Consider the following 120,447-nt stretch of genomic DNA (forward strand, 5'->3'; position numbering starts at 1 on the left):
AAATGGAGCTTCTGTCAAACTAATGGACCAGGGTTTGAATTTTCGAGTACGTGGGCATAAAGCTTATAGGTATTTGAGCAAAATGTAAAACTATTGATCATTGCTGCTCTGGGCACTGCTTTCTGAGTGGTATTTTACATATTTTTATTTGAAATGCTTTACCAGCTGGATGAGTCCGAATGGTTTTATATACAAAACTAGATGAGGTACCTTCTAGCCCTGTTCAAAGAATATACTTGGAATATACTGCTTCTTGAAAGCAGAACACTTTCTGGTTTTAAGTTCTACCATCACCAAGCTAAGTCAAATCACCAGTTTCTCTCTGTGGTAACCTGAAATATTGCCTGAAGTTGATGTTCTCTTCCTTGGTCTCATTTAATAAATACACAAGCACAGGCACATAACCTGGTAAGACTTTTTGATTCCGACCTATATGCTTACTGGTGTAGTCATGAAAGATCTGTTCGCACACCTGCAGTGGAATTAAGCATGACTTGCATTCAGTATTAACTGAACGGACAAACCTGTGGGAGCCGGCTCTGCTTGCATGACAGCATACTTCCAATATTTGTCTTAGTGAGAATCTGATAAGGGGTTGTAGCATCATCTGATTGCTTTAAACTTCTCTGGAATGACTGTATGGCTTCTTGGATTGGTTAGATCTCTGTAGTATGGGTGGTAGCCAGAAATGCAATTCATAGAAAGATGGACTGAAGCAGTTATTTATTTTCTATCTGTAAAATAAAGGACAAAGTACTAGAGAGGACTGCATTAGATACCTCATTATTTCTTTCCCATTATAAATACAAGGTTTATCCTGCATTTTTGAAGGGCTTTTAATTCAGTAATATTGCTAATTTGTAGTAGTACAAGAAAAACTGAAAAGTTACAGGAAAAATAATCTGCCTCCCGCAATCAGGATATTCACAAACTACATCTGTCAAACGTGCCTCTTCTGTTTCTGGAGTCCCCAGGGGCCAGTTAGCATGCAGTCCTGGGAAAATACACGGTTTTGAACAGTCCTGATGGTCCTAATCTACATTTCCTTCCAAATGATCTGAAAGGAAGAGGGAAAAATACTGGACTCCAGTTGTTGTGTGCTGTTTAGCATGAACAGTATGTGACTCTTCTGGGATGACTGCCAGAAACAGGGCTATTGGGAGTTGCTCTTTGCAGGTGTTACTGGGTCTGCTGCTTCTGAAACTTGAGGCAGGTGATCTTTATGTGGGCTAGCAATGTGAAAGAAGAGGTGGCATTTTAAAGGGAAAATATGCAAATAAGTCCAAATAAATTTTGGAAAAAAGGAGCTTGGCAGCAGAGAGAAGAAATGCTTGATTAACTTTCTTATACTCATGTGCCTTGAAGTAGCATATCTGATAGCACAGGCTGAAGTTATTGATCAGTATTTGTCAAAATACTCATCTCTGTACTCTTAACTTGAATTTTCTCTCACCTCACTAGCAACTCCAGTGTAAAAAATGTTAGGTTGTCGTGCAGTACATCGTTTCTGTGGTATCCAGGGTATCACTCCCTTTCCTCTTAGCAAAGAAGACAACTAATCCTCGACTTATACAGAGGTAGCCAGAATATACTGGACCTGGAACAAGTAAGTAAGCAGACTTTCTAATAACTTCTGATCATTTTGACCATGTTAATGCAGTCATGTAATTATTCCCGACTCAAGGACTTCCTTAATAATTGTTCTCTCTTACACAAAGAACATACAGAAAAATTTGGGCAGCCTGTAACAGTACAGAATACGTATAGCACCACTCTTTTTAAAGGGACCTGTAGTTGTGATAGTGGATGACGTTAGTTATTACTTCAATTAAGTTAATGAAGGAAATAAAATTACATGGCTTGAAGAAGAGAGTTGGGAGGAAAGGGGAAGGTACCAGGAAGAAAACCAGATGTTTCTGTTTTTAATGATCACAAGTATTCATTCTTGAACACAAGAGTATAGAACATACAAGGACGATGTGACTATATCCTCCTCCCAGAGCTGAGCAGGACTTCAGGTTTTTCTTTCACCATCCTTGGTTTCTCCATTTCTTCCTCTACGGTTTAGCAGATGTACTCTGAGTAGCTTCTTCTTTCCATTGAGCTTTCTTCTCCAAGTTTATGCTTGTAAGTGATTCATGCCTTTTTATAGCCTACAATATATGACAAAGAAGCAGAAGGTGTCACCCAAAGTACCACAGAAAACAATTGTGATGATATTTCTCAAAACAATTCACAAAACCACTGAATCAATTTTTTCAAAGTATCTGGCCAATCACAGAGAACTACCAAGGCACAGTTCTGTCAGCTTTAGTGACAGGAAGAGAGAAGGTTAAAATACAGCATCTAGAGATTAGTTTAAATTTATCATTTCTCTGGGAATAAATTAAGCCCTTCTGTTAATGGCACTAGCAGATGTATTCTGGGCTTCTAGTCAATATTTAATATTAATCTCTGGTCCTCAGAAGTCAGAGACACTGGAAAAAAAGCAGAAGTTAAATAGATTCCAGCTGCTGTGAAAACAAGGGTCCCAAAGCATCTCTCCTCTTCCGGTGTTTGCATTCGTATTATGTAAACCTAAGAGGAAAATGTTCTGGGAATTACCAGTCATTGATTTCTTCTGTTAAGGCAAAAGAAAAACCTTTCCACTGATTTCAGAGTGATGAATCCTTTTCATTTTGATAGGCAAATGCTGACAAGTAGAAATGATACTTGACACTTAAATAATTTGCAGTGCTTTATTAACTAAGACTCAGTTAATAACGTTTTGCTAGTAACTTAGTTGTCAATAAAAAGAAGATTGGAACATGGTGATCAGAAGAACGGCTGCAGAGAGAGGAAGCATACGCTATGGTTCTGTCTGTATAGATGCTTTAAGAAGTGCAGGGTTTTCAGCTTCTAGTCATTCTTAAAAGAATGTAGTGGACTGTGTTTCTGTTAGCCCTGTGCTTTTTTTTTTTTCCCCCCCAAAGCAACATGACAATAAGCTGCATACATTATATTCATGTTCTTCGACTTTGAGACTAATGATGCTGAGACTTTAGTGTGCAAAAAGTGCTCGTTTCTTTATAAAAACAACAAAGTTAATAGTTTACCAATTATGTTAAAAAGCACAAAATTAAAGCATGACTAACCCGTCCTTCACTTGGAATCTTAAACTTTACACTTCTTCACCTCGAATGATGCAAATTAAATCACAGACCTAGTTTTAGATACCTTTTAGATATCTACTTAGATATCATGACAAATTATATATAAGTGAAAGACGCTTGGCATCTACAGGACACGGAAACTTTTCTATAATATAAACTTTTTTTTTTTTTTTTTTTTTTTTTTTCAAAAATTAGTTCCATCCACAATAAAGAGAGACTTTACTACAATTAAAGGGCACAGAATTACTGCTGACCACCTCCCCACTGTTTACAAAGATTTTGAGATTTCTGTGTGTGAAGAAATACACCCATCTGCTGTTTCTATTACGTTGATTCTTTAAGCATTGCAGTGTGTAGAGAGGTGTTTGTAATAAATCCACAAAATGAATGGTGTATGGATCCTATAGGCCCAAGGAGCATTTACTTGCCTACCAGACTGTCAGAAGAGAAGGTTTTCTTTTTTTTCAAGTTCTTGCAGCCTGTCAGCAAAACTGAGGAATTAAATCAGTACAAGATAAGATTAAGTACTGCACTGAGGGGCAGGGGGGAAGGACTATTTTTGCTTATATGGTCTTAACAGTGACATCACCCTTTTCTGACTTGGGAATTAATCAGTGAGGGTTAGGGAACAAGAAGGACAAACAGTACCAACAATCCAAATGAGTTTATATCAAGATCCATTTGCGCTCACCAGCCAAAAATCTCTGCTTACCTGCTTCCCTCTGATCACCATCGCTATGCATCCCAGTATAGTCAAGGCAATCATTACATAGCTGACCTTCACGCGCAGTGTGGTCTGTGCTGCTCTGATTGCTTCAATCCTCAAGAAATAATAATATAAGAACAGACTCATTACTGGAGACCCAAATAAACTATTGGCTAGTTGTTTGATTTCTCCTGGCATGCTACTTGTATAATCTAGGTATGCCCTCTGCGTATAATGCTAAGAGTACTTGGCTCTTTCCACAAAAAAAAAAAGAAAAAATTAAAAAGTTTTTAAAGGAATTGGAACATCTGATTCCTAGCTACTTTGGGATATACAAAATCACGGTAACAAAGGGCTTTCTCAAAGCTGGGAACAAACCCAATGTTTTAAACTATTGAATTATTAGGGAATGCAAGGGAAAGAAGGCTGCAGTATTTAAGTATGTATGTTCACTGCAGGGAGGACAGGAAAAAGAGAGGGATGCTTTTATTAGTACTAGTTTACTAACACTACCACTTCCTAAAGTCTGTGAAGACAGCAAGTGCCCTATCCATACTAGAACTTCAGTGTATTTTAGCACTGTAAAATATGCACGTTCCCTCAATAGCAGAAGCATGGTAAAAAACATTTGTCAGCAGGAATAAAATATGTTGTTTAACAGTCTGAGCTTCTTAGACATAGGGAAATACGTTCACAGCTTAACAGTTTTTTCTGCCTGAGGTTCAAAATGCTTTCATTTATGGTACCGTCTATTTTCCAAAGAAGGCTTCCTCTACTACAGCATTTGATAATGCTATTTTTAGATTTCACACTGGCTGCTAGACATAATACTCCTAGAAATTCTGGATAGGACATGGTAGAAGACCGTGGTTACAACTTCCCTTCTGCTAGGTGAAACAGACTTAAAGTAATCTGTTTTTGTAGGAAACTAGAGAGGCACGGAGGACTGTAAGCTTTCCAACATAGCTTTTGGACAGGTAACTCCTTTAAATCTTTTCCATATTTCAGCATGCTTATCCAGATGTACCAGTAGCTGTGCCACTCCTTTAGGAAACCTGTTACCTTGTCTATGGTTATCTTTTAGAACACAGAAGTCCTCCACAAGAAGAATATCAGTTATTAAAGTCTTCCAACTGTACTGAAGATCATTCTACCAACCTGCACCTGAAATACTACAAATAAGAAGTTCATATAAGGAACGCCAATGAAGTGTAAAATTTCCAGATGTGTTTTACAGTGACTTAGTCTTATATATTTAATTGTCCTTGCAGAATTTAGAGCAGTTGACTTTCTTGTTGAGGAAGTTTAATATTCTCACCGATTTAATTTGGCGTATTATAAAATTACAGGGGACTGGAGAAGCATTAACGTAACGGCACAAAAATGCATCACACGAGGTAATTATATGCTAAGCCTAACATGGATAATAGACTTAACAGAACTGGGAGGCTAATACTGTACACAAACACCAGTAAATATGTAAACATATCACATTTTAACCCTTATACTTGGAGGAAAAAGACACCAAGGGATCCACAATGGTTCAGCATGGTAAATCACGTAAGACCTGAGAATTAAAAACATTTTGGTCTTTTGAAGAGGAATGTGAGAGTGATTTGATCACCATTTCATAGTACTGATCCGAGAAAATTTCTAATCGTAGAGAACGTGTCGATCTAGTATCAAGCTTATAATTTAGCTTCCAGGTTATTTGTTTTTGCAAATAATTTGGGATGAAAAACTTTGGTTCTTGGCTGCACTTAAGCTGAAATGCACAGATTTAAAAACTATTAGTTTTTATTTTTGAGTTACCTTGTGTGTGCTAGACTATACAAGAGGAAAAAGTAGTTACCTGAATGCAATTTTCACTTAAAAATTAATTCAGTGGCTAAGATTAGCTTTTATTTTGTTTAATAAATTATTTACTTTTAATGAACATAACTTGCAAGATATGGTTGTATCACATGCCCTTACACCCGAATCTTACGAAGTTTAGCGAAAAAACAAGCTTTTGTGTTTTTATAGTTGTTAACCGTCTTTTCAACTTTGGCTGAACTATTTCCCTAAACAAAACCACTGATTCAACCTGTGCACTTGCAAAAATGATCAGCTTTTATCAGAAGTTGGTTTGTCCTTTCAATAAAGCATGATTTTAGATGCACAGTCAATGCCTTCACTCAGTCTGATAACTCTGTTTTCTTAAAAACACTTATAACAGGTATTTTGTATGCAAAAATATAGGAATTGACATAATTTAATGTTTTAATGATTTAAAACTTTATTTCAAACTTTAATTTCAAGAAAAATGGTCCAAAACAAAACTGAATAATTTTCAACATTGTGATACATTTAGAAAAAGCTTAGATACATGGGTGTATTTTCAATCCCTATACTATGCATCCAAACAGAGTACCTTTAGACAGGAGCTACATAACTTGCTCACCTAAGTAATAAAAGATCGACTGAATCTTTTGAATAAATATATATACATAGAAACATTAGAAGTGTATTCTAAGAGATAACAACTATACTAACACTAGAAATGTTTTTTAAACTAATAATTGCATTTTTTTAAAAACTTTGATCTTCATTTTAGATAGGCAGAATAGAACATCCAGTTTTATTTTCTACGTTGCACACAGGACAAAGCATTGGCATTCGTGTTTCACCAGCAATGGGGAAATTTTGACTATTTTTTTTTTTTGCAAGGGAACCTTTCCACTATTTGTTAGTTTAAACGCCAAGAGTAAAGAAAGTTGGCCTCTGCCATCCAGATATTAATTAATAAATGTTTTTAAATGCATTTCAATTATTTTATGGCTATATCATGAAAATTTCATGCATTAGGCTTTGACATACTAAGAAAAACACTATGGAAAGCTCACGCCAATATTTACAAAAAACTTTTTTGATTGGAAGAATAAAGATTAATTGAAATGTGTTGTTTTTCTAATGAAACAACTGAGAGATGCCGGCCATCCCTTCAGAAAAATCTAAATGCACATATATCAAAATAGAATTCCCCGGGTCATATAATCTTATCTACAAGGTGATAGAACAGTCACAGCAGCATAAGAATTTTCAGCTGTGGAAACCCATTCCTGTTAAGAAAAGGTATTTATGAATTGCATTCAAGTAACATATTCCTGTGAAAATAATGCTTCTCTTACAGCTTCAAAACTGGCACTTACGAGACAGTCTCTGGTATATCCTCTGGTTTTTTGAAATGGCCTGCCCACAACAAACATTTTTTCTCCCAGTTTGTCGGCTTGTGTCCAGGTACCCTTAAAGCAGACCGACCTAAAATAAAATAAGGTAAACAAACAAAAAAATCCACAAAAAAATAGAAAGTCAGAAAAGTTGAATTGCCGCAGCTGTAATAAACCAGTTAGGTTGAGCAATGAAGTACAATTACTAGAGTAGGTTACAGAACAAAAATTTATCACATAGTCAGATTAATGAACTTCTAAATATGGATTAAACTGAGGCCATGGTAGGAAAGCCAAATCTTGCCCAAGGCAAGCTCTGAATATTTACAACTCTAAATTTATGGAACCTGCCCCATCATCTATGCTTCCTAAGCTGCTGTGATATAGTTTTCTACTACATTTAAATTAGTTTAAAGAAATTAAATGAAATGAAACTGTTGCAGAAAAGCCAATATGCTCCACCATAGCATAAGAGTATTTTAAGTTTTACATGGATGGTAGGATTTTATCTTATTTGGAGATATTAAAAACAAATTACTATAAATAAAGATAAGATCCTTAATTTTCAGTTCAGTCTTTCAACCTCCAAATACAAAATATTTAGAATAAAACAGGAAGGTTTTTCTATACATAACATTAAAATCTAGCATACAAAGTGCAAAAATAATCATTAAAACAACAATGGGATATGTTCTTCATGGATGTATGTTGCTTAGTGGATTCATAAATGAACTAGGAAGTAGTGTTGGATACACAGCTTCCTGACAACGCTATGTTATTGAGAAGATGGCTAAGGGTGAAGATCTGCAAGACTTCAGAATCCCAACTCGGTGAAATCCAGTGAAAATCCCTCCCATTTATGTAAGGAAGAAGCAATTCCAGTTCACATACAAAGGACAAACTCTAACCTAACCATTATTGCTGCAAAGTAAGTCCTTGGGGTTTCTAGGAGGTTTTGGGAAAAGTTCAGTAACAGAAAGGCAAAAGGCATTATTAGCAATGACAAGGAAATGAACACAGATCAACACAATAGCTTTATTATGCCACTGTATGAAAAAGATGGCTCCAGCATTTTGAAAAGTGTGCAAGACGCTGATCCCTCATCTCAAAAACAGTCCAACTAGAATGGGCACAGAGAAAATTCTCAAGTGTGATCACAGCTATGGAATGGCCAACATGTAAGAAACAATGTAATAGACCGAGACCCTGCAGCCTGGAAAAGCACTAACTGAAAGCCCCTTCATCACAACGGAGGGTGCCAGAATTAACCTCACACTGAGAACACGGATTGGAATGACTGTCTGGAGGAAAACAGCGTGTACCAGGCTCAAAAACAAACACAAGCCTGTACTTATTTTCTCAAAGCACAGTTCGGCTGAGGAACTCCTTCCCAGAGGCTGTGGATGCTAAAAATAGATACAGCTTCAAGATACTGGGAAAATTTAGGAAAGAAAAATCCAACAAGGACCATTAAACAAAGACTTCACCTCTGGGACAGCAGTCTAGGGAAGAAACACTATGTTTGCCCTGTTTCTATATTACTTCTTAGAGCCTTGCTATTGATCACCATTCCTGTTAGTCCTCACAAAAATGTAAAGGCCCTCCTTCACTGGCCACTACTGGAGAGTGACACTGTTAAACAGACCTTTGGTCTTACTTAGTACAGCTGAGTTACTGATTTTATTTTCTTTTAACACAGATGTATGCAAAATGCTTCACATCTGTATGCTGCTTTTATCTTGCATCAACAGGCGAAGTAGGGAAACAGTTATAGAGGAGTCTGATTAGAGCGCCAAAACTGTGCTCTAATCAGTTACAAAATGTCTCAACACCCGAGCTTTACCTGACCAATTTCACCTTTAACACGAATTAAGCCAATGATCAAGACTGACTCTCTCCTGCTGGGCATGTTCACATTTGTGAACAGCTGGAGCTGGTTCTACTGTGGAAAACTGCAAAAGTATTTTAGCTAGTATAATATTCCTAAACACCCACAGCTTACATCGGGGCTGAACAGTCTGTTCTAGAGCACAGATAAGAGCCTCAGAGTGCAGGGCTGTACATCAAATACAATACTAATGACCTGCTACAAAGCAAAAGTTGTGTTATTGTCATGAGACAAAAAATTGCCCCCTGGTTTTGTTAAAAAACAAGATCTCATTGCTAATTTTAACGTTCAGTTTTTCAGCCTAAAGATTAGAATTCCCTCTCACAAAATCAGGGATATTGGTATACATGTCTGCAAAACGCCTGTTCAGATGACTGTAGCCTGAGTACTTAAATATTTCAAAGCATGAAACGTGCCATGATCTTTATCAGAAACTTACTTCTTGGCTGAGGCGGGCCTTCTTGGGGAGGTTTGCTGCAAAGTCTTCTGTTTACCTTCAGATCTACTCCTCTAGTCAACCTCAGAATTGAGGGAATGTTTCTTTCCAGCAGTTTAACTGCCCTGTCTGGAAGAGAAAGCAGAAAAAGCAAAGGGGGTTAAATCTAACTCAGAATAGTAGAGAGTGAGAATGCTGGAAGTGGGATGTAGGAGGTTTTCTCCTCCCCACCTGCAGGGGAAAATCAGAAGTAAAAGCAGCGGGTACAAACCTAATACTGTGCAGATTTAGGCTGCAGATTTGTAACTGCAGATTTAGGCAGATTTAGAAAGAAATTAAGGACAACTCCATAAACCATCGCTGGAGTTTACCTGTTAAGCACACGTAGGAAAACCGGACCGACAGATTATAGCCTACGAGCAATTTCTAAGACGTGCTACGAACGTATCACCACTTCAAGGCACTTATCTATTCCTAGGCATCAGATAGACTTCGGGCAGGGCTCTTTCAAGGGCTGTGCACCAGGATTTTGACAGCCTTGTCACATTGCAGAAGCAAGTCAGTGACTTGACGGGGGGCTACCACGGCAGAAGCCGGACCTCGCAGCGCTGAGATACTGAGATACTGGGAGGCTTATAGAGGAAAACGTGCTGTTTTAATGGAAAAAACCTTTCAATTCACCATGTGGCGAGAAATTTCTGAGGGAAAAGAAATGAAGTTTTGGAGGATAAAGGGGTAGTAAATAAATTAATATATATATATGTAAACGGGTATTTTTTTTTTTTAGTATTCTTTATGCTGGAAAATTTCTCAAGTATAGGAAAAAAAATATTAAAAAGGCACCCTCAAAACCAAACCCGTTCCCAAGGTTTTCTGAGGAGAAAACACAAAACAAAAAGGCACGAACCTTCCCCCCCCCCCCTCCCTTTTTGACTTTTTAATCCAGCTCGGAGGCCCCCGGGCTTCAAGCTCCAGCACCCCCGGCGGCCGCCCGGCCCCACAGACCCCCCCTAGAGCCCCCCGACCCCCATCCCGGCTCCGGGCCCGCTGCAGGGCCGTGCACTCACCGGCTCGGCCCCACATGGCGCTGCCCGCAGCCCGCAGCGCGGCGCGGGGCCCCTCAATGTCACCCCCCCCCCTCCTCCTCCTCCTCCTCCCCCCCTCCCTCCCTCCCCGTTCCCCGCTCCCCGTCCCCGCCCGGTGCCGCCCCGGCCCCGGCCCCCGCTCCGCCCTCGGCCTTGCCAATATGGCGGCGCCCAGCAGCGCGGCGGGCTGCGAGGACTTCGCCGAGTTCCAGGTAGCGAGAGCGGGGCGGGGGGGGGCCGGGCCGGGCCTGCGGGCCTCCTCCTCTCCCCGCCGAGGGTCGTCGCCACGCGTGGCCGCCCGGGCTGCCCCCCCCGGTGCCCCCTCGGTCCCTCCTCGGTCCCTCCTCGGTCTTCCCGGCCCTCGCTCGGGTCGCCCGGCGGCAGCCCCCGGCCGTGTGTGTGGGGCAGGCAGGGGGCGCAGCAGGCCGCTGGGACGCCCTGAGGGGCGCCCGCCTGCCCTTCGTGGCCCGGACTGCATAAGCATGCATTTGTTTATTTATTTATTTATTTATTTATATTGTTATTTGATGCAGGAGTTGCTCAGGGTGATGAGGACGATCGACGACAGGATCGTCCACGAGCTGAACACTACGATTCCTACGGCCTCCTTCGTCGGGAAAGTCGACGCCAGCCAGACGTGTAAAGCGCTCTACCAGTCTGTAAGTGTCTGTTTCTTTAACCTCCGACTTATTTTCCGAGTTTTTGCTCTGTTCTTTAGCCGCTAAAGCTGCACGCCTCCTTTTCTAAGGAAAAGACCCTTGATGCACCATGCTTTATGCATTCATAATGGCACGCCTGACTTCCCTACGTAGCTAAACCACACGCATGCGAAAGCTACTTCACTCTTAAACCATGCTGTGGACTTGCTTGTCCTGCAATACCAGTCCTTTGAGGTGTACTGCAGACACCCCACTTTCTTTTAAGAATGGGTGCTGGCGCACTTTTGTGGTCCAAAAGTCAGACTCTTATTGTGTATCTTTGACTTTTACCATCAGTCCACGTCGGTAACTACTGCTCAAAGCAACATTGCTTCTGTGTAGATTATAGAGTAAAAGGGAGTTCTGCAGGCATAGCAATGCCTTAACTTCAGAAAGTCTCTTAAATTTGTAACTCAGGTTGTAACTCAGAGCTTTTTTTTTTTTTTTTTTTTTTTTTTTTTTCCCTTCGGTAGTTGACCTAGTTGTTGTGACTTTGTCTCATCCCCACTTAGCTGATGGAAGCTCACACCAACAGAGAGAGAATCATCAAAAACTGCATCGCTCAGACTTCCAGTGTAGTGAAAACTCTCAGAGAAGAGAGGGAAAAGGCACAAGATGACGTAGCGTTATTAAAGCAACTCAGGAAAGAGCAGACAAAGGTGAGTGGTGGGGATTTTGTGTGGTCACTTAGAAGTCAGAGTGAGTCTTTCCCAACTTGAAAGATTTCCGTGATGGAGGGAACCTGAAGGGGGTTCTGACTTAAGTGTTGTCCTGGGTTCTTGTCAGATGGGTTTGTGAGTGGTATTTTCGCTGGCACTCAGAACAGAACTGCTTTTATCCTGTAAATTGAACATTTTTGGAGATTCTATTACACAAATGCATAGCAAAACATGCATGCTCTTCCAGAGTGGACTCTAACTTTCACTGACTAACGCCACTTAGTGTACAACTCAACTGGGGCTTGTTTATTCTCTTCAAAATGCCCAGAGGTTCCTTTTACCTTTTTTGAGATTTTGTGAAAAGTAGTCTATCTGCAAATGGTGGATGTGTGCCAAGATGCAAACACTAGAAGATAATGAAATGTCTTTCATGTTTGTCTCTTGCACCACACAGTTATACAGACTTAAAGCTGTCCCTATTCAACATCACCCTGAGAAGCATTATTCTTACTCAGTGTATTAACTGGAGTTCCTGTCCACTGTGAGGAGCTGTTAGTCAACCTTGAATTCCACTTAAGCCATTTTTTTTGTTGTTGTTTAGTGTTTAGCTTTTATGCTGTGAGAGTGATTTCTGGCTTTGCACAAGGAATTTTAATGTTCAAACCTTCTCAACCTTATGGCCTCTGGATGGAAAGCGAATTCACCAGAGGTGAATTAGATGGACTGTCAGAAGTGGAAAGAAGTGGTCTTTTGCAGAGCACTTGAATGCTGATGCAGTTGTAATCGAAGAGCTTTCTGGAGAGATGACTTGAGTTCAGGGGTTCACAAACTAGCTACTGATTTTCCCAGGCATTGAGCATGTTTGACATGCTCTCAGAGAAGTGCTCTGTTGTGAGCTCAGATTTAAAGAACCAAGTGGCAGGCAAGTGGTTTTGTTCTTAAAGCCTAAGTTACAGAACTTCTAATAAGCATCCATATTACTTTTGGTCTACTGAAATGATAGCTGAATATTTCCTATAAGTTTTTTTCTTTTTTTTTCCAGAGTCAATTCTTTAAATCACTTAGTTACTGAGCCTGAAACCTACTGCTGAAACCAATAGGAGAATCTCAATGATAATGTTTAATAATTGGACGTGATTTCAAACGTTAAAAGAAATCTGTAATTTGGAAACATCCCAGAAGTCCTTTGATCAGATGACCTCAAATTTGCACTTGATTTTGAGAGTGGTTTCTTCTCCATTTCTACTTTTTTCTTTTCCTTCATCATGAGTTCATTTTTTTTTTTTTTTTTTTTTTCTGGAACTCAAATAAGCTCTCTTGGGAGAATATGTCCTACAGTTAAGATTACTCATTTTAAATATATATTTGTTAGAAATACAGGTCTGTTCTTTATACTTTTTGCATACTGTTAATGCTACAAAATGGAGGACTTTGTATAAAGTTACTGCTTCTAGGTCACTGCTTAAAAAACCTTGGAACTGTGTGGGTCTAGTAGTCAATTCTTTCAGGTTACTTACATAAAACTATCATTTGATTATTGTATTAATTTGGTATCATCTTATTTCTTTTATATGAAATGTCATTTCTTTTATATGAAATGACATAGCCACCCAAATTAATTCTCCAAGTTCAAAACATATAGCTTAACAAGTATTAGCTTTATGAAGTGAATTAGTGGGGCCTGCTAAAAAACATTGGAGTATGTTTTTAGGAGGAGAGGGGAAAAAAATGCAAATTTAGAAACAAACAAACACCTGTATAGCCTTGTTGATTAACTCTGATTGCACTCCTGTTTGGGTCTGTAACCCTAAGCAACAGGCTGTATAGTAGTTTTGCTGAGGCTTGGTGTCAAAGCTGAGTTATGTGACGATGCTGGCAACTGTAAACCTATTCATGTATTCCAGCAGGAAAAGCCCTTCTTTGAAATGTTCAAGATCTCCAGTTGTTTTATAGAGACTAATGCTGGTCATCTAGCAACCCTGTTAATGCTGGGTTATTATTTCAAACAGTTTGGAGTCCTTTTGAGTAGGTAAAAGCTCATCCAACACCTATATAAGCTGTGTGTGTGTGTCTGGACATCCTGCTTGGAGTTTTTTTTTTTTTTTTAATGTAATTGCCCTCTTGGTTTGTATTTGTTCACCAGCTCTCGAATTAGAGCCACATACTTAAAATTTATTCATTCTAGAGTCTAAAACTCCAACAAAAATAAATCCCAAACATAGGCATAAATGGTAGTTGGGCTTTAAGTCCTCTACTACTGCTTCTGGAATGTGTGGCAGGGTCAAATTCCCACAGGTCATCTGAACGCAGCTGTCACGAGTGCCCCTTGGAGTTACTAACAGAGGTGAAAAAAAGTTCTCACGGATTGAGCGAGTGCTCAAGTACTGCTTATTGTGGCATTTCTTGGATCTATGTAAATCTGATTTGTCCTACTGTGATCACGTACCATAGTAAATGGTTCAGAGAACATGAACATATATGATCTGTTCTTGTAGATCCTTTTTTGGTCAGTACACAGAGTAGACGGCAAAGAAAGCAGAGGGGGTGTCTTCGTGATCTTAATCCTAAATCAAGAATCTGATTGATTTCCATCATAGTTTTGTTGCCAGCTGTCCTATTTGACTCTAATAATGCATGTGTGGAAGAATGAGAACTCCAGCCTGCAAAGCTAACCCTAGCACTACCATTCCCTGTGCTGAGTGCTTGAATTTGGCATCGTTATTTTTGTTGGTGAAGCCGTGAAGGTTAATCAGCTAAATGCTGGCAAGTCTTGATGGGCAATATTTAAAAGTGGAGAATTAGTAACCAGTAGCTATTTCTGCAAGGCTTGCATTGCAAGTCTGCCTTCACAGTGCATCTTGTGGACAACTCTAGCATACCCAAAGCATTGGCTGAATGGAGGGACCAGGCTTTCAGGATGACCGCCTTCAGTTTGTACCATTGGATGGGATGCACACCTGGTACTGGCTTTAACCTGTTTCTTTGTGTATTATTCTCTGCAGTTGAAATTGATGCAGTCAGAGCTGAACGTCGAAGAAGTGGTAAACGACAGAAGTTGGAAGGTACTCAGTCATTTACCAAAGTGGTGTTGTTCTTTGCTGTGGGTTTGAACTGTCCTGCACTGCAGGTGTGGGACTGATGCCTTAGGAGGCAGGTGGACTAGAGATAGGTGAGGGCAGCACTGGGGAAAGTAGGGAAAGCGCTCAGTCATTTTCCTATTTGTACAAGCAGACACCAAAGCTTCTCAGTTGCACTGTGAAGGGAAGAAATGTGGCTGGTTCAGTGGGGAGGAGGGACTGTGAAGCACTCCCTGCATATTCTCTTGCTGCAGCATTTCACTTGTAGCATGATTTTGTGCTTTGTCCTAGCTTTCTAGAGTTCTCAATTCTGCATAAGTAACCTCGTTCCCTTGCTAAATGTAAAAGATTTTTTTGCAGAGAGCTAACACTTGCCGCAGCTCCTTTCTTAATCTCTGCTTTAGGATTTTAGCCCTGAAGTTTGCATCAGGATAAATGCAATAGAGCTTTAAGTCTTGGGTGTTCTTGGAGGTCTAGTCACCGTAATGGAGCACCATGGAGACTGAACAGATGAGTGTTTAAAGGGTTTCCCAGTCAATACTGAATGGAAAAAGCTAAAAGAGAAAAAGCTAGTCATGCCCTTAATTAATTAGTGCATTAAGTTTAATGAATTTAGAGCCAGTTTGGATAAAACTCAGAAATGCTCTATCTTTAACAACGCACTACAGGCCACCAGTGGCGAACATTTCATGGCAACTCTACTGTCAGTTTTATTTTAAAAAGGCGTAGGGTGAGTTGGGTTCCAAAATAACACATTTGCATTAGTCTCTATATATCACCTTTATCAGCAGAGTGTTTTGTATTACTACATAAGACATCAAAATCAAACTTTTACATAGCAACATGCATTTTAGGGTATCTTGGACAGTGTTTTTTTGTCTGAAAAAAGTAATACTTCACAGGTAGACTATAGGAGTTAATTGGACTGAGCAACACACTGAGATCTGTGGGTAGATGATCCTAAAAGTAGGAGGCAGTGTTAGTAAGATGGTAATATTGATCTTTCATGGTCTAAAGAGATACTGATAATGATGCTTTCAAAGTTTGCGTGATAGCAAGCTGGAAATTGAAATTTTTTTTTTTTTGGTATGTTGTTTGATGTGAGAGAGCTGGCCTTACAGTGGATTAAAGTGTATTTCCAGTACCCTTTATGACAGTCATATTAAATGACTTGGACAGAAGCGGAACAATCTTCCTAGTATTAAAATGCTTCTGAATAGGAAATTTTTTGTTGACTGTTGATTTCTGCTGTTTCCTTCTATCAGTTACCTGATTTCAGGTCTTTACATGCTCCTAACTCATCCAGAGCTTTGCATTGCATGTGGGAATGTAGTGAGACAGGCTGTGTGTGCATGTGAAATAAATTATATCACAACTTCCATTTTTTCTTTAATGCGAATTAGTTTGTAATGTGTCTTTCTTAAAGTGAACCAAATTTGATGATAAGTCAAAGATTACTTAAAAATTGTTAGGTATAAATGCATAACTAAGGCATGCTGCACACCTCGCTTTTGTTGAAGTTTGCCATTGGTGCTGAATAAGGAGATCAGTTGCAAAAGTAGACAATTCTAGGAAGATAAACTTTCAAATAACATTTTAAATAAAACACGTTACTTCCCCAAGATGACAAGAGTAGTCACTTAGCATGTGAAGCCTAAGGGAGACTTAACACAACTTGACATCCTCAACATCAAAGGCGTTTGGAGATCTGAAAAGTACCTGGATACCCTGGCAAAATACATCGTTGTGGGAGTGCTGCTGGTGGACCTAATAACCACCAGTGCCTCAGCTTGGTGCTAGGTGGAGCTCGTGCTACACTCCAGGACGTGTGCGGGATAGTTTGGCGCCAAAACTTTAAATAACTAAATCCTGTGAAAACAGCCCCAGTAACTTTGGTGTGAGTCTGTGTGTGGTGCTTTTGATTAAAACTGCTGTAATTTAATGACTGGCCCACATCAGGTTAAGCAGGCTGTTTGACGAGGTCTGCAAGTTTGAGCTAAATGAAAATGATCTTCAGGTTTTGGCTCTGTGATAAATTTTACCCAGAGAAAGGTGAATGCGGCGAGAGCAGCGTGCCCTTTCTGAGGGGATGCTGGCAACATCAGCATCCCCAGTCAAATAATTAAAAACAAGACCACTGCTTCCAAGAACACATACTTGCACTTCTTTTTAGCTGTCCCAACAATGTAAAGTGTGTTTGCTCAGGAAAGAGAAGAACGCGATGTCCCAGTTTCAATGCCACAGTGAACTTAACAAAACACAGCTGGTCAGGATCCTTCTGCTGGTCTTTTCCCTCCCTCTTTAGAACAGCAACAACAAAATCTCCCACCAACCAATCAACCAAAAGCTTCAGCATCCTTGATAGTGACAGACCACCGGGATTATGTCTGCCCTATCTGAGGGAGAATACTCTTAGTGCTGTGCAGTCAGTCCCCCAGCACCAGGCTGCAAGCTTTGGATTCAGTAAAGCCAGGAGAGAAAGTGAATGGAGACAGATGCCTTGGTAAGTACCATTTATTGGTACAGCAGGGCTGGGCACCTCAGAGTGGGTGCTACAGGAGGAGACAGTTGCCTGAACTAGCTCTGAAGATCAGGTCATCCCATACACATGGACTTACTCACTTTTGCTCTTCTGTTTTGCTGTCTCAGGTATTTAATGAACGTTGCCGAATTCATTACAAGCCTCCGAAGAGTCAATGATGTTAAGTACTTTCCATCAAGGTGGTCCATAACCAAGAGAGCCAAACTGGAAAGAGACCTTGGGCGAGCTGAACTGGGACCCTCCAGAGCCAGGAGAACCCAGTCCCGTTTTGTTTTGGACCTACTCTAGCTGGAATCTCAATTTAAATAATTCTCCTCTAATTAAGAGAAAACAACTCATCTTTTGTACAAAATATGTGAACAAATGAGTTTTATAGTATTAAAATAATTTTCAAATGGAATGTGGTATCTTTCTTAAACTTCAAAGCTTCAGGAGCCCAAGAGGGGAAGAAAGTGTTGGGCTTTTGTTTGTTTTTTTAAACAAACAAACAACTCTGAGCAGTGTGGACAGGGTTTTCCCAGAACTGGTGCTTGGTAAGCAGTCATTGAACATGGTGCAAAAATTCACAAGGAAATAAACATTGCAGAATGATAAGCAACCATAGTTTCAGCACTCATCAAAGTAAGAAGCCACCAGCCTTCTTTTGAACTACTCAACACTAGCAACATTGATTCAAACCCTGCCTGTGGATACAAGTTTCCTTTGACTTCCCTAATGCTGACAGGCAGCATCTGTTGCAGCTGCTGTTGCACCTTTGTTACCATGCTCTGGATTTTTTTTTTTTTTTAAACACAGAATGTGGTGTTGATTAAAACTACTTTGTGTTGGAAATGAAAACGTGCATTTGAACAGCATTTAGGAAGGAGACAGCTAACTCTAGTGTCCCTATTCCACCCCTTTTTCTAAAAAATTAGTTCTGTAGGTGAATTATATCTAGAGAAAATAGCTGTGCATACCTGATACTGCTGAATCTGCTTTTTGTATTGTATTTAGAAAGCTTTAAATATAACACCCCTGCAGTAGTACAGCAAAGAAAGCATCATTTAAAACTGGAAAAATATGACTAAAGTGAAATTGCTGTGATTATATCTTTATTTTTTACTTTATTTATTTATTTATTTTTACTAACTCTGACTGACAAGTCAAATGGAGTGCTTGCTTACCAGCTGTTTCTGTTAGAGTAATAATGCTTAAAAAAAAACAACATTGATCAGAGCCTTAAAAGTACAGGCACCATCTCGCAAACACTTTGGAATTCAGTTACACTACTGAAATGACTGCGTAGTCTCATGTCCTTAAAAGCTTTGCACATAGGGTGAGTAGGAAGTAGCTGGAGGAATGTCTTTGTGTCACTGAAAATTGCAAAGAACTTTGTAGTATCATCTCCATAGTCATTTGTCCAGTAGAGATCCTTAGACTACATGGTCACCTTTGTTTTTTTAGACAACGTGGTGGTTGTGGTGTCATTTAGACACACTTTTTTTTTTGAGAATGAAGTAGAAATCTATTTTAATTCTTTAAGGGTGTAAATCCTAATATTGAAACACTTTTTTTCTTAAAAAACAAACAAACAAACAAAAAACCTTAAGGTATTGTAACTGCTCTAAGCAGAGCTTTACTCTGATTGAATGAAGCTCTCATTTCCCTCTTGAAGTATTCATTGTTTTTCTGCAAGTATGAAAGCAAGGGGAAAAAAAGTTTGCTATTACACTGATAAATCCTTATTAGTGTTTATTCTTTAATATTAAAGCAAAGTGGAAGTCGAGTACTTCTCAGAACTGTGGGCTGAATTGCCAGTAACCTGATTTCCACAGGAGATGGTCCGTTAATCAAATGCTGAGAATAGTTAGTTTTAATTTCAAAGTCACTGCTCTAAGGCTGGCACCTAATGTAAGTGCCTAAAATATTTGTTCTCTCCAGGGTCTGGGTCTACAGCTGCAGTCCTTTTAAGCCAGTTGTATGATACAAATTTCTGCCAGTGCGTATAAGGTAGCATTAATATCTCTGAAATAATTAAACTTTTGTTGTATATCAGTAGAAACTCGAGATTCTAATGGGAATTAATCACTGTCTTCCTTTATCCATCCAGATGTCTGCTCAACAGTTGTGTGAGAACTTCAGCTAAGCAGATGCTGTGAAAAGTGACCTGTATGGATGGGATACATTTGTAGGACTTTTTTTTTGGGGGGAGGGTGGGAGGGAGGGGGTTGTTTATTTGTTTGTGTTTCTGGTAGTGCAGCTTAGCATTAATTGGGAGAGATCTAAGGGAAAAAAAAAGCAACCTCTAATGCAATTTTTCATTTGAATATAAAGCTAAGCAAGTAGATCTATATAAGCCTGTATATGGTAAAGGTTCTGAACCCTAAAAAGATTTTTAAGTCCCTGTTTGGTGCTCTCCAGTTATTTACAGCTTGTCACATACAAAGGGTTGTACTAAAAAGTTGAATTACTCTATTTGGTCTGCTCTGAGTGCAGAGGGCTATCTCTTACAGCATATGGCAAATGGCATGGATCAGAGGCTGTTTGAATGCTCTTGAGCTTAGTGGAACACTAAGGTGAGTAACTGGAATTGCATGTCATGCTTTAGGGCATGGGAAAGGAGGAAAAGCTTTACCATCTTTTGATAGTTAAGATCTGTCATAAAATCATAGAATGGTTTGGGTTGGAAGGCACCTTAAAGATCATCTAATTCCATCCCCCCTGCCATGGGCAGGGACACCTACCACCAGACAGGCTGCCCAAAGCCCCATCCGGCCTGGCCTTGAACACCTCCGGGATGGGGCATCCACAGCTTCTCTGGGCAACCTGTTCCAGGGCCTCACCACCCTTGTAGTAAAGAATTACCCCCTTACATGTAATCTAAACCTACCCTCTTTTAGTTTAAATCTGGTACTCCTTGTCCCATCACTACACTCCCTGACAAAAAGTCCCTTCCCAGCTTTCTTGCAGGCACCCTTTAGGTACTGGAAGGCTGCTATAAGGTCTCCCTGCAGCATTCTCTTCTCTGACTCCAACAACCCCAACTCCCTCAGCCTGTCTTCATAGGAAAGGTGCTCCAGCCCCTTGATAATCTTTGTGGCCTTCTTCTGGACATGTCCTAATAGCTCCATGTCCTTGTGCTGGGGGCCCCAGAGCTGAACACAGCCCTCCAGGTGGGGTCTCACGAGAGCAGAGCAGAGGGGGAGGATCACCTCCCTCAACTTGCTGGCCACACTGCTTTTAATGTAGCCCAGGACATGGTTGGCTTTCTGGGCTGCAGGTGCACACGTGCTGTCTGTGAGGTGGGATGTTTTGTGGTGGAATATAAGCAGTACTGGTGTGAGCTGTGGGCCACACTAAATGAGTGTAGATAAAATACTGTCTGTATCTAGTGACTCCTCTTCATTCTGGGATCTTGCTTGGTCTGCGATTGAATTCTCTTTCAACTTTGCCATCAAGGTAGGCACAAAATTACTGGGCCTCTTGACGTCACGTGTATCAAACACTGGACCCAACAAATACTTGCAAATAAAAGCACTTTAATGAGAAGCTGTGATGATGCCAACTAGATCCTCAGTCAGCAGATGGAGGACTGCTTTCCTTTCACAGCTGATGATATTTGGTGCAGACCATGTGTCATTTCATCCAGTCAAGATTAGTCATGTCTTATCACCGTGCAACCACAGGACTGACATACTCCCTTAGATGTCCCTATCATTTCTATGGAGATGGCTTCATTTCTTTTTTAAAATAACTCATAAATACCTAATCCTAGGGTTTAGATTCTTTTTTTGTTGTTGTTGTTACTGTACTGTTACTTTTATTGACTACAGCTTCTGTTTACTACTTAAAATTGCTTGCATAGAACCAGAGAGTAGTGGTGTACATGCTGCAAAGTTTTTTCTTCGTTAGCTGAATAAGTAGAAGATGCTACCCAGCTTTAAAGTTATATAGAACAGTATTGCTGTTCTTCCAGCACAGATTCTCAAAGCTTACAGCAGAACATTTACGTGAAGAAAAACTGCAGTCTGGGCAAATGCTGAGCATGGGCTGGAATGGTATGTAACATCAAACGTGTCACATACGCTGAAGTGGAGATGTGGTCAAAATTGTCAATGTTCTGCAAGAGATGTAATGAGGATGGCTTTTTTTTTTCAAGGCAGCATTCCAAATGCTGTTTCATCGCATCCAAAGCTTCATGGAGAGAGGTTTAGATTGCCTTGGATAGCCCGTTGCCGCTGATTAACAAGTTTGTGAAATGTCAGCATTTAAAAATGACTTAGTGAGCTACATGTGCAAGAATAGAGCACTGCATGCCAGTGTTAGATGTACCACTGCATTTTGAGACAAAATTTTTGAAGTCAAAACCCAACAAACCCAGAAATGTGGAGTCCAATGAATGACTTCCACACAACATCAGTGTCTTTAGTTTCACTCCTACAGTCTTCCTGAGGTTATAATGTAACTCTTCTGGTCTTTGTACTCAGTGCATTTCTTACTAATCAGAAGCAAGCGTTCTCCAGAGGGGTTGTGTTGCTTTGGGAACCGTATCAGAATACCTTCCAAGGGCATTAGTGAGATCTGCGTCCTGGTGAGTGGAGAAATTTCTAAACTGGCTTTGTTTAGCCCAGGTGCTGTGCTGTTATTGGATGTACTCTGTGACTTGTGGCCTCAGCGTGGTGAGCTGGCTCTCCCAGTTAGCTAGCTCATCTGTCTTGCTGTGTGAATAAGACACGTGGTAGGAATGTGGCAGAAGATGATCAGTGCTTGAGTGAATCAGCAATGTCTTGTACAAAAGAAAGAGGCTGAGCTCATTGGCTTGAATTGTCGTTCCCTCTATGAACGGGGCTGTGAGGATCTCCTCATCTGGTGTGATGAATTCAGAGAAAATGGGAAACTTCCAATACCCGCCACTCCCTTTATTCCTAAGAACTGTGAATGTTTTTCACTTTGTTCAGGAAGTGGTATTAGGACAGCAGTTTTTCCTCATATGGCTTTCATCCAGTTACATAACAGTTCTGGAGAATTCTGCAACATCCTTATCTGTAACATGCCCCTATCTTGATCTGTGTACCGTTGGATTTAGTCCTGTCAGCCCTAGTTTCTCAATCTCAAGCTCTTTGTGCCAAGAAAAGCTCTTTTCAAGTCTCTTTTGGCCTTGAAGTTAGACATGAAGTATGTGTTTGCAGTCTGTTGCATTGCTTGTTACCTGTGAGGAGGTCAATAAGCAGGAAACTGACACCAGAGTTTCAAGAAAAGCATAAATAGTACCACGTATTGAATCTTTATCTTGATTGTCTGAATGCAACTAACTACAGGTTTGATAGGAAAGGAACAGAATTAACTAACTTGCAGTATTTACCTGAGCCAAGGACTTAATTTTTTCCCCTTCTGAATTTTGCCTCTGCATCTTTCTGGTCAGGCAGAAGTATGTAATGTCACTGCATGTAAAACAAAATCTGTTCCTCTTTCTCACCTGGAAGGATATTGAGACAATACAATTTCAAGTAGAATGGGGCCTGCACTAAGGAAATTGCTGAACGCTTTCTTCTGATATTAAATGTGTTGGGAAATGTTGGGTGTGGTTTTGATGCATTTCCTGAGTGTATGGACTAGTCATCTACATGTGGGTGGAGAGACGAGAGGTTCTAGTTTCAGCCCTAACCAACTATCTTAAGGTATGGATGGCGGGAGAATATCGTTTACTTTTCTAACTGACATGGAGACTTTATTCACATAAGATTTTAATGTGCTCTTTATAGTTGCTATTAATATCATTAGTGCTTTACATGGATTTTTGCCCCTGTTCTCAGCATTTTTCTCCTCCTCCACTTTGGTAGTGGTAGGTTCCATATGTTAAAAGTCATATGATCCCATGACACATGTGTCTGTGTATATATACGAGGTGCCGGGTGACTCTTCTCAGACTGCTCTGGACTTCCCTCCTTAGAACCACCCATCATTTCGGAGATGTTGCCTGTCATGACTGGGGGCTTATCTGAAACTAAGCCTGCTACTCCAGAAGTCCAGCATATTGTTGACCAGGTGAGTTGCAACCTATCTAAAGATGAAGTCTGTGTGAAGGGTGAATCTTGTGCCAAGGCTGGGAGACCAGGTGGTGATACTGAGTGTTGAAAGTGAAGAAAATGCCCTTGCCAGGAAGTATTTTTCTCAGCGTTCTGCGTGGGCACTGTGCAAGTAAGACAAACCCAAATCACTTCTGTGTTTCATCCTTGTCCATAGGCAGGCATAGTACTGGCTACCTTCACTTAATCTTTGAGTACAGTTAAAAGACCAACTCTACTGTTCTTGCACTGATGTCAATATATCTGAAGGGAGAAGATTTTACCTGACTGAATTAATTCAAAAGGTGATTAATTCAAAATTAATCACTGAAGGATGTGGACAGGACAAGCCATGTGCAGTGTATGTGGGAAAAAAAAAACTATATGCAGGACACGGCATAACTAAATAGCCGTGTAACTAAATTTCCTGGCATCTAGTGCTTTCTAGAGATAACAGCTGTGGTGCAGGGGCTGCTATTGAGCCCGCAGGGCAAGGCAAGCTTGGCACAAGGTGGACAGGGTGAGAGCAGTTGCCAAACCTCTTCTGAGTTGCCAAAGTGAGTAGTTACAGGCAGTGAGTGGTGCCTTCCTGGAAGCACCAGTGTTGACAACACCTCTGGAGATGCTCTCTAATGCTCTGTGGTGCAGCAACTCTAAAACGTAGAGAGCACCTATTGAGGAGCAGGAGGGGGGCAATGTGGCATGGGAAAGCTCCTTTCATACCTCCCATCTGGTGTTCCAAGCCATCCTAGCAATCCCCTTCACCTTCACAACTCTGAAGGGTCGAGCTCTTCCTTCTTTGGCACCTGTACAAAGTATAATTTATGCCCTACTTGAGGAAACAGAAGAAGTAGTGGGGCTGAAGATGTTGGCTGACACTGCTGCACACTGCTGCATGCACAGGGCTCCAAGCTCTCCTTTGCTGTGCCATAGTGGACAGCATTTCCACCAGCACTGTTTTGTGTTTCCTGTGAGCCTGTAGGCTAACAGCAGGCAATGAGGGAGCCAGACTAAGGTGAGCTGGGTTGTTTGTGTGGAGAGGCATTGCAACCAGGAGATCCCTGTAAAACAGGCAGACTGGGGCTGTCATTGTAGTTGTACATATAGATGGGGGAGAGTTGGTGTGTGTGCTGGTGGCTGATGCTAACAGGCTAGTCAGAGGAGAGATAGTTTGCAGAACAGGAGGGAAAAGGGTTATCTAAATTTGTCTGTGGGACATGGATTTAATTGCTCAGGAGCAGGATTACTGTTCCTCCTATGCTGACAGATGTGGTTTAGCAAGCAGCACTTGCATAGATCACGAACTCCTTTTTACGCACAGAGAGAAGACCACAGACAGATGAAGACCATAGAATGATGCCAGGGTTTGTGGTACCTTTGTGTATTTGCAATTGTGGTTTCTTCATGTGTAAGACAGGGAGGGCAATGTCTCCAGACAGCTGAAGGCTGTGAGGTTTCACCAATGGGTGTGTTAAATGTGTTAAAGGCCTTCTTCGAACAGTGCTAGGGCACTGTAGCATACCAGAGCTGTGTTTTTAATGCTGGGCTGTGCTATGGGTGATCAAAATCCTACCCTATTGCAGTGCACAGCAGGTATGAAACCTTGTGCCTGGTGGTCAGTGGGCAACAAATGCACCTTAAAATGTAAAAGTTTGTTTCAATCTGTGCTAGTGTTCACAAAATCCTGGACAAATTCAGAATCTGAAATGTGAATGTAGTGGCATTCGGTTTGATTCCAGAAGAGGACTGATCTAATTTTTGGTGCTCTTCTACTCTCAGTAAGTTCAGGAAAATGAAAGCAAATTATTCTTCACTCTTAATTTTCTGCAAGGTGAATTTCTGCCTTCTGCTGAGGGTGAGAGAGGGGTGTCCCTGCTGCTCCTCTCAGCCCTCCCCTTTGCGGGCCATTTGCCTTTGAAAAAGCTCATGCCCCGCTGCAGAGCCTTTGATGTAGTTCTCTAAGGATAATGTTCTTGTGAAGGCAAACCTTATGGTGGGGCAGCCCTCCTGTGCTTATGGCTAGGTAAGTGTCACCCTTTAATGATGCAATTCTATACAATTTTATGATCTACTAAGAGAAGGAGCAATTGATATGATTTGCATAACTCAGTATCCTATATACCATATATATAGCTATATTTGTTCAAGGTCTATCAGCTCTTGGGATTACATAATTATTTACTTACACCTTTTGCCTCATTTGTACCTTAAACCTTAGTGAGTTGGGGAATGCTCTTTATCCAGTCTCCTTATTTTATAGCTGTTGCCTAAAGCTGAGGAATGTTTGGGGTTTAAGGAGCTGTTACATAAGGGCTTAGAAATGTTGTCTTTGTCCGTTTGTGGGTTAAGAAGCTGTGTGCTTGCCTGCCTGAATTTACTGAAGGCTCTGTCCATAAATGACAAGTGTGGAAATAGTGGTCAGAGGCCAGGCGAGATCATAAACCTGGGGAGGGGAAGAGCTGACTTTCTTTTGTCTTGAGAGAGGAATGAAGTGTACCTAAAGATGCCACAGTTAACTTTTGCACCTTAGAAGCCCCCAGACCCAGCCAGCTGGAAGAGGGTTGGAAATTGCAGCCATATGGAACCTGCCTCGTTAGTCTGGATGAACATCAAAAGGCAGTTACTTCAGTAAATGATAACAGTGAGAGAGTAAGAGAAGCCTCAGGATGATGAATTGAAGGTATTGGATAATTTCTGACTTAAAACAGTTGATTTGGATGTCACCAGGGCACTCTTTGGGACCTGCTCAGTAGGAAGGAATGGGAGTGGCAAAGAGTTGTAGGTGGGTGTGCTGGGAAGGGCAATTTGTTCTGTGTGTGAAACAGCCTGGTGGTAAGTGCTGAGCTCCTCCCAGGGACTGCCTGAGCAGGCTGCTGAGTGATTATGCACTGGTCTGCCCGACTTCTGGAATGCATCTTCCGTGCATCAAGCCATTAAAGTGTGTCATGTGCTGAGGAGAGGCTGTTACCCGGCCTGCAAAAGATTGCTTATGCTTTCTAGATGACAGAAATAAGTTTTCTGGTTACTTTTGCAGTGAATGCCTTTCTATTGGAAATTTGGATGCAAGTAACTGTAGCAAAACAATCACTGGTACATAAATTGTGATGCCTTAGAAACCTGGAAAGACTTCCATCACTGCTCACAGATGTCCCCCTGCTAATTCCCTGCCTCGTAATTGTAGGAATTGTAGGAATATTTTGCCTCAGAGGGCCATACCAATGTGATGGGTAATGAACTTAAAACTTTCCCTATGCTTTCTTTCAGGAGAAATAGTTACTTGTTTTATTACTTTTTTTTAATATGTATATGAAAAGTCAGTAAATGTTTTAACTGTGCATATTTTAAGATCCACAGGGCTTAACTTGGATACTGCACATAAACGTATCTACCTGAACTGAGAGGGTAAATGCTTTCAGCACATAGTATTTTTTCTTCTGAAACTGCACTATCTGCAACTGCTACGTAGTGAAGAATTTATGATGTTTATGCATGGAATGTTGTTGGTTTTTGGGAGGAAACGGTTTAGCTAGGCAGCTTTTAGAAAAAAAATCTATTAGGAAGCCTAATTCTAGTGCGATTTTAAAGAATGCTGGAGGCAACACTTGAACCAGGAAAGAAGGCTGTAGATTTAGTTGTAAATTGAATTATTTTGATGGTTCTGGGTTATTTCATTGCAGGCACGTGTTTAGAAACATGAAAATTGGAGTGGTAGAAAAGCCTAAATGTGAACTTGACCACCATTTTTTCCCTTTCTTTATACAGGTGAAGCCACAATTTGAAAGCAGGGAAAACAGAACATATAGCACCTTTCAAGCCATAGTATATAGGACACAGGTGGTTGCTGGAATAAACTACTTCATTAAGGTTTGTATGTGTTATAAGAGGGATTATTTTGTAGTCAAACAATATAGGTGACTTGCATAGTGGCTTATAGCAAGAAAGGGAAGCAAATGTAGACAAGCTGATGGGACCAACAAGAATCAACACTATCTCTAGCTGCTTATAAAATTCCTCTGTCACTACTCTAGAATAGAAGTATAAAAACTGAAATCACTGTGCTTGTTGCAAATTATCTAAACTAGCCGGAACTGTGCTCTCCTGTTGCCTTTGAAGGCAAAGCAGCAGATTTCATATTCCCTCTTGTGTCCTCCAGTAGTGTTTACGATGATTAATTTGAGGTCAGCCCGAGCATCTGATGGAGAGTTAGTCAATTTTTAAATTTAACGCAAGCAGCCCAGAATCTTCTGTCTAGTTTCATATGCAAGCACATGTGTTGACCCTTTGGTTCTGTGTCATCTGCTGCAGAGGTAGAGCCAGAAGTCATGCCCAGTTAGATTTCTTCCCTTAGTGCTTATTGCTGACCTAGGCAATCACATGTGTAAAGTACTTGCCTGCTGTCCATGGTAAGCCTCATGACCAAGCTACTCAGAAGTTAGACAGATATGCAATCAAACTTAAAACACGAATTTATAGCACTGGTGACTGATGATGGCTTTCCAAGTTTTGCAAGTGACAGGAAACAGTTCTTCAATTTAGCGTTAACTGGAATGAGCTCTGTTGCAAGACCCATTCTTTACACTTGGGAATTTTCCACATTGCTAATATTTTACCAACAAATTTACAGCTGAGATGTAACGCAGACAACGACAAACATAGTGCAACACTGCAGTCACCAGAAGGCATGTAAAGACCTCTTAAGAGCCTAAGGCATTAAACCTTCCTTTTATACCGTAGACCTCACACACTAAGAGTTGAGCGCCTGTTGTATTTGGCTCTGTATGCAGGAAATTCTGTGCAACTGTGTAGGAAATCTTTGTGAAGGCTTTGTGGAGCGGAAGGCAAGTTTATTTTAAAAATTATTTCAGTCGCTCATGCTCATCCCTGCAAGCACAAAGACATGTCATGTTGTCTGTCCAGACAGCAGCCTGTTTGCAGTAAGAAAGACAAGGGATCTTGGCTTTCAAGTTGTCATGGCATCTCTGGGGTTGTTCTTAAGACCATGTGAAGGTTTTGGATAGATCTTTTTGTACCGTCTAGGAGCTGATATGGTGTCTGCATCTTGTCCCACCTCTGAGCCATTAGGACTTAGGCTTTTGTCTCCTGCTCTAAATGTCCCGAGAAGTTTGAAGCTGATGGACAAGGATCTCGAAGAGCTAAATGGAATGCCATCAAAAACTTTCTCCTTTTGTTTCTTCTGGTGCTTCTACCCCCAAGAAGTCCTGATTTTCCATTAACATCTGTCTGATGTTCTTTATGTGTTTTATTACAATCTGTGATACGTAGAGACTGAGTTCTCCATGTAGCTCCTGCCACGTGTTACCATCCAGAGTTGGGCTAAGAGTCACTGAAGTAGAAGTGAAGATATGCCTAAACTTAAGCTTCTGAGAGAAGATCTTCTTCCAAGTATGTAAGAGCTCCTTTTAGTTTCAGACATGATCCTCATTCTCCCACTGTTCTGGTTTCTAGGTCCAAGATTCTGATACTGGCTACGTCCACTTAAGGGTGTTCCAAGCCCTTCCTCATGAGAATCAAGGTCCCAGCCTTGTCAGTTATGAAACTGGCAAAACCAGAGATGATCCTCTGAACTACTTCTGAGCGATGGTGGGGAATGTTTCCCGACTTCTGCAAGTTGCACGGGGATTCTGCCTGTGTCAGTAAATGCATGAGAATAAAATAAGTTTTGAAAGCTGTGTTCATCTCCTGCTTGTTGTGTCTGAGTCTGCCACCTGTCTAAAGCGTGAGAGGGCTCTGAAATACTAGTAAAAGCTAAGAAATACCATCTGTGGAACCACCTTATTTTAGCAAAACAAGCAGTGCATAACAGCCCTGACGTATTCCACCAATGTTCTACATTGGGAGTGTGGGAGGACTCTTTGGGCTGATGCAAGCAAAAGAATACATGCAAAAAAGTAGTCTGAGCTCCCTGAAGCTCCCCTTAATAGTTAGGAAGCAGATCATGCTCTAAACCATTCTGGTTACATGCTCACAGAGCATTCCTGCCACAAGAGGCATAATAATGTGCATGTGTAGTTTCTTCAGTGTGGAAGCAAGAATCTGCCCTGGTGTCATACACAAGTGGGCTGTTTCTTGTCATTTCAGAATGCAGCACCACCTCTCCCAAAGTAAAATATCAAAATTACAAACACACACACACACACACCTGACCTCCAACCCCCATCCTCCCTCCCCAAAGCCTTTTTTGTTGCCTCACCCAATTAAAACAAAGTATTTCTAAGTAAAAGAAATATTAATGTAAACAGAGATGTGGTGCTTAGTGGCATGGTTTAACAATGGAATTGGCAGTGTTAGTTTAAGGGTTGGACTAGATGAACTTAGAGGTCTTTTTCAACTGAAGTGATTCTATGATTTAATCATCTGGAATGTGAAAAAGGCTCACGGAAAAAAACTGAACAAGATAGCAACCATTATTGCAAAGGCAGCAAAGAAAACAGAGAAATGCCAGTGAAATATACCATCTAAATTAGAGAGAAATGCTTATTGTATTAATGCAGAAATGCTTTTACAGTCTGAATTATTTTCTAGGACTTCTCCTTAGGACTCAGAAAATAAGCAAGTTTTTTAAAAATCTCATACACCCTCTACTGGACATTACATCCTACTGCTGCAAGAGGAAAGACATGATTACCAAGGGAATGTTTCCAAAGGCTACAGTACTCCTCTTCTTCCTTGCTCTCTGAATCTTTCTGTTCAAGTCCACCTTCCGGTATTTGCCAAGAAAATACACTTAAATTTAAGTATACCTTAAATCTACAGATGTATTCACCGTTGCAAAACAGTACATAAAAAGATGCATGTTTTTCTCTTGCTGCTTGCTGCAAATCCACACGTGCTAGTGTCTCCCCTGCAACTTCCAGACCTGGGAAGTCCACAAACACGCCTCAGGCACAGAATTCTGGTTGAGGTGCACTGTAGCCAGTGCAGGTTCTTGGGTTTGCATTAGCAAAAGGTGAAAGGAGAGCTATGTGATTCCTTCAAATACTGTGCAGTAAGAGAATGGCATGAGAGAACTAGATTGTTTTTTCCAGCTTTGTTAAAAAAAAAAAAAAAAAAAAGGTATTTTCTTGTTCTTTGATGGAACGGGAATCAACCTTTTGCAGCCTAAGAGGAATTCCACTGCCCTGTGTCCTTTACCTTGATAAAGTAGTTTGTTCCAGCAACCACCTGAACCTTAAACTCCACTGCAGTGAAGACATCAAAGGATTTCCTTCTTTTTCTTCTAGCTGAGGCTTCACCTTAAGGAAACATCAAGTGATTAAGACTGATGCAATACTCATGTATTTAGGACTGAAGGCTCACACTATCAGTGTTCCTGATTACCCCGAAGGTCTTTTTTTGTGTGTTAAAGCAAGGCCAGGAGTCTAGAGAGGCAGCACAACCAAGACAGTGATGTGGTTCTGTCATCACAGACAGAGACCAAGTCTGGAGACAGCCTCTACCAAAGCACTGTGTTGTTATTCTAGAAGATTTATGTTGATGTTATTTCCACTGTTAACGTCTCAGCTTCCCTTTCTGCCCTGTATATTTAACAACAAATATAAAGCGGTTTCCTATGTACATCCACAAGACTTTAGGTCTTTTAAAATAGAAGATTTAAAACATACAATTTGTACAAAATAAAGGGCTGTCTTCAGCGTTAGCTCCCTCTTCAAATCATGTAACAGACAGGCCTCCAAAAAGCAAGCTTGGAAAGCAACACACCTCAGATTGAGTCTTTACAACACCGGCCAGTTCTACCATCATTTAATAACTGCAATATGAAGCGTTTCAAACTGTAAATATTTCTCGCTCACCCAAAAAATAACAAGCATTCGGAGTCATCAATCCCAGTTTCCAGAGTGTAAAACCTGTGCTGAAGAAGTCAGAATAACTTGCCCACTACCCCTGATAGGGACGTGAGCTCTCATGCGTTGCTTGCCCTTTTTCTGTCCCACACTTGTCTGCCGAGAATCTCATGGCTATACAGTAAGATTCTTGGGTAAAAAAACAGATTTCAGGGTTTGTTTGCAAGGGCAATATGAAATAGTCATGGAATCCCTGCTGCAAGCTTGGTGCTACCTAGAAGGCCTTCTTCGTTGCACTGCATCATTACGAAGCCCTCACTCCACTCCCAGCCCAAGAGTAACAGCAGTGAATAGATTTTCTCTTTTCAGTTATATTACACTTCTTCTTTGTACATGAATACATTTGCTATCCTGCCTGCATCCCAACTTGGGGAAAGTGAGCACGACTGCCACCACTCAGGTGCTGCACCAAACTCTGGTGCTTTTCTGTACGCAAGAGTGGATTCTGAATGTTAGGAAGCATGGTGGAGGGCAGATGTAAGTATCCCACTGTCCCTATCCTGTCCTGTGCTCCCTAACTCACCCTAGATGCTGTGCAGGTTTGGTTTCACAGGCCTCAAAATTGCCCCAGCTCAGCACATTTTCTATTTCCTCCACAAAGCTCAGCACTAGGCTCGGTTGCTACCAACAGCTCAGAGTCACACGCAGCTGTAGCTTGTTGGGGTATCATGGCAATGACTCCCCACGGTGTATGACAAATGGACATCCTGACACAGTATGGAGAGCTGAGAGAGAAGTAATCCCTGAAAGACCAGATTTCAACCCACTCTGCTAATTCATGATTAAGGTCCAGATCTGAGGGTCCCAGTGGGCAGTACACTAAGCATGAACCAGCAGCGTGCCCTGGTAGTAATGACGGCTAACAGCAGAGTGGGCTGCATCAGCAGGAGTCGAGGCAGAAGAGAGAGTAAAGTGATTATGGCCCTTTACTTGGCACTCGTCAGAGCACATTGAGAACTCTTTAAGATCTCCCCGGAGCCTTCTCTTCTCCAGGCTGAACAATCCCAATTCCTTCTGTCTGTCTTCATAGGAGAGGTGCTCCAGCCCCTTGATCATCTTTGTGGCCTAGGACATGGTTGGCTTTCTGGGCTGCAGGTGCACACGTGCTGTCTGTGCGGTGGGATGTTTTGTGATGGGATGTAAGTGGCACTGGTGTAGCTGTGGGCCATGCTAAACGAGTGCAGATTAAATGGTCTCTGTGTCTAGTGACCCCTTTCCATTCTGGGATCTTGCTTAGTCTGTGACTGAATGCTCTTTCAACTTTGCCATCAAGGTAGGCACAACATTACTGGGCCTCTTGATGTCACGTGTATCAAATACTGGAGCCAACAAATACCTGGATTTCATCCCTTTTCTGGTTGAAACTTTGTTTCTGCAAGTAAAAGCACTTTAACGAGAAGCTTAGCTGATATCCTTGCTGAGTCTTGATCTCGTGCAGGTAGTCATGTCTTATGACTCACTGTGCAACCTTCAGACTGACTCACTTCTTTAGATGTCCCAGTCACTTCTATGGAGATGGTTTCATTTCTTGTTTAAAAATTACTCATAAATACCTAATCCTAGGGTTTGGATTTTTTTTTTTTATTGTTGTTGTTACTGTACCGATATTTTTACTGACTATAGTTTCTGTTTACTACTTAAAATTGTTTACATCGGACCAGAGTAGAGACACAGTCAAGGTCGTCAATGTTCTGCAAGAGATTGTGGAGTAATTGCCTAAAGTGACTAGGAAGATTAAACTAATATTCACATTTTAAAGACAATGTCCAGCATTGAAGAAGCTTTCAGGGTGAGTGTAGCTGCATTACCAAAGTGTTCCGTAGGCCTCTAACCTTAGATGTTGTTGCACTAGGGGAAGCTGGTGTGCTGCCTCTAAGAGGAACTGTACGGAGGGTGGAGTAGAGTGGAGTGGAGACATCATGGCCAGGCTCCGTGTTAAGATGGGAACTCAAAGGTACAAGGGAATTGATAAGCTGCATATTTGCTACCCTGGGCCAATGGCCTGCCATGTTTTTGACAAAATGCTGTCCTTTTGGTGAACTTTGCTCATTATAATATCATTATAATACCAAAACACACCTCCATCCCCAAAGCTACCCACCTCCAAGGTGCGACCACCCCTCACTGAGAATGTGCTCTGAATTTCTCGGAGCCTATAACTTTAAACAAAAGCGAGAAAATTTAGCACCAATCATAAGAAAGGTGTGTATGACTAGAGTCACTCAATCTCCACCTAGAAGACAGAAAGTAATATAAATTGGATGAAGAGAGAGGGGATGTTAGGGAAGATAGCATCCTGACTTCTGGGACCAGTTGACGGGCTGAGCGTCTCTTCCCCCCTCCCACAATTGGGACACCTTTGGGTGAGATTTGAACACTTGGTTATAGTGGGTGTCTCTGCAGAAACATAGAAATCTCTGTAGGGTCTTTGTACCTTTTTAACGCATGAATTGCCAGGCTGTGTATTTCATGCACGTTAGCTTGCTTTTGCAGACAGTAAATCATCGCTGGCAATCCAAAGAACCTGTGTACCTCTTGCTGTGATAAATTGCACTGAATTGCATTGTTCCTAGATGTGACAGTTCTCACTGAATGTGACTGTTAAGGATGTGTTACATTGTTGGTGAATCCGTGAATGTGATAGTTCAGTACTCTGAATCCAACCGGATTCACATTGGTTGATTTGTTATTGGTGAATCTGTGACTGTGATAGTTTGGTACCCTGAATCTGTCCGGGCCCATAACCTACACCTCTTAGCGCAACAGAGCTGTAATGAGCATGGCTGTTCTTTTCAAGGCAACATTCTAAATGCTGTTTAATTCCATCCAGAGCTTAATGGAGAGAGGTTTAGACTGCCTTAGATAGCCCGTTGCCACTGATGAACAAATCGGTGAGTTGTCAGCATTTCAAAGCGACTTCATGAGCTGTGTGTGCAAGAGAGCACTGCACCCTGGTGTTAGATGTATCACTGCATTTTGAGACAGCCGTTAATACATCTGTTGAAAGGCAACGGGCTAATATTCGTGTGTAAACTTCAGTGTCAGCTGAACAGTTAAGGTTGGCTTCCCTTCCCATCTGCACAACTCTGCGTTCTGGGGGAAGAAAAAGGTTCTTGTGCTTTGAAGACAAAACCCAACAAACCCAGAAGTGTGGAATGACTTCCACACATTATTAAAGTCTTTAGTTTCACTCCTCCTGTCTACCTGAGATTATAACCTAACTTGCCTTTGTACTTAGTGCATTTCTCAGTAATCAGAAGCAAGCGTTCTCCAGAGGGGTTGTGTTGCTTTGGGAACTGAATCAGAATACCTTCCAAGGGCATTAGTGAGATCTGCATCCTGGTGAGTGGAGAAATTTCTAAACTGGCTTAGTTTAGCCCAGGTGCTTTGCTGTTATTGGATGTACTCTGTGACTTGTGGCCTCAGCGTGGTGAGCTGGCTCTCCCAGTTAGCTAGCTCATCTGTCTTGCTGTGTGAATGAGACATGTGGTAGGAATGTGGCAGAAGACGATCAGTGCTTGAGTGAATCAGCAATGTCTTGTACAGATGAAAGAGGTTGAACTCATTGGCTTAAATTGTCATTCCCTCCATGAACGGGGCTGTGAGGATCTCCTCATGTGGTGTGGTGAACTGAGAGAAAATGGAAAAGTTCCAACACCTGCCACTCCCTTTATTCCCAAGAACTGTGAATGTTTTTCACTTTGTTCAGGAAGTGGTATTAGGACAGCAGTTTTTCCTCATATGGCTTTCATCCGGTTACATAACACTGCTGCTCAAGCTTGGGGCATTCTGCAACATCCTGGTTTGTAACATGCTCTTATCTTGATCTGTATACCATTGAATTTAGACCCCAGTCAGCTCTAGTTCTTCAATCTCAAGTTCTATGTACCAAGAACAGTCTTGAAGTTAGATATGAAGCACGTTTTCAGTCTGTTGCATCACTCCTTATCTGTGAGGAAGTCAATAAGCAGGAAATTGACCCTGGAGTTTCAAGAAAAACATAAATGTTCCTGCATATAAAATCTGTCTTGATTGTCTGAGTGCTTGGAAATGCTGAGTGAGGCTTTGCTGCATTTCCTGAATGTATGGACTGGTCACCTGCATGTGGGTGAAGAGGCAAGAGGCTTCTAGTTTGAGCCCTAACCAACTGTCTTAGGGTATGGATGGCTGGAGACGGTCATTTACCTTTCTTGCTTTCATGGAGCCATTATACACATAAGATTTTAAGGTGCTCCTTACATTTTCTATTAATATTATTAGTGCTTTATATGGCTTTTTGCTCCTGTTTTCACCATTTCTCTCCTCATCTAGTTCTGATTAAGATTACACCCCTCTCTTTACAGAGCTTGAAACCAAGGTAACCCTAATGCATTTCATGCTGATGTTGCTTGTAACTCTACCTTGTTCGCTTTGTGCTTTGAATGACTCTTTGTGCATGGATCCCACTGTAAAGAGGGCTTTGTCTTCTGTGCGTGATTTACCTGATGACTTCTTTCCTGCTGTAAATGTATTATTGAAGCAATCAGAAACTGCTCCTGAGCCTTATTGGTCTAATGCAAGTTTGAATGCTCAATGTTATTATAGCCACCAACTATGCAGATTTGATACAAGACTTTTACCAGACCACCATCCCCTTACAAAAGGCTTCTGCCAGGTCACATGAAGTAGCACCTGATGGCACAGAGAAAGCCCCAGAAGAAGCATTGGTTTCTAAGGAAGAAGCTGAAGATTTGGAATTAGATGAATTTTTTGAAGTACTGGTTTTAAAGATACAAAAAATGGAATCTAGGTTATCGTATTCCTGAGGTAGTTCATTTGACAGTGTATAGTGAAATTCAAATGACATCACTTGATAGAGGAAAACGATTATTGTGGTGGGGTATTAATGGTCTCACCTGGGGAGAGTCTTCTATTGCAGAATATATTGCCAGGCTTCAGACTTGTCTGTCTAACCCTGAAAAATATAGGGGAAAAGATGCCCCAACCATTGAAGCAAGCACTAGAGCAATTGGAGCATCACCGCAGTGCTCAGGGGCATCTGGACCAGCTAGAGGCCTTTTTTGATCTAGGTGACAATGGCCCCTAGACAACAAAAGGTCAAAACCACGGCTGAATATGGAAGGCCCTGGTCCAAATCATGAGACAGACAGAGTTCACATGTGGGATCCCTGGGCCTGCATTCTGAACCATCTAGCTGACGATGCCCCCAGCTGGAAGACAATACTGACGGGATTCATCAACTCGGCTTGATAACAGGATTATACAAAATACCTGGGTGCAACTTTAATTCTAACTGGAAAATACCTGTCTTTACAGAAACTAGTATTTCTCCGGAGGCACAGCAGGAATTCCCTTTGAGAAACTGGAAATATTTATCCCCAGTTTAATTTTGGCCCAAGGGTATTTCCTATATTCCAGTGCAAGCTGGGGTTAAAGGTAAAAAAGAATCCAGGTTTTGAAATCTGCCATGAATCCCTGTGTGAACTTGTTCACTGTAAAATGGTTCAGGCTGGGATCTTGTACAAACAGGAGTCAAAGCACCAAGTCTCTTTTTGTGGTATGGCTTATTCGTGGCAGCAGCAAGACCTTGTTTCCAAACAGATCCAAAGAGGACACGGACTACACAAGCCCACGTCAGGGTACCAGGCAAAAGGAGCGGAATCATTAATCAGAAAAACTTGGAACTGTTTAATGGGGTTAAAACACTGGTTAAAATTGGTTAAAACATGGTATCAAGTTGTCACTGCTAAATGTAACTTCTCTTTTTCTCATCCTTACAATGTAGTTGTGTACAAAGGTACTACAGTACCTGCAGGCTGGCACTCTGTCCTTGTAATAAGATACCAATTCCAAGATTAGCCATGGATGCTACATCCCAAAAGGGGGCCATTTCTTGTATCAGCGGCAGGTAGTCAACACCCCAATTTGGCAAGGAAAGGGCAATTCACAGAATCACAGAATCACAGAATATCCCGAGCTTGGTGGGACCCACAAGAATCATTGAGTCCAACTCCTGGCACCACACAGCTCTACCCCAAAATTCAGACCATATGACTAAGAGCACAATCCAAGTGCTTCTTAAACTCTGACAGGCTTGCTGCCATGACTATGTCCCTGGGGAACTAGTTCTAGTGTGCGACCACCCTGTCTATGAAGAACCTCTTCCTGATGTCGAGCCTAAACCTCCCCTGCTGCAGCTGGACACCATTCCCTCGGGTCCTATTGCTGGTCACTAAAGAGAACAGATCGGCACCTGCCCCTCTGCTCCCCCTCATGAGGAAGCTATAGGCTGCGATGAGGTCTCCCCTCATTTGTTAATGGTTAAACTGAACCTTGTGATTCCAGCTTTGTTTGCCATAGACATTTTTCTACTCTGACGTGGCATGTTACAATGTATGCAAAGAGCATTCTTAGGAATATAAAGATGTACTATGTTCCATCACAATGTAATCCTATTTATTACAGGCTTATTCTCAGGAAACCCCTTGATTAGTCGTCTCTGCACTAAACACTTCTCCTGAAACCTTTAAAGTTGCCAGCCAGGCAATATTCTGATTAAGATTAGAGTAGTGATTGGTTCTATATGTTAATAGTCATAGGATTCCATGGTACATAGAGGTATATATATACAAGGTGCCTGGTGACTCTTCTCAGACTACTCTGGACTTCCCTCCTCAGAACCACCCATCATTTCGGAGATGTTACCTGCCACAATGGTGCTTGGGGGCTTATCTGAAACTAAGCCTGCTACTTCAGAAATCCAGCATATTGCTGACCAGGTGAGTTGCAACCTATCTAAAGATGAAGTCTGTATGAAGGGTGAATCTTGTGTGAAGGCTGGGAGACCAGGTGGTGATATTGAGTGTTGAAAGTGAAGAAAATGCCCTTGCCAGGAAGTATTTTTCTCAGCGTTCTGCGTGGGCACTGTGCAAGTAAGACAAACCCAAATCACTTCTCTGTTTCATCCTTGCCCATCGGCAGGCATAGTACTGGCTACCTTCACTTAATCTTTGAATACAATCAAAAGACCAACTCTACTGTTCTCGCACTGTGGTTGCTATATATGAAAGGAGAAGGTTGTACCTTATAAGTACCAATATGCAGCTTTAGGAAAAAAATTATTTAGGAAGCCTAACTCTAACGTGATGTTAAAGAATGCTGGAGGCAACAATTGAAATAGGAAAGAATGCTGGAGATGTGGTTGTAAATTGAATTATTTTGATGGTTCTGGGTTTATTTTCTTACAGGTACATGTTTAGAAATATGTAAATTGGAGTGGTAGAAGGGAAGGAACAGCCTAAATATGAACCTGCCAACAGTTTTTTTTTTTTTTCTTTTTCTTTTTCTTTTTCCAGGTGAAGGCAGAATTTGAAAGAAGGGCAAAGATAACATGCGATATCTTTCAAGCCATAGTATATAGGGATCAGTTGGTTGCTGGAAAAAACTATTTCATTAAGGTTTGTATGTTTTATAAGAGGGATTACTTTGTAGTCAAACAATATAGGTGACTTGCATAGTGGTTTATAGCAAGAAAGGGAAGCAAATGTAGACAACCTGATGGGACCAACAAGAATCAACACTATCTCTAGCTGCTTATAAAATACCTCTGTCACTACTCTAGAATAGAAGTATAAAAACGTAAACAACTTTCACTGTGCTTGTTGAGATATGAATGATAACTTTTTTAAGATCATCTCACTTGAAGAGAGTGGATAGCCTTCTCAGCTCAAATTATCTAAACTAGCCGGAACTGTCCTCTCTGTTGCCTTTCAAGGCAAAGCAGCAGATTTCATATTCCCTCTAGTGTCCTCCAGTAGTGTTTACTATAATTAATTTGATTTATTTTAACAAATTCAATCTTAATAAATGCATTTATAGCACTGGTGACTGGTGCTGTCTTGCCCAGTTTTGCAAGTGATAGGAAACAGTTCTTCAATTTTGCGTTAACTGGAATGAGCTGTTTTATACTTGGGAATTTTCCACATCACTAATATTTTACCAACAAATTTACAGCTGAGATGTAATCCAGACAACGATGAACATAGTGCAACATTGCAGTCACCAGAAGGCATGTAAAGACCTCTTAACAGCCTAAGGCATTAAACCTTCCTTTAATACCATAGACCTCACACACTAAGAGTTGAGCACCTGTTGTATTTGGCTCTGTATGCAGGAAATTCTGTGCAACTGTGTAGGAAATCTTTGTGAGAGCTTTGTGGAGCGGAAGGCAAGTTTATTTTAAAAATTATTTCAGTCGCTCATGCACATCCCTGCAAGCACAAAGACATGTCATGTTGTCTGTCCAGACAGCAGCCTGTTTGCAGTAAGAAAGACAAGGGATCTTGGCTTTCAAGTTGTCATGGCATCTCTGGGGTTGTTCTTAAGACCATGTGAAGGTTTTGGATAGATCTCTTTGTACCGTCTAGGAGCTGATATGGTGTCTGCATCTTGTCCCACCTCTGAGCCATTAGGACTTAGGCTTTTGTCTCCTGCTCTAAATGTCCCGAGAAGTTTGAAGCTGATGGACAAGGATCTCGAAGAGCTAAATGGAATGCCATCAAAAACTTTCTCCTTTTGTTTCTTCTGGTGCTTCTACCCCCAAGAAGTCCTGATTTTCCATTAACATCTGTCTGATGTTCTTTATGTGTTTTATTACAATCTGTGATACATAGAGACAGAGCTCTCCATGTATTTCCTGTCACCTGTTACCATCCAGAGTTGGGCTAAGAGTCACTGCAGTAGAAGTGAAGATATGCCTAAACTTAAGCTTCTGAGAGAAGATATCCCTCCAAGTATGTAAGAGCACCTTTTAGTTTCAGACATGATCCTCATTCTCCCACTGTTCTGGTTTCTAGGTCCAAATTTCTGATACTGGCTACGTCCACTTAATGGTGTTCCTAGCCCTTCCTTATGAGGAAAAAGATCCCGTCCTTATCAGATATGAGATTCCCAAAACCAGAGATGACCCTGTGACCCCCTTCTGAGCGATGGTGGGGAATGTTTCCCGACTTCTGCAAGTTGCACGGGGATTCTGCCTGTGTCAGTAAATGCATGAGAATAAAATAAGTTTTGAAAGCTGTGTTCATCTCCTGCTTGTTGTGTCTGAGTCTGCCACCTGTCTAAAGCTCGAGAGGGCTCTGAAATACTAGTCAGAGCTGTTTCTGCCACCTAAGATGCTGTAGCTCTAAGACGGAGTACACTCCTTTTATCTCTTCTTTCCTAGTACTGTCAGTGTTCTTAGGTGTAACAGGCTACCTGTTTCTTGGGTTTGCTCTTAGTGCATTAAATACATGCTACTGGCTGCTCTTCAGAAAGAGTGAGAGAAATTTCTAGGGGAGGAATTGAGGAGCCAAAAGGTGTGCCCCTCTGTAAGGGCAGCTTGACTGGTTAGGGTTGGGTGAGGAAAGGCACGACCTGCTCAAAGTAGCATGAAGAGGGACCTCCTGCTGCAGCAGGAAGAGCTCAGTCCCAGCACCCAGGCCCTGGAGCAAAGCGTGACCATCATGATTACAGAGCATGGTTTACTGGAGATGCATGCAGCTCATTCATTTTTTGTAGCATCAGGAACTGGAAATGAGATCAATTTTCAGTTAAGCTCTGAGGGAACAAAGGAAGAAAGCAACCCCAAACCATGACAACCATATTTTTATGTTAGCAGCTTCTTCGGTAGGTGTTCTTGAATTACACCCAGTGCAATCCAAGCCAATGAGTTTGGGCTCAGATGTGAGACACTAAATGTTTCAATGGGTCTCATGCCATGCCTTGCTTGTGTTCATATTTGGTACTGTACTGAATAGGCATACATTAAATCGAGCATTATCAGTGCTAGCTGACCTCTCTCAGAATACCATTTGGCAATATGTTTAGCTTTTTTGAACCATATAAAATACTTCAGGATGGAGAGTTTACCAGCAACAAAAAATACCATCTCCAGAAGCACCTTATTTTAGCAAAACAAGCAGTGCATAACAGCCCTGACGTATTCCACCAATGTTCTACATTGGGAGTGTGGGAGGACTCTTTGGGCTGATGTGAGCAAAAGAATATATGCAAAAAAGTAGTCTGAGCTCCCTGAAGCTCCCCTTAATAGTTAGGAAGCAGATCATGCTCTAAATCATTCTGGTTACATGCTCACAGAGCATTCCTGCCACAAGAGGCATAATAATGTGCATGTGTAGTTTCTTCAGTGTGGAAGCAAGAATCTGCCCTGGTGTCATACACAAGTGGGCTGTTTCTTCTCAGTTCAGGATGCAGCACCACCTCTCCCAAAGTAAAATATCAAAATTTCCAACACACACACACACACACACACCTGACCTCCAACCCCCATCCTCCCTCCCCAAAGCCTTTTTTGTTGCCTCACCCAATTAAAACAAAGTATTTCTAAGTAAAAGAAATATTCATGTAAACATAGATGTGGTGCTTAGTGGCACGGTTTAACAACGGAATTGGCAGTGTTAGGTTAAGGGTTGGACTAGATGAACTTAGAGGTCTTTTTCAACTGAAGTGATTCTATGATTTAGTCATCTGGAATGTGAAAAAGGGTCACGGAAAAAAACTGAACAAGATAGTAACTATTATTGAAAAAGTGGCAAAGAAAACATAGACATGTGTACTGGGTCTGGCTGGAATGTTAACTTTCCCAGCAGCAGCCCATTCAGTGCCGTACTCTGTACTTCTAGCTGGAACAGCAGTGTTATCACACCAGTGTTGTATCTACTGCTGAGCAGCAGTGGCACAGCATTGGGCCTTTCTCTAACCCTCCTAGGGGGTGGGCAAAAAAGTGAGGAGAGAAACATCACTAGGGCAGCTGACCTAAACCAATCAAAGGGATATTCCATACCATGTGGTGTCACACTCAGCAATAAAAGGTGGAAACAGGAAGAAGAGGGGAGGGGTGGGCTCTCGTTGAGAAGACGTCGGTCCTCCTCTCGAACACCGGCTGCGTGCGTTGAGGCCTTGCTTCAAGGACGTGGTCAATCATCGCTCATTTGTGGGAAGTAGAGAGTAATTTCTTTCCTCTGCACTTCCATATAGCTTTCATTTATTTTGTTTGTTTGTTTTCCTCCCTTTTTCCCCTTTTCCCTTTTACTTCCCCTTAGTTAAATTGTTTAGTTCATGGTAGTCTTTATTTAATTATTATAATTATTTCCCTTTAATTAAATTATCCTTATCTCAACCCGTGAGTTGTTCTTTGCTTTACTTCTCCCCCTCCTCATCTAAAGGAGGGGGAGTGAGAGAGCGGTTGTGGGGTTTAGCTGCCCAGCACGGTAAAACCACCATAACATGCCAGTGAAATATACCATCTAAATTTGAGAGGTACTTACTCTTATTAGTGCAGAAATGCTTGTAAAGTTCGAATTCCTTTCTAGGACTTCTCCTTAGGATCCAGAAAAACATCAAATTAAAAAAAAAAAACAACAAACAAACTCATACACCCTCTACTGGACATTATATCCTACTGCTGCAAGAGGAAAGACATGATTACCAAGGGAATGTTTCTTTCCAAAGGCTACAGTGCTCCTCTTTTCCCTTGCTCTCTGAATCTTTCTGTTCAAGTCCACCTTCCGGTATTTGCCAATAAAATACACTTGAATTTAAGTATACCTTAAATCTACAGATGTATTCACCGTTGCAAAACAGTACATAAAAAGATGCATGTTTTTCTCTTGCTGCTTGCTGCAAATCCACACGTGCTAGTGTCTCTCCCCTGCAACTTCCAGACCTGGGAAGTCCACAAACACGCCTCAGGCACAGAATTCTGGTTGAGGTACACTGTAGCCAGTGCAGGTTCTTGGGTTTGCATTAGGAAAAGATGAAAGGAGAGCTATGTGATTCCTTCAGATACTGTGCAGTAAGAGAATGGCATGAGAGAAAGAGATTGTTTTTTCCAGCTTTGTTAAAAAAAAATAATAAAAAAAAAAGGTATTTTCTTGTTCTTTGATGGAACAGGAATCAACCTTTTGCAGCCTAGGAGGAATTCCACTGCCCTGTGTCCTTTACCTTGATAAAATAGTTTGTTCCAGCAACCACCTGAACCTTAAACTCCACTGCACTGAAGACATCAAAGGTTTTCCCTTCTTTTTCTTCTAGCTGAGGCTTCACCTTAAGGAAACATCAAGTGATTAAGACTGATGCAATACTCATGTATTTAGGACTGAAGGCTCACGCTATCAGTGTTCCTGATTACCCTGAAGGTCTTTTTTGTGTGTTGAAGCAAGGCCAGGAGTCTAGAGAGGCAGCACAACCAAGACAGTGATGTGGTTCCATCATCACAGACAGAGACCAAGTCTGGAGACAGCCTCTACCAAAGCACTGTGTTGTTATTCTAGAAGATTTATGTTGATGTTATTTCCACTGTTAACGTCTCAGCTTCCCTTCTGCCCTGTATATTTAACAACAAATGTAAAGTGGTTTACTATGTACATCCACAAGACTTTAGGTCTTTTAAAATAGAAGATTTAAAACATATGTGATCTGTTCGAAAAGAAGAGGGCTGTCTTCAGCGTTAGCTCCCTCTTCAAATCACGTAACAGACAGGCCTCCAAAAAGCAAGCTTGGAAAGCAACATAATTCAGCTTGAGTCTTTACAACACTGGCCAGTTCTACCATCATTTAATAACTGCAATATGAAGCGTTTCAAACTGTAAATATTTCCCGCTCACCCAAAAAATAACAAGCATTCGGAGTCATCATTCCCAGTTTCCAGAGTGTAAAACCTGTGCTGAAGAAGTCAGAATAACTCGCCCAGTACCCCTGATATGGACGTGAGCTCTCATGTGTTGCTTGCACCTTTTCTGTCCCACACTTGTCTGCCTAGAATCTCATGGCTATACAGTAAGATTCTTGGGTGGAAAAAGAGATTTCAGGGGTGTCTTTTGGTGAACTTTGCTCATTATAATATCATTATAATACCAAAACACACCTCCATCCCCAAAGCTACCCACCTCCAAGGTGCGACCACCCCTCACTGAGAATGTGCTCTGAATTTCTCGGAGCCTATAACTTTAAACAAAAGCGAGAAAATTTAGCACCAATCATAAGAAAGGTGTGTATGACTAGAGTCACTCAATCTCCACCTAGAAGACAGAAAGTAATATAAATTGGATGAAGAGAGAGGGGATGTTAGGGAAGATAGCATCCTGACTTCTGGGACCAGTTGACGGGCTGAGCGTCTCTTCCCCCCTCCCACAATTGGGACACCTTTGGGTGAGATTTGAACACTTGGTTATAGTGGGCGTCTCTGCAGAAACATAGAAATCTCTGTAGGGTCTTTGTACCTTTTTAACGCATGAATTGCCAGGCTGTGTATTTCATGCACGTTAGCTTGCTTTTGCAGACAGTAAATCATCGCTGGCAATCCAAAGAACCTGTGTACCTCTTGCTGTGATAAATTGCACTGAATTGCATTGTTCCTAGATGTGACAGTTCTCACTGAATGTGACTGTTAAGGATGTGTTACATTGTTGGTGAATCCATGACCGTGATAGTTCAGTACTAAATCTGTGAGTGTGATAGTTTGGTACCCTGAATCTGTCCGGGCCCATAATGGGTAATTGTCTACACGTGTTAACGCGACAGAGCTGTAATGAGGATGGCTGTTCTTTTCAAAGCAACGTTCCAAATGCTGTTTAATTCCATCCAGAGCTTAATGGAGAGAGGTTTAGACTTCCTTAGATAGCCCGTTGCCACTGATGAACAAATCGGTGAGTTGTCAGCATTTCAAAGCGACTTCATGAGCTGTGTGTGCAAGAGAGCACTGCACCCTGGTGTTAGATGTATCACTGCATTTTGAGACAGCCGTTAATACATCTGTTGAAAGGCAACGGGCTAATATTCATGTGTAAACTTCAGTGCCAGCTGAACAGTTAAGGTTGGCTTCCCTTCCCATCTGCACAACTCTGCGTTCTGGGGGAAGAAAAAGGTTCTTGTGCTTTGAAGACAAAACCCAACAAACCCAGAAATATGGAGTCCAATGAATGACTTCCACACAATATTAATATCTTTAGTTTCACATCTACAGTCTTCCTGAGATTATAACCTAACTCTTCTGGTCTTTGTACTCAGTGCATTTCTTAGTAATCAGAAGCAAGCGTTCTCCAGAGGGGTTGTGTTGCTTTGGGAACCGAATCAGAATACCTTCCAAGGGCATTAGTGAGATCTGCATCCTGGTGAGTGGAGAAATTTCTAAACTGGCTTGGTTTAGCCCAGGTGCTGTGCTGTTATTGGATGTACTCTGTGACTTGTGGCCTCAGCGTGGTGAGCTGGCTCTCCCAGTTAGCTAGCTCATCTGTCTTGCTATGTAAATGAGACACGTGGTAGGAATGTGGCAGAAGACGATCAGTGCTTGAGTGAATCAGCAATGTCTTGTACAGATGAAAGAGGTTGAACTCATTGGCTTGAATTGTCATTCCCTCCATGAACGGGGCTGTGAGGATCTCCTCATGTGGTGTGGTGAACTGAGAGACAATGGAAAAGTTCCAACACCCGCCACTCCCTTTATTCCCAAGAACTGTGAATGTTTTTCACTTTGTTCAGGAAGTGGTATTAGGACAGCAGTTTTTCCTCATATGGCTTTCATCCGGTTACATAACACTGCTGCTCAAGCTTGGGGCATTCTGCAACATCCTGGTTTGTAACATGCTCTTATCTTGATCTGTATACCATTGAATTTAGACCCCAGTCAGCCCTAGTTCCTCCATCTCAAGTTCTATGTACCAAGAACAGTCTTGCAGTTAGATATGAAGCACGTTTTCAGTCTGTTGCATCACTCTTTATCTGTGAGGAAGTCAATAAGCAGGAAATTGGCCCTGGAGTTTCAAGAAAAACATGAATGTTCCTGCATATAAAATCTGTCTAGATTGTCTGAGTGCTGGGAAATGCTGAGTGAGGCTTTGCTGCATTTCCTGAATGTATGGACTGGTCACCTGCATGTGGGTGAAGAGGCAAGAGGCTTCTAGTTTGAGCCCTAACCAACTGTCTTAGGGTATGGATGGCTGGAGACGGTCATTTACCTTTCTTGCTTTCATGGAGCCATTATACACATAAGATTTTAAGGTGCTCCTTACATTTACTACTATTATTATTAGTGCTTTATATGGCTTTTTGCTCCTGTTTTCACCATTTCTCTCCTCATCTAGTTCTGATTAAGATTACACCCCTCTCTTTACAGAGCTTGAAACCAAGGTAACCCTTATGCATTTCTTGCTGTTGTTGCTTGTAACTCTACCTTGTTCGCTTTGTGCTTTGAATGACTCTTTGTGCATGGATCCCACTGTAAAGAGGGCTTTGTCTTCTGTACGTGATTTACCTGATGACTTCTTTCCTGCTGTAAAAGTATTATTGCAGCAATCAGAAACTGCTCCCGAGCCTTATTAGTCTAATGCAAGTTTGAATGCTCAATGTTATTACAGCCACCAACTTTGCAGATTTGATGCAAGATTTTTACCAAACCACCATCCCCTTACAAAAGGCTTCTGCCAAGTCACAGGACTTAGCACCTGCTAGCACAGACATTGCCCCAGAAGAAGCATTGGCTTGTTAACAGGATTATACAAAATACCTGGGTGCAACTTTAATCTAACTGGAAAATACCTGTCTTTACAAAAACTAGTATTGCTCAAGAGGCACAACAGGAATTTCCTTTGAGAAACTGGAAATATTTATTCCCAGTTAAATTTGGCCCAAAGGTATTTCCTATTTTCCAGTGCAAGCTGGGGTAAAGGTAAATAAGTATCCAGGTTTTGAAATCTCCCATGAATCTCTGCGTGCGTAAACTTGAATGAAACTTGATGTGCGTAAAATTGTTCCGGCTGGGATCTTGTACAAACAGGAGTCAAAGCACCAAGTCTCTTTTTGCGGTACGGCTTACTCGTGGGAGCAGCAAGACCTTGTTTCCAAACAGATCCAAAGAGGACATGGACCACACAAGCCGACGTCAGGATGCCAGGCAAAAGGAGCGGAATCATTAATCAGAAAAACTTGGAACTGTTTAATGGGGTTAAAACACTGGTTAAAATTGGTTAAAACATGGTATCAAGTTGTCACTGCTAAATGTAACTTCTCTTTTTCTCATCCTTACAAAGTAGCTGTGTAGAAAGGCACTACAGCGACCTGCAGGCTGGCACTCTGTCCTTGTAATAAGATACCAATTCCAAGATTAGCCATGGATGCTACATCCCAAAAGGGGGCCATTTCCTGTGTCAGCGGCGGGTGGTCAACATCCCAATTTAGCAAGGAAAGGGCAATTCACAGAATCACAGAATCACAGAATATCCCGAGCTGGGTGGGACCCACAAGAATCATGGAATCCAACTCCTGGCACCACACAGCTCTACCCCAAAATTCAGACCGTATGACTAAGAGCACAATCCAAGTGCTTCTTAAGCTCTGACTGGCTTGCTGCCATGACTGTGTCCCTGGGGAGCCTGTTCCAGTATGCGACCACCCTGTCCGTGAAGAACCTCTTCCTGATGTCGAGCCTAAACCTCCCCTGCTGCAGCTGGACACCATTCCCTCGGCTCCTATTGCTGGTCACTAAAGAGAAGAGATCAGCGCCTGCCCCTCTGCTCCCCCTCATGAGGAAGCTGTAGGCTGCGATGAAGTCTCCCCTCATTTGTTAAGGGTTAAACTGAAGGGCATACCTTGTGATTCCAGCTTTGCTTACCATAGACATTTTTCTACTCTGACGTGGCATGTTAGTGTGTATGCAAAGAACATTCTTACGAATACAAGGATGTACTATGTTTCATCACAATGTAATCCTACCCATGACAGGCTTATTCTCAGGAAACCCCTTGATTAGTCCTCTGTGCATTAAACACTTTTCCTGAAGCCTTTAAAGTTGCCAGCCAGGAGATATTCTGATTAAGATGAGAGTAGTGATTGGTTCTATATGTTAATAGTCATAGGATTCCATGGTACATAGAGGTATATATATACAAGGTGTGGAGGAATGGTTAAGTGAAATAGGACATGTGGATGTTGGGCAGTTAGGAGGAAATCGGCTAGTGAAGTACCGTAGTGTCGTGGTTTAACCCGGCTGGCAGCTAAATACCATGCAGCCGTTCGCTCACCCTCCCCCCTCCCTCTCTGGGACGGGGGAGAGAAATGGAAAGTGAAGCCCGTGAGTTGAGATAAAGACAGTTTAATAAGACAGGTAAATAATAATAACAAAATAATAATAACAATAATAATAATAATAATAATACAATGGTGATTATAGGAAAATAATAATAATATGTACAAACAAGTGATGCACAATGCAATTGCTCACCACCCGCTGACCGATGCCCAGCCTAACCCCAAGCAGTCCGGCCCCCTCCCCCCGGCTAGCCACCCCTATATATTGTTTAGCATGACGTCAGATGGTATGGAATACCCCTTTGGCTAGTTTGGGTCACCTGTCCTGGGTCTGTCCCCTCCCAGCTCTTACTGCACCCCCAGCCTGCCTGTTGGCAGGACAGAGCAAAAGGCTGAGATGTCCTTGGCTTGGTATGAGCACTGCTCTGCAACAACTAAAACTTCGGGGTGTTATCAGCACTCTTCTCATCCTAAGCCAAAACACAGCATTCCACCAGCTACTAGGAAGAAAATTAATTCTGTTCTAACTGAAACCAGGACATGTATCCACCCCTTATTCCATACCATTTATGTCATGCTCAGGTTACACTCTTTTCCATACATTCTAATTAGTCACCTACAGTAGTCATAGTAGTGATAACATACAGTATTATATAGTAATTAACATGGTACAATTCAGTTCATGGGCTATTCTCACCCAGTATTAAATCTCCTTGAGGTACACACCGGACCTCTCCGTCCTTTTGCATCACCCACCAAGTGTATCCAGGTCCCTGAGCGAAAACAATTCCACGAATAGGTTTGCCTTTTCCTGAGGCAGGAGTAGCCCAGACTGTTTTACCCAGCATATTTCTTACATGCACTACAGGAACTTTATCCCCATCTACAGTATGTAACAGGTTTGATTGGGCAGGTCCAGCTTGGTTGGCAGATCCCCTAGTATTGACTAACCAGGTGGCCTTTGCCAAATGCGTATCCCAATTTTTGAATGTTCCAGCGCCCATTGCTTTCAGTGTAGTCTTTAACAGTCCGTTGTATCGTTCAACTTTCCCGGAGGCTGGTGCATGATAGGGGATGTGATACACCCACTCAATACCATGTTCTTTGGCCCAAGTGTCTATAAGGTTGTTTCGGAAATGAGTTCCATTGTCTGACTCTATTCTTTCTGGGGTACAATGTCGCCATAGGACTTGCTTTTCAAGGCCCAGGATAGTGTTCCGGGCAGTGGCATGAGCCACAGGATATGTTTCCAGCCATCCGGTGGTTGCTTCCACCATTGTAAGTACGTGGCGCTTGCCATTGCGAGTTTGAGGGAGTGTGATGTAATCGATCTGCCAGGCCTCTCCATATTTATATTTCAGCCATCGTCCTCCATACCAAAGAGGCTTTGACCGTTTGGCTTGCTTGATTGCAGCACATGTTTCACAGTCATGAATAATCTGTGCTATAGCGCCCATGGTCAGGTCCACCCCTCGATCACGAGCCCATCTGTATGTTGCATCTCTACCTTGATGGCCTGAGGTGTCATGGGCCCATCGGGCTATAAATAATTCACCTTTATGCTGCCAATCCAGGTCCACCTGAGCTACTTCAATCTTAGCAGCCTGATCCACCTGCTGGTTGTTTTGATGTTCTTCAGTAGCCTGATTCTTGGGCACATGAGCATCTACGTGACGTACTTTCACAGCCAGGTTCTCTACCCGAGCAGCAATGTCTTGCCACAAAGCAGCAGCCCAGATGGGTTTGCCCCTACGCTGCCAGTTGTTTTGCTTCCATTGCTGTAACCATCCCCACAGGGCATTTGCTACCATCCATGAATCGGTGTAGAGATAGAGAACTGGCCATTTTTCTCGTTCAGCAATGTCTAAAGCCAGCTGAATGGCTTTCACTTCTGCAAACTGACTCGATTCACCTTCTCCCTCAGCAGCTTCTGCAACTCGTCGTGTAGGGCTCCATACAGCAGCCTTCCATCTCCGATGCTTCCCCACAATACGACAAGACCCATCAGTGAACAGGGCATATTTCTTTTCATTCTCTGGTAACTGGTTGTACAGTGGGGCTTCTTCAGCACGACCCACCTCCTCCTTGGATGATATCCCAAAGTATTTGCCTTCTGGCCAGTCCATAATCACTTCCAATATTCCTGGGCGACTGGGGTTTCCTATTCGAGCCTGCTGAGTAATCAGTGCAACCCACTTGCTCCATGTAGCATCAGTTGCATGATGCGTAGAAGAGACCCTTCCCTTGAACATCCAGCCTAGTACCGGCAATCGGGGTGCTAGGAGGAGCTGCGCTTCAGTACCGACCACCTCTGAAGCAGATCGAACTCCTTCATATGCTGCCAATATCTCCTTTTCAGTTGGAGTATAGCGGGCCTCAGATCCTCTGTATCCCCGACTCCAAAACCCCAGGGGCCGACCTCGAGTTTCCCCAGGTTCTTTCTGCCAGAGGCTCCAGGTGGGGCCGTTCTCCCCGGCTGCAGTGTAGAGCACATTCTTTACATCTGGTCCTGTTCGAACTGGCCCAAGGGCTACTGCATGGACTATTTCCTGCTTGATTTGTTCAAACGCTTGTCATTGTTCAGGGCCCCATTCAAACTCATTCTTCTTACGGGTTACTTGGTAGAGCGGGTTTACAATCAGACTGTAATTTGGGATGTGCATTCTCCAAAACCCCACAACACCTAGGAAAGTCTGTGTTTCTTTTTTGTTAGTTGGTGGAGACATAGCTGTTATTTTGTTGATCACATCCATTAGGATTTGACGACGTCCATCTTGCCATTTTATTCCTAAAAACTGGATCTCTCGTGCAGGTCCTTTGACTTTATTTTGTTTTATGGCAAAACCGGCTTTCAGAAGGATTTGGACTATTTTCTTCCCTTTCTCAAAAACTTCCTCTGCTACTGCTCGTTTCTCTGACCTTGTTACAGGGTCTGCCACAGAGGTTGGAATACCCTCTGCAGGGTCAACTTGCACTGCTACAGCTTGTTTCTCTGACCCCGTTACAGGGTCTGCCACAGGGGTTGGAATACCCTCTGCAGGGTCAACTTGCACTGCTACAGCTCTTTTCTCTGACCCAGCCACAGGAGCTGGAGCGGCTGCAGGAGCTGGAGCAGCTGCAGGAACCGGAGCTGGAGTGGCTGCAGGAGCTGGGACTGGAGTAGCAGCAGGAGCTGGGACTGGAGTAGCAGCAGGAGCTGGAACTGGAGTGGCTGCAGGAGCTGGAACTGGAGTGGCTGCAGGAGCTGGGACTGAAGTGGCTGCAGGAGCTGGGACTGGAGTGGTTGCAGGAGCTGGGACTGGAGCGGCTGCAGGAGCTGGGACTGGAGCGGCTGCAGAGTCCACCGTAGGGGTCACAGTGGCCGTTGGATCTGTCACAGGGCTTGGAGTGGCCGCAGGGTCTGTCACTAAGTTGATAGCAGTATCAATGGCAGCTCGATAGGCATGAGCCAGGCCCCAGCATGTTACAATGATTTGTGTTACTTTGGAACTGCCAGAATCATGACACCTTTTTCTCAAGCATTCTGCCAGTTTTTGAGGATTTTGCAGTTGTTCAGGGGTGAATTTCCAAAACACTGGGGGTGCCAACTGCTCTAGATGCCTGCCCATATCCTCCCATACTCCCTGCCACCCACAACTATACTGCCTCCAGGCAGATCTCCAGATGAGCTTCCTAAGTAGTTGTTTAACTTTAAGCAGAACCTGAAGTGCATTCAGGAGGCAGAACAACAAGACTATGCTGGTCTGAGTATCCCAAGGATATTCAATATCTTGGAGAGCTATTGTAGCAAGCTCAGAGGATAAGAGGGTGGTGAAGGAGGAAGGCATAGTGATCCAGGAGGATACAGGGGTGGTGAAAATTAATTCTATTCTAACTGAAACCAGGACACGTACTCAACTCACATGAGTCTGGCACGTACGCAGCTGGCTGAGAGCCAATCAGGCTCAAGGACACGATGCCCTTGAGCGATGGGGTAAGTCCCTAAGGCGGGACGGTGGCTAAAAGAAGGAGGAACTAACTGAAAAGAGTGGGAAATGTTACCCAATCCTGAGCTTAGTTTTTGCAATATGTATGAGTTGATTACGTTCAAACTAGATAAAAGGCGACTGAGCTATCCATTAAAGTTGAAGTTCATTGTTCACTCATATTGACCGTCTGTGTCTTCCTTCTGTCGACAACAACAAGGTGCCTGGTGACTCTTCTCAGACTACTCTAGACTTCCCTCCTCAGAACCACCCATCATTTCGGAGATGTTACCTGCCACAATGGTGCCTGGGGGCTTATCTGAAACTAAGTCTGCTACTCCAGAAGTCCAGCATATTGTTGACCAGGTGAGTTGCAACCTATCTAAAGATGAAGTCTGTGTGAAGGGTGAATGTTGTGCGAAGGCTGGGAGACCAGGTGGTGATACTGAGTGTTGAAAGTGAAGAAAATGCCCTTGCCAGGAAGTATTTTTCTCAGCGTTCTACGTGGGCACTGTGCAAGTAAGACAAACCCAAATCACTTCTGTGTTTCATCCTTGTCCATAGGCAGGCATAGTACTGGCTACCTTCACTTAATCTTTGAATACAATCAAAAGACCAACTCTACTGTTCTCGCACTGTGGTTGCGATATTTGAAAGGAGAAGATTGTACCTGATAAGTACCAATATGCAGCTTTTAGGAAAAAATTGTTTAGGAAGCCTAACTCTAACGTGATATTAAAGTATGCTGGAGGCAACACTTGAAATAGGAAAGAAGGCTGGAGATGTGGTTGTAAATTGAATTATTTTGATGGTTCTGGGTTTATTTACTTACAGGTACGTGTTTAGAAATATGCAAATTGGAGTGGTAGAAGGGAAGGAAAAGCCTAAATATGAACCTGCCAGTAGTTTCTTTCCTTTTCTTTTTCCAGGTGAAGGCAGAATTTGAAAGAAGGGAAAACAGAACATTTGATATCTTTCAAGCCATAGTATATAGGGCTCAGGTGGTTGCTGGAATAAACTACTTCATTAAGGTTTGTATGTGTTATAAGAGGCATTATTTTGTAGTCAAACAATATAGGTGACTTGCATAGTGGCTTATAGCAAGAAAGGGAAGCAAATGTAGACAACCTGATGGGACCAACAAGAATTAACGCTATCTCTAGCTGCTTATAAAATTCCTGTCACTACTCTAGAATAGAAGTATAAAAACGTAAACAACTTTCACTGTGCTTGCTGAGATGTGAATGATAACTTTTTTAAGATCATTTCACTTGAAGAGAGTGGATAGCCTTCTCAGCTCAAATTATCTAAACTAGCCGGAACTGTGCTCTCCTGTTTCCTTTCAAGGCAAAGCAGCAGATTTCATATTCCCTCTAGTGTCCTCCAGTAGTGTTTATGATGATTACTTTGAAGCCAGCCCGAGCATTTGATGGAGAGTTAGTCCATTTTTTAATTTAATGCGAGCACCCCAGATTCTTCTGACTGGTTTTGTATGCAAGCACGTGTGCTGATCCTTTGGTTCTGTGTCATCTGCTGCAGAGGTACAGCCTGCCTGTTCTTTCTTTAGTTAAAACAAACAAAGAAACAAACAAACCAACCACTTCTGTAGTGCAATTCATCCTCTATTGGAAAGCCTTACCCATGGATTCCAGCAGTTTTCTGAGAAGTAACATATCAGAAATTGCAAGTCATATCCTGCAAGCAGAACTGAAGGCGTGAAAACAATTGCTTAGAGGCAGGCTGGCTTTCTGTACATAGCACAAACCCTACATGTGACTGCTCTAATATAACCTCACGTATGAGTGGATATAAGCCTGGGTAGGATGCGCTCTCTTGACAAGAGTCAGAGTTTGTTTTTTATGGAAGAGAACTGGCAGATAGGGTTTGGGGAACAGTGATTCTGCAGAGACGTAAAGAGCATTTGCTCTCAGATGCCCGTATTTAGTTGATCCCAGGAAGGACAGATAGTGCCAAACCTCCTTTCCTGAGCCCTTCCATAAAATAACTGTTACCAGTTATTTCTACATTCTGTGGGTACAAAGGAATAGTACTGACAGGCCACCTACTTGTATGGCCAGTTTGAGTCTTACTTAAACAAATGATGTTTATCCTTCCCCTGCTCCTGTGAGATGTGCCTTCATTTTGTGGTCGAGTTGGTGAGTAATGAAGAGTAACGACTCACAGGAAGGCTGCGGTAGAGCCAGAAGTCACGCCCAGTTAGATTTCTTCCCTTAGTGCTTATTGCTGACCTAGGCAACCACATGTGTAAAGTACTTGCGTGCTGTCCATGGTAAGCCTACCAAGTACTGAGTAGCCTACCTACTACTGAGGAGCCTGACCAAGCTACTCAGAAGTTAAGACTGAAACGTAATCAAACTTAAAAAATGCATTTATAGCACTGGTGACTGGTGCTGTCTTGCCCAGTTTTGCAAGTGACCGGAAACACTTCTTCAATTTAGCGTTAACTGGAGTGAGCTCTTTTATACTTGGATATTTTCCACATCACTAATATTTTACCAACAAATTTACAGCTGAGATGTAATGCAGACAACGACAAACATAGTGCAACACTGCAGTCACCAGAAGGCATGTAAAGACCTCTTAAGAGCCTAAGGCATTAAACCTTCCTTTTATACCGTAGACCTCACACACTAAGAGTTGAGCACCTGTTGTATTTGGCTCTGTATGCAGGAGATTCTGTGCAACTGTGTAGGAAATCTTTGTGAGGGCTTTGTGGAGGGGAAGGCAAGTTCAATTTAAAAGTGATTTCAGCCACTCATGCTCATCCGTGCAAGCACAAAGACATGTCATGTTGTCTGTCCAGGCAGCAGTGTGTTTGCAGTAAGAAGGACAAGGGATCTTGGCTTTCAAGTTGTCATGGCATCTCTGGGGTTGTTCTTAAGACCATGTGAAGGTTTTGGATAGATCTTTTTGTACCGTCTAGGAGCTGATATGGTGTCTGCATCTTGTCCCTCCTCTGAGCCATTAGGACTTAGGCTTTTGTCTCCTGCTCTAAATGTCCCGAGAAGTTTGAAGCTGATGGACAAGGATCTCAAAAAGCTAAATGGAATGCCATCAAAAACTTTCTCCTTTTGTTTCTTCTGGTGCTTCTACCCCCAAGAAGTCCTGATTTTCCATTAACATCTGTCTGATGTTCTTTATGTGTTTTATTACAATCTGTGATACATAGAGACAGAGCTCTCCATGTATTTCCTGCCACGTGTTACCATCCAGAGTTGGGCTAAGAGTCACTGCAGTAGAAGTGAAGATATGCCTAAACTTAAGCTTCTGAGAGAAGATCTCCCTCCAAGTATGTAAGAGTATCTTTTATTTTCAGACATGATCCTCATTCTCCCACTGTTCTGGTTTCTAGGTCCAAATTTCTGATTTTGATACTGGCTACGCCCACTTAAGAGTGTTCGAAGCCCTTCCTCAAAAGAAACAAGGTCCCAGCCTTGTCAGTTATCAAACCGGCAAAACCAGAGATGATCCTCTGGACTACTTCTGAGAGATGGTGGGGAATGTTTCCCGACTTCTGCAAGTTGCACGGGGATTCTGCCTGTGTCAGTAAATGCATGAGAATAAAATAAGTTTTGAAAGCTGTGTTCATCTCCTGCTTGTTGTGTCTGAGTCTGTCGCCTGTCTAAAGCTCGAGAGGGCTCTGAAATACTAGTCAGAGCTGTTTCTGCCACCTAAGATGCTGTAGCTCTAAGACAGAGTACACTCCTTTTATCTCTTCTTTCCTAGTACTGTCAGTGTTTTTAGGTGTAACAGGCTACCTATTTCCTGGGTTTGCTCTTAGTGCATTAAACACAAGGCTGCTCTTCAGAAAGAGTGAGAGAAATTTCTAGGGGAGGAATTGAGGAGCCAAACGGTGTGCCCCTCTGTAAGGGCAGCTTGACTGGTTAGGGTTGGGTAAGGAAAGGCATGGCCTGCTCAAAGTAGCAGGAAGAGGGACCTCCTGCTGCAGCAGGAAGAGCTCAGTCCCAGCACCCAGGCCCTGGAGCAAAGCGTGACCATCATGATTACAGAGCATGGTTTACTGGAGATGCATGCAGCTCATTCGTTTTTTGTAGAATCAGAAACCTGCAATGAGATCAATTTTCAGTTAAGCTCTGAGGGAACAAAGGAAGAAAGCAACCCCAAACCATGACAACCATATTTTTATGTTACCAGCTGCTTCAGTAGGTGTTCTTGAATTACACCCAGTGCAATCCAAGCCAATGAGTTTGGGCTCAGATGTGAGACACTAAATGTTTCAATGGGTCTCATGCCATGCCTTGCTTGTGTTCATATTTGGTGCTGTACTGACTAGGCATGCATTAAGTCGAGCATTATCAGTGCTAGCTGACCTCTCTCACAATACCATTTGGCAATATGTTTAGCTTTTTTGAACCATATAAAATACTTCAGGATGGAGAGTTTACCAGCAACAAAAAATACCATCTCCAGAAGCACCTTATTTTAGCAAAACAAGCAGTGCATAACAGCCCTGACGTATTCCACCGATGTTCTACATTGGGAGTGTGGGAGGAGTCTTTGGGCTGATGTGAGCAAAAGAATATATGCAAAAAAGTAGTCTGAGCTCCCTGAAGCTCCCCTTAATAGTTAGGAAGCAGATCATGCTCTAAACCATTCTGGTTACATGCTCACACAGCATTCCTGCCACAAGAGGCATAATAATGTGCATGTGTAGTTTCTTCAGTGTGGAAGCAAGAATCTGCCCTGGTGTCATACACAAGTGGGCTGTTTCTTCTCAGTTCAGGATGCAGCACCACCTCTCCCAAAGTAAACTATCAAAATTTCCAACACACACACACACACACACCTGACCTCCAACCCCCATCCTCCCTCCCCAAAGCCTTTGTTGTTGCCTCACCCAATTAAAACAAAGTATTTCTAAGTAAAAGAAATATTCATGTAAACATAGGTATGGTGCTTAGTGACACGGTTTAACTATAGAATTGGCAGTGTTAGTTTAAGGGTTGGACCAGATGATCTTAGAGGTCTTTTTCAACTGAAAAGATTCTTATTTAGTCATTTGGAATGTGAAACAGGCTCATGGAAAAAAAAAAAACTGAGCAAGATAGCAACTATTATTGAAAAAGCAGTAAAGAAGACAGAGAAATGCCGGTGAAATACACCATCTAAATTTGAGAGAAAAGCTTATTGTTATTAATGCAGAAATGCTTGTACGGGCAAATTCCTTTCTAGGACTTCTCCTTGGGATCTAAAATATAAGCAAATAAAAAAAAAAAACAACAACACATACACCCTCTACTGGACATTACATCCTACTGCTGCAAGAGGAAAAACGACTACCAAGGGAATGTTTCTTTCCAAAGGCTACAGTACTCCTCTTTTTCCTTGCTCTCTGAATCTTTTCTGTTCATGTCCACGTTCCAGTATTTGACAATAAAATACATAGTATACCTTAGATCTACAGATGTATTCACCGTTGCAAAACAGTACATAAAAAGATGCATGTTTTTCTCTTGCTGCTTGCTGCAAATCCACACGTGCTAGTGTCTCTCCCCTGCAACTTCCAGACCTGGGAAGTCCACAAACACGCCTCAGGCACAGTATTCTGGTTGAGGTGCACTGTAGCCAGTGCAGGTTCTTGGGTTTGCATTAGGAAAAGATGAAAGGAGAGCTATGTGATTCCTTCAGATACTGTGCAGTAAGAGAATGGCATGAGAGAAAGAGATTGTTTTTTCCAGCTTTGTTAAAAAAAAAAAAAAAAAAAAAAAAAAAAAAAAAAAAAAAGATATTTTCATGTACTTTGTTGGAACAGGAATCAACCTTTTGCAGCCTAGGAGTGATTCCACTGCCCCGTGTCCTTTACCTTGATAAAGTAGTTTGTTCCAGCAACCACCTGAGCCTTAAACTCCACTGCAGTGAAGACATCAAAGGATTTCCTTCTTTTTCTTCTAGCTGAGGCTTCACCTGAAGGAAACATCAAGTTATTAAGACTGATGCAATACTCATGTATTTAGGACTGAAGGCTCACGCTATCAGTGTTCCTGATTACCCTGAAGGTCTTTTTTGTGTGTTGAAGCAAGGCCAGGATTCTAGAGAGGCAGCACAACCAAGACAGTGATGTGGTTCCATCATCACAGACAGAGACCAAGTCTGGAGACAGCCTCTACCAAAGCACTGTGTTGTTATTCTAGAAGATTTATGTTGATGTTATTTCCACTGTTAACGTCTCAGCTTCCCTTTCTGCCCTGTATATTTAACAACAAATGTAAAGTGGTTTCCTATGTACATCCACAAGACTTTAGGTCTTTTAAAATAGAAGATTTAAAACATACAATTTGTACAAAATAAAGGGCTGTCTTCAGCGTTAGCTCCCTCTTCAAATCACGTAACAGACAGGCCTCCAAAAAGCAAGCTTGGAAAGCAACACACCTCAGATTGAGTCTTTACAACACTGGCCAGTTCTACCATCATTTAATAACTGCAATATGAAGCGTTTCAAACTGTAAATATTTCTCGCTCACCCAAAAAATAACAAGCATTCGGAGTCATCAATCCCAGTTTCCAGAGTGTAAAACCTGTGCTGAAGAAGTCAGAATAACTTGCCCACTACCCCTGATAGGGACGTGAGCTCTCATGCGTTGCTTGCCCTTTTTCTGTCCCACACTTGTCTGCCGAGAATCTCATGGCTATACAGTAAGATTCTTGGGTAAAAAAACAGATTTCAGGGTTTGTTTGCAAGGGCAATATGAAATAGTCATGGAATCCCTGCTGCAAGCTTGGTGCTACCCAGAAGACCTTCTTCGTTGCACTGCATCATTACGAAGCCCTCACTCTTCTCCTTGCACAACAGTAACAGCAGTGAATAGATTTTCTCTTTTCAGTTATATTACACTTCTTCTTTGTACATGAATACATTTGCTATCCTGCCTGCATCCCAACTTGGGGAAAGTGAGCACGACTGCCACCACTCAGGTGCTGCACCAAACCCTGGTGCTTTTCTGTACACAAGAGTGGATTCTGAATGTTAGGAAGCATGGTGGAGGGCAGATGTAAGTATCCCACTGTCCCTGTCCTGTCCTGTGCTCCCAAACTCACCCTAGATGCTGTGCAGGTTTGGTTTCACAGGTCTCAAAATTGCCCCAGCTCAGCACATTTTCTATTTCCTCCACAAAGCTGTGCACTAGGCTCGGTTGCTACCAACAGCTCAGAGTCACATGCAGCTGTAGCTTGTTGGGGTATCATGGCAATGACTCCCCACGGTGTATGACAAATGGACATCCTGACACAGTATGGAGAGCTGAGAGAGAAGTAATCCCTGAAAGACCTGATTTCAACCCACTCTGCTAATTCTTGATCAAGGTCCAGATCTGAGGGTCCCAGTGGGCAGTACACTAAGCATGAACCAGCAGCGTGCCCTGGTAGTGATGACGGCTAACAGCACAGTGGGCTGCATCAGCAGGAGTCGAGGCAGAAGAGAGAGTAAAGTGCTTATGGCCCTTTACTTGGCACTCGTCAGAGCACATTGAGAACTCTTTAAGATCTCCCCGGAGCCTTCTCTTCTCCAGGCTGAACAATCCCAATTCCTTCTGTCTGTCTTCATAGGAGAGGTGCTCCAGCCCCTTGATCATCTTTGTGGCCTAGGACATGGTTGGCTTTCTGGGCTGCAGGTGCACACGTGCTGTCTGTGCGGTGGGATGTTTTGTGATGGGATGTAAGTGGCACTGGTGTAGCTGTGGGCCATGCTAAACGAGTGCAGATTAAATGGTCTCTGTGTCTAGTGACCCCTTTCCATTCTGGGATCTTGCTTAGTCTGTGACTGAATGCTCTTTCAACTTTGCCATCAAGGTAGTCACAACATTACTGGGCCTCTTGATGTCACGTGTATCAAATACTGGAGCCAACAAATACCTGGATTTCATCCCTTTTCTGGTTGAAACTTTGTTTCTGCACGTAAAAGCACTTTAACGAGAAGCTTAGCTGATATCCTTGCTGAGTCTTGATCTCGTGCAGGTAGTCATGTCTTATGACTCACTGTGCAACCATCAGACCGACCCACTTCCTTAGATGTCCCAGTCACTTCTAGGGAGATGGTTTCATTTTTTGTTTGAAAATAACTCATAAATACCTAATCCTAGGGTTTGGATTCTTTTTTTTATTGTTGTTGTTACTCTACCGGTATTTTTACTGACTACAGTTTCTGTTTACTACTTAAAATTGTTTACATCGGACCAGAGTAGAGACACAGTCAAGGTCGTCAATGTTCTGCAAGAGATTGTGGAGTAATTGCCTAAAGTGACTAGGAAGATTAAACTAATATTCACATTTTAAAGACAATGTCCAGCATTGAAGAAGCTTTCAGGGTGGAGTGTAGCTGCATTACCAAAGTGTTCCGTAGGCCTCTAACCTTAGATGTTGTTGCACTAGGGGAAGCTGGTGTGCTGCCTCTAAGAGGAACTGTACGGAGGGTGGAGTAGAGTGGAGTGGAGACATCGCAGCCAGGCTCCGTGTTAAGATGGGAACTCAAAGGTACAAGGGAACTGATAAGCTGCATATTTGCTACCCTGGGCCAATGGCCTGCCATGTTTTTGACAAAATGCTGTCCTTTTGGTGAACTTTGCTCATTATAATATCATTATAACACCAAAACACACCTCCATCCCCAAAGCTACCCACCTCCAAGGCGCGACCACCCCTCACTGAGCATGTACTCTGAATTTCTCAGAGCCTATAACTTTAAACAAAAGCGAAAAAATTTAGCACCAATCATAAGGAAGGTGTGTATGACTAGAGTCACTCAATCTCCACCTAGAAGACAGAAAGTAATATAAATTGGATGAAGAGAGAGGGGATGTTAGGGAAGATAGCATCCTGACTTCTGGGACCAGTTGACGGGCTGAGCGTCTCTTCCCCCCTCCCACAGTTGGGACACCTTTGGGTGAGATTTGAACACTTGGTTATAGTGGGTGTCTCTGCAGAAACATAGAAATCTCTGTAGGGTCTTTGTACCTTTTTAACGCATGAATTGCCAGGCTGTGTATTTCATGCACGTTAGCTTGCTTTTGCAGACAGTAAATCATCGCTGGCAATCCAAAGAACCTGTGTACCTCTTGCTGTGATAAATTGCACTGAATTGCATTGTTCCTAGCTGTGACAGTTCTCACTGAATGTGACTGTTAAGGATGTGTTACATTGTTGGTGAATCCATGACCGTGATAGTTCAGTACTAAATCTGTGAGTGTGATAGTTTGGTACCCTGAATCTGTCCGGACCCATAATGGGTAATTGTCTACACGTGTTAACGCGACAGAGCTGTAATGAGCATGGCTGTTCTTTTCAAGGCAACGTTCCAAATGCTGTTTAATTCCATCCAGAGCTTAATGGAGAGAGGTTTAGACTGCCTTAGATAGCCCGTTGGCACTGATGAACAAGTCTGTGAGTTGTCAGCATTTCAAAGCGACTTCATGAGCTGTGTGTGCAAGAGAGCACTGCACCCTGGTGTTAGATGTATCACTGCATTTTGAGACAGCCGTTAATACATCTGTTGAAAGACAACGGGCTAATATTCATGTGTAAACTTCAGTGCCAGCTGAACAGTTAAGGTTGGCTTCCCTTCCCATCTGCACAACTCTGCGTTCTGGGGGAAGAAAAAGGTTCTTGTGCTTTGAAGACAAAACCCAACAAACCCAGAAATATGGAGTCCAATGAATGACTTCCACACAATATTAATATCTTTAGTTTCACATCTACAGTCTTCCTGAGATTATAACCTAACTCTTCTGGTCTTTGTACTCAGTGCATTTCTTAGTAATCAGAAGCAAGCGTTCTCCTTAGGGGTTGTGTTGCTTTGGGAACCGAATCAGAATACCTTCCAAGGGCATTAGTGAGATCTGCATCCTGGTGAGTGGAGAAATTCTTAAACTGGCTTTGTTTAGCCCAGGTGCTGTGCTGTTATTGGATGTACTCTGTGACTTGTGGCCTCAGTGTGGTGAGCTGGCTCTCCCAGTTAGCTAGCTCATCTGTCTTGCTGTGTGAATGAGACATGTGGTAGGAATGTGGCAGAAGACGATCAGTGCTTGAGTGAATCAGCAATGTCTTGTACAGATGAAAGAGGTTGAACTCATTGGCTTGAATTGTCATTCCCTCCATGAACGGGGCTGTGAGGATCTCCTCATGTGGTGTGGTGAACTGAGAGAAAATGGAAAAGTTCCAACACCTGCCACTCCCTTTATTCCCAAGAACTGTGAATGTTTTTCACTTTGTTCAGGAAGTGGTATTAGGACAGCAGATCCGGTTTTCTGTAACCAGATTTCATCCGGTTACATAACACTGCTGCTCAAGCTTGGGGCATTCTGCAACATCCTGGTTTGTAACATGCTCTTATCTTGATCTGTATACCATTGAATTTAGACCCCAGTCAGCCCTAGTTCCTCCATCTCAAGTTCTATGTACCAAGAACAGTCTTGAAATTAGATATGAAGCTCGTTTTCAGTCTGTTGCATCACCCTTTATCTGTGAGGAAGTCAATAAGCAGGAAATTGGCCCTGGAGTTTCAAGAAAAACATAAATGTTCCTGCATATAAAATCTGTCTAGATTGTCTGAGTGCTGGGAAATGCTGAGTGAGGCTTTGCTGCATTTCCTGAATGTATGGACTGGTCACCTGCATGTGGGTGAAGAGGCAAGAGGCTTCTAGTTTGAGCCCTAACCAACTGTCTTAGGGTATGGATGGCTGGAGACGGTCATTTACCTTTCTTGCTGACATGGAACCATTATACACATAAGATTTTAAGGTGCTCCTTACATTTTCTATTAATATTATTAGTGCTTTATATGGCTTTATGCTCCTGTTTTCACCATTTCTCTCCTCATCTAGTTCTGATTAAGATTGCACCCCTCTCCTTACAGAGCTTGAAACCAAGGCAACCCTTATGCATTTCTTGCTGTTGTTGCTTGTAACTCTACCTTGTTCACTTTGTGCTTTGAATGACTCTTTGTGCATGGATCCCACTGTAAAGAGGGCTTTGTCTTCTGTACGTGATTTACCTGATGACTTCTTTCCTGCTGTAAAAGTACTACTGCAGCAATCAAAAACTGTTCTCGAGCCTTATTGGTCTAATGCAAGTTTGAATGCTCAATGTTATTACAGCCACCAACTTTGTAGATTTCATCCAAGATTTTTACCAAACCACCATCCCCTTACAAAAGGCTTCTGCGAGGTCACAGGACTTAGCACCTGCTAGCACAGTCATTGCCCCAGAAGAAGCATTGTTTTCTAACGAAGAAGCTGAAGATTTGGAATTAGACAAATTTTTTGAAGAAGCAGTTTTTAAGATACAAAAAATGGAATCTAGGTTATTCTGTTCCTGTGGTAGTTCATTTGACAGTGTATAGTGAAATTCAAATGACATCACTTGATAGAGGAAAAAGATTATTGTGGTGGAATATTAATTGTCTCACCTGGGGAGAGTCTTCTATTGCGGAATATATTGCCGGGCTTCAGACTTGTCTGTCTAACCCTGAAAAATGTAGGGGAAAAGATGCCCCAACTATTGAAGCAAGCACTAGAGCAATTGGAGCATCACCGCAGTGCTCAGGGGCATCTGGACCAGCTAGAGGCCTTTTTTGATCTAGGTGACAGTGCTTGGCCCCTAGAAAACAAAAGGTCAAAACCACGGCTGAATATGGAAGGCCCTGGTCCAAATCATGAGACAGACAGAGTTCACATGTGGGATCCCTGGGCCTGCATTCTGAACCATCTAGCTGACGATGCCCCCAGCCAGGAGACAATAGTGACGGGATTCATCAACTCGGCTTGATAACAGGATTATACAAAATACCTGGGTGCAACTTTAATTCTAACTGGAAAATACCTGTCTTTACAGAAACTAGTATTTCTCTGGAGGCACAACAGGAATTCCCATTGAGAAACTGGAAATATTTATCCCCAGTTTAATTTGGCCCAAGGGTATTTCCTATGTTCCAGGGCAAGCTGGGGTAAAGGTAAAAAAGAATCCAGGTTTTGAAATCTGCCATGAATCCCTGTGTGAACTTGTTCTCTGTAAAATGGTTCAGGCTGGGATCTTGTACAAACAGGAGTCAAAGCACCAAGTCTCTTTTTGCGGTACGGCTTACTTGTGGGAGCAGCAAGACCTTGTTTCCAAACAGATCCAAAGAGGACACGGACTACACAAGCCCACGTCAGGGTACCAGGCAAAAGGAGCGGAATCATTAATCAGAAGAACTTGGAACTGTTTAAGGGGGTTAAAACACTGGCTAAAATTGGTTAAAACATGGTATCAAGTTGTCACTGCTAAATGTAACTTCTCTTTTTCTCATCCTTACAAAGTAGCTGTGTAGAAAGGCACTACAGAGACCTGCAGGCTGGCACTCTGTCCTTGTAATAAGATACCAATTCCAAGATTAGCCATGGATGCTACATCCCAAAAGGGGGCCATTTCCTGTATCAGCGGTGGGTGGTCAGCATCCCAATTTGCCAAGGAAAGGGCTATTCACAGAATCACAGAATCACAGAATATCCCGAGCTGGGTGGGACCCACAAGAATCATGGAATCCAGCTCCTGGCACCACACAGCTCTACCCCAAAATTCAGACCATATGACTAAGAGCACAATCCAAGTGGTTTTTAAACTCTGACTGGCTTGCTGCCATGACTATGCTCTTGGGGAGCCTGTTCCAGTATGCGACCACCCTGTCCGTGAAGAACCTCTTCCTGATGTCGAGCCTAAACCTCCCCTGGTGCAGCTGGACACCATTCCCTCGGCTCCTATTGCTGGTCACTAAAGAGAAGAGATCAGCGCCTGCCCCTCTGCTCCCCCTCATGAGGAAGCTGTAGGCCGCGATGAAGTCTCCCCTCATTTGTTAAGGGTTAAACTGAAGGGCATACCTTGTGATTCTAGCTTTGCTTACCATAGACATTTTTCTACTCAGAAGTGGCATGTTAGTGTGTATGCAAAGAACATTCTTACGAATACAAGGATGTACTATGTTTCGTCACAATGTAATCCTACCCATGACAGGCTTATTCTCAGGAAACCCCTTGATTAGTCCTCTGTGCATTAAACACTTTTCCTGAAGCCTTTAAAGTTGCCAGCCAGGAGATATTCTGATTAAGATGAGAGTAGTGATTGGTTCTATATGTTAATAGTTATAGGATTCCATGTTACATAGAGGTATATATATACAAGGTGTGGAGGAATGGTTAAGTGAAATAGGACATGTGGATGTTGGGCAGTCAGGAGGCAATGGGCTAGTGAAGTACCTTACTCAACTCACATGAGTCTGGCACGTACGCAGCTGGCTGAGAGCCAATCAGGCTCAAGGACATGATGCCCTTGAGCGATGGGGAAAGTCCTTAAGGCGGGATGGTGGCTAAAAGAAGGAGGAACTAACTGAAAAGAGCGGGAAATGTTAGCCAATCCTGAGCTTAGTTTTTGCAATATGTATGAGTTGATTATGTTCAAACTAGATAAAAGGCGACTGAGCTATCCATTAAAGTTGAAGTTCATTGTTCACTCATATTGAGCGTCTGTGTTTTCCTTCCGTCGACAACAAATTGGCGCCCGAACAGGGACCGGTCTGAACGGGATTTGGACACTGCTGGCAGTAATCCTGGGCCACGTGTTCGACGGAATAAGGGAGGATCCGGTCCTGCAACGCAGCCCAGGAGGTGGAAGGGACAAGAATCCCCGCACCCGGGAGAGGATCCCGCCGGTCACGCGTTGCCGAGGTCTGAAAGGTGAAAGGGACAGGAGTCCCCGCACCCGCAGCTCGGAAGGTGGAAGGGAGTCCCTGCACTCGGGATGAGCCTATAAAGGGTCCCGCCGGAGAAGCGCCGCCGAGGTCTTTGCAAAGGCTGCAACTGTATATATAAAGGTATGAAAGACAAGCGGCGTATAATTTGCTCAGATGCTTTTTAGAAAAGCGGAGCATTTTAGATATAGATTGTAAAAAAGAATTACCAGGGTTATTAGCATATGCAGTAGCGCAGGGTTGTTTTACAAATCCTGATACAGTTTTTTGAACAAACAGAGTGGCGTAAATTTGGAGATAAATTGTTTGATGTTATTAATGATATTAAGTCTGCCAAAAAATTATTGAAGCTTTGGAGAACAGTCACTAACTAGCGCTTTAGCTACACATCAGGCTGAGCAGAGAGTCGCTGCTGCCGCTACAGAGCGACTGGGATTGCCGGGAAGTGCTGGAGCTGGGCATTGCCCACTGCCGCCTTCAGTGAGAACGGTGGCGCTGCCTCAGGGGGCTACGGGGCAATGGGAGCCTCCCCCCCCTCAGTCACCGCCACGAGCAGCGCTGCGCTTGGAGCTCACCGTTTGGCGAGTCGGCACAGAGCAGAGGGACGGACATCAGGACCCTGCAGCCTGTCTGACGTAACCATGGAAGCAGCGGCGGCTGTGCTGCTTCTCTCTGGCATGTTTTTGATCTGTGGAGACCGTGCATGGCAAGGAGTACCCGCCAATGCTTTTGGAGGACCGTGTTACCTAGGGCAACTCACACTTTTCGCTCCAGATTTACACTCGTGGCAGAACTCGACAAGGAGCAGAAGAATTAAACGAGAACTAAAAACTTTGGGTTCTGACTGTAATGATGATGTAGAATTGTGGGGTCCAGCAGAAAGATTCTTTGCTTCTTTGGTGCCTGGTGTGGGAACTGCACACGCTTTGACTAACATTAATAAGCTTGCTTGTTGGGCTGTTAAACAATCAAATGTAACAACACAAGTTCTTTCTGAAATGTCACAAGATATGGAGAGTCTAAGACATGCTGTATTGCAAAATAGGGCCGCTATTGATTTCTTGTTGCTGGCTCAGGGACATGGGTGTGAAGATGTAGAAGGAATGTGTTGCTTTTATCTTTCCGACCATGGTTAGTCAATTCACGACCAGTTGAAATGGTTAAGGGATCATACACAAAAAATTGTAGTACAAGATAGTTGGTTTGAAGGTTGGCTTAAATCTGTTTTTGGGAACATGGGTGGATGGGTTTTGTTAGTTAAAGAGGGACTTCGCTTTCTACTTATAATTATATTGATTATAGTTGCTGCACGTATAATCTTTAACTGCCTAACTAAGAAACTAGAGCAACTCACAGAGAAGGTATTTGTAGCGCAAAATAAAAACGGAGGAATTGTGGAGGAATGGTTAAGTGAAATAGGACATGTGGATGTTGGGCAGTTAGGAGGAAATGGGCTAGTGAAGTACCGTACTCAACTCACATGAGTCTGGCACGTAGCTGGCTGAGAGCCAATCAGGCTCAAGGACACGATGCCCTTGAGCGATGGGGAAAGTCCCTAAGGCGGGACGGTGGCTAAAAGAAGGAGGAACTAACTGAAAAGAGTGGGAAATGTTAGCCAATCCTGAGCTTAGTTTTTGCAATATGTATGAGTTGATTACGTTCAAACTAGATAAAAGGCGACTGAGCTATCCATTAAAGTTGAAGTTCATTGTTCACTCATATTGAGCGTCTGTGTCTTCCTTCCGTCGACAACAAGGTGCCTGGTGACTCTTCTCAGACTACTCTGGACTTCCCTCCTCAGAACCACCCATCGTTTCCGAGACGTTACCTGCCACTATGGTGCTTGGGGGCTTATCTGAAACTAAGCCTGCTACTCCAGAAATCCAGCATATTGTTGACCAGGTGAGTTGCAACCTATCTAAAGATGAAGTCTGTGTGAAGGGTGAATCTTGTGTGAAGGCTGGGAGACCAGGTGGTGATACTGAGTGTTGAAAGTGAAGAAAATGCCCTTGCCAGGAAGTATTTTTCTCAGCGTTCTGCGTGAGGCACTGTGCAAGTAAGACAAACCCAAATCACTTCTGTGTTTCATCCTTGTCCATAGGCAGGCATAGTACTGGCTACCTTCACTTAATCTTTGAATACAATCAAAAGACCAACTCTTCTGTTCTTGCACTGTGGTTGCGATATTTGAAAGGAGAAGATTGTACCTGATAGGTACCGATATGCAGCTTTTAGAAAAAAATTGTTTATGAAACCTAATTCTAACGTGATGTTAAAGAATGCTGGAGGCAACACTTGAAATAGGAAAGAATGCTGGAGATGTGGTTGTAAATTGAATTACTTTGATGGTTCTGGGTTTATTTTCTTGCAGGTACGTGTTTAGAAATATGTAAATTGGAGTGGTAGAAGGGAAGGAACAGCCTAAATATGAACCTGCCAACAGTTTTTTTTTTTTTTTTTTTTCTTTTTCTTTTTACAGGTGAAGGCAGAATTTGAAAGAAGGGAAAACAGAACATTTGATATCTTTCAAGCCATAGTATATAGGGATCAGTTGGTTGCTGGAACAAACTACTTCATTAAGGTTTGTATGTGTTATAAGAGGGATTATTTTGTAGTCAAACAATATAGGTGACTTGCATAGTGGTTTATAGCAAGAAAGGGAAGCAAATGTAGACAAGCTGATGGGACCAACAAGAATTAACGCTATCTCTAGCTGCTTATAAAATTCCTGTCACTACTCTAGAATAGAAGTATAAAAACGTAAACAACTTTCACTGTGCTTGCTGAGATGTGAATGATAACTTTTTTAAGATCATTTCACTTGAAGAGAGTGGATAGCCTTCTCAGCTCAAATTATCTAAACTAGCCGGAACTGTACTCTCCTGTTTCCTTTCAAGGCAAAGCAGCAGATTTCATATTCCCTCTAGTGTCCTCCAGTAGTGTTTATGATGATTACTTTGAAGCCAGCCTGAGCATTTGATGGAGAGTTAGTCCATTTTTTAATTTAATGCGAGCACCCCAGATTCTTCTGACTGGTTTTGTATGCAAGCACGTGTGCTGATCCTTTGGTTCTGTGTCATCTGCTGCAGAGGTACAGCCTGCCTGTTCTTTCTTTAGTTAAAACAAACAAAGAAACAAACAGACCAACCACTTTGCAGACGAATGTAGTGCAATTCATCGTCTATTGGAAAGCCTTACCCATGGATTCCAGCAGTTTTCTGAGAAGTAACGTATAAGAAATTGCAAGTCATATCCTGCAAGCAGAACTGAAGGCGTGAAAACAATTGCTTAGAGGCAGGCTGGCTTTCTGTACATAGCACAAACCCTACATGTGACTGCTCTAATATAACCTCACGTATGAGTGGATATAAGCCTGGGTAGGATGCGCTCTCTTGACAAGAGTCAGAGTTTGTTTTTTATGGAAGAGAACTGGCAGATAGGGTTTGGGGAACAGTGATTCTGCAGAGACGTAAAGAGCATTTGCTCTCAGATGCCCGTATTTAGTTGATCCCAGGAAGGACAGATAGTGCCAAACCTCCTTTCCTGAGCCCTTCCATAAAATAACTGTTACCAGTTATTTCTACATTCTGTGGGTACAAAGGAATAGTACTGACAGGCCACCTACTTGTATGGCCAGTTTGAGTCTTACTTAAACAAATGATGTTTATCCTTCCCCTGCTCCTGTGAGATGTGCCTTCATTTTGTGGTCGAGTTGGTGAGCAATGAAGAGTAACGACTCATAGGAAGGCTGCGGTAGAGACAGAAGTCACGCCCAGTTAGATTTCTTCCCTTAGTGCTTATTGCTGACCTAGGCAATCACATGTGTAAAGTACTTGCGTGCTGTCCATGGTAAGCCTACCAAGTACTGAGTAGCCTACCTACTACTGAGGAGCCTGACCAAGCTACTCAGAAGTTAAGACTGATATGTAATCAAACTTAAAAAACGCATTTATAGCACTGGTGACTGGTGCTGTCTTGCCCAGTTTTGCAAGTGACCGGAAACACTTCTTCAATTTAGCGTTAACTGGAGTGAGCTCTTTTATACTTGGATATTTTCCACATCACTAATATTTTACCAACAAATTTACAGCTGAGATGTAATGCAGACAATGACAAACATAGTGCAACACTGCAGTCACCAGAAGGCATGTAAAGACCTCTTAAGAGCCTAAGGCATTAAACCTTCCTTTTATACCGTAGACCTCACACACTAAGAGTTGAGCACCTGTTGTATTTGGCTCTGTATGCAGGAGACTCTGTGCAACTGTGTAGGAAATCTTTGTGAGGGCTTTGTGGAGGGGAAGGCAAGTTCAATTTAAAAGTGATTTCAGCCACTCATGCTCATCCGTGCAAGCACAAAGACATGTCATGTTGTCTGTCCAGGCAGCAGTGTGTTTGCAGTAAGAAGGACAAGGGATCTTGGCTTTCAAGTTGTCATGGCATCTCTGGGGTTGTTCTTAAGACCATGTGAAGGTTTTGGATAGATCTTTTTGTACCGTCTAGGAGCTGATATGGTGTCTGCATCTTGTCCCTCCTCTGAGCCATTAGGACTTAGGCTTTTGTCTCCTGCTCTAAATGTCCCGAGAAGTTTGAAGCTGATGGACAAGGATCTCAAAGAGCTAAATGGAATGCCATCAAAAACTTTCTCCTTTTGTTTCTTCTGGTGCTTCTACCCCCAAGAAGTCCTGATTTTCCATTAACATCTGTCTGATGTTCTTTATGTGTTTTATTACAATCTGTGATACGTAGAGACTGAGTTCTCCATGTAGCTCCTGCCACGTGTTACCATCCAGAGTTGGGCTAAGAGTCACTGCAGTAGAAGTGAAGATATGCCTAAACTTAAGCTTCTGAGAGAAGATATCCCTCCAAGTATGTAAGAGCACCTTTTAGTTTCAGACATGATCCTCATTCTCCCACTGTTCTGGTTTCTAGGTCCAAATTTCTGATTTTGATACTGGCTACGCCCACTTAAGAGTGTTCGAAGCCCTTCCTCAAAAGAAACAAGGTCCCAGCCTTGTCAGTTATCAAACCGGCAAAACCAGAGATGATCCTCTGGACTACTTCTGAGAGATGGTGGGGAATGTTTCCCGACTTCTGCAAGTTGCACGGGGATTCTGCCTGTGTCAGTAAATGCATGAGAATAAAATAAGTTTTGAAAGCTGTGTTCATCTCCTGCTTGTTGTGTCTGAGTCTGTCGCCTGTCTAAAGCTCGAGAGGGCTCTGAAATACTAGTCAGAGCTGTTTCTGCCACCTAAGATGCTGTAGCTCTAAGACAGAGTACACTCCTTTTATCTCTTCTTTCCTAGTACTGTCAGTGTTTTTAGGTGTAACAGGCTACCTATTTCCTGGGTTTGCTCTTAGTGCATTAAACACAAGGCTGCTCTTCAGAAAGAGTGAGAGAAATTTCTAGGGGAGGAATTGAGGAGCCAAAAGGTGTGCCCCTCTGTAAGGGCAGCTTGACTGGTTAGGGTTGGGTAAGGAAAGGCATGGCCTGCTCAAAGTAGCAGGAAGAGGGACCTCCTGCTGCAGCAGGAAGAGCTCAGTCCCAGCACCCAGGCCCTGGAGCAAAGCGTGACCATCATGATTACAGAGCATGGTTTACTGGAGATGCATGCAGCTCATTCGTTTTTTGTAGCGTCAGGAACTGGCAATGAGATCAATTTTCAGTTAAGCTCTGAGGGAACAAAGGAAGAAAGCAACCCCAAACCATGACAACCATATTTTTATGTTACCAGCTGCTTCAGTAGGTGTTCTTGAATTACACCCAGTGCAATCCAAGCCAATGAGTTTGGGCTCAGATGTGAGACATTAAATGTTTCAATGGGTCTCATGCCATGCCTTGCTTGTGTTCATATTTGTGTGCTGTACTGACTAGGCATGCATTAAGTCGAGCATTATCAGTGCTAGCTGACCTCTCTCACAATACCATTTGGCAATATGTTTAGCTTTTTTGAACCATATAAAATACTTCAGGATGGAGAGTTTACCAGCAACAAAAAATACCATCTCCAGAAGCACCTTATTTTAGCAAAACAAGCAGTGCATAACAGCCCTGACGTATTCCACCAATGTTCTACATTGGGAGTGTGGGAGGACTCTTTGGGCTGATGTGAGCAAAAGAATATATGCAAAAAAGTAGTCTGAGCTCCCTGAAGCTCCCCTTAATAGTTAGGAAGCAGATCATGCTCTAAACCATTCTGGTTACATGCTCACACAGCATTCCTGCCACAAGAGGCATAAGAATGTGCATGTGTAGTTTCTTCAGTGTGGAAGCAAGAATCTGCCCTGGTGTCATACACAGGTGGGCTGTTTCTTGTCATTTCAGAATGCAGCACCACCTCTCCCAAAGTAAACTATCAAAATTTTCAACACACACACACACATAGACCTGACCTCCAACCCCCATCCTCCCTCCCCAAAGCCTTTGTTGTTGCCTCACCCAATTAAAACAAAGTATTTCTAAGTAAAAGAAATATTAATAATGTAAACAGAGATGTGGTGCTTAGTGGCACGGTTTAACAACGGAATTGGCAGTGTTAGGTTAAGGGTTGGACTAGATGAACTTAGAGGTCTTTTTCAACTGAAGTGATTCTATGATTTAGTCATCTGGAATGTGAAAAAGGGTCACGGAAAAAAACTGAACAAGATAGTAACTATTATTGAAAAAGTGGCAAAGAAAACAGAGAAATGCCAGTGAAATATACCATCTAAATTTGAGAGAAGTACTTACTCTTATTAGTGCAGAAATGCTTGTAAAGTTCGAATTCCTTTCTAGGACTTCTCCTTAGGATCCAGAAAAACATCAAATTAAAAAAAAAAAACAACAAACAAACTCATACACCCTCTACTGGACATTACATCCTACTGCTGCAAGAGGAAAAACGACTACCAAGGGAATGTTTCTTTCCAAAGGCTACAGTACTCCTCTTTTCCCTTGCTCTCTGAATCTTTCTGTTCAAGTCCACCTTCCGGTATTTGCCAATAAAATACACTTGAATTTAAGTATACCTTAAATCTACAGATGTATTCACCGTTGCAAAACAGTACATAAAAAGATGCAAGATTTTCTCTTGCTGCTTGCTGCAAATCCACACGTGCTAGTGTCTCTTCCCTGCAACTTCCAGACCTGGGAAGTCCACAAACACGCCTCAGGCACAGTATTCTGGTTGAGGTGCACTGTAGCCAGTGCAGCTCCTTGAGTTTGCATTAGCAAAAGGTGAAAGGAGAACTATGTGATTCCTTCAGATACTGTGCAGTAAGAGAATGGCATGAGAGAAAGAGATTGTTTTTTCCAGCTTTGTTAAAAAAAAAAAAAAAAAAAAAAAAAAGGTATTTTCTTGTTCTTTGATGGAACAGGAATCAACCTTTTGCAGCCTAAGAGGAATTCCACTGCCCTGTGTCCTTTACCTTGATAAAATAGTTTGTTCCAGCAACCACCTGAGCCTTAAACTCCACTGCACTGAAGACATCAAAGGTTTTCCCTTCTTTTTCTTCTAGCTGAGGCTTCACCTGAAGGAAACATCAAGTTATTAAGACTGATGCAATACTCATGTATTTAGGACTGAAGGCTCACGCTATCAGTGTGCCCGATTACCCTGAAGGTCTTTTTTGTGTGTTGAAGCAAGGCCAGGAGTCTAGAGAGGCAGCACAACCAAGACAGTGATGTGGTTCCATCATCACAGACAGAGACCAAGTCTGGAGACAGCCTCTACCAAAGCACCGTGTTGTTATTCTAGAAGATTTATGTTGATGTTATTTCCACTGTTAATGTCTCAGCTTCCCTTCTGCCCTGTGTATTTAACAACAAATGTAAAGTGGTTTCCTATGTACATCCACAAGACTTTAGGTCTTTAAAAAAGAGAAGATTTAAAACATATGTGATCTGTTCGAAAAGAAGAGGGCTGTCTTCAGTGTTAGCTCCCTCTTCAAATCACATAACAGACAGGCCTCCAAAAAGCAAGCTTGGAAAGCAACATACCTCAGATTGAGGCTTTACAACACTGGCCAGTTCTACCATCATTTAATAACTGCAATATGAATCAGTTCAAACTGTAAATTCCGCCCCCCCCCCCGATAAATAAAATAAAATAAAATAAAGTAAAATAAAATAAAATAAAATAAAGTAAAATAAAATAAAATAAAATAAAATAAAATAAAATAAAATAAAATAAAATAAAATAAAATAAACAAGTTTTCTGAGTCATCATTCCCAATTTCTACAGTGTAAAGCCTGTGCTCACGAAGTCAGTATACCTTGCCCAGTACATCTGATAGGGAATTGAGCTCTCATATGTTGCTTGCACCTTTTCTGTCCCACACTTGTCTGCTGAGAATCTTATGGCTATACAGTAAGATTCTTGGGTAGGAAAGCAGATTATATTCTTTGTTCAAAAGGGCAATATGACATAGTCATGGAATCCCTGCTGCAAGCTTGGTGCTACCCAGAAGGCCTTCTTCATTGCACTGCATCATTACGAAGCCCTCACTCCACTCCTAGCACAACAGTAACAGCAGTGAATAGATTTTCTCTTTTCAGTTATATTACACTTCTTCTTTGTACATGAATACATTTGCTATCCTGCCTGCATCCCAACTTGGGGAAAGTGAGCACGACTGCCACCACTCAGGTGCTGCACCAAACTCTGGTGCTTTTCTGTACACAAGAGTGGATTCTGAATGTTAGGAAGCATGGTGGAGGGCAGATGTAAGTATCCCACTGTCCCTGTCCTGTCCTGTGCTCCCAAACTCACCCTAGATGCTGTGCAGGTTTGGTTTCACAGGTCTCAAAATTGCCCCAGCTCAGCACATTTTCTATTTCCTCCACAAAGCTGTGCACTAGGCTCGGTTGCTACCAACAGCTCAGAGTCACATGCAGCTGTAGCTTGTTGGGGTATCATGGCAATGACTCCCCACGGTGTATGACAAATGGACATCCTGACACAGTATGGAGAGCTGAGAGAGAAGTAATCCCTGAAAGACCTGATTTCAACCCACTCTGTTAATTCGTGATCAAGGTCCAGATCTGGGGGTCCCAGTGGGCAGTACACTAAGCATGAACCAGCAGCGTGCCCTGGTAGTGATGACGGCTAACAGCACAGTGGGCTGCATCAGCAGGAGTCGAGGCAGAAGAGAGAGTAAAGTGATTATGGCCCTTTACTTGGCACTCGTCAGAGCACATTGAGAACTCTTTAAGATCTCCCCGGAGCCTTCTCTTCTCCAGGCTGAACAATCCCAATTCCTTCTGTCTGTCTTCATAGGAGAGGTGCTCCAGCCCCTTGATCATCTTTGTGGCCTAGGACATGGTTGGCTTTCTGGGCTGCAGGTGCACACGTGCTGTCTGTGCGGTGGGATGTTTTGTGATGGGATGTAAGTGGCACTGGTGTAGCTGTGGGCCATGCTAAACGAGTGCAGATTAAATGGTCTCTGTGTCTAGTGACCCCTTTCCATTCTGGGATCTTGCTTAGTCTGTGACTGAATGCTCTTTCAACTTTGCCATCAAGGTAGTCACAACATTACTGGGCCTCTTGATGTCACGTGTATCAAATACTGGAGCCAACAAATACCTGGATTTCATCCCTTTTCTGGTTGAAACTTTGTTTCTGCACGTAAAAGCACTTTAACGAGAAGCTTAGCTGATATCCTTGCTGAGTCTTGATCTCGTGCAGGTAGTCATGTCTTATCACTCACTGTGCAACCTTCAGACTGACCCACTTCTTTAGATGTCCCAGTCACTTCTATGGAGACGGTTTCATTTCTTGTTTAAAAATTACTCATAAATACCTAATCCTAGGGTTTGGATTCTTTTGTTGTTGTTGTTGTTACTGTACCGGTATTTTTATTGACTACAATTTCTGTTTACTACTTAAAATTGTTTACATCGGACCAGAGTAGAGACACAGTCAAGGTCGTCAATGTTCTGCAAGAGAATTGCCTAAAGTGACTAGGAAGATTAAACTAATATTCACAATTTAAAGACAATGTCCAGCATTGAAGAAGCTTTCAGGGTGGAGTGTAGCTGCATTACCAAAGTGTTCCGTAGGCCTCTAACCTTAGATGTTGTTGCACTAGGGGAAGCTGGTGTGCTGCCTCTAAGAGGAACTGTACGGAGGGTGGAGTAGAGTGGAGTGGAGACATCGCGGCCAGGCTCCGTGTTAAGATGGGAACTCAAAGGTACAAGGGAACTGATAAGCTGCATATTTGCTACCCTGGGCCAATGGCCTGCCATGTTTTTGACAAAATGCTGTCCTTTTGGTGAACTTTGCTCATTATAATATCATTATAATACCAAAACACACCTCCATCCCCAAAGCTACCCACCTCCAAGGCGCGACCACCCCGCACTGAGCATGTGCTCTGAATTTCTCGGAGCCTATAACTTTAAACAAAAGCGAAAAAATTTAGCACCAATCATAAGGAAGGTGTGTATGACTAGAGTCACTCAATCTCCACCTAGAAGACAGAAAGTAATATAAATTGGATGAAGAGAGAGGGGATGTTAGGGAAGATAGCATCCTGACTTCTGGGACCAGTTGACGGGCTGAGCGTCTCTTCCCCCCTCCCACAGTTGGGACACCTTTGGGTGAGATTTGAACACTTGGTTATAGTGGGTGTCTCTGCAGAAACATAGAAATCTCTGTAGGGTCTTTGTACCTTTTTAACGCATGAATTGCCAGGCTGTGTATTTCATGCACGTTAGCTTGCTTTTGCAGACAGTAAATCATCGCTGGCAATCCAAAGAACCTGTGTACCTCTTGCTGTGATAAATTTCACTGAATTGCATTGTTCCTAGCTGTGACAGTTCTCACTGAATGTGACTGTTAAGGATGTGTTACATTGTTGGTGAATCCATGACCGTGATAGTTCAGTACTAAATCTGTGAGTGTGATAGTTTGGTACCCTGAATCTGTCCGGACCCATAATGGGTAATTGTCTACACGTGTTAACGCGACAGAGCTGTAATGAGGATGGCTGTTCTTTTCAAGGCAACGTTCCAAATGCTGTTTAATTCCATCCAGAGCTTAATGGAGAGAGGTTTAGACTGCCTTAGATAGCCCGTTGCCACTGATGAACAAGTCTGTGAGTTGTCAGCATTTCAAAGCGACTTCATGAGCTGTGTGTGCAAGAGAGCACTGCACCCTGGTGTTAGATGTATCACTGCATTTTGAGACAGCCGTTAATACATCTGTTGAAAGACAACGGGCTAATATTCATGTGTAAACTTCAGTGCCAGCTGAACAGTTAAGGTTGGCTTCCCTTCCCTTCTGCACAACTCTGCGTTCTGGGGGAAGAAAAAGGTTCTTGTGCTTTGAAGACAAAACCCAACAAACCCAGAAATATGGAGTCCAATGAATGACTTCCACACAATATTAATATCTTTAGTTTCACATCTACAGTCTTCCTGAGATTATAACCTAACTCTTCTGGTCTTTGTACTCAGTGCATTTCTTAGTAATCAGAAGCAAGCGTTCTCCAGAGGGGTTGTGTTGCTTTGGGAACCGAATCAGAATACCTTCCAAGGGCATTAGTGAGATCTGCATCCTGGTGAGTGGAGAAATTCTTAAACTGGCTTTGTTTAGCCCAGGTGCTGTGCTGTTATTGGATGTACTCTGTGACTTGTGGCCTCAGTGTGGTGAGCTGGCTCTCCCAGTTAGCTAGCTCATCTGTCTTGCTGTGTGAATGAGACATGTGGTAGGAATGTGGCAGAAGACGATCAGTGCTTGAGTGAATCAGCAATGTCTTGTACAGATGAAAGAGGTTGAACTCATTGGCTTGAATTGTCATTCCCTCCATGAACGGGGCTGTGAGGATCTCCTCATGTGGTGTGGTGAACTGAGAGAAAATGGAAAAGTTCCAACACCTGCCACTCCCTTTATTCCCAAGAACTGTGAATGTTTTTCACTTTGTTCAGGAAGTGGTATTAGGACAGCAGATCCGGTTTTCTGTAACCAGATTTCATCCGGTTACATAACACTGCTGCTCAAGCTTGGGGCATTCTGCAACATCCTGGTTTGTAACATGCTCTTATCTTGATCTGTATACCATTGAATTTAGACCCCAGTCAGCCCTAGTTCCTCCATCTCAAGTTCTATGTACCAAGAACAGTCTTGAAATTAGATATGAAGCTCGTTTTCAGTCTGTTGCATCACCCTTTATCTGTGAGGAAGTCAATAAGCAGGAAATTGGCCCTGGAGTTTCAAGAAAAACATAAATGTTCCTGCATATAAAATCTGTCTAGATTGTCTGAGTGCTGGGAAATGCTGAGTGAGGCTTTGCTGCATTTCCTGAATGTATGGACTGGTCACCTGCATGTGGGTGAAGAGGCAAGAGGCTTCTAGTTTGAGCCCTAACCAACTGTCTTAGGGTATGGATGGCTGGAGACGGTCATTTACCTTTCTTGCTGACATGGAACCATTATACACATAAGATTTTAAGGTGCTCCTTACATTTTCTATTAATATTATTAGTGCTTTATATGGCTTTATGCTCCTGTTTTCACCATTTCTCTCCTCATCTAGTTCTGATTAAGATTGCACCCCTCTCCTTACAGAGCTTGAAACCAAGGCAACCCTTATGCATTTCTTGCTGTTGTTGCTTGTAACTCTACCTTGTTCACTTTGTGCTTTGAATGACTCTTTGTGCATGGATCCCACTGTAAAGAGGGCTTTGTCTTCTGTACGTGATTTACCTGATGACTTCTTTCCTGCTGTAAAAGTACTACTGCAGCAATCAAAAACTGTTCTCGAGCCTTATTGGTCTAATGCAAGTTTGAATGCTCAATGTTATTACAGCCACCAACTTTGTAGATTTCATCCAAGATTTTTACCAAACCACCATCCCCTTACAAAAGGCTTCTGCGAGGTCACAGGACTTAGCACCTGCTAGCACAGTCATTGCCCCAGAAGAAGCATTGTTTTCTAACGAAGAAGCTGAAGATTTGGAATTAGACAAATTTTTTGAAGAAGCAGTTTTTAAGATACAAAAAATGGAATCTAGGTTATTCTGTTCCTGTGGTAGTTCATTTGACAGTGTATAGTGAAATTCAAATGACATCACTTGATAGAGGAAAAAGATTATTGTGGTGGAATATTAATTGTCTCACCTGGGGAGAGTCTTCTATTGCGGAATATATTGCCGGGCTTCAGACTTGTCTGTCTAACCCTGAAAAATGTAGGGGAAAAGATGCCCCAACTATTGAAGCAAGCACTAGAGCAATTGGAGCATCACCGCAGTGCTCAGGGGCATCTGGACCAGCTAGAGGCCTTTTTTGATCTAGGTGACAGTGCTTGGCCCCTAGAAAACAAAAGGTCAAAACCACGGCTGAATATGGAAGGCCCTGGTCCAAATCATGAGACAGACAGAGTTCACATGTGGGATCCCTGGGCCTGCATTCCGAACCATCTAGCTGACGATGTCCCCAGCCAGGAGACAATAGTGACGGGATTCATCAACTCGGCTTGATAACAGGATTATACAAAATACCTGGGTGCAACTTTAATTCTAACTGGAAAATACCTGTCTTTACAGAAACTAGTATTTCTCTGGAGGCACAACAGGAATTCCCATTGAGAAACTGGAAATATTTATCCCCAGTTTAATTTGGCCCAAGGGTATTTCCTATGTTCCAGGGCAAGCTGGGGTAAAGGTAAAAAAGAATCCAGGTTTTGAAACCTGCCATGAATCCCTGTGTGAACTTGTTCTCTGTAAAATGGTTCAGGCTGGGATCTTGTACAAACAGGAGTCAAAGCACCAAGTCTCTTTTTGCGGTACGGCTTACTTGTGGGAGCAGCAAGACCTTGTTTCCAAACAGATCCAAAGAGGACACGGACTACACAAGCCCACGTCAGGGTACCAGGCAAAAGGAGCGGAATCATTAATCAGAAGAACTTGGAACTGTTTAAGGGGGTTAAAACACTGGCTAAAATTGGTTAAAACATGGTATCAAGTTGTCACTGCTAAATGTAACTTCTCTTTTTCTCATCCTTACAAAGTAGCTGTGTAGAAAGGCACTACAGAGACCTGCAGGCTGGCACTCTGTCCTTGTAATAAGATACCAATTCCAAGATTAGCCATGGATGCTACATCCCAAAAGGGGGCCATTTCCTGTATCAGCGGCGGGTGGTCAGCATCCCAATTTGCCAAGGAAAGGGCAATTCATAGAATCACAGAATCACAGAATATCCCGAGCTGGGTGGGACCCACAAGAATCATGGAATCCAGCTCCTGGCACCACACAGCTCTACCCCAAAATTCAGACCATATGACTAAGAGCACAATCCAAGTGGTTTTTAAACTCTGACTGGCTTGCTGCCATGACTATGTTCTTGGGGAGCCTGTTCCAGTATGCGACCACCCTGTCCGTGAAGAACCTCTTCCTGATGTCGAGCCTAAACCTCCCCTGGTGCAGCTGGACACCATTCCCTCGGCTCCTATTGCTGGTCACTAAAGAGAAGAGATCAGCGCCTGCCCCTCTGCTCCCCTTCATGAGGAAGCTGTAGGCCGCGATGAAGTCTCCCCTCATTTGTTAAGGGTTAAACTGAAGGGCATACCTTGTGATTCTAGCTTTGCTTGCCATAGACATTTTTCTACTCAGAAGTGGCATGTTAGTGTGTATGCAAAGAACATTCTTACGAATACAAGGATGTACTATGTTTCGTCACAATGTAATCCTACCCATGACAGGCTTATTCTCAGGAAACCCCTTGATTAGTCCTCTGTGCATTAAACACTTTTCCTGAAACCATTAAAGTTGCCAGCCAGGAGATATTCTGATTAAGATGAGAGTAGTGATTGGTTCTATATGTTAATAGTTATAGGATTCCATGTTACATAGAGGTATATATATACAAGGTGTGGAGGAATGGTTAAGTGAAATAGGACATGTGGATGTTGGGCAGTCAGGAGGCAATGGGCTAGTGAAGTACCTTACTCAACTCACATGAGTCTGGCACGTACGCAGCTGGCTGAGAGCCAATCAGGCTCAAGGACATGATGCCCTTGAGCGATGGGGAAAGTCCTTAAGGCGGGATGGTGGCTAAAAGAAGGAGGAACTAACTGAAAAGAGCGGGAAATGTTAGCCAATCCTGAGCTTAGTTTTTGCAATATGTATGAGTTGATTATGTTCAAACTAGATAAAAGGCGACTGAGCTATCCATTAAAGTTGAAGTTCATTGTTCACTCATATTGAGCGTCTGTGTTTTCCTTCCGTCGACAACAAATTGGCGCCCGAACAGGGACCGGTCTGAACGGGATTTGGACACTGCTGGCAGTAATCCTGGGCCACGTGTTCGACGGAATAAGGGAGGATCCGGTCCTGCAACGCAGCCCAGGAGGTGGAAGGGACAAGAATCCCCGCACCCGGGAGAGGATCCCGCCGGTCACGCGTTGCCGAGGTCTGAAAGGTGAAAGGGACAGGAGTCCCCGCACCCGCAGCTCGGAAGGTGGAAGGGAGTCCCTGCACTCGGGATGAGCCTATAAAGGGTCCCGCCGGAGAAGCGCCGCCGAGGTCTTTGCAAAGGCTGCAACTGTATATATAAAGGTATGAAAGATAAGTGGCATATAATTTGCTCAGATGCTTTTTAGAAAAGCGGAGCATTTTAGATATAGATTGTAAAAAAGAATTACCAGGTTTATTAGCATATGCAGTAGCGCAGGGTTGTTTTACAAATCCTGATACAGTTTTTTGAACAAACAGAGTGGCGTAAATTTGGAGATAAATTGTTTGATGTTATTAATGATATTAAGTCTGCTAAAAAATTATTGAAGCCTTGGAGAACAGTCACTAATGCTTTAGCTACACATCAGGCTGAGCAGAGAGTCGCTGCTGCCGCTACAGAGCGACTGGGATTGCCGGGAAGTGCTGGAGCTGGGCATTGCCCACTGCCGCCTTCAGTGAGAACGGTGGCGCTGCCTCAGGGGGCTACGGGGCAATGGGAGCCTCCCCCCCCTCAGTCACCGCCACGAGCAGCGCTGCGCTTGGAGCTCACCGTATGGCGAGTCGGCACAGAGCAGAGGGACGGACATCAGGACCCTGCAGCCTGTCTGACGTAACCATGGAAGCAGCGGCGGCTGTGCTGCTTCTCTCTGGCATGTTTTTGATCTGTGGAGACCGTGCATGGCAAGGAGTACCAGCCAATGCTTTTGGAGGACCGTGTTACCTAGGGCAACTCACACTTTTCACTCCAGATTTACACTCGTGGCAGAACTCGACAAGGAGCAGAAGAATTAAACGAGAACTAAAAACTTTGGGTTCTGACTGTAATGATGATGTAGAATTGTGGGGTCCAACAGAAAGATTCTTTGCTTCTTTGGTGCCTGGTGTGGGAACTGCACACGCTTTGACTAACATTAATAAGCTTGCTTGTTGGGCTGTTAAACAATCGAATGTAACAACACAAGTTCTTTCTGAAATGTCACAAGATATGGAGAGTCTAAGACATGCTGTATTGCAAAATAGGGCCGCTATTGATTTCTTGTTGCTGGCTCAGGGACATGGGTGTGAAGATGTAGAAGGAATGTGTTGCTTTTATCTTTCCGACCATGGTTAGTCAATTCACGACCAGTTGAAATGGTTAAGGGATCATACACAAAAAATTGTAGTACAAGATAGTTGGTTTGAAGATTGGCTTAAATCTGTTTTTGGGAACCATGGGTGGATGGGTTTTGTTAGTTAAAGAGGGACTTCGCTTTCTACTTATAATTATATTGATTATAGTTGCTGCACATATAATCTTTAACTGCCTAACTAAGAAACTAGAGCAACTCACAGAGAAGGTATTTGTAGCGCAAAATAAAAACGGGGGAATTGTGGAGGAATGGTTAAGTGAAATAGGACATGTGGATGTTGGGCAGTTAGGAGGAAATGGGCTAGTGAAGTACCGTACTCAACTCACATGAGTCTGGCACGTAGCTGGCTGAGAGCCAATCAGGCTCAAGGACACGATGCCCTTGAGCGATGGGGAAAGTCCCTAAGGCGGGACGGTGGCTAAAAGAAGGAGGAACTAACTGAAAAGAGTGGGAAATGTTAGCCAATCCTGAGCTTAGTTTTTGCAATATGTATGAGTTGATTACGTTCAAACTAGATAAAAGGCGACTGAGCTATCCATTAAAGTTGAAGTTCATTGTTCACTCATATTGAGTGTCTGTGTCTTCCTTCCGTCGACAACAAGGTGCCTGGTGACTCTTCTCAGACTACTCTGGACTTCCCTCCTCAGAACCACCCATCGTTTCCGAGACGTTACCTGCCACTATGGCGCCTGGGGGCTTATCTGAAACTAAGCCTGCTACTCCAGAAGTCCAGCATATTGTTGACCAGGTGAGTTGCAACCTATCTAAAGATGAAGTCTGTGTGAAGGGTGAATGTTGTGCGAAGGCTGGGAGACCAGGTGGTGATACTGAGTGTTGAAAGTGAAGAAAATGCCCTTGCCAGGAAGTATTTTTCTCAGCGTTCTGCGTGAGGCACTGTGCAAGTAAGACAAACCCAAATCACTTCTGTGTTTCATCCTTGTCCATAGGCAGGCATAGTACTGGCTACCTTCACTTAATCTTTGAATACAATCAAAAGACCAACTCTTCTGTTCTTGCACTGTGGTTGCGATATTTGAAAGGAGAAGATTGTACCTGATAGGTACCGATATGCAGCTTTTAGAAAAAAATTGTTTATGAAACCTAATTCTAACGTGATGTTAAAGAATGCTGGAGGCAACACTTGAAATAGGAAAGAATGCTGGAGATGTGGTTGTAAATTGAATTACTTTGATGGTTCTGGGTTTATTTTCTTGCAGGTACGTGTTTAGAAATATGTAAATTGGAGTGGTAGAAGGGAAGGAACAGCCTAAATATGAACCTGCCAACAGTTTTTTTTTTTTTTTTTTCTTTTTTCTTTTTACAGGTGAAGGCAGAATTTGAAAGAAGGGAAAACAGAACATTTGATATCTTTCAAGCCATAGTATATAGGGATCAGTTGGTTGCTGGAACAAACTACTTCATTAAGGTTTGTATGTGTTATAAGAGGGATTATTTTGTAGTCAAACAATATAGGTGACTTGCATAGTGGTTTATAGCAAGAAAGGGAAGCAAATGTAGACAACCTGATGGGACCAACAAGAATTAACGCTATCTCTAGCTGCTTATAAAATTCCTGTCACTACTCTAGAATAGAAGTATAAAAACGTAAACAACTTTCACTGTGCTTGCTGAGATGTGAATGATAACTTTTTTAAGATCATTTCACTTGAAGAGAGTGGATAGCCTTCTCAGCTCAAATTATCTAAACTAGCCGGAACTGTGCTCTCCTGTTTCCTTTCAAGGCAAAGCAGCAGATTTCATATTCCCTCTAGTGTCCTCCAGTAGTGTTTATGATGATTACTTTGAAGCCAGCCTGAGCATTTGATGGAGAGTTAGTCCATTTTTTAATTTAATGCGAGCACCCCAGATTCTTCTGACTGGTTTTGTATGCAAGCACGTGTGCTGATCCTTTGGTTCTGTGTCATCTGCTGCAGAGGTACAGCCTGCCTGTTCTTTCTTTAGTTAAAACAAACAAAGAAACAAACAGACCAACCACTTTGCAGACGAATGTAGTGCAATTCATCGTCTATTGGAAAGCCTTACCCATGGATTCCAGCAGTTTTCTGAGAAGTAACGTATAAGAAATTGCAAGTCATATCCTGCAAGCAGAACTGAAGGCGTGAAAACAATTGCTTAGAGGCAGGCTGGCTTTCTGTACATAGCACAAACCCTACATGTGACTGCTCTAATATAACCTCACGTATGAGTGGATATAAGCCTGGGTAGGATGCGCTCTCTTGACAAGAGTCAGAGTTTGTTTTTTATGGAAGAGAACTGGCAGATAGGGTTTGGGGAACAGTGATTCTGCAGAGACGTAAAGAGCATTTGCTCTCAGATGCCCGTATTTAGTTGATCCCAGGAAGGACAGATAGTGCCAAACCTCCTTTCCTGAGCCCTTCCATAAAATAACTGTTACCAGTTATTTCTACATTCTGTGGGTACAAAGGAATAGTACTGACAGGCCACCTACTTGTATGGCCAGTTAGAGTCTTACTTAAACAAATGATGTTTATCCTTCCCCTGCTCCTGTGAGATGTGCCTTCATTTTGTGGTCGAGTTGGTGAGCAATGAAGAGTAACGACTCATAGGAAGGCTGCGGTAGAGACAGAAGTCACGCCCAGTTAGATTTCTTCCCTTAGTGCTTATTGCTGACCTAGGCAATCACATGTGTAAAGTACTTGCGTGCTGTCCATGGTAAGCCTACCAAGTACTGAGTAGCCTACCTACTACTGAGGAGCCTGACCAAGCTACTCAGAAGTTAAGACTGATACGTAATCAAACTTAAAAAACGCATTTATAGCACTGGTGACTGGTGCTGTCTTGCCCAGTTTTGCAAGTGACCGGAAACACTTCTTCAATTTAGCGTTAACTGGAGTGAGCTCTTTTATACTTGGATATTTTCCACATCACTAATATTTTACCAACAAATTTACAGCTGAGATGTAATGCAGACAATGACAAACATAGTGCAACACTGCAGTCACCAGAAGGCATGTAAAGACCTCTTAAGAGCCTAAGGCATTAAACCTTCCTTTTATACCGTAGACCTCACACACTAAGAGTTGAGCACCTGTTGTATTTGGCTCTGTATGTAGGAAATTCTGTGCAACTGTGTAGGAAATCTTTGTGAAGGCTTTGTGGAGGGGAAGGCAAGTTCAATTTAAAAGTGATTTCAGCCACTCATGCTCATCCGTGCAAGCACAAAGACATGTCATGTTGTCTGTCCAGGCAGCAGTGTGTATGCAGGAAGAAGGACAAGGGATCTTGGCTTTCAAGTTTTCATGGCATCTCTGGGGTTGTTCTTAAGAGCATGTGAAGGTTTTGGATAGATCTTTTTGTACCGTCTAGGAGCTGATATGGTGTCTGCATCTTGTCCCACCTCTGAGCCATTAGGACTTAGGCTTTTGTCTCCTGCTCTAAATGTCCCGAGAAGTTTGAAGCTGATGGACAAGGATCTCAAAGAGCTAAATGGAATGCCATCAAAAACTTTCTCCTTTTGTTTCTTCTGGTGCTTCTACCCCCAAGAAGTCCTGATTTTCCATTAACATCTGTCTGATGTTCTTTATGTGTTTTATTACAATCTGTGATACATAGAGACAGAGCTCTCCATGTATTTCCTGCCACGTGTTACCATCCAGAGTTGGGCTAAGAGTCACTGAAGTAGAAGTGAAGATATGCCTAAACTTAAGCTTCTGAGAGAAGATATCCCTCCAAGTATGTAAGAGTATCTTTTATTTTCAGACATGATCCTCATTCTCCCACTGTTCTGGTTTCTAGGTCCAAATCTCTGACTCTTATACTGGCTACGCCCACTTAAGGGTGTTCGAAGCCCTTCCTCAAAAGAAACAAGGTCCCAGCCTTGTCAGTTATCAAACCGGCAAAACCAGAGATGATCCTCTGGACTACTTCTGAGAGATGGTGGGGAATGTTTCCCGACTTCTGCAAGTTGCACGGGGATTCTGCCTGTGTCAGTAAATGCATGAGAATAAAATAAGTTTTGAAAGCTGTGTTCATCTCCTGCTTGTTGTGTCTGAGTCTGCCACCTGTCTAAAGCTTGAGAGGGCTCTGAAATACTAGTCAGAGCTGTTTCTGCCACCTAAGGTTCTGTAGCTCTAAGACAGAGTACACTCCTTTTATCTCTTCTTTCCTAGTACTGTCAGTGTTCATAGGTCTAACAGGCTACCTATTTCTTGGGTTTGCTCTTAGTGCATTAAACACAAGGCTGCTCTTCAGAAAGAGTGAGAGAAATTTCTAGGGGAGGAATTGAGGAGCAAAACGGTGTGCCCCTCTGTAAGGGCAGCTTGACTGGTTAGGGTTGGGTGAGGAAAGGCACGACCTGCTCAAAGTAGCAGGAAGAGGGACCTCCTGCTGCAGCAGGAAGAGCTCAGTCCCAGCACCCAGGCCCTGGAGCAAAGCGTGACCATCATGATTACAGAGCATGGTTTACTGGAGATGCATGCAGCTCATTCTTTTTGTAGCATCAGGAACTGGCAATGAGATCAATTTTCAGTTAAGCTCTGAGGGAACAAAGGAAGAAAGCAACCCCAAACCATGACAACCATATTTTTATGTTACCAGCTGCTTCGGTAGGTGTTCTTGAATTACACCCAGTGCAATCCAAGCCAATGAGTTTGGGCTCAGATGTGAGACATTAAATGTTTCAATGGGTCTCATGCCATGCCTTGCTTGTGTTCATATTTGTGTGCTGTACTGACTAGGCATGCATTAAGTCGAGCATTATCAGTGCTAGCTGACCTCTCTCACAATACCATTTGGCAATATGTTTAGCTTTTTTGAACCATATAAAATACTTCAGGATGGAGAGTTTACCAGCAACAAAAAATACCATCTCCAGAAGCACCTTATTTTAGCAAAACAAGCAGTGCATAACAGCCCTGACGTATTCCACCAATGTTCTACATTGGGAGTGTGGGAGGACTCTTTGGGCTGATGTGAGCAAAAGAATATATGCAAAAAAGTAGTCTGAGCTCCCTGAAGCTCCCCTTAATAGTTAGGAAGCAGATCATGCTCTAAACCATTCTGGTTACATGCTCACACAGCATTCCTGCCACAAGAGGCATAAGAATGTGCATGTGTAGTTTCTTCAGTGTGGAAGCAAGAATCTGCCCTGGTGTCATACACAAGTGGGCTGTTTCTTCTCAGTTCAGGATGCAGCACCACCTCTCCCAAAGTAAACTATCAAAATTTCCAACACACACACACACACACACACCTGACCTCCAACCCCCATCCTCCCTCCCCAAAGCCTTTGTTGTTGCCTCACCCAATTAAAACAAAGTATTTCTAAGTAAAAGAAATATTAATGTAAACATAGATGTGGTGCTTAGTGGCACGGTTTAACAACGGAATTGGCAGTGTTAGTTTAAGGGTTGGACTAGATGAACTTAGAGGTCTTTTTCAACTGAAGTGATTCTATGATTTAGTCATCTGGAATGTGAAAAAGGCTCACGGAAAAAAACTGAACAAGATAGTAACTATTATTGAAAAAGTGGCAAAGAAAACATAGACATGTGTACTGGGTCTGGCTGGAATGTTAACTTTCCCAGCAGCAGCCCATTCAGTGCCGTACTCTGTACTTGTAGCTGGAACAGCAGTGTTATCACACCAGTGTTGTGTCTACTGCTGAGCAGCAGTGGCACAGCATTGGGCCTTTCTCTAACCCTCCTAGGGGGTGGGCAAAAAGTGAGGAGAGAAACATCACTAGGGCAGCTGACCTAAACCAATCAAAGGGATATTCCATACCATGTGGTGTCACACTCAGCAATAAAAGGTGGAAACAGGAAGAAGGGGGGAGGGGTGGGCTCTCGTTGAGAAGACGTCGGTCCTCCTCTCGAACACCGGCTGCGTGCATTGAGGCCTTGCTTCAAGGACGTGGTCAATCATCGCTCATTTGTGGGAAGTAGAGAGTAATTTCTTTCCTCTGCACTTCCATATAGCTTTCATTTATTTTGTTTGTTTGTTTTCCTCCCTTTTTCCCCTTTTCCCTTTTACTTCCCCTTAGTTAAATTGTTTAGTTCATGGTAGTCTTTATTTAATTATTATAATTATTTCCCTTTAATTAAATTATCCTTATCTCAACCCGTGAGTTGTTCTTTGCTTTACTTCTCCCCCTCCTCATCTAAAGAAGGAGGAGTGAGAGAGCGGTTGTGGGGTTTAGCTGCCCAGCACGGTAAAACCACCACAGTCCTTTTTGGCGCCCAACGTGGTGCTCGAAGGGTTGAGATAACAATAGAATTGATTAAACGCATACAACTAACACACTTGCTTACTAGTAACCATGTACATTGTCCTGTTAATAATAGCTTTGTTCATATGTCATGCAATCCGTGTCATATTCTCCTTTCTCCTATATATCTGATCTGACAAAGTGCTACAATCTGTGTTCACTTTTTTTAATTCGCTGTGCTGCCAAGCACTGACCTTGGGTTTAATCTGGAATTCAGGCTCTGCGCTGTTATCATTTGGGTCCCATGGAAACTATCTTCCAGAGAATATTCAGAACTACACTGCCTTCCTTTTCTCATCTGGACACCAGTTTATTAATAATATCAGGAATGGTACCTTTCCCTTCTTTCACAGTGGGCTAATTACAACAGTTTGGGAGTATTTTGAAGATCCATCTGTAACCCATGTATTGCTATTTCTAATTCTGAATAACAGGTTTCATTTTCTCTCTAAGACTAGTCGATTGTTTAGAAAACTTATTTGGGAATCTGTCCCAAAACAGTCTTGTGGTGAGTGGCACGGTGTGTGGGATGATGTTAGCAGATACCTGTCACGAGTGTCTCCTCCAATAGTTTTGAACTTCACCCCTGAGCAAGTGCTAAATCCTAAAAACTTGGTAGAATGTTTGAGAGTTGTATGTCCTGACCCTGATAATGCCGGAGAACAACAGCTTGCAGCATTGTGCTGGGTCCTGGTTTATTCCTATCAAACACTGTTTAACATCATCCAGCAATTTGAAGAGCGGGAGAAAGTCTCTGAATCTGATGACCAAGTAACACATGCTGTGGCTGACCCAGAGGACCAACCAACTATGGTATCAGTCGCCCCCATAGTCAAGTCAAAACAATGGAAACGGAGGTCAGCTCGTTTAGTAAGGGAAGAAGGCTCTCCTAAGAAGGAGGGAGAAGGGGAATTGGCAGGCACCTCTAAAGCAGAGCCGTCACAAAAACAGCAGGAAGACGAGACGGAAATCATAAAGGAATCAGAAATCACTTGATCCTTATCCCTGAGTGAGATGCGAGAAATACGAAAGGATTATGGTCGACGCCCAGGTGAACACATCCTCACTTGGCTGCTCCGATGCTGGGATGCTGGGGCCAGTAGCCTACAATTAGAAGGCAATGAAGCCAAGCAGCTGGGATCCCTCTCTAGAGAAAGGGTAATCGACAAAGTAATCGGGAGAGGAGCACAGGCCCTCAGCCTCTGGAGACAACTCCTGGCAGCTATCAAAGAAAGATATCCCCATAAGGAAGATATTGTATATCACATAGGCAAGTGGACCACTGTGGATAAAGGTCTCCAACATCTGCGGGAATTAGCTGTGCGGGAGATGATTTATAGTGATTTGGACAATGCCCAGACACCTCAAGACCCCGATGAAGTCCAGTGCACAACATCCATGTGGCGTAAATTTGTGCGGAGTGCACCATCAGCACATGCCAGTACCCTGGCAGCAATTCACTGGGATGAGGGGATGGGACCAACAATGTATGATGTCTCCTGCCAGCTTCAAAAATATGAAGACAATCTCTCTGCTCCGCTACAGTCCTGTGTCTCAGCTGTGGAGAAATTGTCTAAAGGACTTGACAAGCTTGTGGAGAAAGTATATTCCCCCTCATCTAGACAGAGTGATACTTCAGCCACTAAGAATCAGCATTCGCCTGCTCAAGAGAGAGAGTACCCAAGACGTACACCACGTGGCACCTTGTGGTTTTATCTGCGTGACCATGGGGAAGATATGAGGAAATGGGATGGTGTACCTACTTCAACCCTAGCTGCTCGGGTACGTGAACTGAAAGGAAATACAGCAGCAAGAAGAGGGGCTCCTAAAAGAAATGCTGCTCCGGTTTCTATTGGGCAGTACCCCAGAGGCAGTAGAAGAGCTGATGTTATTCTTGACCATGATGAAGGGACCTCTACCTCTCATTTGCAAGAATTAAGTGGCAGACGCTCCAGCCAGGACTAGAGGGGCCCTGCCTCTGGCCAGGTAGAGGAGAGGGATAACCGGATTTATTGGACTGTGTGGATCCGATGGCCTGGCACATCAGAACCACAAGAATACAAAGCTTTAGTGGACACTGGTGCACAATGTACCTTAATGCCATCAGGCTACCAAGGGACAGAACTCACCTGTATCTCTGGAGTGACAGGGGGATCCCAACAACTATCTGTACTGGAAGCTGAAGTGAGTCTAACTGGGAATGAGTGGCAAAAGCATCCCATTGTGACTGGCCCAGAGGCTCCGTGCATCCTTGGCATAGACTATCTCAAGAGAGGGTACTTCAAGGATCCAAAAGGATACTGGTGGGCTTTTGGCATAGCTGCTTTGAGCACAGAGAAGATTAGGCAGCTGTCTACCCTGCCTGGCCTTTCAGAAGACCCTTCTGTTGTAGGATTGCTGAAGGTTGAAGAACAACAGGTACCAATTGCTACCACAACGGTGCACTGACGGCAATATCGCACCAACCGAGATTCCCTGATTCCCATCCATGAGTTGGTTCACCGACTGGAGAGTCAGGGAGTAATCAGCAAGACTCGCTCACCCTTTAATAGTCCTGTATGGCCAGTACGAAAGTCTAATGGCGAGTGGAGGCTAACAGTGGACTATCGAGGCCTGAATGAAGTCACGCCACCACTGACTGCTGCAGTGCCGGACATGCTAGAACTTCAGTACGAACTAGAGTCAAAGGCAGCCAAGTGGTATGCCACAATTGATATTGCTAATGCATTTTTCTCCATCCCTTTAGCAGCAGCATGCAGGCCGCAGTTTGCTTTCACTTGGAGGGGCATCCAATACACCTGGAATCGGCTGCCCCAGGGGTGGAAACATAGCCCTACCATTTGCCATGGACTGATCCAGTCTGCACTGGAGCAAGGGGGAGCTCCTGAGCACCTTCAGTACATTGACGACATCCTCGTGTGGGGCAACACAGCAGAAGAAGTTTTTGAGAAAGGGAAGAAAATAATCCAAATTCTCCTGAAAGCTGGTTTTGCCATTAAAAAGAGCAAGGTCAAGGGGCCTACACAGGAAATCCAGTTCTTGGGGGTAAAATGGCAGGATGGACGTCGCCGTATTCCAATGGATGTGATCAATAAAATAACAGCAATGTCTCCGCCAACTAGCAAAAAGGAAACGCAAGCTTTCCTAGGCCTCGTGGGATTCTGGAGAATGCATGTGCCAGGCTATAGTCAGCTTGTGAGTCCTCTATATCGAGTGACTCGAAAGAGAAACTATTTTGAGTGGGGCCCTGAGCAACAACAGGCATTTGAACAAATCAAACAAGAAATAGCTCGTGCAGTAGCCCTTGGGCCTGTCCGTACTGGACCAGCTGTGCAAAATATACTGTACACTGCAGCTGGGGAGCATGGGCTCACCTGGAGCCTTTGGCAGAAAACCCCAGAAGAAACTCGAGATCGACCTCTGGGCTTCTGGAGTCGGGGCTATCGAGGATCAGAAGCCAATTACACCCCAACTGAAAAAGAAATACTCACAGCATATGAGGGTGTTCGAGCTGCTTCAGAAGTTGTGGGTACAGAGGCACAGCTCCTCTTGGCACCGCGGCTACCTGTGTTACACTGGATGTTCAAAGAGAAAATTCCCACTACACACCATGCAACTGATGCTACATGGAGTAAGTGGATAGCGTTAATTACACAGCGGGCTCGAATGGGAAAACCCAATCGCCCAGGAATCCTGGAAGAGATTATGGACTGGCCGGAAGGCAGAGATTTCGGAGTGCCAACAGAAGAGGTAACCCGTGCTGAAGAGGCACCACCATACAATGAGTTGCTAGAAGACAGAAAGCAGTATGCGTTGTTTACTGACGGATCCTGCCGTGTGATAGGGAGCCATCGGAAATGGAAAGCTGCTGTGTGGAATCCCATACGACGAGTTGTGGAAGCCATGGAAGGGGAAGGTGAGTCGACTCAGTATGCAGAAGTAAAAGCCATACAACTAGCCCTAGATATCGCCGAAAGAGAAAATTGGCCAGTATTGTATCTTTATACTGACTCATGGATGGTGGCAAATGCTCTGTGGGGGTGGCTGCAGCAATGGAAAGAGAGCAACTGGCAGCGCAGAGGTAAACCTATCTGGGCTGCTACCCTGTGGCAAGATATTGCTGCCCGGGTAGAAAACCTGGATGTTAAAGTACGTCGTGTAGATGCCCACATGCCCAAGAGTCGCACTACTGAAGAACATCAGAACAACAAAGAAGTGGATCGAGCTTCGAAAATTGAAGTGGCTCAGGTGGACCTAGACTGGGAACGTAAGGGTGAGCTGTTTGTAGCTCGATGGGCCCATGAAACATCAGGACATCTAGGGAGGGATGCCACTTACAGATGGGCTTGTGATCGAGGGGTGGACTTGACCATTGAGGCCATCACGCAGGTTACCCATGAGTGTGAGACCTGTGCTGCAATCAAGAAAGCCACGAAAGTAAAATCTCCCTGGAACAGGGGGAGATGGCTAGGGTTTCAATATGGTGAGGCCTGGCAAATTGACTATATCGGACCACTCCCAAAAACTCGCCAAGGCAAATGGTATATACTCACCATGGTAGAAGCAACTACTGGGTGGCTGGAAGCATACCCTGTAAACCATGCCACGGCCCGAAACACTATCTTGGGCCTGGAAAGACAAGTATTGTGGCGTCATGGTACACCAGAGAGAATTGAGTCTGACAATGGGAGTCATTTCCGAAACAATCTTGTTACCTCCTGGGCAAAGAGGCATGGTATTGAGTGGGTGTACCACATCCCTTATCACCCACAAGCCTCTGGGAAGGTTGAGAGGTACAATGGACTGTTAAAGACTATGTTATGAGCATTAGGTGCTGGGACGTGGAAACAATGGGACACAAATCTACCAGAGGCCACTTGGCTAGTTAACAATAGGGGGTCTGGCAGCCGTGCTGGTCCTGCCGAAACAAAACCCCTACACACTGTGAAAGGAGCTAAAGTTCCCGTAGTGCATATAGGAAGGTGGATGGGGAAGGCAGTGTGGGTTGCTCCTGCCTTGGGAAAAGGCAAACCCACTTGTGGGATTGTCTTCGCCCAAGGACCAGGGTATACCTGGTGGGTCATGCAAAAGAATGGGGATATCAAGTGTGTGCCTCAAGGAGATTTGACATTGAGAGAAAACTAATCTATAATCTAAGTTGTATGTTGTAGGAAGATGCTGTAGGATCAACGACAGGTCAACTTTGCAAGGAGCCGGGCAGTGCAACAAGGACTTGAGCTAAGCTGGTGCTGGTGTCCAGACATCCAACTCCGCCTGCCTTGAGTGGCCACTTTGGCAGATGAAGACCTAATCATCAACAGTTCTTATGAACATTTTCCAAGAAAGACCTATGGAATGAAAAGATACACCTGCCTATTAATCCTGTCCTGTTAAATCCTTGTCCTGTTAAAGGACAAGGGATAATGATGAGAATGCTTGTATGCTAAAGTATGGGGATCTGAGTGTGACACAAATGTTATGGAATAAGGGGTGGAGGTTGTACTGGGTCTGGCTGGAATGTTAACTTTCCCGGCAGCAGCCCATTCAGTGCCGTACTCTGTACTTGTAGCTGGAACAGCAGTGTTATCACACCAGTGTTGTGTCTACTGCTGAGCAGCAGTGGCACAGCATTGGGCCTTTCTCTAACCCTCCTAAGGGGTGGGCAAAAAAGTGAGGAGAGAAACATCACTAGGGCAGCTGACCTAAACCAATCAAAGGGATATTCCATACCATGTGGTGTCACACTCAGCAATAAAAGGTGGAAACAGGAAGAAGGGGGGAGGGGTGGGCTCTCGTTGAGAAGACGTCGGTCCTCCTCTCGAACACCGGCTGCGTGCGTTGAGGCCTTGCTTCAAGGACGTGGTCAATCATCGCTCATTTGTGGGAAGTAGAGAGTAATTTCTTTCCTCTGCACTTCCATATAGCTTTCATTTATTTTGTTTGTTTGTTTTCCTCCCTTTTTCCCCTTTTCCCTTTTACTTCCCCTTAGTTAAATTGTTTAGTTCATGGTAGTCTTTATTTAATTATTATAATTATAATTATATTTCCCTTTAATTAAATTATCCTTATCTCAACCCGTGAGTTGTTCTTTGCTTTACTTCTCCCCCTCCTCATCTAAAGGAGGGGGAGTGAGAGAGCGGTTGTGGGGTTTAGCTGCCCAGCACGGTAAAACCACCACAACATGCCAGTGAAATATACCATCTAAATTTGAGAGAAGTACTTACTCTTATTAGTGCAGAAATGCTTGTAAAGTTCGAATTCCTTTCTAGGACTTCTCCTTAGGATCCAGAAAAACATCAAATTAAAAAAAAAAAAACAACAAACAAACTCATACACCCTCTACTGGACATTATATCCTACTGCTGCAAGAGGAAAAACATGATTACCAAGGGAATGTTTCTTTCCAAAGGCTACAGTACTCCTCTTTTCCCTTGCTCTCTGAATCTTTCTGTTCAAGTCCACCTTCCGGTATTTGCCAATAAAATACACTTGAATTTAAGTATACCTTAAATCTACAGATGTATTCACCGTTGCAAAACAGTACATAAAAAGATGCAAGATTTTCTCTTGCTGCTTGCTGCAAATCCACACGTGCTAGTGTCTCTTCCCTGCAACTTCCAGACCTGGGAAGTCCACAAACACGCCTCAGGCACAGTATTCTGGTTGAGGTGCACTGTAGCCAGTGCAGCTCCTTGAGTTTGCATTAGCAAAAGATGAAAGGAGAACTATGTGATTCCTTCAGATACTGTGCAGTAAGAGAATGGCATGAGAGAAAGAGATTGTTTTTTCCAGCTTTGTTAAAAAAAAAAAAAAAAAAAAAAAAAAAGGTATTTTCTTGTTCTTTGATGGAACAGGAATCAACCTTTTGCAGCCTAGGAGGAATTCCACTGCCCTGTGTCCTTTACCTTGATAAAATAGTTTGTTCCAGCAACCACCTGAGCCTTAAACTCCACTGCACTGAAGACATCAAAGGTTTTCCCTTCTTTTTCTTCTAGCTGAGGCTTCACCTTAAGGAAACATCAAGTGATTAAGACTGATGCAATACTCATGTATTTAGGACTGAAGGCTCACGCTATCAGTGTGCCCGATTACCCTGAAGGTCTTTTTTGTGTGTTGAAGCAAGGCCAGGAGTCTAGAGAGGCAGCACAACCAAGACAGTGATGTGGTTCCATCATCACAGACAGAGACCAAGTCTGGAGACAGCCTCTACCAAAGCACCGTGTTGTTATTCTAGAAGATTTATGTTGATGTTATTTCCACTGTTAATGTCTCAGCTTCCCTTCTGCCCTGTATATTTAACAACAAATGTAAAGTGGTTTCCTATGTACATCCACAAGACTTTAGGTCTTTAAAAAAGAGAAGATTTAAAACATATGTGATCTGTTCGAAAAGAAGAGGGCTGTCTTCAGTGTTAGCTCCCTCTTCAAATCACATAACAGACAGGCCTCCAAAAAGCAAGCTTGGAAAGCAACACACCTCAGATTGAGGCTTTACAACACTGGCCAGTTCTACCATCATTTAATAACTGCAATATGAAGCGTTTCAAACTGTAAATATTTCCCGCTCACCCAAAAAAATAACAAGCATTCGGAGTCATCATTCCCAGTTTCCAGAGTGTAAAACCTGTGCTGAAGAAGTCAGAATAACTTGCCCACTACCCCTTATATGGACGTGAGCTCTCATGCGTTGCTTGCCCTTTTTCTGTCCCACACTTGTCTGCCGAGAATCTCATGGCTATACAGTAAGATTCTTGGGTGGAAAAAGAGATTTCAGGGTTTGTTTGCAAGGGCAATATGAAATAGTCATGGAATCCCTGCTGCAAGCTTGGTGCTACCCAGAAGGCCTTCTTCATTGCACTCCATCATTACGAAGCCCTCACTCCACTCCTAGCACAAGAGTAACAGCAGTGAATAGATTTTCTCTTTTCAGTTATATTACACTTCTTCTTTGTACATGAATACATTTGCTATCCTGCCTGCATCCCAACTTGGGGAAAGTGAGCACGACTGCCACCACTCAGGTGCTGCACCAAACTCTGGTGCTTTTCTGTACACAAGAGTGGATTCTGAATGTTAGGAAGCATGGTGGAGGGCAGATGTAAGTATCCCACTGTCCCTGTCCTGTCCTGTGCTCCCAAACTCACCCTAGATGCTGTGCAGGTTTGGTTTCACAGGTCTCAAAATTGCCCCAGCTCAGCACATTTCCTATTTCCTCCACAAAGCTCAGCACTAGGCTCGGTGGCTACCAGCAGCTCAGAGTCACATGCAGCTGTAGCTTGTTGGGGTATCATGGCAATGACTCCCCACGGTGTATGACAAATGGACATCCTGACACAGTATGGAGAGCTGAGAGAGAAGTAATCCCTGAAAGACCTGATTTCAACCCACTCTGTTAATTCGTGATCAAGGTCCAGATCTGGGGGTCCCAGTGGGCAGTACACTAAGCATGAACCAGCAGCGTGCCCTGGTAGTGATGACGGCTAACAGCACAGTGGGCTGCATCAGCAGGAGTCGAGGCAGAAGAGAGAGTAAAGTGATTATTGCCCTTTACTTGGCACTCGTCAGAGCACATTGAGAACTCTTTAAGATCTCCCCGGAGCCTTCTCTTCTCCAGGCTGAACAATCCCAATTCCTTCTGTCTGTCTTCATAGGAGAGGTGCTCCAGCCCCTTGATCATCTTTGTGGCCTAGGACATGGTTGGCTTTCTGGGCTGCAGGTGCACACGTGCTGTCTGTGCGGTGGGATGTTTTGTGATGGGATGTAAGTGGCACTGGTGTAGCTGTGGGCCATGCTAAACGAGTGCAGATAAAATGGTCTCTGTGTCTAGTGACCCCTTTCCATTCTGGGATCTTGCTTAGTCTGTGACTGAATGCTCTTTCAACTTTGCCATCAAGGTAGTCACAACATTACTGGGCCTCTTGATGTCACGTGTATCAAATACTGGAGCCAACAAATACCTGGATTTCATCCCTTTTCTGGTTGAAACTTTGTTTCTGCACGTAAAAGCACTTTAACGAGAAGCTTAGCTGATATCCTTGCTGAGTCTTGATCTCGTGCAGGTAGTCATGTCTTATCACTCACTATGCAACCTTCAGACTGACCCACTTCTTTAGATGTCCCAGTCACTTCTATGGAGACGGTTTCATTTCTTGTTTAAAAATAACTCATAAATACCTAATCCTAGGGTTTGGATTCTTTTTTTTTTTTTATTGTTGTTGTTACTGTACACATACTTTTAATGATTACAATTTCTGTTTACTACTTAAAATTGTTTACATCGGACCAGAGTAGAGACACAGTCAAGGTCGTCAATGTTCTGCAAGAGATTGTGGAGTAATTGCCTAAAGTGACTAGGAAGATTAAACTAATATTCACAATTTAAAGACAATGTCCAGCATTGAAGAAGCTTTCAGGGTGGAGTGTAGCTGCATTACCAAAGTGTTCCGTAGGCCTCTAACCTTAGATGTTGTTGCACTAGGGGAAGCTGGTGTGCTGCCTCTAAGAGGAACTGTACGGAGGGTGGAGTAGAGTGGAGTGGAGACATCGCGGCCAGGCTCCGTGTTAAGATGGGAACTCAAAGGTACAAGGGAACTGATAAGCTGCATATTTGCTACCCTGGGCCAATGGCCTGCCATGTTTTTGACAAAATGCTGTCCTTTTGGTGAACTTTGCTCATTATAATATCATTATAATACCAAAACACACCTCCATCCCCAAAGCTACCCACCTCCAAGGTGCGACCACCCCTCACTGAGCATGTACTCTGAATTTCTCAGAGCCTATAACTTTAAACAAAAGCGAGAAAATTTAGCACCAATCATAAGAAAGGTGTGTATGACTAGAGTCACTCAATCTCCACCTAGAAGACAGAAAGTAATATAAATTGGATGAAGAGAGAGGGGATGTTAGGGAAGATAGCATCCTGACTTCTGGGACCAGTTGACGGGCTGAGCGTCTCTTCCCCCCTCCCACAATTGGGACACCTTTGGGTGAGATTTGAACACTTGGTTATAGTGGGTGTCTCTGCAGAAACATAGAAATCTCTGTAGGGTCTTTGTACCTTTTTAACGCATGAATTGCCAGGCTGTGTATTTCATGCACGTTAGCTTGCTTTTGCAGACAGTAAATCATCGCTGGCAATCCAAAGAACCTGTGTACCTCTTGCTGTGATAAATTGCACTGAATTGCATTGTTCCTAGCTGTGACAGTTCTCACTGAATGTGACTGTTAAGGATGTGTTACATTGTTGGTGAATCCGTGAATGTGATAGTTCAGTATTCTGAATCCAACCGGATTGACATCGGTTAATTCAGTTATTGGTGAATCTGTGACTGTGATAGTTTGGTACCCTGAATCTGTCCGGACCCATAATGAGTAATTGTGTACACGTGTTAACGCGACAGAGCTGTGATGAGGATGGCTGTTCTTTTCAAGGCAACATTCTAAATGCTGTTTAATTCCATCCAGAGCTTAATGGAGAGAGGTTTAGACTGCCTTAGATAGCCCGTTGGCACTGATGAACAAGTCTGTGAGTTGTCAGCATTTCAAAGCGACTTCATGAGCTGTGTGTGCAAGAGAGCACTGCACCCTGGTGTTAGATGTATCACTGCATTTTGAGACAGCCGTTAATACAACTGTTGAAAGACAATGGGCTAATATTCATGTGTAAACTTCAGTGTCAGCTGAACAGTTAAGGTTGGCTTCCCTTCCCATCTGCACAACTCTGCGTTCTGGGGGAAGAAAAAGGTTCTTGTGCTTTGAAGGCAACACCCAACAAACCCAGAAATATGGAGTGACTTCCACACAATATTAACGTCTTTAGTTTCACTCCTACTGTCTACCTGAGATTATAGCCTAACTTGCCTTAGTACATTTCTTAGTAATCAGAAGCAAGCATTCTCCAGAGGGGTTGTGTTGCTTTGGGAACCGAATCAGAATACCTTCCAAGGGCATTAGTGAGATCTGCATCCTGGTGAGTGGAGAAATTTCTAAACTGGCTTGGTTTAGCCCAGGTGCTGTGCTGTTATTGGATGTACTCTGTGACTTGTGGCCTCAGCGTGGTGAGCTGGCTCTCCCAGTTTGCTAGCTCATCTGTCTTGCTGTGTGAATGAGACACGTGGTAGGAATGTGGCAGAAGACAATCAGTGCTTGAGTGAATCAGCAATGTCTTGTACAGATGAAAGAGGTTGAACTCATTGGCTTGAATTGTCATTCCCTCCATGAACGGGGCTGTGAGGATCTCCTCATGTGGTGTGGTGAACTGAGAGAAAATGGAAAAGTTCCAACACCTGCCACTCCCTTTATTCCCAAGAACTGTGAATGTTTTTCACTTTGTTCAGGAAGTGGTATTAGGACAGCAGTTTTCCCTCATCCGGCTTTCATCCAGTTACATAACACTGCTGCTCAAGCTTGGGGCATTCTGCAACATCCTGGTTAGTAACATGCTCTTATCTTGATCTGTATACCATTGAATTTAGACCCCAGTCAGCTCTAGTTTCTCAATCTCAAGTTCTATGTACCAAGAACAGTCTTGAAGTTGGATATGAAGCACGTTTTCAGTCTGTTGCATCACTCGTTATCTGTGAGGAAGCCAATAAGCAGGAAATTGGCCCTGGAGTTCCAAGAAAAACAAAAATGTTCCTGCATATAAAATCTGTCTAGATTGTCTGAGTGCTGGGAAATGCTGAGTGAGGCTTTGCTGCATTTCCTGAATGTATGGACTGGTCACCTGCATGTGGGTGAAGAGGCAAGAGGCTTCTAGTTTGAGCCCTAACCAACTGTCTTAGGGTATGGATGGCTGGAGACGGTCATTTACCTTTCTTGCTTTCATGGAGCCATTATACACATAAGATTTTAAGGTGCTCCTTACATTTACTATTAATAGTACTAGTGCTTTATATGGCTTGTTGCTCCTGTTTTCACCATTTCTCTCCTCATCTAGTTCTGATTAAGATTACACCCCTCTCTTTACAGAGCTTGAAACCAAGGTAACCCTAATGCATTTCTTGCTGATGTTGCTTGTAACTCTACCTTGTTCGCTTTGTGCTTTGAATGACTCTTTGTGCATGGATCCCACTGTAAAGAGGGCTTTGTCTTCTGTACGTGATTTACCTGATGACTTCTTTCCTGCTGTAAAAGTATTATTGCAGCAATCAGAAACTGCTCCCGAGCCTTATTAGTCTAATGCAAGTTTGAATGCTCAATGTTATTACAGCCGCCAACTTTGCAGATTTGATGCAAGATTTTTACCAAACCACCATCCCCTTACAAAAGGCTTCTGCCAGGTCACAGGACTTAGCACCTGCTAGCAAAGACATTGCCCCAGAAGAAGCATTGGCTTGTTAACAGGATTATACAAAATACCTGGGTGCAACTTTAATCTAACTGGAAAATGTCTGTCTTTACAAAAACTAGTATTGCTCAAGAGGCATAACAGGAATTTCCTTTGAGAAACTGGAAATATTTATCCCCAGTTAAATTTGGCCCAAAGGTATTTCCTATTTTCCAGTGCAAGCTGGGGTAAAGGTAAATAAGTATCCAGGTTTTGAAATCTCCCATGAATCTCTGTGTGCGTAAACTTGAATGAAACTTGATGTGCGTAAAATGGTTCCGGCTGGGATCTTGTACAAACAGGAGTCAAAGCACCAAGTCTCTTTTTGCGGTACGGCTTACTTGTGGGAGCAGCAAGACCTTGTTTCCAAACAGATCCAAAGAGGACATGGACCACACAAGCCGACGTCAGGATGCCAGGCAAAAGGAGCGGAATCATTAATCAGAAGAACTTGGAACTGTTTAAGGGGGTTAAAACACTGGTTAAAATTGGTTAAAACATGGTATCAAGTTGTCACTGCTAAATGTAAGTTTTCTTTTTCTCATGCTTACAAAGTAGCTGTGTAGAAAGGCACTACAGAGACCTGCAGGCTGGCACTATGTCCTTGTAATAAGATACCAATTCCAAGATTAGCCATGGATGCTACATCCCAAAAGGGGGCCATTTCCTGTATCAGCGGTGGGTGGTCAACATCCCAATTTAGCAAGGAAAGGGCAATTCATAGAATCACAGAATCACAGAATATCCCGAGCTGGGTCGGACCCACAAGAATCATGGAATCCAACTCCTGGCACCACACAGCTCTACCCCAAAATTCAGACCGTATGACTAAGAGCACAATCCAAGTGCTTCTCAAACTCTGACTGGCTTGCTGCCATGACTGTGTCCCTGGGGAGCCTGTTCCAGTATGCGACCACCCTGTCCGTGAAGAACCTCTTCCTGATGTCGAGCCTAAACCTCCCCTGGCTGCAGCTGGACACCATTCCCTCGGGTCCTTTTGCTGGTCACTAAAGAGAAGAGATCAGCGCCTGCCCCTCTGCTCCCCCTCATGAGGAAGCTGTAGGCCGCGATGAAGTCTCCCCTCATTTGTTAAGGGTTAAACTGAAGGGCATACCTTGTGATTCTAGCTTTGCTTACCATAGACATTTTTCTACTCAGAAGTGGCATGTTAGTGTGTATGCAAAGAACATTCTTACGAATACAAGGATGTACTATGTTTCGTCACAATGTAATCCTACCCATGACAGGCTTATTCTCAGGAAACCCCTTGATTAGTCCTCTGTGCATTAAACACTTTTCCTGAAGCCTTTAAAGTTGCCAGCCAGGAGATATTCTGATTAAGATGAGAGTAGTGATTGGTTCTATATGTTAATAGTCATAGGATTCCATGGTACATAGAGGTATATATATACAAGGTGCCTGATGACTCTTCTCAAACTACTCTGGACTTCCCTCCTCAGAACCACCCATCATTTCGGAGACGTTACCTGCCACAATGGAGCCTGGGGGCTTATCTAAAACTCAGCCTGCTACTCCAGAAATCCAGCATATTGTTGACCAGGTGAGTTGCAACCTATCTAAAGATGAAGTCTGTGTGAAGGGTGAATCTTGTGTGAAGGCTGAGAGACCAGGTGGTGATACTGAGTGTTGAAAGTGAAGAAAATGCCCTTGCCAGGAAGTATTTTTCTCAGCGTTCTGCGTGAGGCACTGTGCAAGTAAGACAAACCCAAATCACTTCTGTGTTTCATCCTCGTCCATAGGCAGGCATAGTACTAGCTACCTTCACTTAATCTTTGAATACAATCAAAAGACCAACTCTTCTGTTCTTGCACTGTGGTTGCTATATTTGAAAGGAGAAGATTGTACCTGATAAGTACCAATATGCAGCTTTTAGGAAAAAATTGTTTATGAAACCTAATTCTAACGTGATGTTAAAGAATGCTGGAGGCAACACTTGAAATAGGAAAGAATGCTGGAGATGTGGTTGTAAATTGAATTATTTTGATGGTTCTGGCTTTATTTTCTTACAGGTACGTGTTTAGTAATATGCAAATTGGAGTGGTAGAATTGAAGGAACAGCCTAAATATGAACCTGCCAACAGTTTTTTTTTTTTTTTTTTTCTTTTTCTTTTTACAGGTGAAGGCAGAATTTGAAAGAAGGGAAAACAGAACATTTGATATCTTTCAAGCCATAGTATATAGGGATCAGTTGGTTGCTGGAACAAACTACTTCATTAAGGTTTGTATGTGTTATAAGAGGGATTATTCTGTAGTCAAACAACATAGGTGACTTGCATAGTGGTTTATAGCAAGAAAGGGAAGCAAATGTAGACAACCTGATGGGACCAACAAGAATCAACACTATCTCTAGCTGCTTATAAAATTCCTCTGTCACTACTCTAGAATAGAAGTATAAAAACGTAAACAACTTTCACTGTGCTTGCTTGAGATAGTGAATGATAACTTTTTTAAGATCATCTCACTTGAAGAGAGTGGATAGCCTTCTCAGCTCAAATTATCTAAACTAGCCAGGAACTGTGCTCTCCTGTTTCCTTTCAAGGCAAAGCAGCAGATTTCATATTCCCTCTAGTGTCCTCCAGTAGTGTTTATGATGATTACTTTGAAGCCAGCCTGAGCATTTGATGGAGAGTTAGTCCATTTTTTAATTTAATGCGAGCACCCCAGATTCTTCTGACTGGTTTTGTATGCAAGCACGTGTGCTGATCCTTTGGTTCTGTGTCATCTGCTGCAGAGGTACAGCCTGCCTGTTCTTTCTTTAGTTAAAACAAACAAAGAAACAAACAGACCAACCACTTTGCAGACGAATGTAGTGCAATTCATCGTCTATTGGAAAGCCTTACCCATGGATTCCAGCAGTTTTCTGAGAAGTAACAGTATAAGAAATTGCAAGTCATATCCTGCAAGCAGAACTGAAGGCGTGAAAACAATTGCTTAGAGGCAGGGCTGGCTTTCTGTACATAGCACAAACCCTACATGTGACTGCTCTAATATAACCTCACGTATGAGTGGATATAAGCCTGGGTAGGATGCGCTCTCTTGACAAGAGTCAGAGTTTGTTTTTTATGGAAGAGAACTGGCAGATAGGGTTTGGGGAACAGTGATTCTGCAGAGACGTAAAGAGCATTTGCTCTCAGATGCCCGTATTTAGTTGATCCCAGGAAGGACAGATAGTGCCAAACCTCCTTTCCTGAGCCCTTCCATAAAATAACTGTTACCAGTTATTTCTACATTCTGTGGGTACAAAGGAATAGTACTGACAGGCCACCTACTTGTATGGCCAGTTAGAGTCTTACTTAAACAAATGATGTTTATCCTTCCCCTGCTCCTGTGAGATGTGCCTTCATTTTGTGGTCGAGTTGGTGAGCAATGAAGAGTAACGACTCATAGGAAGGCTGCGGTAGAGACAGAAGTCACGCCCAGTTAGATTTCTTCCCTTAGTGCTTATTGCTGACCTAGGCAATCACATGTGTAAAGTACTTGCGTGCTGTCCATGGTAAGCCTACCAAGTACTGAGTAGCCTACCTACTACTGAGGAGCCTGACCAAGCTACTCAGAAGTTAAGACTGATATGCAATCAAACTTAAAAAACGCATTTATAGCACTGGTGACTGGTGCTGTCTTGCCCAGTTTTGCAAGTGACCGGAAACACTTCTTCAATTTAGCGTTAACTGGAGTGAGCTCTTTTATACTTGGATATTTTCCACATCACTAATATTTTACCAACAAATTTACAGCTGAGATGTAATGCAGACAACGACAAACATAGTGCAACACTGCAGTCACCAGAAGGCATGTAAAGACCTCTTAAGAGCCTAAGGCATTAAACCTTCCTTTTATACTGTAGACCTCACACACTAAGAGTTGAGCACCTGTTGTATTTGGCTCTGTATGCAGGAGACTCTGTGCAACTGTGTAGGAAATCTTTGTGAGGGCTTTGTGGAGGGGAAGGCAAGTTCAATTTAAAAGTGATTTCAGCCACTCATGCTCATCCGTGCAAGCACAAAGACACGTCATGTTGTCTGTCCAGGCAGCAGTGTGTTTGCAGTAAGAAGGACAAGGGATCTTGACTTTCAAGTTGTCATGGCATCTCTGGGGTTGTTCTTAAGAGCATGTGAAGGTTTTGGATAGATCTTTTTGTACCGTCTAGGAGCTGATATGGTGTCTGCATCTTGTCCCTCCTCTGAGCCATTAGGACTTAGGCTTTTGTCTCCTGCTCTAAATGTCCCGAGAAGTTTGAAGCTGATGGACAAGGATCTCAAAAAGCTAAATGGAATGCCATCAAAAACTTTCTCCTTTTGTTTCTTCTGGTGCTTCTACCCCCAAGAAGTCCTGATTTTCCATTAACATCTGTCTGATGTTCTTTATGTGTTTTATTACAATCTGTGATACGTAGAGACTGAGTTCTCCATGTATTTCCTGCCACGTGTTACCATCCAGAGTTGGGCTAAGAGTCACTGAAGTAGAAGTGAAGATATGCCTAAACTTAAGCTTCTGAGAGAAGATATCCCTCCAAGTATGTAAGAGCACCTTTTAGTTTCAGACATGATCCTCATTCTCCCACTGTTCTGGTTTCTAGGTCCAAATTTCTGATTTTGATACTGGCTACGCCCACTTAAGAGTGTTCGAAGCCCTTCCTCAAAAGAAACAAGGTCCCAGCCTTGTCAGTTATCAAACCGGCAAAACCAGAGATGATCCTCTGGACTACTTCTGAGAGATGGTGGGGAATGTTTCCCGACTTCTGCAAGTTGCACGGGGATTCTGCCTGTGTCAGTAAATGCATGAGAATAAAATAAGTTTTGAAAGCTGTGTTCATCTCCTGCTTGTTGTGTCTGAGTCTGTCGCCTGTCTAAAGCTTGAGAGGGCTCTGAAATACTAGTCAGAGCTGTTTCTGCCACCTAAGATGCTGTAGCTCTAAGACAGAGTACACTCCTTTTATCTCTTCTTTCCTAGTACTGTCAGTGTTTTTAGGTGTAACAGGCTACCTATTTCCTGGGTTTGCTCTTAGTGCATTAAACACAAGGCTGCTCTTCAGAAAGAGTGAGAGAAATTTCTAGGGGAGGAATTGAGGAGCCAAAAGGTGTGCCCCTCTGTAAGGGCAGCTTGACTGGTTAGGGTTGGGTAAGGAAAGGCATGGCCTGCTCAAAGTAGCAGGAAGAGGGACCTCCTGCTGCAGCAGGAAGAGCTCAATCCCAGCACCCAGGCCCTGGAGCAAAGCGTGACCATCATGATTACAGAGCATGGTTTACTGGAGATGCATGCAGCTCATTCGTTTTTTGTAGCGTCAGGAACTGGCAATGAGATCAATTTTCAGTTAAGCTCTGAGGGAACAAAGGAAGAAAGCAACCCCAAACCATGACAACCATATTTTTATGTTACCAGCTGCTTCAGTAGGTGTTCTTGAATTACACCCAGTGCAATCCAAGCCAATGAGTTTGGGCTCAGATGTGAGACATTAAATGTTTCAATGGGTCTCATGCCATGCCTTGCTTGTGTTCATATTTGTGTGCTGTACTGACTAGGCATGCATTAAGTCGAGCATTATCAGTGCTAGCTGACCTCTCTCACAATACCATTTGGCAATATGTTTAGCTTTTTTGAACCATATAAAATACTTCAGGATGGAGAGTTTACCAGCAACAAAAAATACCATCTCCAGAAGCACCTTATTTTAGCAAAACAAGCAGTGCATAACAGCCCTGACGTATTCCACCAATGTTCTACATTGGGAGTGTGGGAGGACTCTTTGGGCTGATGTGAGCAAAAGAATATATGCAAAAAAGTAGTCTGAGCTCCCTGAAGCTCCCCTTAATAGTTAGGAAGCAGATCATGCTCTAAACCATTCTGGTTACATGCTCACACAGCATTCCTGCCACAAGAGGCATAATAATGTGCATGTATAGTTTCTTCAGTGTGGAAGCAAGAATCTGCCCTGGTGTCATACACAGGTGGGCTGTTTCTTGTCATTTCAGAATGCAGCACCACCTCTCCCAAAGTAAAATATCAAAATTTTCAACACACACACACACATAGACCTGACCTCCAACCCCCATCCTCCCTCCCCAAAGCCTTTGTTGTTGCCTCACCCAATTAAAACAAAGTATTTCTAAGTAAAAGAAATATTAATGTAAACATAGATGTGGTGTTTAGTGGCACGGTTTAACAACGGAATTGGCAGTGTTAGGTTAAGGGTTGGACTAGATGAACTTAGAGGTCTTTTTCAACTGAAGTGATTCTATGATTTAGTCATCTGGAATGTGAAAAAGGGTCATGGAAAAAAACTGAACAAGATAGTAACTATTATTGAAAAAGTGGCAAAGAAAACAGAGAAATGCCAGTGAAATATACCATCTAAATTTGAGAGAAGTACTTACTCTTATTAGTGCAGAAATGCTTGTAAAGTTCGAATTCCTTTCTAGGACTTCTCCTTAGGATCCAGAAAAACATCAAATTAAAAAAAAAAAAAACAACAAACAAACTCATACACCCTCTACTGGACATTATATCCTACTGCTGCAAGAGGAAAAACATGATTACCAAGGGAATGTTTCTTTCCAAAGGCTACAGTACTCCTCTTTTCCCTTGCTCTCTGAATCTTTCTGTTCAAGTCCACCTTCCGGTATTTGCCAATAAAATACACTTGAATTTAAGTATACCTTAAATCTACAGATGTATTCACCGTTGCAAAACAGTACATAAAAAGATGCAAGATTTTCTCTTGCTGCTTGCTGCAAATCCACACGTGCTAGTGTCTCTTCCCTGCAACTTCCAGACCTGGGAAGTCCACAAACACGCCTCAGGCACAGTATTCTGGTTGAGGTGCACTGTAGCCAGTGCAGGTTCTTGGGTTTGCATTAGGAAAAGATGAAAGGAGAACTATGTGATTCCTTCAGATACTGTGCAGTAAGAGAATGGCATGAGAGAAAGAGATTGTTTTTTCCAGCTTTGTTAAAAAAAAAAAAAAAAAAAAAAGGTATTTTCTTCTTCTTTGATGGAACAGGAATCAACCTTTTGCAGCCTAAGAGGAATTCCACTGCCCTGTGTCCTTTACCTTGATAAAATAGTTTGTTCCAGCAACCACCTGAGCCTTAAACTCCACTGCACTGAAGACATCAAAGGTTTTCCCTTCTTTTTCTTCTAGCTGAGGCTTCACCTTAAGGAAACATCAAGTGATTAAGACTGATGCAATACTCATGTATTTAGGACTGAAGGCTCACGCTATCAGTGTGCCCGATTACCCTGAAGGTCTTTTTTGTGTGTTGAAGCAAGGCCAGGAGTCTAGAGAGGCAGCACAACCAAGACAGTGATGTGGTTCCATCATCACAGACAGAGACCAAGTCTGGAGACAGCCTCTACCAAAGCACCGTGTTGTTATTCTAGAAGATTTATGTTGATGTTATTTCCACTGTTAATGTCTCAGCTTCCCTTCTGCCCTGTGTATTTAACAACAAATGTAAAGTGGTTTCCTATGTACATCCACAAGACTTTAGGTCTTTAAAAAAGAGAAGATTTAAAACATATGTGATCTGTTCAAAAAGAAGAGGGCTGTCTTCAGTGTTAGCTCCCTCTTCAAATCACATAACAGACAGGCCTCCAAAAAGCAAGCTTGGAAAGCAACACACCTCAGATTGAGGCTTTACAACACTGGCCAGTTCTACCATCATTTAATAACTGCAATATGAAGCGTTTCAAACTGTAAATATTTCCCGCTCACCCAAAAAATAACAAGCATTCGGAGTCATCATTCCCAGTTTCCAGAGTGTAAAACCTGTGCTGAAGAAGTCAGAATAACTCGACCAGTACCCCTTATATGGACGTGAGCTCTCATGCGTTGCTTGCCCTTTTTCTGTCCCACACTTGTCTGCCGAGAATCTCATGGCTATACAGTAAGATTCTTGGGTGGAAAAAGAGATTTCAGGGTTTGTTTGCAAGGGCAATATGAAATAGTCATGGAATCCCTGCTGCAAGCTTGGTGCTACCCAGAAGGCCTTCTTCATTGCACTCCTTCATTACGAAGCCCTCACTCCACTCCTAGCACAAGAGTAACAGCAGTGAATAGATTTTCTCTTTTCAGTTATATTACGCTTCTTCTTTGTACATGAATACATTTGCTATCCTGCCTGCATCCCAACTTGGGGAAAGTGAGCACGACTGCCACCACTCAGGTGCTGGACCAAACTCTGGTGCTTTTCTGTACACAAGAGTGGATTCTGAATGTTAGGAAGCATGGTGGAGGGCAGATGTAAGTATCCCACTGTCCCTGTCCTGTCCTGTGCTCCCAAACTCACCCTAGATGCTGTGCAGGTTTGGTTTCACAGGTCTCAAAATTGCCCCAGCTCAGCACATTTCCTATTTCCTCCACAAAGCTCAGCACTAGGCTCGGTGGCTACCAGCAGCTCAGAGTCACATGCAGCTGTAGCTTGTTGGGGTATCATGGCAATGACTCCCCACGGTGTATGACAAATGGACATCCTGACACAGTATGGAGAGCTGAGAGAGAAGTAATCCCTGAAAGACCTGATTTCAACCCACTCTGTTAATTCGTGATCAAGGTCCAGATCTGGGGGTCCCAGTGGGCAGTACACTAAGCATGAACCAGCAGCGTGCCCTGGTAGTGATGACGGCTAACAGCACAGTGGGCTGCATCAGCAGGAGTCGAGGCAGAAGAGAGAGTAAAGTGATTATTGCCCTTTACTTGGCACTCGTCAGAGCACATTGAGAACTCTTTAAGATCTCCCCGGAGCCTTCTCTTCTCCAGGCTGAACAATCCCAATTCCTTCTGTCTGTCTTCATAGGAGAGGTGCTCCAGCCCCTTGATCATCTTTGTGGCCTAGGACATGGTTGGCTTTCTGGGCTGCAGGTGCACACGTGCTGTCTGTGCGGTGGGATGTTTTGTGATGGGATGTAAGTGGCACTGGTGTAGCTGTGGGCCATGCTAAACGAGTGCAGATAAAATGGTCTCTGTGTCTAGTGACCCCTTTCCATTCTGGGATCTTGCTTAGTCTGTGACTGAATGCTCTTTCAACTTTGCCATCAAGGTAGTCACAACATTACTGGGCCTCTTGATGTCACGTGTATCAAATACTGGAGCCAACAAATACCTGGATTTCATCCCTTTTCTGGTTGAAACTTTGTTTCTGCACGTAAAAGCACTTTAACGAGAAGCTTAGCTGATATCCTTGCTGAGTCTTGATCTCGTGCAGGTAGTCATGTCTTATGACTCACTGTGCAACCATCAGACCGACCCACTTCCTTAGATGTCCCAGTCACTTCTATGGAGATGGTTTCATTTTTTGTTTGAAAATAACTCATAAATACCTAATCCTAGGGTTTGGATTCTTTTTTTTTTTATTGTTGTTGTTACTGTACCGGTATTTTTACTGACTATAGTTTCTGTTTACTACTTAAAATTGTTTACATCGGACCAGAGTAGAGACACAGTCAAGGTCGTCAATGTTCTGCAAGAGATTGTGGAGTAATTGCCTAAAGTGACTAGGAAGATTAAACTAATATTCACAATTTAAAGACAATGTCCAGCATTGAAGAAGCTTTCAGGGTGGAGTGTAGCTGCATTACCAAAGTGTTCCGTAGGCCTCTAACCTTAGATGTTGTTGCACTAGGGGAAGCTGGTGTGCTGCCTCTAAGAGGAACTGTACGGAGGGTGGAGTGGAGTGGAGTGGAGACATCGCGGCCAGGCTCTGTGTTAAGATGGGAACTCAAAGGTACAAGGGAACTGATAAGCTGCATATTTGCTACCCTGGGCCAATGGCCTGCCGTGTTTTTGACAAAATGCTGTCCTTTTGGTGAACTTTGCTCATTATAATATCATTATAACACCAAAACACACCTCCATCCCCAAAGCTACCCACCTCCAAGGCGCGACCACCCCGCACTGAGTATGTGCTCTGAATTTCTCGGAGCCTATAACTTTAAACAAAAGCGAGAAAATTTAGCACCAATCATAAGGAAGGTGTGTATGACTAGAGTCACTCAATCTCCACCTAGAAGACAGAAAGTAATATAAATTGGATGAAGAGAGAGGGGATGTTAGGGAAGATAGCATCCTGACTTCTGGGACCAGTTGACGGGCTGAGCGTCTCTTCCCCCCTCCCACAGTTGGGACACCTTTGGGTGAGATTTGAACACTTGGTTATAGTGGGTGTCTCTGCAGAAACATAGAAATCTCTGTAGGGTCTTTGTACCTTTTTAACGCATGAATTGCCAGGCTGTGTATTTCATGCATGTTAGCTTGCTTTTGCAGACAGTAAATCATCGCTGGCAATCCAAAGAACCTGTGTACCTCTTGCTGTGATAAATTGCACTGAATTGCATTGTTCCTAGCTGTGACAGTTCTCACTGAATGTGACTGTTAAGGATGTGTTACATTGTTGGTGAATCCATGACCGTGATAGTTCAGTACTAAATCTGTGAGTGTGATAGTTTGGTACCCTGAATCTGTCCGGACCCATAATGGGTAATTGTGTACACGTGTTAACGCGACAGAGCTGTGATGAGGATGGCTGTTCTTTTCAAGGCAACGTTCCAAATGCTGTTTAATTCCATCCAGAGCTTAATGGAGAGAGGTTTAGACTGCCTTAGATAGCCCGTTGGCACGGATGAACAAGTCTGTGAGTTGTCAGCATTTCAAAGCGACTTCATGAGCTGTGTGTGCAAGAGAGCACTGCACCCTGGTGTTAGATGTATCACTGCATTTTGAGACAGCCGTTAATACATCTGTTGAAAGGCAACGGACTAATATTCATGTGTAAACTTCAGTGCCAGCTGAACAGTTAAGGTTGGCTTCCCTTCCCTTCTGCACAACTCTGCGTTCTGGGGGAAGAAAAAGGTTCTTGTGCTTTGAAGACAACACCCAACAAACCCAGAAATATGGAGTGACTTCCACACAATATTAACGTCTTTAGTTTCACTCCTACTGTCTACCTGAGATTATAGCCTAACTTGCCTTAGTACATTTCTTAGTAATCAGAAGCAAGCATTCTCCAGAGGGGTTGTGTTGCTTTGGGAACCGAATCAGAATACCTTCCAAGGGCATTAGTGAGATCTGCATCCTGGTGAGTGGAGAAATTTCTAAACTGGCTTGGTTTAGCCCAGGTGCTGTGCTGTTATTGGATGTACTCTGTGACTTGTGGCCTCAGCGTGGTGAGCTGGCTCTCCCAGTTTGCTAGCTCATCTGTCTTGCTGTGTGAATGAGACACGTGGTAGGAATGTGGCAGAAGACAATCAGTGCTTGAGTGAATCAGCAATGTCTTGTACAGATGAAAGAGGTTGAACTCATTGGCTTGAATTGTCATTCCCTCCATGAACGGGGCTGTGAGGATCTCCTCATGTGGTGTGGTGAACTGAGAGAAAATGGAAAAGTTCCAACACCTGCCACTCCCTTTATTCCCAAGAACTGTGAATGTTTTTCACTTTGTTCATGAAAAAGTATCAGGACAGCAATTTTTCCTCATCCAGCTTTCATCTAGTTACATAACACTGCTGCTCAAGCGTGGGGCATTCTGCAACATCCTGGTTTGTAACATGCTCTTATCTTGATCTGTATACTATTGAATTTAGACCCCAGTCAGCTCTAGTTCCTCCATCTCAAGTTCTATGTACCAAGAACAGTCTTGAAATTAGATATGAAGCACGTTTTCAGTCTGTTGTATCACTCTTTATCTGTGAGGAGGTCAATAAGCAGGAAATTGGCCCTGGAGTTTGAAGAAAAACATGAATGTTCCTGCATATAAAATCTGTCTTGATTGTCTGAGTGCTGGGAAATGCTGAGTGAGGCTTTGCTGCATTTCCTGAATGTATGGACTGGTCACCTGCATGTGGGTGAAGAGGCAAGAGGCTTGTAGTTTGAGCCCTAACCAACTGTCTTAGGGTATGGATGGCTGGAGACGGTCATTTACCTTTCTTGCTGGCATGGAACCATTATACACATAAGATTTTAAGGTGCTCCTTACATTTTCTATTAATATTACTAGTGCTTTATATGGCTTTTTGCTCCTGTTTTCACCATTTCTCTCCTCATCTAGTTCTGATTAAGATTACACCCCTCTTCTTACAGAGCTTGGAACCAAGGTAACCCTAATGCATTTCTTGCTGATGTTGCTTGTAACTCTACCTTGTTCGCTTTGTGCTTTGAATGACTCTTTGTGCATGGATCCCACTGTAAAGAGGGCTTTGTCTTCTGTACGTGATTTACCTGATGACTTCTTTCCTGCTGTAAAAGTATTACTGCAGCAATCAAAAACTGTTCTCGAGCCTTATTGGTCTAATGCAAGTTTGAATGCTCAATGTTATTACAGCCACCAACTTTGCAGATTTCATCCAAGATTTTTACCAAACCACCATCCCCTTACAAAAGGCTTCTGCCAGGTCACAGGACTTAGCACCTGCTAGCAAAGTCATTGCCCAGAAGAAGCATTGGTTTCTAAGGAAGAAGCTGAAGATTTGGAATTAGATGAAGTTTTTGAAGAAGCAGTTTTAAAGATACAAAAAATGGAATCTAGGTTATTCTGTTCCTGTGGTAGTTCATTTGACAGTGTATAGTGAAATTCAAATGACATCACTTGATAGAGGAAAAAGATTATTGTGGTGGAATATTAATCGTCTCACCTGGGGAGAGTCTTCTATTGCGGAATATATTGCCGGGCTTCAGACTTGTCTGTCTAACCCTGAAAAATGTAGGGGAAAAGATGCCCCAACTATTGAAGCAAGCACTAGAGCAATTGGAGCATCACCGCAGTGCTCAGGGGCATCTGGACCAGCTAGAGGCCTTTTTTGATCTAGGTGACAGTGCTTGGCCCCTAGAAAACAAAAGGTCAAAACCACGGCTGAATATGGAAGGCCCTGGTCCAAATCATGAGACAGACAGAGTTCACATGTGGGATCCCTGGGCCTGCATTCCGAACCATCTAGCTGACGATGCCCCCAGCCAGGAGACAATAGTGACGGGATTCATCAACTCGGCTTGATAACAGGATTATACAAAATACCTGGGTGCAACTTTAATTCTAACTGGAAAATACCTGTCTTTACAGAAACTAGTATTTCTCTGGAGGCACAACAGGAATTCCCTTTGAGAAACTGGAAATATTTATCCCCAGTTTAATTTGGCCCAAGGGTATTTCCTATGTTCCAGGGCAAGCTGGGGTAAAGGTAAAAAAGAATCCAGGTTTTGAAATCTGCCATGAATTCCTGTGTGAACTTGTTCTCTGTAAAATGGTTCAGGCTGGGATCTTGTACAAACAGGAGTCAAAGCACCAAGTCTCTTTTTGCGGTACGGCTTACTTGTGGGAGCAGCAAGACCTTGTTTCCAAACAGATCCAAAGAGGACACGGACTACACAAGCCCACGTCAGAGTACCAGGCAAAAGGAGCGGAATCATTAATCAGAAGAACTTGGAACTGTTTAAGGGGGTTAAAACACTGGCTAAAATTGGTTAAAACATGATATCAAGTTGTCACTGCTAAATGTAAGTTTTCTTTTTCTCATGCTTACAAAGTAGCTGTGTAGAAAGGCACTACAGAGACCTGCAGGCTGGCACTATGTCCTTGTAATAAGATACCAATTCCAAGATTAGCCATGGATGCTACATCCCAAAAGGGGGCCATTTCCTGTATCAGCGGTGGGTGGTCAGCATCCCAATTTGCCAAGGAAAGGGCTATTCACAGAATCACAGAATCACAGAATATCCCGAGCTGGGTCGGACCCACAAGAATCATGGAATCCAGCTCCTGGCACCACACAGCTCTACCCCAAAATTCAGACCATATGACTAAGAGCACAATCCAAGTGGTTTTTAAACTCTGACTGGCTTGCTGCCATGACTATGTTCTTGGGGAGCCTGTTCCAGTATGCGACCACCCTGTCTGTGAAGAACCTCTTCCTGATCTCGAGCCTAAACCTCCCCTGGTGCAGCTGGACACCATTCCCTTGGGTCCTATTGCTGGTCACTAAAGAGAAGAGACCAGCGCCTGCCCCTCTGCTCCCCCTCATGAGGAAGCTGTAGGCCGCGATGAAGTCTCCCCTCATTTGTTAAGGGTTAAACTGAAGGGCATACCTTGTGATTCTAGCTTTGCTTACCATAGACATTTTTCTACTCAGAAGTGGCATGTTAGTGTGTATGCAAAGAACATTCTTACGAATACAAGGATGTACTATGTTTCGTCACAATGTAATCCTACCCATGACAGGCTTATTCTCAGGAAACCCCTTGATTAGTCCTCTGTGCATTAAACACTTTTCCTGAAACCGTTAAAGTTGCCAGCCAGGAGATATTCTGATTAAGATGAGAGTAGTGATTGGTTCTATATGTTAATAGTTATAGGATTCCATGTTACATAGAGGTATATATATACAAGGTGTGGAGGAATGGTTAAGTGAAATAGGACATGTGGATGTTGGGCAGTTAGGAGGAAATGGGCTAGTGAAGTACCTTACTCAACTCACATGAGTCTGGCACGTATGCAGCTGGCTGAGAGCCAATCAGGCTCAAGGACATGATGCCCTTGAGCGATTGGGAAAGTCCTTAAGGCGGGATGGTGGCTAAAAGAAGGAGGAACTAACTGAAAAGAGTGGGAAATGTTACCCAATCCTGAGCTTAGTTTTTGCAATATGTATGAGTTGATTATGTTCAAACTAGATAAAAGGCGACTGAGCTATCCATTAAAGTTGAAGTTCATTGTTCACTCATATTGAGCGTCTGTGTTTTCCTTCCGTCGACAACAAATTGGCGCCCGAACAGGGACCGGTCTGAACGGGATTTGGACACTGCTGGCAGTAATCCTGGGCCACGTGTTCGACGGAATAAGGGAGGATCCGGTCCTGCAACGCAGCCCAGGAGGTGGAAGGGACAAGAATCCCCGCACCCGGGAGAGGATCCCGCTGGTCACGCGTTGCCGAGGTCTGAAAGGTGAAAGGGACAGGAGTCCCCGCACCCGCAGCTCGGAAGGTGGAAGGGAGTCCCTGCACTCGGGATGAGCCTATAAAGGGTCCCGCCGGAGAAGCGCCGCCGAGGTCTTTGCAAAGGCTGCAACTGTATATATAAAGGTATGAAAGACAAGCGGCGTATAATTTGCTCAGATGCTTTTTAGAAAAGCGGAGCATTTTAGATATAGATTGTAAAAAAGAATTACCAGGGTTATTAGCATATGCAGTAGCGCAGGGTTGTTTTACAAATCCTGATACAGTTTTTTGAACAAACAGAGTGGCGTAAATTTGGAGATAAATTGTTTGATGTTATTAATGATATTAAGTCTGCCAAAAAATTATTGAAGCTTTGGAGAACAGTCACTAACTAGCGCTTTAGCTACACATCAGGCTGAGCAGAGAGTCGCTGCTGCCGCTACAGAGCGACTGGGATTGCCGGGAAGTGCTGGAGCTGGGCATTGCCCACTGCCGCCTTCAGTGAGAACGGTGACGCTGCCTCAGGGGGCTACGGGGCAATGGGAGCCTCCCCCCCCTCAGTCACCGCCACGAGCAGCGCTGCGCTTGGAGCTCACCGTTTGGCGAGTCGGCACAGAGCAGAGGGACGGACATCAGGACCCTGCAGCCTGTCTGACGTAACCATGGAAGCAGCGGCGGCTGTGCTGCTTCTCTCTGGCATGTTTTTGATCTGTGGAGACCGTGCATGGCAAGGAGTACCCGCCAATGCTTTTGGAGGACTGTGTTACCTAGGGCAACTCACACTTTTCGCTCCAGATTTACACTCGTGGCAGAACTCGACAAGGAGCAGAAGAATTAAACGAGAACTAAAAACTTTGGGTTCTGACTGTAATGATGATGTAGAATTGTGGGGTCCAGCAGAAAGATTCTTTGCTTCTTTGGTGCCTGGTGTGGGAACTGCACACACTTTGACTAACATTAATAAGCTTGCTTGTTGGGCTGTTAAACAATCAAATGTAACAACACAAGTTCTTTCTGAAATGTCACAAGATATGGAGAGTCTAAGACATGCTGTATTGCAAAATAGGGCCGCTATTGATTTCTTGTTGCTGGCTCAGGGACATGGGTGTGAAGATGTAGAAGGAATGTGTTGCTTTTATCTTTCCGACCATGGTTAGTCAATTCACGACCAGTTGAAATGGTTAAGGGATCATACACAAAAAATTGTAGTACAAGATAGTTGGTTTGAAGGTTGGCTTAAATCTGTTTTTGGGAACATGGGTGGATGGGTTTTGTTAGTTAAAGAGGGACTTCGCTTTCTACTTATAATTATATTGATTATAGTTGCTGCACGTATAATCTTTAACTGCCTAACTAAGAAACTAGAGCAACTCACAGAGAAGGTATTTGTAGCGCAAAATAAAAACGGGGGAATTGTGGAGGAATGGTTAAGTGAAATAGGACATGTGGATGTTGGGCAGTTAGGAGGAAATGGGCTAGTGAAGTACCGTACTCAACTCACATGAGTCTGGCACGTAGCTGGCTGAGAGCCAATCAGGCTCAAGGACACGATGCCCTTGAGCGATGGGGAAAGTCCCTAAGGCGGGACGGTGGCTAAAAGAAGGAGGAACTAACTGAAAAGAGTGGGAAATGTTAGCCAATCCTGAGCTTAGTTTTTGCAATATGTATGAGTTGATTATGTTCAAACTAGATAAAAGGCGACTGAGCTATCCATTAAAGTTGAAGTTCATTGTTCACTCATATTGAGCGTCTGTGTCTTCCTTCCGTCGACAACAAGGTGCCTGGTGACTCTTCTCAGACTACTCTGGACTTCCCTCCTCAGAACCACCCATCGTTTCCGAGACGTTACCTGCCACTATGGCGCCTGGGGGCTTATCTGAAACTAAGCCTGCTACTCCAGAAATCCAGCATATTGTTGACCAGGTGAGTTGCAACCTATCTAAAGATGAAGTCTGTGTGAAGGGTGAATGTTGTGTGAAGGCTGGGAGACCAGGTGGTGATACTGAGTGTTGAAAGTGAAGAAAATGCCCTTGCCAGGAAGTATTTTTCTCAGCGTTCTGCGTGGGCACTGTGCAAGTAAGACAAACCCAAATCACTTCTGTGTTTCATCCTTGTCCATAGGCAGGCATAGTACTGGCTACCTTCACTTAATCTTTGAATACAATCAAAAGACCAACTCTACTGTTCTTGCACTGTGGTTGCGATATTTGAAAGGAGAAGATTGTACCTGATAAGTACCGATATGCAGCTTTTAGAAAAAAATTATTTATGAAGCCTAATTCTAACGTGATGTTAAAGAATGCTGGAGGCAACACTTGAAATAGGAAAGAATGCTGGAGATGTGGTTGTAAATTGAATTATTTTGATGGTTCTGGGTTTATTTTCTTGCAGGTACGTGTTTAGAAATATGCAAATTGGAGTGGTAGAATTGGAGGAACAGCCTAAATATGAACCTGCCAACAGTTTTTTTTTTTTTTTTTTTTTCTTTTTCTTTTTACAGGTGAAGGCAGAATTTGAAAGAAGGGAAAACAGAACATTTGATATCTTTCAAGCCTTATTATATAGGGATCAGTTGGTTGCTGGAACAAACTATTTCATTAAGGTTTGTATGTTTTATAAGAGGGATTATTTTGTAGTCAAACAATATAGGTGACTTGCATAGTGGTTTATAGCAAGAAAGGGAAGCAAATGTAGACAACCTGATGGGACCAACAAGAATCAACACTATCTCTAGCTGCTTATAAAATTCCTCTGTCACTACTCTAGAATAGAAGTATAAAAACGTAAACAACTTTCACTGTGCTTGTTGAGATGTGAATGATAACTTTTTTAAGATCATCTCACTTGAAGAGAGTGGATAGCCTTCTCAGCTCAAATTATCTAAACTAGCCGGAACTGTGCTGTCCTGTTGCCTTTGAAGGCAAAGAAGCAGATTTCATATTCCCTCTTGTGTCCTCCAGTAGTGTTTATGATGATTACTTTGAAGCCAGCCTGAGCATTTGATGGAGAGTTAGTCCATTTTTTAATTTAATGCGAGCACCCCAGATTCTTCTGACTGGTTTTGTATGCAAGCACGTGTGCTGATCCTTTGGTTCTGTGTCATCTGCTGCAGAGGTACAGCCTGCCTGTTCTTTCTTTAGTTAAAACAAACAAAGAAACAAACAGACCAACCACTTTGCAGACGAATGTAGTGCAATTCATCGTCTATTGGAAAGCCTTACCCATGGATTCCAGCAGTTTTCTGAGAAGTAACATATAAGAAATTGCAAGTCATATCTTGCAAGCAGAACTGAAGGCTTGAAAACATTGCTTAGAGGCGGGCTGGCTTTCTGTACATAGCACAAACCCTACATGTGACTGCTCTAATATAACCTCACGTATGAGTGGATATAAGCCTGGGTAGGATGCGCTCTCTTGACAAGAGTCAGAGTTTGTTTTTTATGGAAGAGAACTGGCAGATAGGGTTTGGGGAACAGTGATTCTGCAGAGACGTAAAGACCATTTGCTCTCAGATGCCTGTATTTAGTTGATCCCAGGAAGGACAGATAGTGCCAAACCTCCTTTCCTGAGCCCTTCCTTAACATAACTGTTACCAGTTATTTCTACATTCTGTGGGTACAAGGGAATAGTACTGACAGGCCACCTACTTGTATGGCCAGTTAGAGTCTTACTTAAACAAATGATGTTTATCCTTCCCCTACTCCTGTGAGATGTGCCTTTGTTTTGTGGATGAGGTAGTGAGTAATGAAGAGTAATGACTCATAGGAAGGCTGCGGTAGAGCCAGAAGTCACGCCCAGTTAGATTTCTTCCCTTAGTGCTTATTGCTGACCTAGGCAATCACATGTGTAAAGTACTTGCGTGCTGTCCATGGTAAGCCTACCAAGTACTGAGTAGCCTACCTACTACTGAGGAGCCTGACCAAGCTACTCAGAAGTTAAGACTGATATGTAATCAAACTTAAAAAACGCATTTATAGCACTGGTGACTGATGATGGCTTTCCAAGTTTTGCAAGTGATAGGAAACAGTTCTTCAATTTAGCGTTAACTGGAGTGAGCTCTTTTATACTTGGATATTTTCCACATCACTAATATTTTACCAACAAATTTACAGCTGAGATGTAATGCAGACAATGACAAACATAGTGCAACACTGCAGTCACCAGAAGGCATGTAAAGACCTCATAACAGCCTAAGGCATTAAACCTTCCTTTTATACC

The 120,447-nt window shown here is 43.0% G+C and overlaps 8 protein-coding genes across 9 annotated transcripts in view; 7 read left to right on the forward strand and 1 right to left on the reverse strand.

Moving 5' to 3' along the window:
* Positions 1–706: 706 nt before the first annotated feature.
* On the reverse strand, positions 707–10,515 carry FAM162A (family with sequence similarity 162 member A). Its single transcript, XM_032193415.1, has 5 exons — positions 10,459–10,515; positions 9,395–9,520; positions 7,050–7,158; positions 3,865–3,973; positions 707–2,153 (listed from the first exon to the last, which is right to left on the reverse strand). Exons 1-5 carry the CDS (start codon positions 10,472–10,474, stop codon positions 2,058–2,060), a joined length of 456 nt encoding a protein of 151 aa, XP_032049306.1. The 5' UTR covers positions 10,475–10,515; the 3' UTR covers positions 707–2,057.
* Positions 10,516–10,630: 115 nt separating this feature from the next.
* On the forward strand, positions 10,631–17,852 carry CCDC58 (coiled-coil domain containing 58). Its single transcript, XM_032207867.1, has 5 exons — positions 10,631–10,688; positions 11,010–11,135; positions 11,687–11,833; positions 14,836–14,895; positions 17,560–17,852. The coding sequence occupies exons 1-5, from the start codon at positions 10,638–10,640 to the stop codon at positions 17,608–17,610; spliced, it is 435 nt and encodes a 144-aa protein (XP_032063758.1). The 5' UTR covers positions 10,631–10,637; the 3' UTR covers positions 17,611–17,852.
* On the forward strand, positions 14,842–29,091 carry LOC116502121 (cystatin-A-like). The gene is made up of 4 exons (XM_032207869.1): positions 14,842–14,895; positions 23,382–23,476; positions 27,259–27,360; positions 28,963–29,091. The coding sequence occupies exons 2-4, from the start codon at positions 23,402–23,404 to the stop codon at positions 29,089–29,091; spliced, it is 306 nt and encodes a 101-aa protein (XP_032063760.1). The 5' UTR covers positions 14,842–14,895; positions 23,382–23,401.
* An 8,980-nt stretch (positions 29,092–38,071) lies between these two features.
* LOC116491391 (leukocyte cysteine proteinase inhibitor 1-like) lies at positions 38,072–40,342 on the forward strand. Its single transcript, XM_032191337.1, has 4 exons — positions 38,072–38,137; positions 38,714–38,815; positions 39,532–39,585; positions 40,214–40,342. The coding sequence occupies exons 1-4, from the start codon at positions 38,072–38,074 to the stop codon at positions 40,340–40,342; spliced, it is 351 nt and encodes a 116-aa protein (XP_032047228.1).
* A 12,245-nt stretch (positions 40,343–52,587) lies between these two features.
* Positions 52,588–86,719, forward strand: LOC116500797 (cystatin-A-like). Of its 2 annotated transcripts, none has more exons than XM_032206060.1 (3): positions 52,588–52,771; positions 53,335–53,436; positions 86,496–86,719. In XM_032206060.1, the coding sequence occupies exons 1-3, from the start codon at positions 52,691–52,693 to the stop codon at positions 86,628–86,630; spliced, it is 318 nt and encodes a 105-aa protein (XP_032061951.1). In that variant the 5' UTR covers positions 52,588–52,690; the 3' UTR covers positions 86,631–86,719. The 2 variants fall into 2 exon arrangements, with proteins under 2 accessions (XP_032061951.1, XP_032061943.1); XM_032206052.1 differs by lacking the exon at positions 86,496–86,719 and adding an exon at positions 55,779–56,123.
* On the forward strand, positions 67,919–71,432 carry LOC116500816 (cystatin-B-like). The gene is made up of 3 exons (XM_032206084.1): positions 67,919–68,057; positions 68,635–68,736; positions 71,088–71,432. The coding sequence occupies exons 1-3, from the start codon at positions 67,992–67,994 to the stop codon at positions 71,220–71,222; spliced, it is 303 nt and encodes a 100-aa protein (XP_032061975.1). The 5' UTR covers positions 67,919–67,991; the 3' UTR covers positions 71,223–71,432.
* Positions 86,720–102,790: 16,071 nt separating the features above from the next.
* LOC116500809 (cystatin-B-like) lies at positions 102,791–106,117 on the forward strand. The gene is made up of 3 exons (XM_032206071.1): positions 102,791–102,856; positions 103,433–103,534; positions 105,893–106,117. The coding sequence occupies exons 1-3, from the start codon at positions 102,791–102,793 to the stop codon at positions 106,025–106,027; spliced, it is 303 nt and encodes a 100-aa protein (XP_032061962.1). The 3' UTR covers positions 106,028–106,117.
* Positions 106,118–118,086: 11,969 nt separating this feature from the next.
* Positions 118,087–120,447, forward strand: part of LOC116500823 (cystatin-A-like) — a 3,321-nt gene continuing 960 nt past the window's right edge. The window contains exons 1-2 of the mRNA XM_032206098.1: positions 118,087–118,152; positions 118,730–118,831. Coding sequence (XP_032061989.1) covers positions 118,087–118,152; positions 118,730–118,831 — 168 coding nt within the window. The remainder of the gene's footprint in view (positions 118,153–118,729; positions 118,832–120,447) is intronic.

This window comes from Aythya fuligula, chromosome 1, assembly GCF_009819795.1.
Source record: "Aythya fuligula isolate bAytFul2 chromosome 1, bAytFul2.pri, whole genome shotgun sequence".
Classification (NCBI taxonomy): domain Eukaryota; kingdom Metazoa; phylum Chordata; class Aves; order Anseriformes; family Anatidae; genus Aythya; species Aythya fuligula.

Excerpts from the sequence above, each read along its gene's own strand:
- FAM162A (XM_032193415.1), bottom strand. Across the intron at positions 3,974-7,049 it reads GATATACCAGAGACTGTCTC|GATTGAAGCAATCAGAGCAG; the intron begins GTAAGTGCCAGT and ends TTATTTCTTGAG. Across the intron at positions 2,154-3,864 it reads TGGTGATCAGAGGGAAGCAG|GCTATAAAAAGGCATGAATC; the intron begins GTAAGCAGAGAT and ends CATATATTGTAG.
- CCDC58 (XM_032207867.1), top strand. The coding sequence starts at position 10,638 with ATGGCGGCGCCCAGCAGCGCGGCGGGCTGCGAGGACTTCGCCGAGTTC. Across the intron at positions 11,136-11,686 it reads GTAAAGCGCTCTACCAGTCT|CTGATGGAAGCTCACACCAA; the intron begins GTAAGTGTCTGT and ends ATCCCCACTTAG. Across the intron at positions 14,896-17,559 it reads TAAACGACAGAAGTTGGAAG|GTATTTAATGAACGTTGCCG; the intron begins GTACTCAGTCAT and ends TTGCTGTCTCAG.
- LOC116502121 (XM_032207869.1), top strand. The coding sequence starts at position 23,402 with ATGTTGCCTGTCATGACTGGGGGCTTATCTGAAACTAAGCCTGCTACT. Across the intron at positions 23,477-27,258 it reads TCCAGCATATTGTTGACCAG|GTGAAGCCACAATTTGAAAG; the intron begins GTGAGTTGCAAC and ends TTCTTTATACAG. Across the intron at positions 27,361-28,962 it reads GAATAAACTACTTCATTAAG|GTCCAAGATTCTGATACTGG; the intron begins GTTTGTATGTGT and ends TCTGGTTTCTAG.
- LOC116491391 (XM_032191337.1), top strand. The coding sequence starts at position 38,072 with ATGGTGCTTGGGGGCTTATCTGAAACTAAGCCTGCTACTTCAGAAATC. Across the intron at positions 38,138-38,713 it reads TCCAGCATATTGCTGACCAG|GTGAAGGCAGAATTTGAAAG; the intron begins GTGAGTTGCAAC and ends TTCTTTTTCCAG. Across the intron at positions 38,816-39,531 it reads GAAAAAACTATTTCATTAAG|GAAATTCTGTGCAACTGTGT; the intron begins GTTTGTATGTTT and ends CTCTGTATGCAG.
- LOC116500797 (XM_032206060.1), top strand. The coding sequence starts at position 52,691 with ATGTTACCTGCCACAATGGTGCCTGGGGGCTTATCTGAAACTAAGTCT. Across the intron at positions 52,772-53,334 it reads TCCAGCATATTGTTGACCAG|GTGAAGGCAGAATTTGAAAG; the intron begins GTGAGTTGCAAC and ends TTCTTTTTCCAG. Across the intron at positions 53,437-86,495 it reads GAATAAACTACTTCATTAAG|GTCCAAATCTCTGACTCTTA; the intron begins GTTTGTATGTGT and ends TCTGGTTTCTAG.
- LOC116500816 (XM_032206084.1), top strand. The coding sequence starts at position 67,992 with ATGGTGCTTGGGGGCTTATCTGAAACTAAGCCTGCTACTCCAGAAATC. Across the intron at positions 68,058-68,634 it reads TCCAGCATATTGTTGACCAG|GTGAAGGCAGAATTTGAAAG; the intron begins GTGAGTTGCAAC and ends TTCTTTTTACAG. Across the intron at positions 68,737-71,087 it reads GAACAAACTACTTCATTAAG|GTCCAAATTTCTGATTTTGA; the intron begins GTTTGTATGTGT and ends TCTGGTTTCTAG.
- LOC116500809 (XM_032206071.1), top strand. The coding sequence starts at position 102,791 with ATGGAGCCTGGGGGCTTATCTAAAACTCAGCCTGCTACTCCAGAAATC. Across the intron at positions 102,857-103,432 it reads TCCAGCATATTGTTGACCAG|GTGAAGGCAGAATTTGAAAG; the intron begins GTGAGTTGCAAC and ends TTCTTTTTACAG. Across the intron at positions 103,535-105,892 it reads GAACAAACTACTTCATTAAG|GTCCAAATTTCTGATTTTGA; the intron begins GTTTGTATGTGT and ends TCTGGTTTCTAG.